This window comes from Lepidochelys kempii, chromosome 1, assembly GCF_965140285.1.
Source record: "Lepidochelys kempii isolate rLepKem1 chromosome 1, rLepKem1.hap1, whole genome shotgun sequence".
Lineage (NCBI taxonomy): Eukaryota > Metazoa > Chordata > Testudines > Cheloniidae > Lepidochelys > Lepidochelys kempii.
Window position 1 is genome coordinate 295,820,565 of NC_136380.1, and position 125,720 is coordinate 295,946,284.

The 125,720-nt window shown below is 41.6% G+C and overlaps 1 protein-coding gene across 10 annotated transcripts; it reads left to right on the forward strand.

The window, feature by feature from the left end:
- The first annotated feature begins 29,156 nt into the window (after positions 1-29,156).
- SCAF11 (SR-related CTD associated factor 11) lies at positions 29,157-97,163 on the forward strand. Of its 10 annotated transcripts, XM_073327979.2 has the most exons (17): positions 29,157-29,455; positions 44,470-44,524; positions 47,029-47,093; positions 50,838-50,918; positions 52,178-52,338; positions 61,020-61,097; positions 69,115-69,212; positions 70,833-70,897; positions 73,449-73,504; positions 78,260-78,357; positions 79,591-79,680; positions 83,484-83,590; positions 87,433-89,916; positions 91,946-92,289; positions 95,209-95,427; positions 95,909-96,028; positions 96,387-97,163. In XM_073327979.2, exons 4-17 carry the CDS (start codon positions 50,858-50,860, stop codon positions 96,519-96,521), a joined length of 4,116 nt encoding a protein of 1,371 aa, XP_073184080.1. In that variant the 5' UTR covers positions 29,157-29,455; positions 44,470-44,524; positions 47,029-47,093; positions 50,838-50,857; the 3' UTR covers positions 96,522-97,163. The 10 variants fall into 10 exon arrangements, with proteins under 10 accessions (XP_073184080.1, XP_073184082.1, XP_073184079.1 ...); XM_073327981.2 differs by lacking the exon at positions 52,178-52,338; XM_073327978.2 differs by lacking the exon at positions 47,029-47,093.
- The last annotated feature ends 28,557 nt before the right edge of the window (positions 97,164-125,720 follow it).

A 125,720-nucleotide genomic window follows, 5' to 3' on the forward strand; every position in this document is an offset into this window, starting at 1 on the left:
TTGTAATGATAATCAAGGTGGGCCATTTCCAGCAGTTGACAAGAACGGCTGGGGGGGGGGGGGGGGGGCAGGGCAGAGATAAACATGGGGAAATAGTTTTACTGTGTGTAATGATACATCCACTCCTAGTCTCTATTCAAGCCTAAGTTAATTGTATCCAGTTTGCAAATTAATTCCAATTCAGCAGTCTCTCATTGGAGTCCGTTTTTGAAGTTTTTTTGTTGAAGTATTGCCACTTTTAGGTCTGTAATTGATTTTATGATAGTCTTATATTTAGGCTTTCCTAACTCAATTGCAATAATTTTTCTGTACTGAAATATGCCACTAAATTAAAGTGTCTGCCAAGGCAGAAAATTAAGATTGTTCATCATGTTTTGTTCTAGTTGGAGCAATAGCAACCACCAACAGTTAAGGTGAAACAAGTGCTTGCATTTTAACCCCCTCATTTTAATCACTTATAGCCTGCTGAATCTTTTCCCTGTTTAACTACTGGAACAATTTACCAACAGTCGTGGTGGATTCTCCATCACTGACCATTTTAAAATCAAGATTGGAGGTCATGAAAAGAATTGCTGTTTTTCAATCAACGAGCAGTTGAAATTTTTGGAAAATTAAAAGTGTAGATTAAAAATGTAATTTTTTTCTAAAATTATTTTGCATATATCTACCCGTTTTAATTACTAGGAATCCAATGGAACGAGGGGAGGGGGGGAAGGTATCAAACCCCATAGCTCCTTGGAAAAGCATTTCAATAGCATTTTTTTCCAAAGTGGAGGCCAGGATGAATGGGCAAAACCAAAAATCAGTGCCTGTGACTAATAATGACTATATATGTTCACACCGCAGCTTTATATTTTATTTTCTATTTAATTTAAATGTCTCCCCCATAAATTATCTACCCATCTCTCCAGCCTACAGACGTGGACTTTATAGAGCAAAGCACCTATTATTTTCTTTTCCCTTTATTGAGTACTCTGATTCTGTACAACAAATGACGTCATAGCCATTCTATCGCCCTGCCTGTTTAATGTGCTTATGGGGCTGTTAGGAGGGCTAGTAGGGAGGCATGGGGTGCAATGTTTAGAGTATGCTGATTAAAACCAACTGGATGTCTCCATCTCATCCTACTTACTTCAGTGCCTGAACCAATGTCTAGTAAAGACTGGGGTATCGATGACAGCGAGCTGGCTGAAGTTCAACCCAGACAAGACGGATGATGGTGGGAGTGGGGGAAGCAATCAGAGAAGATGGTGGAGGTTCTCTCAGTCCCTTTGATTGAGGGAGTATGTCCACCATTTGTTATGTGGATTCACAACTCACAGGTGATTTTAGAGCCCCAGATGCTGTTTGACAATCATATTACAGTGACTCAGTCAGCTTTTTACCACTTGTATCTGGCTTGGAAGTCGCAGACTTTCCTTTGGGACGTGGACCTTGCCATTATTATCCATGCTTTTGCTATCTCAAGATTAGACTATTGCAATGTGCTCTATATGGAGCTATGCCTTACAACCATTCAGAGACTGAAACTGGTGCAGAATGCTGCAGCTCACTTATTGAGCAGGAAGAGGCAGATTAAGGTTTCCTAGGGCAATGAGCAAGTGGGGGGCCCCTCCCCACCCCTTCTGCCTGCAGCCCCAACCACGGCCCCATCCTAATCTGCCTCTACCCCCATAATCCCACCCCATTCCAGCCCCTGACTGCAGCCTTAAGATGAGAGAAGTTCTGTCCCCTCGTTGTGACCACCAGCCGTGAGGCTGCAATGAGAGTGAGAGCTCATCCAGTCCCGGAGCTGCAGCGTCGGTCCGGGTGCTGGGGCTTCCCCTGCTGCCCGGCGCTTCTGCTGGGGACCAGGGGTGGTGTGCAGAGACTTCTGCCATAAGGTTGCCAACTTTCTAATTGCACAAAACCAAACACCCTTGCCCCGACCCTTCTCCGAGACCTTCCCCCGCCACTCACTCCATCCCTCCCTCCCTCTGTCACTCACACTCCCCCACCCTCATTTATTTTCACCGGGCTGGGGCAGAGGGTTGGGGTGCAGGAGGGGATGAGGGCTCTGGCTGGGGGTGCAGGTTCTGGGGTGGGGCTGGGAATGCAGGAGTTTGGGGAATGCAGTTAGGAGTTTGGGGTGCAGGAGGAGCTTCTGACCTGGTGCAGGGTGTTGAGGGTGCGAGCTACAGCCAGACGGCACTTACCTCATGCAGCTCCCAGAAGCAGCTGGCATGTCCCTCCAAGCGGCTCCTAGGCGGAGGTGTGGCCAGGTGGCTTTGCGCACTGCCCCCATCTGCGGTTCCCTGCCAATGGGAGCTGTGGGGGCAGTGCTGGCGCTCGGGGCAGGGGCAGCGCATGGAGCCTGTGGCTGCCCCTGCACCTAGGAGCTGGGCATGCCATCCACTTCCAGGAGCCATGCAGAGCCAGGGCAGGCAGGGAGCCTGCCTTAGCTCCGCCAGACTGGACTTTTAATGGCCCAGTCAGTGGTGCTGATCGATGTTGCTGCTTGTCACGGTCCCTTTTTGACTGGACATTCCAGTCTAAAACCGGAAGCCTCGCAACCCTATTCCACCACCTTGTGTCAGATTTCTGCTGGGGACAGGGCACCCATTTTTTGGGGGCTCCCCAACTGGCCAGGTCCCCTGCACATGGGCCCCATTGGCCCATTAGATGATCCACCACTGTGAGCAGGGCATCTTCTGGGAGCATATAACTAGTACTCCTGGATCTGCACTGGCTGCCCACTGGTCTCCAGGTAGAGTTTAAGGTGTTGGTTATAATCTATAAAGCTCTAAATGACCTGGGACTGGCCTACCTAAGGGGCTGCCTCTCACCCTGTGCCATACTGCCAAAGCTGCAGTCAGCAGGGGAGACTGAGCGGGATCCCCTCACTACAAAACAAACAGAGAAGGTGGCTGGCTCCCCTGGGTCAGAAATAGCCTGAATTTGGTGATGGTGCATTAGCTGCCGAATTCTGGGCTGCTGCATAATACATTTGTTGGATGGGGTTTTTGGAGAGAGCTGAGAGTATAGTTCCCAAACCGATGAAAGGGTGGGAAAAGAGTTTCTGTAGGCTTATGGCTGGCTGAGTTCCCGCTGGAATGATTATTTTAATGTCGCTGGGATTTCACTGTATTGTATAATTAATTAATGTGATAGGGCGCCTAGAACATTGGATAGATGTCCTTTTTATTATTTTAAATCTAAATAAATCAAACAGTATTAATAATTTTCAGCAGTACTGGTAAAATTCAAACAATGAAAAATTATGAGCCTCTATTGGAAAGTATTCTTGATTATCCACTTGAATGGAATTTTTATTATTAGTTATCCATGAGAGAACAAAATAAAACAAAACCACCAAGAAAAGCCTCAAGTCCCACAAATATAGCCCTAGATACGGGAAACAATTATTTACATGGTTCATGGTCATGCACCGCAAGTAGTTCCAGTGGCTTCATTGGAACTCATGGTGTGTAAAGTTAATCATAGAATATCAGGGTTGGAAGGGACCTCAGGAGGTCATCTAGTCCAACCCCCTGCTCAAAGCAGGACCAATCCCTAAATGGCCCCCTCAAGGATTGAACTCACAACTCAGGGTTTAGCAGGCCAATGCTAAAACCACCTAGCTATCCCTCCCCAACATGCACAAGTCTTTTTAGGATTGGGCCCACATTCAGGATGAATACCATATTTCATTTCCAATCCTTTTACCCACATGCACTCTCCATAAAGCCAACACAAATACAGACAAGGAGACAATGTATTTTTATGAATTTAGGAGGCATGTTGAAATGACATTTTTGGGTCTGTGCCAACAATTATTTACGAACCAGACAAATACACAGACCATGTATTGTAATTTTTACAGTATATTAAATGGATTACACTTAAATTTAATGGAAGGGCTATTTAGTTCTTGTTAAAGAAGAGACTGATTATTAGCCACTAAAAAGACACTATTGATTATATAAATCACTGATGTTTGTGTGAGTGATGCCCTCGTGTAAATCTGCCATTACTACTATGAAAATTAGTTTGTTAGATTGCTAACAGCACTTCACTTTGCATTGGACCATTAGCTAACAACCTCACTGTTGACTCTAAAGCTATTATTTTGTGGTTGCTTAGGGATTATTGCCAAGGAACTATAATAATGCAACCAAGTTCTGCTGCAGTAAATTTGTTGACATCCAAAGTTCATCATCAATCTAAACTTGTACTTTTATATTCAAATACAATACAATATAAAAGAGACCATCTACAAAAAGGGGGGGATAGGGGAAATTGGCTTTGATGCAACTCACATGAACTCTTATGCAAACATGTTGATGTGTGACCATAATTTTGTATCTAACATTATGGCCAACTTTTGGCTACACTCTAATCTTTAGGAGTTTTGCTCATTGTAACAGGAATTTGGTCCTATATGTGCGGAAATTATTGTTATATATTTATCTAAAGTGGCCTACTTAACTTGAAATCTAATTCATTTAAATAAATGTAAGTTAAAAGTACTTTCAGGTGCTACACCTCCCGTTGAGTCCTCCAGATAGTGGCTGTACATCAGCAATCACATTTTCCTGTTATCTGGGTTTTCCCTTTTAAAAAACTCTTTAACACAAAAGACTGGAAAAATATATTCACAAAAACAGAAGAAACTGACTGTACAGCGGAAACAGTCAAACTGACTAGATAAAAATAGGCCTGTCAAAATACATAAACTAAAAAAAAATAGTAGAGAAATACTCTAGTAGAATCTCTCACAGTTGTTATCGCTTCTGCAGCTCCACCAGTGCTATCAACGCTGAAAGTGGATCCACTCCTGATGTCTTAACTACCAAGTTGTGTAACCTGGTTCAGAACAGGTCTACATGATAAGGTAGTTAAATTGGCTGTGACTCCTATTTGCACTCCAGCTCCTACTATTTATAACTGATGGAGTTAGCAGTAAAGTTTCACAGCTGGTGATGTAATTACAATAGCAAGAAAATTTGAGAAAAAAGTATAGTGTAGACAAGGGTTCTAGTAAGTGGAGAACTCATGAGATGAGACTTCAAAAGAAACAAGAGAGTGAATGTTGATCAATGGAGATGGGGAGGGATTTTTAGTTGAACTGCTTAAAACTTCATTGTTTGTTAATACCATTTAACTGCAATGACTAAATAACGTTCTGGAAAAAAGAAGAGGTCTTGTAAAGATCCAGCCTTCCCAGCACTTCAAATAAGGTGCGAGAGGCATCCCTAGAGCAAAACCAGGGAAGGCCAAAATTTTATATTCCCAATATTTTTAAGGAAATAAAATTCTGAAAAAAAAAAAAGAAAAAACAAAACATTCTGGCCTACTTTATAAGTCATAAAGAAGCAAAAAGGAGCACAAACCTAATTTAAAAAAAAAAATCCACTGCACATCAGCTTTCAGACCATGGGTTAGAATCATAGATCATCAGGGTTGGAAGGGACCTCAGGAGGTCATCTAGTCCCAACGCCCTGCTCAAAGCAGGACCGATCCCCAATTAAATCATCCCAGCCAGGGCTTTGTCAAGCCTGACCTTACAAACTTCTAAGGAAGGAGATTCCACCACCTCCCTCAGTAACGCATTCCAGTGTTTCACCACCCTCCTAGTGAAAAAGTTTTTCCTAATATCCAACCTAAACCTTCCCCACTGCAACTTGAGACCATTACTCCTCGTTCTGTCATCTGCTACCACTGAGAACAGTCTAGATCCATCCTCTTTGGAACCGCCTTTCAGGTAGTTGAAAGCAGCTATCAAATCCCCCCTCATTCTTCTCTTCCGCAGACTAAACATCCCCAGGTCCCTCAGCCTCTCCTCATAAGTCATGTGTTCCAATCCCCTAATCATTTTTGTTGCCCTCCGCTGGACTCTTTCCATTTTCCCACATCCTTCATGTAGTGTGGGGCCCAAAACTGGACACAGTACTCCAGGTGAGGCCTCACCAATGTCAAATAGAGGGGAACAATCTCATCCCTCAATCTGCTGGCAATGCCCCTACTTATACATCCCAAAATGCCATTGGCCTTCTTGGCAACAAGGGCACATTGTTGACTCATATCCAGCTTCTCGTCCACTGTCACCCCTAGGTCCTTTTCTGCAGAACTGCTGCCGAGCCATTCAGTCCCTAGTCTGTAGCAGTGCATGGGATTCTTCCATCCTAAGTGCAGGACTCCACTTGTCCTTGTTGAACTTCATCAGATTTCTTTTGGCCCAATCCTCCAATTTGTCTAGGGTCCTCTGTATCCTATCCCTACCCTCCAGCGTATCTACCTCTCCTCCCAGTTTAGTGTCATCTGCAAACTTGCTGAGGGTGCAATCCACACCATCCTCCAGATCATTAAGGAAGATATTGAACAAAACCAGCCCAAGGACCGACCCTTGGGGCACTCCGCTTGATACCAGCTGCGAACTAGACATGGAGCCATTGATCACTACCCGTTGATCCCAACAATCTAGCCAGCTTTCTATCCGCCTTATAGTCCATTCATCCAGCCCATACTTCTTTAACTTGCTGACAAGAATACTGTGGGAGACCATGTCAAAAGCTTTGCTAAAGTCAAGGAACACGTCCACTGCTTTTCTCTCATCCACAAAGCCAGTTATCTCGTCATAGAAGGCAATTAGATTAGTCAGGCATGACTTGCCCTTGGTGAATCCATGCTGACTGTTCCTGAGCACTTTCTTCTCCTCTAAGTGCTTCAGAATTGATTCCTTGAGGACCTGCTCCATGATTTTTCCAGGGACTGAGGTGAGGCTGACTGGCCTGTAGTTCCCAGGATCCTCCTCCTCCCCCCCCCCCCTTTTTTTTTTTTTTTTTTTTTTTTTTTAAAAAGATGGGCACTACATTACCCTTTTTCCAGTCGTCCGGGACCTCCCCCAATTGCCATGAGTTTTCAAAGATAATGGCCAATGGCTCTGCAATCACATCCGCCAACTCCTTTAGCACTCTCGGATGCAGTGCATTCGGCCCCATGGGCTTGGGCTCGTCCAGCTTTTCTAAATAGTCCCGAACCACTTTTCTTCACAGAGAGCTGGTCACCTCCTCCCCATGCTGTGATGCCCAGCGCAGCAGTCTGGGAGCTGTCCTTGTTAGTGAAGACAGGCGAAAAAAGCATTGAGTACATTAGCTTTTCCCACATCCTCTGTCACTAGGTTGCCTCCCTCATTCAGTAAGGGGCCCACACTTTCCTTGACTTTCTTCTTGTTGCTAACATACCTGAAGAAACCCTTCTTGTTACTCTTAAGATCTCTTGCTAGCTGCAACTCCAGGTGTGATTTGGCCTTCCTGATTTCACTCCTGCAAGCCTGAGCAATATTTTTATACTCTTCCTTGGTCATTTGTCCAGTCTTCCACTTCTTAAACACAAAAAAGAAGCTTACAAGATCAGCAAGGATTTCACTGTTAAGCCAAGCTGGTCGCCTGCCATATTTACTATTCTTTCTACACATCGGGATGGTTTGTCCCTGTAACCTCAATAAGGATCCCGATGAGTCGAAAGAATAGTAAATATGGCAGGCGACCAGCTTGGCTTAATGGTGAAATCCTAGCGGATCTTAAACATAAAAAAGAAGCTTACAAGAAGTGGAAGGTTGGATATATGACCAGGAAAGAGTATAAAAATATTGCTCGGGCATGTAGGAATGAAATCAGGAGGGCCAAATCGCACCTGGAGCTGCAGCTAGCGAGAGATGTCAAGAACAACAAGAAGGGTTTTTTCAGGTATATTGGCAACAAGAAGAAAGCCAAGGAAAGTGTGGGCCCCTTACTGAATGAGGGAGGCAACCTAGTGACAGAGGATGTGGAAAAAGCTAAATGTACTCAATGCTTTTTTTGCCTCTGTTTTCACTAACAAGGTCAGCTCCCAGACTGCTGTGCTGGGCATCACAAAATGGGGAAGAGATAGCCAGCCCTCTGTGGAGATAGAGGTGGTTAGGGACTATTTAGAAAAGCTGGACGTGCACAAGTCCATGGGGCCGGACGAGTTGCATCCGAGAGTGCTGAAGGAATTGGCGGCTGTGATTGCAGAGCCATTATCTTTGAAAACTCGTGGCGAACCGGGGAAGTCCCGGATGACTGGAAAAAGGCTAATGTAGTGCCAATCTTTAAAAAAGGGAAGAAGGAGGATCCTGGGAACTACAGGCCAGTCAGCCTCACCTCAGTCCCTGGAAAAATCATGGAGCAGGTCCTCAAAGAATCAATCCTGAAGCACTTGCATGAGAGGAAAGTGATCAGGAACAGCCAGCATGGGTTCACCAAGGGAAGGTCATGCCTGACTAATCTAATCCCCTTTTATGATGAGATTACTGGTTCTGTGGATGAAGGGAAAGCAGTAGATGTATTGTTTCTTGACTTTAGCAAAGCTTTTGACATGGTCTCCCACAGTATTCTTGTCAGCAAGTTAAGGAAGTATGGGCTGGATGAATGCACTATAAGGTGGGTAGAAAGCTGGCTAGATTGTCGGGCTCAACGGGTAGTGATCAATGGCTCCATGTCTAGTTGGCAGCCGGTATCAAGTGGAGTGCCCCAAGGGTCGGTCCTGGGGCCGGTTTTGTTCAATATCTTCATAAATGATCTGGAGGATGGTGTGGATTGCACTCTCAGCAAATTTGCGGATGATACTAAACTGGGAGGAGTGGTAGATACGCTGGAGGGGAGGGATAGGATACAGAGGACCCTAGACAAATTGGAGGATTGGGCCAAAAGAAATCTGATGAGGTTCAATAAGGATAAGTGCAGGATCCTGCACTTAGGATGGAAGAATCCAATGCACCGCTACAGACTAGGGACCGAATGGCTAGGCAGCAGTTCTGCGGAAAAGGATCTACGGGTGACAGTGGACGAGAAGCTGGATATGAGTCAGCAGTGTGCCCTTGTTGCCAAGAAGGCCAATGGTATTTTGGGATGTACAAGTAGGGGCATAGCGAGCAGATCGAGGGACGTGATCGTTCCCCTCTATTCGACATTGGTGAGGCCTCATCTGGAGTACTGTGTCCAGTTTTGGGCCCCACACTACAAGAAGGATGTGGATAAATTGGAGAGAGTCCAGCGAAGGGCAACAAAAATGATTAGGGGCCTGGAACACATGACTTATGAGGAGAGGCTGAGGGAGCTGGGATTGTTTAGTCTGCGGAAGAGAAGAATGAGGGGGGATTTGATAGCTGCTTTCAACTACCTGAAAGGGGGTTCCAAAGAGGATGGCTCTAGACTGTTCTCAATGGTAGCAGATGACAGAACGAGGAGTAATGGTCTCAAGTTGCAGTGGGGGAGGTTTAGATTGGATATTAGAAAAAACTTTTTCACTAAGAGGGTGGTGAAACACTGGAATGCGTTACCTAGGGAGGTGGTAGAATCTCCTTCCTTAGAGGTTTTTAAGGTCAGGCTTGACAAAGCCCTGGCTGGGATGATTTAACTGGGAATTGGTCCTGCTTCGAGCAGGGGGTTGGACTAGATGACCTTCAGGGGTCCCTTCCAACCCTGATATTCTATGATTCTTTAAAATACAGCCAGCTCTCCTGGACAACTTTCCCCCTCATGTTATTCTCCCAGGGGATCCTGCCCATCAGTTCCCTGAGGGAGTCAAAGTCTACTTTTCTAAAGTCCGGGGTCCATATTCTGCTGCTCTCCTTTCTTCCCTGTGTCAGGATCCTGGACTTGACCATCTTATGGTCACTGCCTCCCAGGTTCCCATCCACTTTTGCTTCCCCTACTAATTCTTCCCGGTTTGTGAGCAGCAGGTCAAGAAGAGCTCTGCCCCTAATTGGTTCCTTCAGCATTTGCACCAGGAAATTGTCCCCTACACTTTCCAAAAACTTCCTGGATTGTCTGTGCACCGCTGTATTTCTCTCCCAGCAGATATCAGGGTGATTGAAGTCTCCCATGAGAACCAGGGCCTGCAATCTAGTAACTTCCATTAGTTGCAGGAAGAAAGCCTCGTCCATCTCATCCCCCTCGTCCGGTGGTCTATAGCAGACTCCCACCAAGACATCACCCTTGTTGCTCATGCTTCTAAACTTAATCCAGAGACACTCAGGTTTTTCCTGCAGTTTCATACCGGAGCTCTGAGCAATCATACTGCTCTCTTACAGACAATGCAACTCCCCCAACTTTTCTGTCCTGCCTGTCCCTCCTGAACAGTTTATATCCACCCATGACAGTGCTCCAGTCATGTGAGTTATCCCACCAAGTCTCTGTTATTCCAATCACATCATAATTCCTTGACTGTGCCAGGACTTCCAGTTCTCCCTGCTTGTTTCCCAGGCTTCTTGCATTTATGTATAGGCACTTGAGATAACTTGCTGTTTGTCCTGCTTTCTTAGTATGAGGCAAGAGCCCTCCCCTTTTGCGTTCTCCTGCTTTCTCCCAGTATTCCACGTCCCCACTTACCTCAGGGCTTTGGTCTCCTTCCCCCGGTGAACCTAGTTTAAAGCCCTCCTCACTAGGTTAGCCAGCCGGCTTGCGAAGATGCTCTTCCCTCTCTTTGTTAGGTGGAGTCTGTCTCTGCCTAGCATTTCTTCTTGGAACACCATCCCATGGTCAAAGAATCCAAAGCCTTCTCTCCGACACCACCTGCATAGCCATTCATTGACTTCCACGATTCGACGATCTCTACCCAGGCCTTTTCCTTCCACGGGGAGGATGGACGAGAACACCACTTGCGCCTCAAACGCCTTTATCCTTCTTCCCAGAGCCATGTAGTCCGCAGTGATCCGCGCAAGGTCATTCTTGGGGTTCTCAAACTTCATTGCACTGCAACCCGTCCTGACAACAAAATTACTACACGACCCCAGGATGGGGGACCGAAGCTCGAGCCTGCCTGCGCCCCATCAGCCCGGGGGGGGCAAAGCCAGAGACCCACCACCCTGGGTGGGGGGCCCAAAGCCCAAGACCTTCCGCCCCAAGCAGGGGACCTGTAACCTGAACTCCGCTGCCCAGGGCTTCAGCCCTGCATGGTGAGCTCAGGCTTCAGCCCTGGGCCCCAGCAAGTCTAAACCAGCCCATGTGACCCAAATTAAAATGGAGTAGCAACCCACTTTGGGGTCCCTACCCAAAGTTTGAGAGCTGCTGTTTTAGACACTCAGATGAAAAAACCAATATTGATTCAAAAGATATTATTAAATTACATTACAGTATTACAATATTCTACACTAACAGTTCAAAATGTCATAAAACCGCTGTAAGCTGTCATGTTTTGGTCCATCACTTTAAATTAGAAATAATCTCTTGTTTATCAAACAAGTCTTTTTTTATTGTTTTAAAAGTATATTCATATAGGAGGCTGCTGTATTCTAATTTTTCTAGCAGTTCTATCCCACAAGGATCAAAATAGCGGTGAAAGTTAGGGGCTCAAGCTGATATAACTCCTGTCATCCCCCCTGCCCCCCCCCAAAAAAGTTTGTTTGTAGTCAACATCTTACCTACTATTATAATCCAGCTGGCCTCATAAAGGATTAATTGCACAGGACTCCATCGTTTCCACTATAACCTCTGGACATACCCAATTATCTCTACCGTATCTGTAATAGACACATGGGCTAGAGAATAACTGCTTTATCCAACTGAATTACTTTAAAATAGATCAGTAAGTGGAAATCTACCTATCTACCATGGACCAAGTAGTGCCCAGACTGAAACAGGTATATTTCTATGTCAAAAACAACACAACTTCTTCGTCGGGCTCAATGGGTAGTGATCAATGGCTCAATGTCTAGTTGGCAGCCGGTATCAAGTGGCGTGCCCCAAGGGTCGGTCCTGGGGCTGGTTTTGTTCAACATCTTCATTAATGATCTGGATGGTGGGATGGATTGCACCCTCAGAAGTTTTCAGATGACATTAAACTGGGGGGAGAGGTAGATATGCTGGATGGTAGGGATAGGGTCCAGAGTGACCTAGACAAATTGGAGGATTGGGCTAAAAGAAATCTGATGAGGTTCAACAAGGACAAGTGCAGAGTCCTGCACTTCGGATGGAAGAATCCCATGTTGGGGACCGAATGGCTAGGCAGCAGTTCTGCAGAAAAGAACCTAGGGATTACACTGGACAAGAAGCTGAATATGAGTCAACAGCGTGCCCTTGTTGCCAAGAAGGCTAAAGGCATACTGGGCTGCATTAGTAGGAACATTGCCAGCAGATCAAGGGAAGTGATTATTACCCTCTATTTGGCATTGTGAGGCCACATCTGGAGTCTTGCATCCAGTTTTGGGTCGTCCCCCCCACTACAGAAAAGATGCAGACAAATTGGAGAGAGTCCAGCGGAGGGCAACAGAAATGATTAGGGGTCTGGAGCACATGACTTATGAGGAGAGGCTGAGGGAACTGGGCTTATTTAGTCTGCAGAAAAGAAGCATGAGGGGGGATTTGATAGCAGTCTTCATCTACCTGAAGGGGGGTTCTTAAGAGGATGGAGCTAGGCTGTTCTCAGTGGTGGCAGATGACAGAACAAGGAGCAGTGGTCTCAAGTTGCAGTGGGGGAGGTCTAGGTTGGATATTAGGAAAAAACTTTTTCACTAGGAGGGTAGTGAAGCATTGGAATGGGTTACCTGGAGGGCAGGGGTGTGGAATCTCCATCCTTAGAGGTTTTTAAGACCTGGCTGGACAAAGCCCTGGCTGGGGTGATTTAATTAGGGTTGATCCTGCTTTGAGCAGCGAGTTGGACTAGATCTCCTGAGGTCTCTTCCAACCTTAATCTTCTATGACTTTTTTTAAATTAACTGTTGTAGGGACCAGCCATTTAAACACGGTCATGCCATTTTTAAAACAGTATTTTCACTGGGGTCATGGGTGAAAAATGTAAATTATTTTCACTTACATACACCAGGAGGAAGCAGTTTTTCCTACCATGTCCAGGTTCTGCTAATGCCACAGTTTGCTATTTTTCAAGCACTGCTTTTCGTTGGTGTCACGAAGAGGAATGTTAATGAACTAATATTTCATTTCAGTCCAGAGTTCACTAAATCAGCCAACAGGCTGAAGTTATGATTGGATTAAAAAAAACAAACACACGAACAACAAACAAACAAACAGAACATTTTCAATGGAGTGAAATTGAGGCATTAAAGGTTGGGCCTCACCGGGGAGCATATTTATAAGTGCAAATAAATATAAAATGGATAAATATAAGAAAATGGGGAAAAAGGAGTGCAGAGTATTCCAATTTAGGAAACTAGTGCTTTTGTATTCAGTATTTGCTTACTATGCACATTCTGGCCGTCAGTGTTAAAAGCTCCAAGCATTTCCCCTTTAGTACTTGTAATTTTAGTATACTCAAATTAATGTAATATCTCATAGCTTAGTGCTAGGATAAAAATAAAGTGCTAATGGGAACTCCTGTAGAAATAACTGGAGAATGGTGTCTCCATGAAGGAGTGAAACCCATCCCATTTCTTTCTGAGGAGACAACATGGTTATACTGTATAACACAAATTATGGCTCATTATCTCACATCCTGTTTCCCCTGTGCTCTAAAGACAGGAAACCTTTTCTTCTCCATGATATTCACCCTTGTTATTAATAACGCCTTTGATTTGTATAGTGCCTTTCATCCCGAAGGAGTCAGAACTATATTCATTCAGCACAACTGAAATGCAACCTCTAACTAGCCTGGTTAGGAAAAAAAAAGAAATGTTGTCCAAGGCTACTACATAAGCCCCCCATATCATATGAAAAGATTATATAAAGGATCTTTGCTACTCACAAAGAGCAGAGGGAGTCTCATTTTTGATGGTCTTATCTAAGAGCTGGCCACGCAGTTTGTCTACTTTGACTATACGAAGGATTGCCAGGAATTGATGTTGTAGTTTCAGGATATCTAGATGTTATGAACCTAAAATTTCTCTTCTCTGACAAGGGTTGTGAATGGTCTAATCACACAAACCCAAAAACACCCCGCCAGGCCCCGCCCCGGCTCACTCCAGCTCCCTTCCCTCCATCACTCACTCTCCCCCACCCTAACTCATTTTCACTGGGCTGGGGCAGGGGGTTAGGGTGCAGGAGGGGGTGCAGGCTCTGGGAGGGAGTTTGAGTGCAGGAGGGGGCTGAGGTCTGGAGTAGGGGCTTGGGAGGGGGTTTGGGGTGCAGGCTCCAGGAAGGCAGCGCTTATCTCGGGTGGCTCCCGGAAGCAGCAGCATGTCCGGCAACAGCTCAGTCTCCAGGGAAGCCAGGTGGCTCTGCATGCTGCCCCTCCCTGCAGGCACTGCCCCCGCAGCTCCCCCTTGCCAGCCAATGGGCACTGCAGAGTCGGTGCTCTGGGCAGGGGCCACGCGCGGAGACCCTCTGGTCACGCCTGCGCCTAGTAGCCACTGCCGAACATACTGGCCACTTCCGGGAGCGGCAAGGAGCCTGGGCAGGCAAGGAGCCTGCCTTAGCCCCACTGGACTTTTAGGAGCCTAAAATCTCATAGATTGGCTTCAATAGCCTCCAGGAATCGAGCCCGATTCCAGGAGACTCCTAGCCAAACCAGGAGGGTTGGCAACCCTCTCTCTAATCTGATTGCTCATTCAAACATTGTCCACCGAAGTGCAGTTGTATTTCCTCTGAAAAAGTAACACTGTAAAAGAGTATTGTGGGGTTTGCTTCAGCCTTATTGTTTTTTCCATTACCTCACATCAAATTTATTCAGCTCGCAAGGCAAAACATTTTTTTACAACTGCCATCTCCTGCAAACTCACCCAAGAAACTGACAGTCAAGCGGGATTCTTTCCCTCTCAGGCATTATCACCAGTAAAAAAAAAAAAAAAAAAGTCTTGTAGACCATAACCTTCTCTCAGTTATATCTGTGAAGTCCTATTAGAATTTAGGCACCCATCACTCTTTTATCTAAGATAGATGTTTGAGGTAATAGCCTACTACTGAAGCAAATTCCCACATTGCCTTTTTGAAATCAACAATCAAGGGGAGGCACTGTAGTTAAATTGTACATTTGTCCTCTTAAACAACAGTGGAAAGTAGATTCTGATGTATAAAAATGCAGCTGACGTTAACCCTAACTGAATGACCAAATAAGGGTGCCTCACTGACTGACAGCCTAAGTGAATTTTAAAGCTAACCTTTTGATTTGCTGTTTGGGAAATCTGTGCTTATGGATAGATTACGCCAAAACAAATGGTGTTATACCTATACTTTTCCTATTTGGGAAAGAAAGGGGACTTTGAAACAAGTTATTTGCAGCTGCAAACTGTAAAGTTGAGTGCTCAATTATTTTAATTGTGCAACCCAAAATTTTCACGTATAGGCTGGAATGAGGCCGCCTATTGTTTCTGATGTGACAGTTCTATTTCAGACCAATAGGCTGATGCTTCAAAGGTTAAAAAAGGTTATAATGCAAGGACCTTGATAACTGTGCCTTTCTATGGTGGACAGAATGAAAAGGTTCCTTCCTGACACCCAGAAACAATTAGGCACAGGCCTAGGGGCGCAAGTATTCTAGGGACACACAAAAATTCAAATGTTGCTGCTCCTGGGTCCCGGCTGAGGGTGTTCACCTGGCCGAAGGTGAAAAGATTTGTCCCCCTAATCCTGCATTTATCATCGGGTTGTTACAGTCCCAAATGAAAACATACAATGGGAGTAAAAGATTTATTAAAAACTAAGGATTACTAAAATGTCACTATACCATCTCAGATGACAGGAACAATGGATGCTCACAGACACAGCAGGACAGGAGGCAACAGGATTCTGAAGATGGGACTACAGACAGGTAGCTGCTCTTTCCCTGGCTGGCCTTCCTCATGAAGACAATTGTTCCGAACAGATATATTGGTCTTCTCCCTCTCTGATGTCATGTGTGTGTAGCACACGCACTGCGGATCTTAAGGACAGCCAATGGGCTGCTATCCTTGTGTGCAGGTAAGTATCCCTACCCCTAAGACCAGAGCTATTATGGCCTAGCCTACCTTGCGGGTTTAGTCTTTCTAAAAGACTTGTGTGAAGAAATATTTCCTTTTGTTTGTTTTAAACCTGCTGCCTACTAATTTCATTTGGTGACTCCTAGTTCTTGTGTTATGAGAAGGGAGTAAACAACACTTCCTTATTTACTTTTTCCATACCAGTCATTGTTTTATAGATCTCAATCATATCCCCCCCTTAATCATCTCTTTTCTATGCTTAAAAAAAACCCAAAAAAACCACACCTCAGTTTTATGACTCTCCTCATATGGCAGCTGTACTATACCCCTAATAATTTTTGTTGCCCTTTTCTGTACCTTTACAGAATCTCTCTTTTGTGAGAAGGGGTGACATCTGTACGCAGTATTCAAGATGTGGGTGTACCATGGATTTATATAGACAATATCATATAGCCTCTGTCTTATTATCTATCCTTTTCCTAATGATTCCCAACATTGTTAGCTTTTTTGACTGCTGCTGCACATTGTAAACAGCAGGAGGAGATCCTGTTTAGGAGTAAAGACACTGGATGTTTGGCGGGGGTGTGGCGGGGTGTGTGTGGCAGCATAACTGCATGCATAGGTACATCCAGGATCTTTTCACTGATGGAGCAAACTGACAGCATGACTTGTCTCAACAGAAAAAAAAATCACACCCAAGCATAGCTGTAAATCACTGGAAGGATTTGGGGTCAGATTTGCTTTTTATAAGACATGACAGGAACTAGTTAAGTCTCGGTGCCACAATGAGTGTTATGGTTTTAGTTATATGTAACTATTTGTTTCCAATATTTCCACTTGCATCTCTGTACTTTGTGAAATAATCTTACACATAATTTCAATATAAACATATCTGAGGGCCGTGAGTTAAGCAGAGCAGTGATCTGCGATGTAATTGGTAAGCTGGGGTGTGTTGTTCCTTTGGGAGTGTTCAGGGGATCAGCAGCTGGACACTCCAGAGGGATGCTTGGAGGACGCCTGTAGAGAGACAGCAGAGACCTAGAGGGGAGTGCTTGTGTTGCCTGTGACCAGCAGAGTCAGGAAGGGTGTAAGGCTGGATTTATCTGCAGCACTAAAGGGAGACACCGGAATGGAAACTGGCCTTTCATCCTCCCAGCTAGAGGAAAATTGTCACACAATGTGTGGAGGAAGAATCAAGAGAAGAACAGGAATGACAGTGTTCTAGAAGGAGAGAGAAATAGCAGATCACACTTAAGTATTTGTTGGCTCCCCAGATAGAAAAATATAATTATTTCCTTGTTTTAGTAATAATGTAACGAAGATCTGATTCCTGGACACAACTTAGCTTATAGCATGAATTGGTGCTGACAGTACTTTTAGATGCCATTCTATATATATTTAAATACAGCTTTTTGTTTTCCTTACTCCTTCACTCAACATTTTTCCCTTGGCTTGTTAATATCTGTACTACATACAGAAGCAATTTTAGAGACCAGAAAAAGCCCATCTTTTCACCAGGGCAGTGAAGAGGTTGGAAACAGAGGGAAGCAACTATTTATAAGGGATCTAATTTTGGTGGAGAAGGTCCTATCCATTCAGCTTTATTGACTTGGAGCTTTGCTGATGCTTTCCCGGCTCCCCCCACAGCTCTTCTTCTTCTATTGTACTGTTGTTTAAAAAAACATCAAGGTACCCAAAGTAGCAGCTGAGAATCTTCTAGTGCGTTTTTATAAGTCACAAGTTAAAAATAAAAATGAAGTGTTTCTGCTGGAAAAAAAGACTTCTTGTACATAATACCAAAAAAAAAAAAAAAGTTAAGGGAGATTGGAGAGGGCTTTTACAAAGCACTGAGACAAAGCAGAGGAAAAACGGTCAACTTACAACTAAACATTTTAAAAACATAGCCATTAGCACATATCAGTTCTTGTCAATATTTTGAAGAAACCAGTTCACCGAGGGAGTTCTAGTCTTGGAATATATTTTGCACAGGTTTTAACCAAAATTCTTGTATGCAGGTCTTAGCCTGCCCCTAAATAGCACAATGCTTGCGTCCCTCATCACTTGAGTATCTGTTGACTCAGACTTAGCAACTCTACTTCCTTTTATTCAAACACATATATTAGTAATTGAGTGATTCAGTATTTTAAATTATGCAAGCAAAGATATGCTGCACAAAAATAAAATACCATGATCTCTTAATCAACCAAAGGACTTATGAAAAGGAGAAGCTTACATAAAATGCTGTAACTCTAAAATAATTTGACTAGTGTGGTGCAAGATGTGATGGAATATAAAGTACACAATCTAGGACTATTTATGTGGTTACTCATGAGTGTTTGCAAACAACTTTTAGGTCTTCAAAACAGTCTAAAAAGCTATGCTGACACAAATTTCTGCAAAAATCAGATCTTTATATCTATAGCTATAAAGAAAATATATAGAACAAGTTTCAATTTTTGCCTAAAATGTAGACACAAGCCAAAGCTGAACCTGAAAGTGTTCATTGCCAATACATTTAAATTATTTTGAAGTTGAAGACATTCAGGACTATTAGAAATGTCAACAGCAAAAATAAATTGTTCATCGCTTAAATAAGTAGCAAAAATTGGAGAGAGAAAATAATTCATGAACAGTACCTTCGTTCACTGGCTGATGGATACACTGGTGGTCGACATCACTCAACTCCACAACCGTCATTCTAAGAAGCACTACCCAGTATTACGTGTCTTTCCATTTCCCTGCCTCACTTCCACATTCCAGTGTAGCCAACTTGTGCAATTTTATCTCAAGTCTGATGATATCTAGAGTTTTTATGGGAAACCATGCTTCTGGAGACAAATTATTAGGTGTGAATCTCAGCTTCCATTAAGTTTCTAGCCCTCATGGTTGCACAGAAAAGATTGAAAATGTGATCTGAATGCATCTTAAAGGCTCAAAAACTAGAAGGCAAATGAAAAGAATCCACATTTTATATAAAGAAAACTTGTGATGTTTTAAGCCAACCTCATGATTTTTGGCGGCCTGGCTGAAGATATCTGAGTAACTGTTGTAGGCAATTCTGACATTCCCTTGCCCCCAGACTATCTACTTCTGCGCTGGGCCATTAGAGTTTGTTGAAAAAAATTGACCCTGTTTTTCACTGAACAATTTCCAAACTAGAATTTTTTGTCTAACTCTCCCCGCCACATTCTCCCATTTGGTTTCCCTCCACATTTCCTTTGTCCCAGTCTTCTTACTTGCTCCTACCCCAAGCTTCTCTGTTCCACCTGACTGCAGTCCTATTCTCTACAGCACCACATATCCCATCTTGTCTCCTTACTGTTCCCATGCAGAGATCAGAGGGATCACCACCTTTGTTTGATAGAAATAAGGGAAAACCACATGAAAAATAAGGGACAATGCTTTATTATAAAGGACATTTTAGGGAAACACCATTTCCCTTAGTCCATCATGTATTTTTTCTCTTAAGTATATAATACAATTACTATAAGCTTCAATTTAATGTTTAAAATGATACTTATCAATTTTACTATATTTCAATAAATTTTAACATAAGGGATGAATGGTCACCTGGAGGGACAATCCATGAAATAAGGGACAGTCCCTTTAAATAAGAGCTTGGTGGTCAATCTGAGGGTGGTCTGACTTCAGTCCCTTTGGAAATAATGGGAAACAGTAGCCATCTTTACTAGTGGCAGTCTCACCTCCTCTACAAAGGATTTTATGGGAATAGTGGCCATCTTGGTTCAGGACATTCTGTGGCTTTAGTCAAGTCCCACTATTACCAACCCCAAATTTCAGAAACTAAAGTCACAAGATTAGCCCCAAATCTTGAGATTTTAGAGTAAGATGATTCTTCTTCTAAAACCACTGCTTTTAATTTAAAAACCCTTTCCTTTATAACTATCTAAACTGGTAACCAAGATTGTGGCCTGCCCTAAAGGAATTGCCAGGGAAAGCCGCAGCTAGCTTGCGCTTCCCTTGAAAGGGCACAGAAACAGCAATGCTTCAAAAACAGAAGCAATATTTATTTAGAAGTGAATGGTTGCAATATAAGAATACAGAAATATGGCAAGGGTAAGCGGCATGGCAACAAATAATGAAAGCAATACAATAATAAAAGAATGAAGTGGCATGGTAAACGAAAGATAGAGACTCAACACAAACTCAAAACTGTATAACATATCAATATAATAATAATCACTAGACAATAATTAAACAAGCAATACTTAGCACTAAACATCCAGTAAGCGCTAGCTAGGCAGTTACTAGACGGGTAAGGGAAAGATCTCGCTTAGACCACAGCCCCCCCAGCTTTATTTACAAATTAAACCCATATGTTCTAGGAACAAAAGGATTAAAAAAGAATATTCAACTTACAAAGGCTTCCTTAAAATCCCTCTGAGACTGTCTAAAAAGGTCCTTCTGCTCTGTCACAAACATAGGGAGTATTGTGTGTGAATGATAAACCATGGGCTGCTTTAAGTAGCTGCGTTGGTTGGACACCTGCTCTGGAGGTAAAACAACTCCTCTGGTAGGAGAGGTGATAGGCTGCTAGGGCAGCTGCTATAGTAGCCCTCTGCTGGCTGCATAGCAAAAGCAGCCATTGTCTAGGCAACTTAAAAATCTTTCGGTAGCTGCTGCTCTGCTTCTTAAAGGTAGAGATTTTCTGGAACCGCAGAGCAAGCCCCTCCCAAAGCCTAACAGGACTCTACCCAAAACCTAGCTAGTCTTGCTTGCTGCATCTTGATGCCGCTTGTGGGAAGCAGCTGTTCAGAATCCCCAGGCAATTCCCTCCCAAAGCCTAACACGACTCCACCCAAAACTGCCTAAGAACCCTCTTCTTCCTAAACAGGTTCCTTACAGCTCCTTCTCTCTTCAAGGTCCCAAACCCACTACAGGATTTAGCCTGTCAGCCGTTGCCCTAATATACTGGCTGGTCACCCAGGCTCAGCCAATCAGCTTCGAGCTTTCTGCTGGCTCTGCTCCTAGCTCTGCCCAGTCACATATCCCTACACTTGACTAATAGCTCCTCCTCCTCACCAGAAGTCCCTTTGTACTCCTATGGGCCACAATGTATTCCTATGGGGGGGTTTCAGCTGACCTGTGGATGACCCCAGCTACTTCCTGTTTGGAAGCCCTATGTATTTCTTTGGGCTACAATGTATCCCTATGTGATTTTGCTGAGTCATTCCCTATGGGAAGTGGTGTTTACCATTTCATCATAGGAAGTGAAATTATTACATCTTAGGTAATGTAATATATGTCTTAGAAATGGAATCTTCCACTACATCACCTTATAGCTGCTATTACTGGATTTTCTAATTTAAACTACTATTTTTTATTTCTCTTTAATTAAAGAATTATTCTTAAAACTAATTACTAGTCTAAGCATCCCAAAGGGTCCTGACACCACCACTGCTCCTTTTATGTCCAATTAAGCAAGTTATAATTTTTGCAGTTTTTAAACCTCCTTCACAAGGTTTTTCTGCAAACCTTCAATTTAAGGCAATTCAGACAAACTGAGGCAAAATCTTTTGTCACACTGCTGCCTCCTCACTCCCATGGTTCTGTCTGCTCCTTTCCCTGATCCTCCTCTACCCAAAAACTCACCTGGGATCCTGAGTGGCGTGGGAGAGAGCTTCGCCCGCCCACTTCCTGGATCCCAATAAGGCTGCAGTTCTGATTGGCTGCTCTTCCCCAGGAGATGGGGACTTATGAGGAGCGATTAAAGAGGCTAGGACTTTTCAACTTGGAAAAGAGGAGACTAAGGGAGGATATTATAGAGGTATATAAAATCATGAGTGGTGTGGAGAAAGTGAATAAGGAAAAATTATTTACTTGTCCCCATAATATAAGAACTAGGCACCACCAAATGAATTTAATAGGCAGCAGGTTTAAAACAAATAAAAGGAAGTTCTTCTGCACACAGTCTACCTGTGGAATGCCTTGCCTGAGGAGGTTGTGAAGGCTAGGACTATAACAAGGTTTAAAAGAGAACTAGATAAATTCAAGGAGGTTAAGTCCATTAATGGCTATTAGCCAGGATGGGTAAGGGAATGGTGTCCCTAGCCTCTGTTTGTCAGAGGGTGGAGCTGGATGGCAGGAGAGAGATCACTTGATCATTACCTGTTAGGTTCACTCCCTCTGGGGCACCTGGCATTGGTCACTGTGGGCAGACAGGATACTGGGCTGCATGGACCTTTGGTCTGACCCAATGTGGCCATTCTTATATTCTTATGAAGTGGGAAAGGCAGCCAATCAGAAGAGGGGTTCTCCCCTGGGCTGGAGTGAAAATCTGTGAGGGGTAGAGTTTCTCAGTTATTGGGAGCTTAGTTTCAGCAGAGGTCACAAAAGCACTACTTATCATAAATTCGTGGGCGTTGGAAACACTGCCACGAATTAATCCCAGCCTTGCATCATAAGCAGCTTTATAATGATCTAAAATGGCAAGACTCACAATAATATAGGAAGAGTAAATAACTACAATATGCCCTGCAGGTGGTAAAGCTTCACCTAGGAGGCTGGGCAGCCAAACATGCAGCAGCTTTCTCCTCACATTATCTCCCATCCTGACTACCGCAGCTTCCTTATTTCTGGCCTCCCTCTTTCCAAAAGTGCAGCCTATTTAGAATGTAGCACTGAAAATCATCTTCCTCATCTACTGCATGGACTTCTTTTAATTTCCCGCCAGCTCCCACACACACATACACACAATAGTTTCCTCCTATCATCTGTAATAAGGGCCGAGCCAAAGCCCACTGAGGACACAACAGTCCATTCATCTATATGACCTTTGGGTCAGTCTCTAAATTAAGATTATTGTCTTTACTTTTAAGACTATGCACAACTACACCCCTGCTTATGGCTTTACTCTTGTTTCTCACTATTTCTCCTTCACCCTGCTAGTGAAACTAATTTCACCTATCCCATCATCATCGAGCCTTCTTCCATGCTGTCTCCTATAACAGGAATATCTTCCTAACCCAGTGCAACATGCACCCATACTCACTTTATTTAAGTCCCTCTTGGGCCACTAACATAATCCACTTCCTGGCCCATTACCTAGTACCTTCTAGCCAGTGGAGATCACTCTGTGCCAGTTCAACATGTAGAAGGGCTCCGTAACCCCCAAACATACAGGAAAAGGAAGTAGTATATATATGCTGAGATCAGAAAACAGCCATAGCATACAGGAAAGCAGGAATAGCAGGCTGGAGGCATCAGGCTGGGAGTTGGCTGCAGAGGGAAGGCAGGGCAGCAGGAAGCTTGGGAACTGGGGGTGAGATCCAGGCAGTTATGCCCCTTTACTAGCAGTGGACCAGCAGTAATCACAGCAGGAGAATACAGGGCAGTGATCTTTGGGCAGAAGGGCAGTGTGGAGGAGTTACAAGACAGTTACTTGTATACTCCTGTACTGGACTGCTCTTAGGGGCTGGATTAGGAACTGCTGGTTTATCTTTTATTGTACCTTACAGTCATTGTACATAGGGCAGTTGTACCTTTTAGTTTTGGCAGCTAGCCAAGGAATCCTATGTTATTCAAAGCGTGTGAGTGTTTATGGGAATTCAGGGAAGGCTAAAGCCTGGAAAATATTTGGGCCACCTTACTGCCGAGCATGCAGTACACAAAACACACTACCAAATGTGTGGGTACCACAACACTCATAAGAACATAGGAACTGCCATACTGGGTTAGATCAAAGGTCCATCTAGCCCAGTATCCTGTCTTCTGACAATGGCCAGTGCCAACTGCCCCAGAGGGAATGAACAGAACAGGTAATCATCAAGTCGCCCATTCCCAGCTTCTGGCAAACAGAAGCTAGGAACACCATCATGCCCATCAGGGCCAACAGCCAATAATGGATCTATTCTCCATGAATTTAGTCTTGGCCTTCACAACATACTCTGGCAAAGAGTTCCACAGGTTGACTGTGCATTGTGTTAAGAAATATCTCCTTTTGTTTTAAACCTGCTGCCTATTAATTTCATTTGGTGTCCCCTACTGTCATAAATATAAAGGGAAGGGTAACCACCTTTCTGTATACAGAACTATAAAATCCCTCCTGGCCAGAGGCAAAACCCTTTCACCTGTAAAGGCTTAAGAAGCTAAGATAACCTCGCTGGCACCTGACCAAAATGACCAATGAGGAGACAAGATACTTTCAAAGCGGGGGGGGGGACAAAGGGTCTGTCTGTCTGTGTGATGCTTTTGCCAGGATCAGATCAGGAATGCTCTTCAGAACTCCTTAAGTTAGTAAGTAATCTAGCTAGAAATGCATTAGATTTTCTTTTGCTTAATGGCTGGTAAAATAGCTGTGCTGAATGGAATGTGTATTCCTGTTTTTGTGTCTTTTTGTAACTTAAGGTTTTGCCTAGAGGGATTCTCTATGTTTTGAATCTGATTACCCTGTAAGGTATTTACCATTCTGATTTTACAGAGGTGATTCTTTTACTTTTTCTTTAATTAAAATTCTTCTTTTAAGAACCTGATTGCTTTTTCATTGTTCTTAAGATCCAAGGGTTTGGGTCTGTGTTCACCTCTGCAAATTGGTGAGGATTTTTATCAAGCCTTCCCCAGGAAAGGGGGTGTAGGGGTTGGGGGGATATTTTGGGGGGGGAAGACATCTCCAAGTGGGCTCTTTCCCTGTTCTTTGTTTAACATGCGTGGTGGTGACAGCGTAGGGTTCAAGGACAAGGCAAAGTCTGTACCTTGAGGAAGTTTTTAACCTAAGCTGGTAAGAATAAGCTTAGGGGATCTTTCATGCAGGTCCCCACATCTATACCCTAGAGTTCAGAGTGGGGAAGGAACCTTGACACCTACTTCTTGTGTTATAGAGTAAATAATACTTCCTTATTTATTTACTTTCTCCATACCAGTCAATTTATAGACCTCTATCATATCTCTCCTTAGTAATCTCTTTTCCAAGCTGAAAAGTCCCAGTCCAACTCAAAGCAACACCCTACAGTGGGGTCAGTTACAACTGCTTGTATCCACGCACCACAAGTTAATACTCTATTAGTAATCATGGCTACATATCATGTGTCATTGCCCTTGCCAGCAGCCAAGGCTGGCACATAATTGTCTTAGTCTAACCAGGTTGTAACCATGGGCAGCGTGTGGCTCTGGCATTTGGGGAGGCTGGCATGAGCACTGGAAGCTCCCCTGGTGCCTGGCCCGTGGCCCCGCTCCACCCCCACTCTGCCCCATGCTCCACCTCTGCTCCATCCCAGGGCCCGCCCATGTTCCACATAGGGGAGAAAGAGAAGTAGAGTGGGCAGGAAGAGACACAACATGGGTGGGGCCACAAAGGAAGAGCAGGAGCGGGGCTTTGGGACGGAGTGCAGGAGAGGCCCTGGCCCAGGCGTCTGCACTCTCAAAGGCAGCGCGTCAAAGCTGTTTGGGGAGGCTTAGCCTCCCCTGGCCTATTATACCCATTGCCCATGGTTGTAACAGTCATTTTGGGTTGGGCAGAACCCTAACCAGTCTCTATTATTAGGATAGCCAGGCCTAACTCCCAGCTCTCTGTGCTACATCAGAGTGCATTGCCGTATGTGTGCTGTTTCTACCACTCGGCATGCATGTCATACAATATCAGGGTTGGAAGGGACCTCAGGAGGTCATCTAGTCCAACCCCCTGCTCAAAGCAGGACCAATCCCCAACTAAATCATCCCAGCCAGGGCTTTGTCAAGCCTGACCTTACAAACTTCTAAGGAAGGAGATTCCACCGCCTCCCTAGGTAACCCATTCCAGTGTTTCACCACCCTCCGAGTGAAAAAGTTTTTCCTAATATCCAACCTAAATCTCCCCCACTGCAACTTGAGACCATTACTCCTTGTTCTGTCATCTGCTACCACTGAGAACAGTCTAGAGCCATCCTCTTTGGAACCCCCTTTCAGGTAGTTGAAAGCAGCTATCAAATCCCCCCTCATTCTTCTCTTCTGCAGACCAAACATCCCGAGTTCCCTCAGCCTCTCCTCATAACTCATGTGTTCCAGTCCCCTCATCATTTTTGTTGCCCTCCACTGGACTCTTTCCAATTTTTCCACATCCTTCTTGTAGTGTGGGGCCCAAAACTGGACACAGTACTCCAGATGAGGCCTCACCAATGTCCAATAGAGGGGAACGATCACGTCCCTCGATCTGCTGGTAATGCCCCTACTTATACAGCCCAAAATGCCATTGGCCTTCTTGGCAACAAGGGCATACTGTTGACTCATATCCAGCTTCTCGTCCACTGTAACCACTAGATCCTTTTCTGCAGAACTGCTGCCGAGACATTCGGTCCCTAGTCTGTAGCGGTGCATGGGATTCTTCCGTCCTAAGTGCAGGACTCTGCACTTCTCCTTGTTGAACTTCATCAGATTTCTTTTGGCCCAATCCTCCAATTTGTCTGGGTCCCTCTGTATCCTATCCCTACCCTCCACCGTATGTACCTCTCCTCCCAGTTTAGTGTCATCTGCAAACTTGCTGAGGGTGCAATCCACACCATCCTCCAGATCATTTATGAAGATATGTCCTCTGAGCTCTTTCACTCCTACTGAGGCACTATGGAAAAAGCTACCCAAAATTAACTGATTCAAACACAGGAAACATGGACAAAAATGCATGAGATGGTTGTGTTGTGAAAAAAAGCTGCTAACAGTTCAGATAACAGCCGGGTTCTTGTAGCGCAGATATGGACTAAACCTTGCTTCTTCTACAAGGCCGACAAATACTAACCCAAACCAGTAATTGCTATCACCACTCCATTTTGAACAAATCAAAAAATTCCCCAAATTAGCACAATTCTCGGTGTCTTGTGTGTGCAATTATTGTAGGTATATTTTTAGTCCGTAAGCCCCTTGTGGCAGGAACTGTGTCTTTTTTACATCTTGTAAAGCACCTTGCACTTAACTATTGGCGCTCAACAAATAATATAATAATGTTAAAATGAGGTAATCTGTTGGGCACATATAACTAAGAATCTTGTGACTTTCTTAGAGTATTAGGGCCCAGTTCTGCTAGGCCCAAAATGCTGGATGTGACTTTGTCCCTACATCCGCAGCAAATTCTTACGCTATGCAAACTGTGAGGATCAGAATCACACAGGGACTGAATAAAATTTAATAAAGTAAAGGAGGGTAAGGTAATGAATGCAAATCAATATGGGTTTAGAAAAAATAGATCCTGTCAAACTAACTTTATCTTATTTTGATGAGATTATAAGTTTGGCTAATAAGGTAAAAGTGTGGATATAATAGACTTCTGTAAGCCATTTGACTTGGTACTACATGACATTTTGATTAAAAAACTAGAATGACATAAAATAAACATGACACACATTAAATGGATTAAAAACTGGCCAATAGGTCTCAAAATGTAATTGTAAAAAGGGAACCGCCATCAAGCCAGTGTGTTTCCAGTAGAGTCCTGCAGGGATTCATTCTTGGCCCTATGCTATTTAACATTTTTATCAATGACCTGGAAGAAAACATTCTTTGATATAGTTGGCAGATGACACAAAAACTGGAGGAGTGGTAAATAATGAAAAGGACAGGTCTCTGATTCAGAGCGATCTGGATCACTTGGTAAACTGGACACATGCAAATAATATTTTAATACAACTATATGTAAATGTATGCATATAGGAACAAAGAATGTGGGCCATACTTACAGGATGGGAGACTCTGTTCTGGAAAGCAGTGACTCTGAAGAAGATTTGGGGTTTTATAGCAGATAATCAGCTGAACAGGAGCTCTCAGTGTGATGCTGTGGCCAAAAGAGCTAATGTGATCTGGAGATGCATAAAAAGGGGAATCTCAAGTCGGAGTAGAGTGGTTATTTTAAATCTACTTGGCACTGGTGCAACCATTGCTGGAATACTGCATCCAGTTCTGGTGCCCACAATTTAAGAAGAACGTTGATAAATTAGAGAGGATTCAGAAAAGAGCCACAAGAATGATTAAAGGATTAGAAAATATGCCTTATAGTGATAGATTCAAAGAGGTCAATCTCTTTAGTTTCACAAATGGAAAGTTATGGATGATGTGTTTACAGTCTATAAGTAACTGCATGGGGAGGAAATATTTAGTAATGGACTCTTCACTCTACCAGACATAGGTACAACACAATCCAACAGCTGGAAGTTAAAACTAGACAAATTCAGACTGGAAATAAAGCATATGTTTTTAACAGCGAGCGTAATTAACCATTGGAACAACTTAGCAAGGCTTGTGGTGGACCTTCCATCACTCACAATTTTTAAATTAGGTGGTATTTTTCTAAAAGCTCTGCTCTAGGAATTATTTGGGGGAAGTTCTAAAGCCTGTGTTTTAATTACAGGAGGTCAGAGTAGATCAATGGTTCTAAAACTGTGGGTCGAGACCCCAAAGCGGGTTGGCATTAGACTTGCTGGGGCCCAGAACCGGGGCCAACGCCTGCTCCGACCACCCTGGGTGGTGGGGCTCAGGGTACAGGCCCCCCTTAGGCTTTGCCCCCCTCCACCCCTTACATGGGGCAGTGAAGCTCAGCTGGGCTCAGGTTTCTGTCCCTCTTCCTGGGGAGGGGGTCACAGAGTATTTTTTGTTGTCAGAAGGGGGTCGCAGCACAATGAAGTTTGAGAACCCCTGGAGCAGATCATCGCAAATCTCCCCTCTGACCTTGGAAACTAGGAACCTGGGTAAACCTTTCCCCTGCCCGACGTGGTCTGTCAAATCTCTCAAAAGCCCCGCTGCTCACGCAGGAGAGCCAGCCAAACACCACAACTACACACCGGCACGAACACCCGCTGTCTGGTCACCTGACCGCCGCCGGGCGAGGCCGCCCGCCCTGCACATGCCGCACAGCCGCTTTGTGCGCCCCACGGAAACAGCGGCGGGGCCCCCGGCGCCAGCGCCCCGGCAAAGGGGGAAATGCCCCGCTCCCAAAGGGGCGCCTGTTGCCATCAACCTCGCAGCGCCGGGGGCAGCAGGAAGCCGCTCACGCCCCGCACGAGGCGAGCACGAGCCTCCCGCCACTGCTACCAGCCGCGCCAGTGCGGCCCCTACGAGCCCCCGCAGCTCGGCACCGGGCGCAGCGGCCCGCGCCCCCCAGAGAAGGTTCCAGCCCAGCTCCTCGGCCTGCCCTTTCCTATCGCCGCAGCGACTGACCCCCACCCCCCGAGCTCGGAGCTGGAGGACCTTTCCCAGAGCGCCCTTGCAGGCGACGCGCGCGGGCCGGGTCGGAGGTGTCTCGTTGTCAGGTTGCGCCGCCCGCCGCCACGCTGTTCCTCTGTCGCAAAAGGCGGTTGGGCAGCGCCGCCGCGCGGCTTCCGTGGGTGCTGCGCAGTCGCCGCCGCGCACTGACATGTGGCCGGGGAGCCGCTGAGGATCGAGCGGAGTAGGCGGCAGTGGCGCAGCGCGCTCGGAGTCCGCCCCTCCCCTCCCCTCCCCTCGCGGAGCCTTTAGGCCGGGGACACGTTCCGGGCCTCAGCCGCGGAGAAGCGACCGCGGCGGCTCCCGGAAGTCCCGAGGCGGCGGCGCAAGGAGCCAGAGCCTCCATGTTGGGGAAGCTGGCAGCGCAGCAGTAACCGAGCCCTGTGGGGACACGGGGCCTCAACAGCCGGAGCCTCCGATCCTTGGCGCCAGGTACGCCCTGGGGCCGGCAGCCCGAGGAGGGGCTGGGGGAGTCTTAGGGTCCCTCCTGGGGGAGCGCTTGGGGAGGCGGTGTCGCGTGTCCTGGGACGCTGGTTCCCGGAGCGGGGGCGCGGGCGGGAGGACTCTCGGCAGCTCCCGTCTCACAAGTGAAAGTAGTTTGAGCCGGCTTCTCCCGGTGGGGCTGCGGGGCGACTCCCCTGTCCCGCGTCGGAGGCGGCCGCGGGGCTCCGCGGGGCCTTCACCTCAACTCGGAGCCCCCCGGAGAGTTGCGGTCTCTCTACTTCCCCCTCCCCGGGGCAGCGGGCGGAGTTTGGTGCCCGGCCCGCTGCGCCCCACCCCGCGCGAAGAGACTGACACGAGCCGGTCGGATCAAGAGTTTAAGACCAAACGTGACAGGCCGTTGCCCTGCAGGCGCTGGGCTCGGGCGCGCTCCGCTGCTTGGGCCCTTACCCGGCTGGCTGTGCATCTGCGCATTTCCCCGGGGCAAGAGGGAAAACAAAGGGGACCAGCGGCTGGAGTAACTGAGCTCCCCAGTCCCCGGGCCAGCCCCGGCCTCTGAGCCTCCGCCCGAGCACTGCTCCTCCTCGTCCCCGCTCAGCCAGCATCCGGGGAAAGCTTTTGTTACACAAACACAAACCACCAAAACAAATCCCGACTGTGTGTAATCGATAGGCACGGACCAAGCCTTGTTAAAATCGCATGTGTAGAGCAGTCCCGTGCACTGAGCTAAATGTTGCTCTCGTTTGGGTCGGTCAAAATCTTATCTAGACCGCTTTTGTAATAAAATGTTTGGATACGAGCTTTCTGTATTGGCAGCACCGTATCTGCACGTTGCATTCAGGCACCAAGAATTAGATTAACACCTGAAAGTTGTTGTAAAGTTAAAGGGAGGGATTTGGGATTTAGCCCAGGTATGATTGCCTTTATGCTGGAGTAAATCAGGAGTAATTTGTTGTTGGAGTTAGACTGGGATGAAACTGGTAGTGAGAAGAAAATTTGACCCTTTAATCAGTGAGACTTTCTACTTCTTGATTTTTGGAGGGAATGTAGTGGTGGTCAACCAGGTTCCAATTTTTTTTGTTTGTTTGTTTTGCTTGATATCCATTAAAAGGATGTTGTTGGACAGATGAGGCCCCAGGTTTAAATGTACATATATATTTCACATTTCCTAATATTAATAAAAGTAACAGTAGTACTTTATGCTTATTTAAAATTGAGTGATTTTCATAGATTTTAAAATTTGCAGTGTTTGTACTACAAATGCTATGAAACTAAATATCCAAGAAGAGCAAAATACAGAAAGTAAATAGGCAAAAGTAAGGTAACTCTTTTGTGTTAGTAATCTTATGTGGTATTAGTATAATTGGTAAGGAAGCTTTTTTTAAAATATAAGTAGACATTACCCAGAAAAGAGAACAGGAGTACTTGTGGCACCTTAGAGACTATCAAATTTATTTGAGCATAAGCTTTTATGGGTTACAGCCCACTTCATCGGATGCATAGAATGGAACATATAGTAAGATTTTATTTTTTTTTATATGTGGATATATGTATACACAGAACATAAAGTGGAGTAAGAGGCTAATTAATTAAGATGAGCTATTATCAGAAAGTTCATTTGTGAATTTATTTTCTGTACTACTTATTGGAATACAGTTTTTTGTGCTTTATATAGATTTTTATTAATATTTATATTACAATAGTGCCCAAAGGCTGGGTGCCGTTGTACAGATATAATAAATGACAGCTCCTGCCCCCAAAGAGTTTACTGTCTAAGAACTATCTGGGATGGAGGGTGCAGTGCAATTTGACATTTTTTAAAATAAAGCTTCATGCTAAATATAAGATTCTTAATTACAAAATAAAACTTAAATATAAAGTTCAAATTTAAAGATTCATCTGAATCTTTAAAGTGGAATGTAGCACAGTGCAAAATTTGATATCAGGTAGAGCAGTCCAATAGTTGCATTACAGTTAAGGTTGAAAAACACTTATATTATGCTATTTTCTAGGTTCTTAGAACTTTCTGAAAAGATTAGCCTTTGGGCTCTTATCATTTTGGGATTTTACCATTTTAAAAAAAAATTCAGAAACTTTTTTCTTTTTTCATTTTAGAAGTTCAGCCTTGTATGTGTATACTCAGTGAGGAATGAATTCTCGAGAGAAGAGTTTTCAGAGTGGTAGCCCTGTTAGTCTGTATCAGCAAAAACAATGAGGGGTGCCACAAGGACGACTCCTTGTTTTTGCGAGAGAAGAGAAGTAGTGTAACTCTCATACGTGGTATGGTTCTTTTCTTACTACTAATGTGAGCCCTGATCCTGTATATACATCCTCACAGATTCAGCTGCAGCGCTTGGGAGCTTTGTTTTGCTAGCTTATACATATACTTGGTTTTCTGCATGTTGAAATAACCAATTACATAGATTTATTTGCATATGCAATTATGTACATAATCAGTTATTGTTCAGGTAATGCATATGCAACATGAAATGAAACTATATTGTGTATAAGTGAGTTAAATGTGGTTCCTGTAAGGGACTAGAACTTCTTATATTTCCTAACTTTTTTGTGTAAACTCTTAAATATAACTTTGCATTATTGTATTTTTTTTACGTTCTAATTATCTGATTGGACTACAGAATTGTGTCCATGATATTCTACACAGTTTCACTTTAAAGATTGACTTTATATGATTTTTAGTCTACAGAACTTTATTTACCAGTTATTTCAGCAGTTTTATAGCTTTTTAGGACTTTTATACAGATGAGTTGATATTCAGTAAGTCTAAAAAGAGCCCAGAGGCTCTTTTTCACTCAGTTATTTTTTGCACAACCACAGCATCATTCATATGATTAACAACATGTTGGGCTTTTAACACAACTTTTTCTTAAGGGGATTTAGCTTTTAAGGGAAAGACACCTAATTTAGGGCTAGCATATACTACCGCACTACATCAGCGCAGCTGCACCAATGCAACTGTGCCATTCTAGCGTGTCTGGTGAAGACGTGCTATGCTCATGGGAGAAACGAGAGGGGAAGCTATGTAAGCGGGAGAGCATCTCCCACCAACATAGCATGGTGTAGATACTGCTTTACGTCACTTGTAACTTGCATCGATTTAAAAGGTAGTGTAGACAAATCCTTATCCAAGTGGTACTGTCTGATGCCTAGTCTACATCTAAAACTTAGATCATCTTAACTGCATAGCTCCTAGTTGCGAAAAATTTTGCACCCTGTCAGACGTAGTTAGGTTGACCTATTTTTCCCCCCCCCCCCAGTGCCTTTGTAGATGTAGCTAGGTTGGCTGAAGAGGTGGATTACCTACATCAACGGGAAAATCCTCCCATTGATGTTCTATTAGCAGTGCTATTGCTGCAGGGTTGTGGCTATGCTGCTATATTGCAGATATGCCCTAAAAGAGTTCAAGCTTACTATAAGGACAAAGAGTGGAGTAAATCCTTAACTCCCCTGCCCTGGCCTTCATATCAAAGCAATAACCTTGGCAACAGTAATTAAAATATCAGGATCTTGAGATGAAATGACAAATTAATATCACTAACTAAAATGTATTGGAATTTTATTTTGTAGGGATATGAAGTATTCTAACTCATCTTGTACTAATTATTGTGAAGTTATATTTGAAAGCCTAAAAATGGAAAAGTTATTTTGTGCCGTCTTTGGTTACTTTATGAAGTATTAAGAAGCCTTGAAAAATATTTTTCAAATTCTTTTTCCACTTATCTTTTACCTTAGCAATACCATGAAATGCAAATTTTGTCTTTTTTTTTTTTTTTTTTTTTAACTAATGGTCTCCTTGGACGAGACCCTGGAAGTGGATTGGGAGCTTCCACAGTCTTTTACTTAAAGAGGTCAGTGTGTTAAATCTTTAACAAAGATATCTTCTCAATTGCTTGTTTTTGTTAATACACATCACAAATTTTTTTTAAAGAGCCCGAATAAAAGTTCTTCCCTTTTCAGCAGATCAGGTTTCACTCATACGGTACTTGTAATGGTATCTTAAAAGTTATCCAGTTTTACGTAGTCTTCCAGGAAAAAAATAGGATGACAAGATCTGAATTTCCTGCATGTGTATGTGTTAAAGCAGAAAATCCCCCAAAATCCCTACTCCCAAGTGGTCTTAAAAGTAAGAAAGAAAACCCTTTAGACATTATAAAGAAGTAAACATAGTCATCCATTTTTCTTCTTATATGAGGTATCTTTAAGGCTGAGAGCCAGTTCATTCTAAACGTCTTCAGAAACTTTTCAGGCATTCTCAGGACTGTCATTTTATTTATTACTTGAATACTTTCAGGCACAATATGTTAGGATTGTATCCCATTAGTCTAAAACTGTAAACATTGAAACTTGTTAGATGAATGTTAACCTAATATTTACATGGTGTCTTCACAATCTGTGTTTATAGGGCAGTGGTTATCATGGTACCGTGTGTACCAGAAGCATGACTTCATATTTGTTGTGATTTTTAAATCAATAAATTTTGAGCATAGACCTCTATTCGTTTGTTTTAGAAAGGCTATAAGTAATTTCTGCTCATGATATGTCTGGTTACGGTCCACCATATTTAGTTGTTACACAGATGCCTGGATGTATGTGAAAAATTATACATTATGAAGAATTCACCTTCAATATTCTGTGGGAAATTTTGAGAAGTCTGAAATTTTTTTAAAGAAATCATTCCAAATGTATGAACATTTTTAAAGATAATTTATCCCAACAATTAATTTGATGTGTAATTTTAAATAAAATAAGCTCTATTTCACTCAGTCTTGGGGTTTGTTTTTTAAATCCTCCTTTAATAGGGGTTCCCTCTGAGGGCAGGGGGGAGTGCAGTACCTTTGCAGAAAGTGTTATATGCACTTGGGCCGTGTCCACTAGTTTTCTTATTAGTGTGGTTCTCAACCTATTTACCATTGTGGCCGCATATGGAGCTCTCTATCTGTTGTGTAGGGCTCTGTGCCTATCACGGATTCAGGGCAGCCCCGGTCAGTGGTCAGGCTGCGGCTGGAGCAGCCTCGGGTGGTGGCTGCGGGCCCTCTCTCTTTCCCTGGTTCACCCCAGCAACACACTGTCTCCCTCCCTTGCGCCCCCCCAAGATTTAGTCAAGGGTATTTTTAGTAAAAGTCATGGACAGGTCACTGGCCATGAATTTTTGTTTATTGCCCGTGACCTGTCCATGACTTTTACTAAAAATACTCATGACTAAATCGTAGCCTTAGTTAAGTGGGACACAGCCACACAATATATATACTACCTGTATGGTCCTGAGGATGTCACATAGGCCACATCTGTGTGTTGATTGGGCCGTAAGCAGGCCGCAGGTTGAGAACCAGTGGCATAAATGAACTCTGAAATAGTCATTAAGTGGATAACTCATTAAGATGGAAGAGTCAGTTTAAAACTCTGAGTACTGTACTAATGTTTCTGATTTGGGGTGTGTCTACGCTATGCGGACTGTACTGGCCTAGCTAGGCTCCTGTAGCTATGCTGGCATAACCCCATAATGTAGACTCAGACCATGTTGATGGAAGGGTTTTTTTCATTGGTGTAGGAATACCATGTACCCAAGCAACAGTAGCTAGGTCAGTGAGTGCATTCTTCCATCAACTTAGTTGCGTCCACACTGGGTGTTAGTTCAGGTGTTTTTTTCACACCCCTGGTCCATGTAGGCATGTTGACATAACCTTTAAGTGTACACAAGGCTTTTCTTTCAGACTTGGGAAGACAGCACTGAATTGGTTCACATTTAGAGACTTATTTCACAACCATAAAGACAAAACAAAAAAGTTCGTAATTAACAATGCATATAGTTTTTTACAGAACACTGTAGACACCATTAAACATAGAAGAGATCATGGGAGAGACCTTAAAAGAATTTCCACTGTCTGTATTTTCAGTGGCCTATAGTAAATTCAGTGATTGATTATTTTTCATTACCAGCAAATGGAGCTATGGAAACTGTTGTACTGTTTATCGAGGCTTATTGATGTTTCTTCTGATTATTTATGGCAGTTTTGCCTGATTTCTTTTGTTTGTGGAACTTGTTTTTGGAATTCCTTCACTAGCACTGTTCATTTAGTTGGGCTGTGCTTTGGAAAGTGTATAGGATAAATTACGTTCATGTTACTTGGGAAATTGGTTCATTTTCAGTATTAGGCATATTGGATGCACTGGTTAGTTGATGCATCCGTTATTTAAGTGCAGACTAATTTTCATGGTGGGAACTGATATATTTTACATGATAAAATACACATACTTACAGTCACTAAGTGAGCTTATAATAAAAACATTGCTTAAGGTTAGCAATCAGAAGTAATCTCCCTTAAAATCCCCCTAGATGGAGCTACTATAAGGTGGGTACATAACTGGTTGGAAAACTGTTCCCAGAGAGTAGTTATCAGTGGTTCACAGTAATTCTGGAAGGGCATAATGAGTGGGATCCCCAGGGATCAGTTCTGGGTCTGGTTCTGTTCTATATCTTCATCCATTATTTAAATAATGGCATAGAGCAGCAGTTCTTAACCAAAAAGAAAAGGAGTACTTGTGGCACCTTAGAGACTAACCAGTTTATTTGAGCATAAGCTTTCATGAGCTACAGCTACATGCATCCGATGAAGTGAGCTGTAGCTCATGAAAGCTTATGCTCAAATAAACTGGTTAGTCTCTAAAGTGCCACAAGTACTCCTTTTCTTTTTGCGAATACAGGCTAACACGGCTGTTACTCTGAAACCAGTTCTTAAGCAGTGGTCCAAGGCCCCCTGGGGCACCACAAGCAGGTTTCAGGGGGGTCCGCCAAGCAGGGCCAGCATTAGACTCACTGGGGTCCAGGGCAGAAGGTGGAAGCCCCGCCACCCCAAACCCCACCATCTGGAGCTGAAGCCTGAGCAGCTTAGCTTCGCTAGGCCCCCTGTGGCATGGGGCACCAGGCAATTTCCCTGCTTGCTACCCCCTAATGTTGGCCCTGGCTTTTATATGCAGAAAAATAGTTGTAGCCTGGGTGGGCTGTGGAATTTTAATAGCATGTTGGGGTGGGGGGTCAGAACGAAAAAGGTTGAAAAGCCCTGGCATAAAGAATACACTTACAAAGTTTATGGACGATACCAAGCTGGGAGGGGTTGCAAGTGCTTGGAGACTAGGATTATAATTCAAAATGATCTGGACAAACTGGAGAAATGGTCTGACGTAAATAGGATGAAATTCAATACGGACAAATGCGAAGTACTCCGCTTAGGAAGGAACAGTCAATTGCACACATACAAAATGGGGAATGACTTGGGGGGTCATAGTGGACTACAAGCTAAATATGAGTCAGCAGTGTAACACTGTTGTAAAAAAAGCGAACATCATTCTGGGATGTGTTAACAGGAGTGTTGTAAGCAAGACACAAGTAATTCTTCTGCTCTACTCCATGCTGATTAAGCCTCAATTGGAGTATTGTGTCCAGTTCTGGGTGCCACATTTCAGGAAAGACATGGACAAATTGGAGAAAGTCCAGAGAAGAGCAACAAAAATTATTAAAGGTCTAGAAAACATTACCTGTGAGGGAAGATTGAAAAAAAATTGGGTTTGGTTAGTCTGGAAAAGAGAAGACAGAGAGGACATAACAGTTTTCAAGTACATAAAAAGTTGTTACAAGGAAGATGGAGAAAAAATTGTTCTTCTTAACCTCTGAGGGTAGGACAAGAAGCAGTGGGCTTAAATTCAGCAAGGGAGGTTTAGGTTGGACATTAGGAAAAACTTTCTAACTGTCAGGGTAGTTAAGCACTGGAATAAATTGCCTAGGGAGGTTGTGGAATCTCCATCATTGGAGATATTTAAGAGCAGGTTAGACAAACACCTGTCAGGGATGGTCTGGATAATACTTAGTCCTGCCATGAGTGCAGGGGACTGGACTAGATGACCTCTCGAGGTCCCTTCCAGTTCTATGATTCTAAACCTCTCGGTGAATAACCCCTCAAAAAATACTTTGATAAACAGATAGCATTACTACTTTTTCCAGAAGGTCAGAAAACTTGCTTTTTACCTGGCCAGTTGTTGGAACCTTTTCATTTGTACAGTTTGGGGGTTTTGGTAGTTTTGGTCTTCCACATAGGACTTTTCCCCTAGTCTGGTTACACGCATGCATACTTTAAAAGAGTTGAAAGTGAAAATTTGGCCCACAGCTTGGAACATGGACCCACCAATTGTGCATATGTCTGTGTGGTATCCCAATTCATGCTTATTTAGCCCCCTCAGCAAGGAGGTGAAGGCAGTGTATTTTGTTTTTGTAACACTGCAACCCATGTCTCCTATTTTAAAAATCTCCTATGATCCTTCATACACATGTATGGAACTCAGGGCAGAAGAACATTTTCTTAGTACTATCCACTGGAATATCTAAGAAGTAGAATTGCCCTCAAGTGGCTGCATTCCTCCTTACACTAGGGTCTACAGGCAATTAAGTGTTACCTTATCAACTGTATTAATAAACACTGATAGATGGAATATTGACACGGACAACTAATATTCATTTGTTACCTGGAGAACATGAACGCTTATATTTCAGTCTCTGTGGAGTTATTTCTTCAATGCTACTACTATTTTTTTTTTTTTTTTTTTTTTACTATAAACACGCCTTTTAAATGTGATCCTCCCTCAAACATAATACCCAGAATTGAACCTACTGGTTCAGGAAATAAGAAGCATCAGTATTGAGTTGTCTCATCAATGTTATCCTAGAAAGGAAGACTTCAAATATATTGACATTGGTCTGATAGTCATTAATCTCCACTGTATATTTTATTTATGATGGACCAAGTAATCCCCGGAGCCACCTTCAGCCTGGAAGGACATGGATCCAAAGTACATGTTGTGGAATAAAGTTCTCCTAGTCTCTCCAGAGACTTAGATAGCAATGCAGACAAAAACTGAAGCCTTGAAGTCTTGGTATTTGTCTCTCTACACATTGCTCTGCCACCACAGAAGCAGAGAGGTTTACATGAAATGGAGCAGTTTTAATCTACAAAATACATTTATTTCCTGTGGGACGGTCTTGAGTCAGCTGCTGAAAAGAGACAGCCTGTGTTAATCAGTCTGGCCTGCACGCAGGACAAATCCACTATCTGCCATTTTCCCAGCCACTGCATAAAAATTTGAAAACTTTTCAAAGCAATTTATCAGCTTTGGCACAGAACTTCTGCCACTGGTCTGTTTCTTTTGCATGCTTCATTTGTCACTTGTAATCCACAACCAGTGGTGACCCATACGGATACATAGTGAAAGAAACGTCTAGGAAAAGATCCTGTAAAGTCCCTATAAAACCAACCATAAGACTGGTCTGTTGGAGGACTGATATTCTCTTTCAGGGCAGGGTGGATTAATTTAAATCACCAAGTGGAAAACCTCGTTTTTAAATCAGTGTTTCCATTTGTACTTCAGTTATTTTTCTACAGAAAGATGCGTTCTCATATAACCATTAAAATGTTGATTTACAGATAAACAGAGCTTTTACGCTAGATTTGGTACATCTTTTTGCTATGTAGAAGGGCACGCTATAAGTATTCATTTATTTAAGCAATTATATGGCTTAATATTTTCAGATTTTTATTGTACATTATTAGTACATTGGAAAATTGGTGAATGATATTGCTCATTTACTAGATAATTAACTTTTTGCTCATGATCTATGGCAAACTGCATTAGGATGGTAGCTGGAATTTAATTAAACACACAAACCAGCATATAACATTTATTTTTATTAAACAAAATAACCGTAAATGTTTTGGATACGTAATCTTCTCTTATCAAAACAGGTTTCACATTTACAACTTAATGATTTATTAAATAGAGGGTTTAACTGTAATCAGTTTAAATAAATTGATTATTGCAGGCCAGCCTGGGAAAATTTTCAAATATGCCTATGTGAAAGTGACTGGAACTTGAGTTCCTATGTGCCTAAGTTTCTTGAAAATGAGACAGTCTTCTAAGCCGTTTACACTTTTAAAACTAGAGTATCTTGTCTCTCCTCCTCACTCCCCCTTCATTTTTATTCATACACTGGAAGAGAGAGACAAGTTTTCCTGCTTTTTCAACTCCCAATAGATTTCTTAACTTTGATAGAATATTTTCTTCATTTGGACTAATTCATTCTGTGCCTGCAGAAGAGGCTACTATTATGAAATACTGATTTAAAGCTTCAAAATTTCTGGTTCCAGATGCTTAGCTAGTTACTTCCACCAGTTCAGTGGTGTGACTTTCAAAATATAGTAAGCAAACATGTCTTGCTTGAATGGTTCACCTCCAGCTCTGAAGTCTAGTGTGGTTGGCATGATTGGTGTATGAATATTAGATGCTCCTGTCATAGCAGCATCTTCTTCAGCAGTTAGGCAACTACCTTGGAACTTTGAGTTGAGAATATTTTCAAGAAAACGAGGTGGAGTACTGCCCGCAGTTTAACTTTGTTGTTGGATATTTCTTTCGTCAGTGTCTCTAGAAGTTCTTTCCAAATTTCAACAGCATGAGCAGTACAGCAGCAATCTTCCTGCAATTTGTTCAAGGCTATGGAAAGAGATTTCAGTATATTCAGCACGTCTTCTACATTTTTCTTTAGTCTGTTGTTGACTACTTTGGCTGTGATAGTTCCAGGTATTTTGTCACATTTTTCTTCACAAATAGTCATCAGAATAGCCCAGTTATTTAATAAATAGGTCAAAACAATCAACCATTGAATTCCTTCATACATCTTGAGGAAAAATTAGTTTGGATCCTCCTGCTCTCCTCAGTGAAGCTGAAACACAGTAGCTGTTACAGAAGCATTTTGCGTACCAGCAAAACATGCGCAACACCTTCCCTGGAACGGACAGCAAGGTGATCAGCCTGTAGCTCTTACATTCGCTGCTCTGTCCCTTGCCCTTATAAAGTGAGATCACAGTACCGTCCTTCCGGTGGTTGGCAAGGTTCCATTTATTTTCTTTTATTCCTGGAGTTGTACGTAAGCTTTTGGCTAAAATATGCCTCAAATGAGCACTACGCCCATATGTTAGGAGTTTCAGGTTCCCTTCATTATTTTATTCAAGATTTTTTTTTTTTCCCCCTCCTGTCTGCTACATTTGCAGTATTGTCTGTGAGGAAGTTCCACACTTGACAGTTGAATTTTTGTTCACAGTTTGTTATAACAATTTACTGCTACTTTTAAGTATTCTGCTGTATGGGCATCTGATGTATCAGCTGTTTATGTGAGCTAGACAACCCTAGCTTCTGTTGTCACATAAGCATGTATTACTGGATCACTGTATACATTGCTCCAACCATCAAGATTCAGCTTAATGAATTTCCCATCAATGTTTTTGCACACTTTTCAATTTCCTTCTCATACACTGTATCTAGCAATGTCTGCTCTGCCCAGTGAAGTATAGCCTGGTCCTAATGATTACACTGTATAAATTAAATGTTTGCTCTGAACAAGATAAAAGGGAGAATTGGTTGCATAAATGAACTGAGCAATCTTCTCATCTGTGGAGTCTTGCTGGAGTTTGCTGATTTTGAACTCTTCCATGGTTTTACTGGATGATAAAGGTTGTCTTTACCTTTATTTTAAAAACAAACTGCCTGCTTGTATGTTTAGTTGCTGCACTGCTGGTGGTACTGGCAGATGATTTTGAAGTTGTAAACATTGCAGATGATGGATGTTCATAACCCCGTATGTCTAAGATGGACCCAAAACATAATGGTGTTTAAAAAAAAAAAAAAAAAAGTCGTTCTTGTTCGCTGGGTATTACTGAATTTATTGCTTTAAAGAAAATGAGATTGTATATGAAAGATTCCTCCTCCTGCAAGTTTGTACCATTTTTTAAATGATGTAATTTATTTTAAATCCAGTTTTATAGGGAAAATAGCTTAATAAATCATAAGGATTGTTTACATCTATTTAAATCCTTATGGCTAACAACATAACAACCAAACAGCTTGAAAAAAAAGTTAAATGTTAAAATTCCATAAATGCCTAAAACTTTGCTTTTAAACAGGAAACTTTCTTCTAGGATGCTTGATTATATTGAGCAAAAAATATAAAAATTTCTGAAGTCTAGCAGTAAAAATGTAATTGATAAATATCAAGAACATAAGAACGGTCTCAGGGTTTAAGCCAGTCTCTAACTATGCGAGCTATATTATCCCATATCTGCCTACTGCAGGGTTCTTACATGTTCCTCTGAAGCATGTGGTTCTGGCCACTGTTGGAGACAGGATACTGGCTTGGATGGACTTTTGGGTATGATCCAGTCTGGCAATTCCTTTGTTCCTAAATTCTTCAGGTGTTGGCATCGTCCTTGTTTATGTTTTGTTTTGCACATGCTATAGTTAGTGGGGGGGAGGGGTGGTTTGTTTTTTGTTTTGTTTTTGTGTTGTTTGAGACAGGCCACAAACTACTTAAGAATGGGAATCCTACACGGATTATCTCTTTAGGAAAGGGGTCTTTTACCTCTTAATTTATCTGAAAATAATCTCTTGCAAGATTCTCACTAGTCTGCCCTACCTCTGCTGTTTGGAAGGAAATCTCATGGAATATTGCTTTTATCGCTGTAGCTTGCTGGTGGTTGTCCTAGTCTGAACATATCTTTACAGAAGTATGCTTATTTGTAGGTGAATAGTTACAAATTTGCCTATTCTAGAGACTCTAGCGAAACTATATAATTTTATCTTGAAAAGTGATTGAGCGGCTAAATGGGTTCCATGTTTGTGTCAATGATTTCCATATCGCATTTTGTCAGCCTACCAGTAAAAAGATAGCTTTCCCATTAGACAACTTTGAAACCTAAGCATGGAATCTGAAAATCTTTTAGCTTTTGCTGATATCAGTAATAATAACTCAGGCCAAATTCACCATCAGTTACATATGAGTAATTCAGTGTGTTCCACTTGGTAGCACAGGTGCAATAGCAGAACTCAGCCCTACATTTTGAATGTGGTGGGTTCTATTTGAATCAGGAATCAGAAAAACGTAGATTGCTTTTAGTGTGTTTGACTCTGTCCAGTTTAATAGGAGTAAAAAAGTGTGTGTGTAATTTTAGTTAAGCAACCAGATATGACTGTAAGCACACATTAGGAGCAGAACTGTCAAGGAAGATGGTTCTATTTTTATAGTCCTTCTTTGTAGCAGAGGCACAAAAGATTTATAAAAACAAAACTGAACTAGTGGAAAAATATGGTGTCAACACTCTCTAAAGATGTTTTACTTAAACCAGTGCAAAACCCCTTCATGCTTTGGTTTAAGAGTGGCTTATTTCAATTTCACTTAAACCTCTTCCTAATCAATTTACGCTAAACCAAATTTATCCTGTTTTAAACTGATACTGGATTGTTCACAAACCCTTTTGCACCTGTTTAAGTAAATCGGTTTAAAACCACACCTTAAGTTAAACTGATGCAATTCTGTATGTTGGAAAGTCCTTAGAGCAAGTTGAAGCATCTGGGGGAGAAGTTCTCATCAGTCATGATCTCCCACTTCATAGCAGTGAACTACATGGTTAAAGATTTCATTAGTTTATTGTTGGTCACACCTGGTTATACTCATCAAAAACAGGTACAGTCTTTTGGGTTTAGATGCATGAGTCTTGATTGCATGCAAGGCACCTCCAGTTTTGTTTTGTTTTGTTCTTTATTTTATCTGATTGATTTCTACACCACTGCAACTTTATGGTAAAGATTTTAATTTTAATAGTTTAAGGTATTCAAATGTGTAACTCTTTCAGCAAATCAAACTCTGATCCCTTCTGCCTGTTCAGTAATGTGTATTGTGCTGTGTAGTGTTTAATGCCTTAATAGATTTGTAATGTAACTAACTTAAGGATGTTCTAATTTGTCCTTACTCACTTATCTAAACCATAACACATTTACATAGTTTTACCATTTAGCTATTTCAAAAATAAATGTAAATGGTCACGCTAGTGAATATTTTCAGATGCATAAGATCAAGCTTAGAAATAACCACAATTTCATTTTATTCCTTAGGGAATATATGTGGCTTGATGTGGATCTGTTTAGATGTATGTATCTTTGGGGCTTTATTCCTCATGATAAAAGTGAAACATCTGGAACTGTACCTGGGTCCTTATTTTCAAATAGAATTTATTGACACGTGTCAAAGAACTTTGTCTTGCATTGACAGAGACTACAATTCTCTTTTTGAATCTAGCCTAAATCCCTAAATTTGAAATGTATAAACAGCTGTTTTAAAACTAAAGTAGGTCATATTTAATTGGTGGAAAACATTTTATGCTCAGTTATCTGAAAAATTGCTAACTTCATCAAACTATGGCCACAATTCATCGCTAGACTGAGATTAAACAAGAAATTACATGCCAAAAGGTAACTTCTATAAAAAGTTTTTATAAGTACCTGAAAAAGCATCTTTTCAATTATAATGTTGCTACTATTCTTAAACTAGGTATTTTGTATGTTTATCTTGTAAAGGAGATATAAATTAGAATGGATTTCTCTTGGTTTTGGAACACTTACATGGTGTGATCTTTGCTACTACTCTTTGCAAACACTCATTTCCTTTTTGAATATTCCATGTCAACACCTGGATGACTGTAGCTGCTTAAACATTGTGCAGTATCATGCACAAGGCAATCAACAGAATTTGATATTATTAAAACTCAAATAGAAAATTTCTCAGAACCTTACTGGACATTCACAATTTGCATGCAAAATCAGTTGTTGTTTTTTTTTAAGAAACTGAGGAAATTGGACAGATGAATATTGTTCTCCATTTTGAATGCAAATTTTCTCTAATTACTTAAACTGATGTGGTATACAAGTGCAATACAATGAGCTCTGATAAGTGCTACTGAAATATTCTTAAGGTTTAAATTCTCAAGGTTTACTTTCTTGGAAGATATTTTATTTTGGGGAAGAGAAGTACTTCATCTTCTAACAGTCCTTTCTCTCCCCCCACCCCCTTCCTCCAAAAATCTTAATTTGCTTTTAAAATTCTTTGTTTTCCACAGTTTATCAAAACTCAGCTGTTGAACACATTCCAGACTCCTTGGATGCTAACATAACGTAAGTGTCCTTAAAAATCTTTAACCGTGTTACTACTGTGTTCCTTGTAATACCCTTTTAAAACTAGGCAGGAAAAATAGCCTTTCAAAGTTCCTTTACGAAATAACTTTTTATTCATATTTTCAGTGAAATAAAAGCAAACAGCTCTTGTATTGGTTTTGTTGCTGAAAATGTTGGTCAGTTGGTGAGGGGGAATAAGATTAGAAATTTATCAACCTTGTTGGAATCAGCTGTAATCCTGTGGCTTCTCTCCATCAAAATGTTCTTTTTTTTAGAATAACACTCAGTGCTTTTTTTTTTTCCCCTGCTAGGAAATCTTCAAAACAAGTGCTGTTTTTAATAATAACAATAAAAGAAAAAAGTTAGTCTCCATTCCCAAAAGGTAAAATGGATTTAAGTTATGTCCATCTCTCCAGTTCCATGATGTCCATGCTTTCTTCTTTATATTAGGCAATGTATTGACATTGCCAAGGTTTCTGCTCAAAACACTTCAGAATACTTGTTCATAAGAAGAGATCAGACAGAGGAAGCACCGGTAAAAATGCATGCTTTCAATCACAGTAAACCATGAATTTATGGGTCGGCTGCCGAAATTGAGGACCTTGGAAATTAACACTACTGCAACTCATGTTTGGAGGTTTGAAAGTTGACTGGTGGGTTTGCCTGTCAACCTAAACTTGGCTGCTTCCCTGGGGTTTATGCTATTACCACTTTTAAGCAGGGTGGATTTGATTTAAATCAAATTAGTGACTTAAATCATGATTTAAATCACTAGTCAAGAAGACTCAATTTAATCATGGTTTTCTGCATTCTTGTTGGTTTTTATAACCTTAATACATATTCTTCACAACTCAGAGAAAGATGTAGGTTTCATTTTTAGAAGGTACACACTATACATTTTTAAAGTGATTTATTCTGAAAACTTTTCAGATTAGTTTTACAGCTATATCAGAAAATGAATGATTGTTTGGTTATTTCATTTACCAAAGGTAATTGAAGATTATTTATGAAGTCATTGGGAGGTGAGCTATCTCCAATTCAACAGGTTAATCATTAATATTTGGAGGATTTTCTTTCCAAGCTGTATTAGGAGGAGAACATCATCAGACATACATTTTAATTGTTTTATTTAACTAAAACAACAATGTTATGTATTCTGGATTTTATTTTTTCTTCAGTAGCAGACATAGAATATTTTAACAAAACAAGCAAATGAATTTTTTAATTTAGTTAAACATTCAAGTTTTTTAAAATCAGGTTTGTTTTTGTTTGTTTTTAACTAAAATAGTTAAATGAAATATTTTAAAAAATAAAAATTAAATCGACTATGTCAGCCAGGTCAACATGAGAAACTTAAAATATTGGCTTCAGCAGCTAACTCAATCGTCTTCACCTTCATTTTCCTGTTTGTTCATAATCTGGAAAAGAAAAATAAGCTTTCCTGCTTTTTCAGGTCCCAAACGATTTGTCAATTTGGAATGAATTAGTCCAAAGAAAGAAAATATTCTTTCTACACCAGCAGAAGAAGCTACTGCTGTTAAAAGTGAGATTATCACCTCAACAATCTCTGAATCCTAGTGCTTAAGTGACTTCCAACAGTTCACTGGTGTGACTTTCTTTAAAACATCATCAGCAAACATATATTTCTTGAATGGTTATTATTCCTAAACTGGGTCTCTTACGGCCTGCTGCCATTATAGGTTTTCCCTTCTAGTGAGAGAGAATGGTATGGTAGATCTCAAATCAATGAAGGCTACACTCAAAAAGACCTCAAGACTTCTGGAATATGGTGCTCAAACAGTTTCACTTTTGTTTCTACTGCTTGTCCCTCCCTTCTCACATTTATCTCAAGACTTCTTCTCCTTGTCTGGATCTATTCCGCCCCCAACAATCTTCTATTCATTGAACTTTCTGAAACTTTGCACTTCTAGAGAGAGATAAGGGATTGACTCTGTGTACACAAATTTGCAGAGGGACAATAGGCTTGAGGTCTGTTATTTCTCACCTTTCTATGTTTGTTTGTTTATTTATTTTAAAACATTTTTGCTGTTAACAAGCATATTATCTCTGGAGAGACAAGTGCACAGTTTGAGAACTGCAAAATTAAGCATCTTTGATGGTAACTTCTAGACTGAGCACTGAGTTCCATTAGGTAGATAGAAAGATTAACCTAAATAATCTATACAGAAGTCCTGGAATCCCATAAAATTGGGTCCCTAATCCATGAACTGTTGGAACTCATTTAAAAAATTTTTCTTAAACATTAAATGAATATATTGTCTCATACTATAGAATTAGAATTTGTAATCCCTATTCTATGATGAGATACACTGTAGCTCAAAGGTATCTTAATTAAAACTATATTTAGATCAGTTTATTCCTCAAAAAGCAATTTATCAAAAAAATCCAATTTAAATAAAAAGAATTGATTTTTTTTAAAAATGTTTTAAAAAATCATTGATTTTTACCCATCCTGCTTTTAAGTACCACTTTTGTCATTAAAGGTCTCAAGACACTTTTTGAGAGATGGGGCATTAACCCTGGTGATGTTGCTTGAATTGCCATTCTGGTAACTACCTTATGCATATGTCAAACTCCCCTTGCAGATTATTACAGTATTTTGCACTTCCTGTCCTACATGTATCCATCTGCTGTGCAGTGATCATAGAAATCATAAGACTGGAAGGGACCTCGAGAGGTCATCTAGTCCAGTCCCTTCTACTTGTGGCAGGATTAAGTATTATCTAGACCATCCCTGACAAGTGTTGGTCTAACCTGCTCTTAAAATCTCCAATGGTGGAGATTCCACAACCTGCCTTGGCAATTTATTCCAGTGCTTGACTACCCTGACAGCTAGGAAGTTTTTCCTAATGTCCAACCTAAACCTCCCTTGCTGCAATTTAAGCCCCTTGCTTCTTGTCCTATCCTCAGAGGTTAAGGAGAACGATTTTTCTTCCTCCTCCTCCTTGTAACAACCTGTCAGTACCCAGCCCGAGCCGGGAAAGCTAATGATCCAAACAGCAGACCAAATTCACTGGTGAATCCTAGTCATGTGCCACCTGAGGCACGTTGCACATATATGCTGAGAAGATATCCTCTCACAGTCTTCTCCAGATTAAACAAACATCTTTCCTGAAATGTGGCACCCAGAACTGGACACAATACTCTAGTTGAGGCCTAATCAGCGTAGAGTAGACCGGAAGAAATTACTTCTCGTGTCTTGCTTACAGCACTCCTGCAAATACATCCCAGAATGATGTTTGCTTTTTTTTGCAATAGCATCACACTGCTCACTCCATATTTAGCTTGTGATCCACTATGACCCCCAGATCTCTTTCTGCAGTACTCCTTCGTAGGCAGTCATTTACATACAAGGGGATGAAATTTAGCACCATATGACAGCGGTGTGAACAGCTAGCTAGGTACAGTTGCTGTGGGAACCATATAACCTTGAATTTCATGGTTATTGTGCATTTAAAGGAGAGCTTCAGAGATGTTGATTAGACTTGTACATTTCAAAAAGGGAAAAGGACAATGTTTTAAAATATAACGAGTGCTCTATTTTAACAAAGCTATTTGAAGTCCTGAAAAGTCAAAATTGCAGATGTCTGGTTTCACTTCCAGACTGAGCAACATCACATAATTTAACAAAGGGGATTGAATTAGGGGTTTAGAATAGAAAGGCTGTTTCAGAACTTTGGTTTGAAACATTATGCATTCTGTTGGAGTAAACAGTCCAGATTTATCTGGAGCTAAAGGAAATGGTACCTATCACAAATCTTGATTTTAAAAACACCATTTCTCCTTTGTAGTTAGAGACACCTGTTCTCACAATGGTCTTTCTGTCCTCACAGCAAATGGAAAGCAGCAAAGGTGTTATTCACTGCTGGTGCTAGATCCAGAAAGCCCCTCTCAACACTCACTCTGTGTGCTCTTCTGAGAGCCAGAGAACCAGAAGTTACTCCCATAATAGCTTCACTATCTTGAATTCTTTCTACTGAGGCTCCCCTCTAAGCACACTCTGGACATTCAGTGACTTAGGGCTTGTCTACATGGGGAAGTTGCTCTGGAATAAGATAGGGTGTGAATTTAAAGCACAGTAGCTATTCCAGAATAGGTCACTGTATGGAAACTTTTACACTGGAATAAGTGTGTCCACATAGAGAGCTATTCCAGACTAGCTGTTCTGGAATAGTTTATTCCACAGTAGCTATTCTAGTCAATTCCCTGTATAGGCACGCCCTTAGCGGCCTGAAGTAGCCAATTAAATGGCACTACACAAAGCCACCAGCAGCAGTGCTGCTCACCTTGCTGTTCTTACCACAAGATTGGTAAACAGCACGTGGGAGTAGCTGGGAAGCCGGGGGCGTCTCAACTAAGAGTTACTAGCTGTGCTGAAGGGGACTGCTGCAAATGGGAATCCAAGTGCACATAAACATCAAATCTTAGCAGTAAGCAGCAAGGATAGTGAAGAGTTCAGAGAAGGGAAGGTTACCATGTTACAGCCAGTGGCCTTAGAGCAGCTGCAGGAAAGTGAGCTATGGCTTGGAGGGGCTATGTCTATGCTGCAGTTAGACACCTGTGGCAGGGCTGTTGAATTGCAGCGTACACTTCTGAGCTTAGGCTGCAGCCTGAGCTCTAGGACCCTGCAAGGTTGGAGGGTCCTAGGCTGCATCCTGAGCTCTAAGTAACTGCAGTGTAAACTTCCAGAAACAGCCCTGAAATCTGAGCTTCATGACTACAAGTCAGCTGGCACATGCCAGCCGTGAGTTTTTAATTGAAATGTAGACATACCCTCAGTCTATGGACAGGGTAAGTCACCTCCTCTCCCACACTCATTCCCTCTTATAGTCTCTATCTACCTCAGCTGCAGGAGTGGTACCAGAATTAGTTGTATATACATCCTTTTCAGGCAAGCAGGCTTCATACCTAGATACATCAGTAAATCTGTCTCTTAACTGGCCCTGGCAACAAACACATGGGACGTGAATTGAATCCATTCCTGGGTATTGTAAACATGTTTTAAACTATAAAATGTCTCCAACTTCTGCCTTTCTCATGGAAACTTGGATGTTTACTGGGGTTTTACCTCCTCTTCCCCTAAGACTTAGGAGTCTAAGATGCCGCAAGAGGAAAGGGCAATTCAGTGACACAATTCTTAGTGAGTTGCAGCAGGTGTTACTTTTCCAAGGCATCACCTTGTGACCTAAACAAAGATACCCTTCACAAAGAGAGAGAGGAAAAGACACCTATTTTCCATCCTCAGCTAAGAAGACCTGGGATAGGTATAGTGGACAGGCTTTCCCCAAAGATACATACATCCAAACAGATCAACACCAGACCAATGGACAGGCTGTCCTTCAAACCTGTTTTTTTCTTACATGGTAGCACATCAGTGCAGTCTGAGGGAATGGGATATAGGTCCCAGGGACCTCTCTAATCCTTCCCTTTTTTCAGTTAACACCTTTCCCTCTGGGTGATTGTTAACTGTGTCCTCTATGCTGGTGACTCTTAAGTCTATACCTGCGCTTGTGACCTGTCTCGAATCTCCTATTTCAGCCTGCCTCATTCACATATCTTTCTGGATGTCAAGACAACACTTTCAACTCAGCATGGCTAAAACATTTTCCTGTTAAATCCTCTTAATTCTCACTGTAGTCATGCTACTATTTCTATTCTTCAGGCTTGGAGCATCATCTTCATCTCTTCTCACTCTTCCATGTACATCTAAGTGATTTCCAAATCCTGCTGTTCCCTCCCTCTCCTGCCCCACCCCCAGCTGCTGAGGTGGGAATGGCAGAGCATAGTTGCTACAGTTTTGCTAGAGATGGAGAATCCCAGTTACAGGTACTAAGGGGGCCAACTTATCAAGGAAACTTTCAAGGAAACACATATTTTTATTAATAAAAAGTAATACTTTTCCTTTTAGAATCTTACAAAAGTTTGCGGGATATTTTATTAAAAATTGATTTGTAGTTCACCTATAAAATATCAGATATAAAGTTGTATTAATATAGTTTTGATATTAAAGGATATTCTTTATTAGGTTTTACAGTGGCTAAACTATTTCTATAGCCATCTACTTGAGCTGGTCCAGTGAGACATTGGGATCAAAACAGGCTACAAAAATGTGCATATTAAATGATCCATATTCTGCTGCTTTCCCTGGCAAATACGTCTGCTCTCCAATTTATATAATAAAAGAATGGCGAGCGCTGGAAATTCTTTTGTAAAGTTGATAGTGGTTAATTTCTTTAATTGGAATGTAAACATATATTAAGCGAAACTAAATTGTTACTTCAATATTTTTCAGGTTGTATTTCCCAAGTAGAGATGAAGAACAAAAAAAAATGTATTCCAGATATTGAGGATCAAAAACATGAAGACATGGAAGGTAACGTGTGTGTGTGTGTGTATATATGTGTGTGTATGTAACTTGTGCATGGTGTCCTGTAATAAAGTGACAACGTCTGGAATTACGTGAAATAAAAATGTTAGGGAAAACATGAAAATGTTTTATTGTCAGTAGTCAGGTTCAAGCAATATGCTTAGATTTTGTATTTGATCTTTCTCTGAATTAGTAGATTGTAGAGTTTAATCTGTTAACCAAATTTTGCTAACCAGTGTAAGTTGTTTTTTTGTTTGTTTGTTTTTTCTTCTGCCTGGAAAGGTCCCTAAATCCTTTACAGCAACATGTTCAACCTGATCAGTTCTAGAAACAGAAACAGACCTCTTAGTCAGGTGCAGGCAGGGATTGGCCCAGCCCTGGGTTAGTAGTGTTTGCAACTTAATAGCAATGTAGTTTTTGTAAATTTTGAGTAATGTCTCTTCATTTGTGTTTGAATTATGGGTGAGTGGGAAAACATGAAAACACACTTTTGAGTGAAGGAATTAATATATTGTGTGAAAACTTTAAAGTTGACGTGTCATGAAACTAGTCCTTACTAACTGTTGAATTCAGTTTGGTCTGATTTGAAAATAAGTTTTGATTTAACAAAATTAAGAACGTTGCTGCATTTAGCATACACTGTAGATATTTTATTAGGTCAGGAGGAACTCATGTGAAAAAATAATTTTAATTTGAATGGAAGTACAAAAAAGCTAAAATTAAGGATAGATGTTTTTGTTGATTTACAAGGTATTAGAACTGAGACATGCTTAACTCATCCCATTATTCCCAGACACCACACGCATATGAGGGGGGGCTTAAACAAAAGGGAACTCATTTTACATTGTGCATTGATTCCAAATAAAATAGGGCTAGATTGTTCAATAATTTAGCCTATCATCCCTGTGTTTATATTTTTTAAAACAAATGTCGAGCTAACTTCCATTCCTTTGAATGGAGAATACTGGTAAGGGTTATGTGGTTTTTCCAGTCAAGTTAAAATTCCTTTATTAACATCACTGTTTTAGTCAACAGCTTGACTAAACAATTGAAACATTGATAATTGACTTGCCACTCTGCTCTTTACTACAACTAGATGAGTTATCTTGTACAAAAAATACAAGATATTAAACTTGAGGAATCAGGAAGATACTAATATGTACAGTTAAGAGTGTACACACTTATTTTTAACACACACTGTTGTATTCAAATCTAATGTAGTTCCAGAAATGAACAATAATTGAAAGTGTCAATGTTAATAACAGGTGAAGAGAATGAAGAAAGCTGTTCCTGTCCTACTGCTGTGTTATATGATGAAGCTGACAGGTGCCCGATCTGTCTAAACTGCCTTTTAGAACAGGAGGTTGGTTTTCCTGAAAACTGCAGGCACTTCTTCTGCATGACCTGTATTCTTAAATGGGCTGAAGTAAGTTTCAGAACAAAGATGTAATGTGTTCTGTGTGTCTGAAGTCTTTAATGGGAAAAATAACTGATTAACTGATCAAGTAAAGTTGTCACTAGTCACTTAGACCATTTATTTTAAATCTGTGAGTATGTGTTATAATTGGATTCAAATTTTCAAAATTTTTAAATAATCTGTTTATAAATAGTGCTAAGTAGCTTTCTCCACTGTTCAAATAGTCTGATACATTACATTTTCTTTCTCAAGACCTCCCACCTCTTGTGATGCCTACAAGAAATTAGCCCATTAATTATTGGCTATTTTGAGGGGTAGATGGGGATAATCTCCACTTTATATTTGTGATTGCTAATTATATAAAAAAATTTTATTTGAATCCAATTCCACTAATTATTTATACTTCCCTTATCTTATGTTGTAATACTTTCTGGGCAGGGACATTGTCTTCATAGGTGAGTGTACAGTACCTAGCACAATGGGGCTTCCATTTTCTAACTCTCGAGTTTGCTGCTGCTCTCCAGGAATTTATTAAGAAATGTTGCTTCCTCCAGATGCTTCATTGTGGTAATATTAAAATCATAACCACAATTTCTCTGTTCTGTAACCAGTAATTATTTTGTAGGTTCTGTTTGTTTGTCTAAAGTAAGTGGAAAACTTTTTTCTGTCCTTAACTTTCTTTTTAATGGTTTTTAATTCTGTTCTGTATCTAGTGTACACTTATTCAAGAACTGAACCCACTGCAGCAAAACTATTATTTTTCTAAGGTTGTCAAACCTAGCTTTAGCTGAAAGTAGGTAAAAGCAATGGATCGTTTGTTTTATGTATCGCTGTTTGGGTTCCTAGTGTAAAAATGACATTGTTTTCTTCAAAAAAAAATTGTCTTTTTGAGTTAGTATTAAGTTTATCTCATTCGGTACAATACAGACCTATGAGAGTTTTCTTCTCTACAATCCTCCTTGCTAGAGTAAATGAGATTTTTGGTTTAAATACATGCTTTACCAGATCCCTAATCATATGTTTAGAAAATAAGATCTCTGCCCTTCTGTTCCCCTCTGTAATAGCTTTTCTTATTGTCATTGATTTCCTCTACAGTGTATAGGTAGCATCTACAAGGCCTGATTAGGATTGAGACTGCCATTGTATTAGGCACTATACAAAAGCAGAATAAAAGGTGATTTCTGCCGCAAACAGCTTACTGTCTAATTATTTAAGATAGATAAAGATGTACCTTTTCAGTTTGCTTGTATTTAAGTTTTGTTAGTTGCCATGGGGACCTGTCTGCTTTTTCCACCATGGCTAAAGATAAATGTGTGTGGAGGGAAAACCTCAAATAAATAACTCTATGAAGGTTCCTTTCTCCTCTGGGGCTCTAGGATACCTTCAGCCCATGTAATTATATAAATATAATTTAAAATTTCTTTGTAAAGTCTGGTGGGGAGACACCAAAATGCCATTGTTGGGGAAATTTATAAGTGGTTTTATAGAAGTATATTTTAAATGTGTGACCACTAGAAGTATGTTTATGTCATGTAGTTTGGTCATTACTTTTCCTAATTAATTAGTATTAAATATTTACTGTTAGTTTTAAGGGGTTTTTTTTGTATTTGGGTGAAGGAGTAGTTTAATATTTGCTTACCTACCTTGATCCTTCTGTATGGTCATTCATTTATAAATAACTATCAATTACTTTGACTTATGAGTTATGAGAAATCACCCAATTCGGAATATAGAAGATACGACAATAATGTATCTTCTTTGAAATGTACAATAACTAGGTTTATACCACCATATACAAGTTCTTGAAGGTTTGTGGTTTATTTTAAAGGCAAAGCTACATCCATTGGGGTGGAAAAAAACTAAGCAGTTACCTGAAAATTCTAATCTGAAAGACTCTCCTCTTTCCCCCACCTTCCAAAATGGAGCCTATTTTCAATATATTCTGTAAAAACTGAGGATAAAAAGAGTTGCTCAATATGACTTGAACTACTGTCAGATTTTTATTTTCTACAGAGGAACCAACTTAAAAACACTAGTGTATACACAGTGACAAATGACATTTTACAGTTAATTACAGTTAATCTGCTATTATTTTAAAGAAACTGAAAATTTAAAAAGAAAGGTTTCCTGATTTCTTTGCAGTCTCTGCTTTGATTGTGTGGGGGTAGAGTAGTGTCCTAGGAGAGAAAAGACTAGTACACAGCAATAAGAGAATGTTGCTCACCTTGAAATTCTATTTTTGTGAAGCTGTTTTGTAGGATTCTTCCTCCTGGATCTTAGCTGTCTAGCAAGAGTCAGGTGGTACCCACCAAAATTCATCCCCATATCTGACAGTCTTATCTCACTATGGAACTTAACTAACAGGAAAACCGAGAAGTCTGCTGCTTGCCAGGGGCTAAGATTCGCGATGTGATGGAGAGACTGCCGAGACTCATCAAGCCCTCTGATCGCTACCCCTTCCTGCTTCTCCACGTGGGCACCAATGATACTGCCAAGAATGACCTTGAGTGGCTCACTGCGGACTACGTGGCTCTGGGAAGAAGGATAAAGGAGTTTGAGGCGCAAGAGGTGTTCTTGTCCATCCTCCCCGTGGAAGGAAAAGGCCGGGGCAGGGACCATCGAATCGTGGAAGTCAATGAATGGCTACGCAGGTGGTGTCGGAGAGAAGGCTTTGGATTCTTTGACCATGGGATGGTGTTCCATGAAGGAGGAGTGCTGGGCAGAGACGGGCTCCATCTTACGAAGAGAGGGAAGAGCATCTTTGCGAGCAGGCTGGCTAACCTAGTGAGGAGGGCTTTAAACTAGGTTCACCGGGGGAAGGAGACCAAAGCCCTGAGGTAAGTGGGAAAGCGGGATACCAGGTGAAAGCACAGGCAGGAACGTCTGGGAAGGGAGGGCTCCTGCCTCATACTGAGAATGAGGGGCGATCAGCAGGTTATCTCAAGTGCTTATATACGAATGCACAAAGCCTTGGAAACAAGCAGGGAGAACTGGAGGTCCTGGTGATGTCAAGGAATTATGACGTGATTGGAATAACAGAGACTTGGTGGGATAACTCACATGACTGGAGTACTGTCATGGATGGTTATAAACTGTTACTGTTCAGGAAGGACAGGCAGGGCAGAAAAGGTGGGGGAGTAGCACTGTATGTAAGGGAGCAGTCTGACTGCTCAGAGCTCCGGTATGAAACTGCAGAAAAACCTGAGTGTCTCTGGATTAAGTTTAGAAGTGTGAGCAACAAGAGTGATGTGGTGGTGGGAGTCTGCTATAGACCACCGGACCAGGGGGATGAGGCGGATGAGGCTTTCTTCCGGCAACTCGCAGAAGCTACTAGATCGCACGCCCTGGTTCTCATGAGTGACTTTAATCTTCCTGATATCTGCTGGGAGAGCAATACAGCGGTGCATAGACAATCCTGGAAGTTTTTGGAAAGCATAGGGGACAATTTCCTGGTGCAAGTGCTAGAGAAGCCAACTGGGGGGGAGCTTTTCTTAACCTGCTGCTCACAAACAGGGAAGAATTAGTGGGGGAAGCAAAAGTGGACGGGAATCTGGGAGGCAGTGACCATGAGTTGGTTGAGTTCAGGATCCTGACACAGGGAAGAAAGGTAAGCAGCGGGATACGGACCCTAGACTTCAGGAAAGCAGACTTCAACTCTCTCAGGGAACGGATGGGTAGGATCCCCTGGATGAAGGGGAAAGGAGTCCAGGAGAGCTGGCTGTATTTCAAGGAATCCCTGTTGCGGTTACAGGGACAAACCATCCCGATGAGTCGAAAGAATAGTAAATATGGCAGGCGACCAGCTTGGCTTAATGGTGAAATCCTAGCGGATCTTAAACATAAAAAAGAAGCTTACAAGAAGTGGAAGGTTGGACATATGACCAGGGAAGAGTATAAAAATATTGCTCGGGCATGTAGGAATGAAATCAGGAGGGCCAAATCGCACCTGGAGCTGCAGCTAGCAAGAGATGTCAAGAGTAACAAGAAGGGTTTCTTCAGGTATGTTGGCAACAAGAAGAAAGCCAAGGAAAGTGTGGGCCCCTTACTGAATGAGGGAGGCAACCTAGTGACAGAGGATGTGGAAAAAGCTAATGTGCTCAATGCTTTTTTTGCCTGTCTTCACTAACAAGGACAGCTCCCAGACTGCTGCGCTGGGCATCACAACATGGGGAGTAGATGGCCAGCCCTCTGTGGAGAAAGAGGTGGTTAGGGACTATTTAGAAAAGCTGGACGTGCACAAATCCATGGGGCCGGATGAGTTGCATCCGAGAGCGCTAAAGGAATTGGCGGCTGTGATTGCAGAGCCATTGGCCATTATCTTTGAAAGCTCGTGGCGAACGGGGGAAGTCTCAGATGACTGGAAAAAGGCTATAATGTAGTGCCAATCTTTAAAAAAGGGAAGAAGGAGGATCCTGGGAACTACAGGCCAGTCAGCCTCACCTCAGTCCCTGGAAAAATCATGGAGCAGGTCCTCAAGGAATCAATCCTGAAGCACTGACATGAGAGGAAAGTGATCAGGAACAGTCAGCATGGATTCACCAAGGGAAGGTCATGCCTGACTAATCTAATCGCCTTTTATGATGAGATTACTGGTTCTGTGGATGAAGGGAAAGCAGTGGATATATTGTTTCTTGACTTTAGCAAAGCTTTTGACACGGTCTCCCACAGTATTCTTGTCAGCAAGTTAAAGAAGTACCGGCTGGATGAATGCACTATAAAGTGGGTAGAAAGTTGGCTAGATTGTCGGGCTCAACGGGTAGTGATCAATGGCTCCATGTCTAGTTGGCAGCCGGTGTCAAGTGGAGTGCCCCAGGGGTCGGTCCTGGGGCCGGTTTTGTTCAATATCTTCATAAATGATCTGGAGGATGGTGTGGATTGCACTCTCAGCAAATTTGCGGATGATACTAAACTGGGAGGAGTGGTTGATACGCCGGAGGGCAGGGATAGGATACAGAGGGACCTAGACAAATTGGAGGATTGGGCCAAAAGAAATCTGATGAGGTTCAATAAGGATAAGTGCAGGGTCCTGCACTTAGGACGGAAGAACCCAATGCACAGCTACAGACTAGGGACCGAACGGCTAGGCAGCAGTTCTGCGGAAAAGGACCTAGGGGTGACAGTGGACAAGAAGTTGGATATGAGTCAGCAGTGTGCCCTTGTTGCCAAGAAGGCCAATGGCATTTTGGGATGTATAAGTAGGGGCATAGCGAGCAGATCAAGGGACGTGATCGTTCCCCTCTATTCGACATTGGTGAGGCCTTATCTGGAGTACTGTGTCCAGTTTTGGGCCCCACACTACAAGAAGGATGTAGATAAATTGGAGAGAGTCCAGCGAAGGGCAACAAAAATGATTAGGGGTCTGGAACACCTGACTTATGAGGAGAGGCTGAGGGAACTGGGATTGTTTAGTCTGCAGAAGAGAAGAATGAGAGGGGATTTGATAGCTGCTTTCAACTACCTGAGAGGTGGTTCCAGAGAGGATGGTTCTAGACTATCCTCAGTGGTAGAAGAGGACAGAACAAGGAGTAATGGTCTCAAGTTGCAGTGGGGGAGGTTTAGGTTGGATATTAGGAAAAACCTTTTTCACTAAGAGGGTGGTGAAACACTGGAATGCGTTACCTAGGGAGGTGGTAGAATCTCCTTCCTTAGAAGTTTTTAAGGTCAGGCTTGACAAAGCCCTGCTGGGATGATTTAATTGGGGATTGGTCCTGCTTTGAGCAGGGGGTTGGACTAGATGACCTCCTGAGGTCCCTTCCAACCCTGATATTCTATGATACCACCCTGGAACATTTTATTCATTTCCTCTTGACAGGAAAGGTTCCCCATAGAAGATACACCTCTTCAATTATTGTTCCTGTTCAGCACCTACTCTGCTTTAGTATCTATTCTGCATGCCCCTGTGCCTTCTAATCAGGTCTTGTCCTCCATTATTTAAGTTTTATTTTGGTGACATCAGGGCAGGACTCTTCAGCCATCACTAGATCAGGAGCATAAATAGAAAGCTAGTCTCTGAAGATCTTAAAGAATCCTCTGATGCGTTGCGTAAGTTCTTCCTTTTGGCACTGAGCACTTTGGCATTGTTGCTTCAGCACTTTGGCAAATAACACAATCTCCCACCAGGGTTTAATCCAAGGAAAGGCACAGAGAGGATAGTTTTATCATGTGGAGGGTGGGGTGTGATCCAAGGAAGCCTGTAAGGTAAAAGAATAAGACAAAAGGAGGAGTATAGCAGGGGTCTGTGAGAAGCCAGATCCAATTAAACGGGGGCAAAGGGAGACTAATGCCTAGGAGTGGTAGGAGCCATTTCCTCTCTGCAGCAAGAGAACAGCATTACAGTTAGTTAATTACATTTACATTTCAGTTAGTTATGAACTTCATTTCCTATCCTAAATTGTCATAATGATGCTATGCGCCATAAAAAAGCTGATGAGTTCCACTGCAGACGTGGCTGTCCTTTAGTAGTGGGCAAAGTGACTCATGTACAGTGTTTGTAAAGAGCTGTGGGATCCCTTTGGTATGAAAGGCACTATATGAACATAAACTGTGTTATCCATGGTAGCACGTTATAGAAAAATTGAGTTCTGTGAACTTTTTGTATATATGCTATGACCCAAGGAACCCTGAATGCCAGCTGGCAAGGGGGTTACAAGAACATTCGGATTCTGGTAGGTACATTCTGGTTCACCAGAGAAAATCCTATGTGGGCTTAAATGAAAGCCAGGGTCACACCAGTCATTGTCATTGTTATGAAATGTATGTACAGATGCTATGTAAGGAGTTATGTATGTCTGCTGAAAATATGTTCTGTATCACAGCAGAGGTGCAGAAGCAGGTTTCCTGTCAGACAAAAGATGTTTATTTACCTGTCTCTGTTAAAATGTAAATTGAGTTTTATCTGCTTCACAGTTGGTCTTACATTACCCATCAAAGCTAAATGCAGATGAAGGATTGTAAGAATTTCGGAAAGGAATGAACAGGTATAGAAATACAACAGGGGAAGAGAACCTTATCTTGATACCCTTTAAAGGTTCACTGGCTGATATTTTGGGAACAAAAAAGACATCCTGTCATCCTGCACCTAGGGAGTAAAAGTGCAGTACATTTACACTCATGAAAATGGGATCGCTGCCAGTTTGGTTTTAAGACTCTTCAAAAGGCTGTGAGTGAGGTTAACTTCATTAGACAGGTTAACTAATAGTTAAGTTTAGTCTCTAGAAAATGTTATATTTAAAAAAAAAAAAACCATAACTTTTTCTTTCCATTATCCTTGCTCACTATCTCTTGAATCATTGGTAATAAACTTATCGTTGTTTTCACTATAAATATATCTAAGTGTTGTGATATTAAGTAAGGTGAGTTGAAGTTGATAAACTTTTTTCAAAAAGATTCAGAAACTGTATTTTTTATTCAGCGTCCTTTATACCCCACATCTGTGAAGGAAAAAAAAATAGGTGCAGCTAACTTCATGTAACGTTATTTCTGGAGAGTACCTGCTGAACTAGATATTTTGGTACATTCTGTTTCACATATAGCAGTTTTGTCCTTAATTAAAAGTTTAATGGTTGGGTGAAATTATGAGTCTGTACATGACAGCTTTTATGATGGTTGATTAAATTTTACTAGGGTAATAAATGCAAATCAGTTAATATGAGCCAGTTGTAACATTGCATGTTTCGAGCAACTTACTTTCATTTTTGTGGTTTTTTGTATTTTGTTTAGGGAGTCTTAATAGGTTTACATACCATTGCCATGTAAATATCAGAAACAAAATAATAAATCAGTATTAGAGGAACAAGGTAGGTGAGGTAGTATCTTTTATTTATCCAACTTCTGTTGGTGAGAGAGACAAAGTTTCGAGCCACACAGAGCTCTTCTTCAGGTGTGGCTCGGAAGTTTGTGTCTCTCACCAACAAAAGTTAGTCCAATAAAAGATATTACCTTACTCACCTTGTCTCTCCAATATTCTGGGATCAACATGGCTACAACTACACTGCATACAATAATTAGCATGTCAATGAGCTTTTGTTTAGACACATCATACAAAAATATAGTCATCAAATCTTTCTTTAACGAAGTGGTACTATATTATAAAGTGAGCCTCCTTACATCTAAGACATGGTTCTAGTGATCTTATTAAATTGAGTAAAAAGAAAAGGAGTACTTGTGACACCTTAGAGACTAACAAATTTGTTAGTCTCTAAGGTGCCACAAGTACTCCTTTTCTTTTTGCCAATACAGACTAACATGGCTGCTATTCTGAAACCTGTCATTAAATTGAGGGAAATCTGCTCATTGAACAGAATAGGCATGTTTATCCAATATTATTTTATTTTTAAAAATATTGAACAAGAGTGCTGGGTTATTTTATAGGTGAACGTACTTTGTCTGAGTACTGAATAAAAGATAACCAAATATCAAAGTATCCATTTGCCCTCTGTCTGTTTTTCTGGGTACGTAATTAGTGTGTTAATTTTTCCATAACAACTTCCCATATTTATTGGATCCGTTCCTCTACGGTTGGACTATTTTTCTTTTTCCATTGAGAGGCTATCAATAGCTGAGCAGCTAGTAGAGGGTGAGAGATTTCTGCTAAGAAGTCCAGGAGAATTAAATGAATTAAAAGTCTAGACAATTAGGTTTTTTTTCCCTAATTTGGTGTAAATCCTAATAAATGAAAAATCTTCTTTCAGGTTATGGCTTCATGTCCGATTGATCGCAAACCTTTTCAAGCAGTATATCAGCTTGGTGCATTAAAATACCATATAAAGGTAAGTCCAGAGTTCTTTTCTTTTTCAAATACATTTCAGTTGTGGGCCATGCTGAAGCCTGTTGTTCATAAATTACTATTATTAGCTAAGACTCACTGGTTAAATACACTGCATTTTTACCCAATATTTGATTACATTTAAGTTGTTTTTGAACAAAAAAATTTTTTTCTTCACAAACTTTTACAGTATCCCCCAAAATAGGCATTTTCCTTGCATCTTATCTTCACTTAAAAAAGAAAATACTTAAGTGTCTTTATAAGCTAACCTTGTATAAATTTGCATGTAAATTATCCTTTCTCAGAAAAAGTGCTGCTTGTATGTACAGGTTTTGCTGTTCTATACAGTCACCAGTAAAAATTGAAATTTCAAGTATCAAGAAGCTTTGCCGCAGCCAGATGTTTAAGTTTGAGTGACTGTGAAAGGCTCAGCTGTATACAGTGGTTGAAGTGGAGCACACACAGAGAAGGGCAGTTTTTCAGAGAGCGGTAGTTTTTTCAGATAGCTAGAAAAAAATATAAAGTTTTCATGGGTCAATATCAACATCTTGAATTGCACCGGGAAGCAAGTAAATATGCCTAGTGCAATTCTTATGTAGTGTACTTCTTGTGGTTAACACAGCAAAGCAAGCTGGCTTCAGCATTCTTCAGAAGCAGTGAGGTAGTTTTTTTGCAGTTCAGTGGAATATCAGGTTGAGACACTAATTATCAGGTGACCAATTCCTGTCAGCTGTTTCTAGTGTCTCCTGGCAATGCAGTTTGTCTTTGATTCTGTTATCATTGACCTATAGCCAATAGCCTGCCTCCCATCAATAGAAAACTACTTTTCAATCCCATTTTATTCCTGAATTCTCTTCTGAAGAACCAAGGAAGTGGCTGATGCAAGATAAACTAAGTTTTTGAGGATGAGGGTTTTGTATTGGTTGTGGGAGAAGATAAACCTAGCTTCTAATGTCACAAAGAGACTGTTAAGGAGTGACTAGATCACAGTCTATATGGGAAACAGATATTCAGTCTAGCAGCCAATAGCTGGCAGTTGATGCTAGACATATTCAGACTGGAAATAAGGTGTGGGTTTTTTTAAAGAACAAGAGTAATTATATATTGGAACAGCTTACCAAGGGTTGTAGTGGATTCTCCATCACTGGTGATCTTTAAATCAAAAGGTGAAGTTTTTCTAAAAGAGATGCTATAGTTTAAACAAGTTCTGTGACCTGTGTTAGACAGGAGGTCAGACTAAATCACAATGGCTCCTTCTGGTCTTATCTGTGAATGTTCAAAATAATTGCATTATCAGCTGGCAAACGGGGCAGCAAAATAGGGCTTTTAAAACAGCAAAAATTCTGGATGTTCATCTAGCAGGACAGTTATGAGTAAGATTTGCATGAGGCCACAAACAAAATTTTGTGTGAAGCATAATGATCTATTGTTTAGTGTTCCTGATATATGACTAGTTTGAGTATTACAATAGGATAATTATTTATTGTATAACCATAGTGCCCAGGAACCCCAGTCATGGACTGGGACCCCATTGCACTGAGGTCTGTGCAAACCCAACAAAAAGAAGGTCTCTGTCCTAAAGATCTTACAAGCTAAGTACAAGACAAGAGACAACAGATGGATACTGACAGATGGGAGGGAATACAAGGAAACAATGAGAAAATATTCGTTAGCGTGGTAGGCTGTGATATCAGCACACCAGTGGCCTAACTATATAAGTAATATATGGATTACTTGATGATTTTTCATGTGTCAGAAGTATTTTAAAAGTTGAGTCTAGAACAAGGAATACACAAAAGTATAAAAATGAAGGATTTTCATTTTTCAAAAATGATCAAGTGTAATAAAATGCAGAAACTTGTTGTGGGGCCATGGTAGAAACTCCCTGATTAAGACTCTAACTTAATTGAAAGTTGGTCTTGTAATGGAAACAGTGCTCCTTCCCATTTTCACATACTTTCTCAAAGCTCCTCTTTATCGGAAATCTCTCATGTTGTCTGTAACCAACAGGAGAATCTTTGTTGGAATGACTGAGATAATCGAGCACGGTCCTTTTAAGAGATGGAACTATGGTGGGGGTGGGTGACTGTTCTAATTTGGAAAGTATTCAATTTTTGCACTGCAAAAACAGCTTAAACTAGAGACTTCATATTTGCTAATTTGTCTTTCTTCAAGTAGATGCAGATGTGTATTCCACTTTGTTGTGTACATGCCCAGCACACCAAAGCCGGAGATTTTGCCTAGCAGTACCCGTAGAGGCTGTGGTCCCTTCTCTGGTTATATTAGGAGGTGCTGTCCATGCGCCCCCTACCTCCTCCCCTCCCTCTCACGCCTCCCCCTCCCCCCCCGCGTTCCTTCTTACCGCCTGTGTCTGGAGTTGGAGCTGTGTGGTTGTAACCTCACAACCTTGCAATCAGTCTAGATTTTTATTGTATATAATTAGTGTTAGTAGTTTTAGTGTTGGTTAGTTCTAGTGTTTTTTCCCCTGGTGATACCCTCACTGGGGTTTAAACACTGTCCTTCGTATAGGAGAGCGATCCCTAATAACAATCCCCACATACAGTGCCTGCTTTGTCTTGATAAGGCCCACCTCAAAGAGCACTGTTTGATCTGCAGGAACCTTCACCTCAGGCAGCATCTGCTTGAACAGGTCATGTGGCCTGATCCAGTACCAATGCTGTCATCCAGCTGATAGTCACTCTCGGGCTCTGAGAGTGTGTCTGCTTCATGTTCGGGAGTAGCACCTCTCCAAAGAAGTGGAGGAGCTGTTCCCTGTCAATTGTGCCAAGGAAAAGGTCACATAAGATCAATCAAGACCGCTCCAGGTCTCAGGGTGACTCTTTTTTGCCTCCCCCAGGAAAAGCATGGACTGGCACGGAGCTGGTGCTGGCGGTCAGGATGGCACAGGTAGCTTTAAGCCTGCTACAGTATCAAGAGGGAAAGTCAGAAACCCTGTACCGTTGAGTCTGGTACCAACGAGGGGGATGTTGGTACTGACTGTGTCCATGTCGTCAGCATATCAGATGGCCGCAGACATCATGTGTCTTTTGGTCCCAACTTCACCACTGGTCCAGGATCAGGATTTTCCCAGAGCTGCACCACCTATAGCCCCTCCAGTGGAGCAAGCCGCTGTCAGCAGTTCATCCCAGTGCTCTTCTTCCAGTAGTGGGGGTAGAGTTAGTATCAGAATTGGTATGAGGAACCTCCTCAGCACTGCCACATGTGTTTCCCTGCCAGCTTTCACCACCCTCAGTGTCGGTACAGTCAGGTACTTCGGTGCCACTGTTTACAACTCTGCATTCGGCACTAGTAGGTTCAGTACCAACAGTATCACCTCCATCTGATGCACTGCTTCCTGCCTCATTCTGGACAATAGCTGAAACGGATCACTTCCTTGCTCCCTCTGGTTTAGCTCTGCCCCGCCTTGCCGGAATCCCAGAACTCTTCCACAGCCAAGTCAAGGTTATCCTGCTCTGCATCGTCCAGTGAACACTGAGGACCACTGATGGACTGTTACGGTCCGTAACATTGGCAAGCGCTCCCTGGCCAGGCGCCTACTGGCCACCAATGCCCTATCCATATCTGTGGCCTCCTTGGAATGAGTGGGATGCCCCTCGTTCCTGCAAGACCTGCTATTCATCTCGTTCAAAGACTAAATCATCTGCCAGCTCTGCAGTGATGGCTGTAGATCAGCTGTGGATGCAGAAATCAGCCATTTTCCTCCCCATGGAGCCTCCAGAGCCCTCTTGTCTGGGTGCATCATCCCTAAGACAAGATCCAGCCTTGGCTCAATTAAGAGCCTTGTCCTCGTCTCTGGATGACGCTATAGTACTGAGTTCATCCTTCCCTTCAATAACAGAGACCTCAAGAGATATCAAGACCTTTATGCCTTGTGGCCTCATCCGTGGGCATCCAGGCAGAGTTCCTGCATAAGAACACCCACAAATTGGTGGACGTTTTGCAGCCATCTGCCCTTGGGAGAGTTGCCCTCCCAATCAACGACATGCTCCTCAAACCAATGAAGTCCACCCCCAAGGACAGAGACTCTAAGTGATTGGACTTTTTGGGCAGGAAAGTCTACACATCCTCATCCCTATGGATGTCAATTGCTAACCAACAGTGTTGCTGTCCAAATATAACTTCCTTAGTTCGGCCCTTATATTCATGTTTGTGGACCAGCTTTTGTCAAGAAAGGCTGCTTGGTGGCCAGAACATCTCTGCAGTCCACCCTTGACGTTACAGACACTTTGGCCAGGGTGATGGCCTCTGCGGTCACTATGAGGAGGACTAAGTGGCCGCTAAATTCCAGCGTTGCACCTAATGATTGAGGACTTGCCTTTCAACAGGTGAACCCTGTTTGCAGACAAGACCAATGAAATCCTTGACTCCTTCAAGGACTCTAGGGCTATCCTGAGATCGTGGGTATGTACACCGTGCCAGTGCACAGGCACCACTACGGTGCTCAGTATCAGCAGTATCGCCCACTGTGTAACTTTGTGGAGCCCTTTCCCCTGAAGCAGCAGAACTGACCTAAGAAGAGGGATAGATCCCAAAAGAGAAAGCGGTTCAGCCAGCCTACGCACCATCCCTCGGTGGCATCTAAATGCCCTTTTGTCTACTTGGTCCCGAGTACTGTTCCAATAGTTACTCCTGCCTCCTCATCTTCCCATCCCTTTGGGGACAGACTGACCCTTTTTATAGCGGTTGGGGCTTGATTACTTCCAACATCTGGGTCCTGGACTCTGTTAGATTGGGTTATGCCATCCAATTTGTCTCCAAACCTCCTCCCCACCCTCCCTTCCTGTCCCTCTTCAGGGACCCCCTCATGAGATACTGTTCACCAAGCATTGGTGTTGGGAGTGGTGGAGGAAATTCCACTGGAATACTGAGGTCCTGGCTTCTACTCCCAGTACTACTTGATACCCAAATCCAAAGGAGGCTGAGACCTATCCTTGACCTTTTGCAGCCTCAGCAAACATATCAGATATATGAGGTTCCAAATGGTCACTCTTTCGACTGTCCTCCCTGTGTTCTCTCAGAATGATTGGTTCACTGCTTTGACCTCCAGGACCCCTACTTCATAAGAACAGCCATACTGGATCGACCAAAGGTCCATCTAGCCCAGTATCCTGTCTTCTGACAGTGGCCAATGGAGGCTGCCCCAGAGGGAATGAACAGAACAGGTATCAAGTGATCTATTGCCTGTCGCCCATTCTCAGCTTCTAGCAAACAACTTCTGTGTAGCAATTCTGCTCAGCCACAGGCAAATCCTTTTGTTTCATTGTAGAGCACCATTTTCAATACACAGTGCTGCTGTTCAGCCTCTCTTACACTCCCTGAGTCTTCACCAATTGCGTGGTGTGGTTACTATATATCAGGGAATCCATATCTTCCTGTACCTCAATGACTGGTTATGAGGGGCAGATCCAGAGAGGAAGTTCTCACTCACATCAGTACCACATTGCACTTGCTTAACCATCTGGACGTCATTCTAAATGCTGGAAAGTCAGCTTTGGCTCCCACTCAAAAAGTCAAGTTCATTGGGGTCCTTAGATTCCACAAGATCATTCCTACTGATTGACTGCTTTCAGACAATTTGATGGGTCTGCCTCAGTCTGCAATCTCTGTCTTCCATGACAGTCCAGGTGTGTCTGAGCCTATGGAGGCACATATCCGTTTGCATGCAGGTGGTTCAGTTAGCGAGGCTGAACCTCTGCCTCCTTCAGATGTGTGTCAACATGGTCTACCACCCCAACCTTCGTTTGCTGGAAAGACTAGTTCATCTCTCTCCGCTAGAACTAGACTCCTTACAGTGGTGGATGTGCCCATAGAATGTTTGCCTGGGAGTTCCTTTCACCCAGCCCTCACCCACCTAGTAAGTGATCACCAGCGTTTCCCAGCTAGGTTGGGGGGCACACCTGCCTTGCTGAAGGTACAGGCATTGTGGTTGAAGCGGGAGGCCTTGCTCCATATCAACATGCTGGAGCTTCAGGCCATCCACAATTCATACTGTGCCTTCCAGTACTGTATAAGACACTCAGTGGTTCACTTGCTCACCGACAATACCACTGTGAAGTACTGTGTGAACAAGCTGGGGAAGCACATTCCAGATTGCTCAGCCTAGAGCGGGGTCTCAAACTCAGTTTACCTTAGGGCCAGTGCCAGTCCTCAGATCCTCCCAGCGGGCCAATAATGTTACTGAAGATGGTGTTCAGAAAAGAAAACGTTTATATTGTATTTTTTATTTTCATTTTCTTAGAAATAATAACTGTCATACAACTTCATGCAATTCTTCGCCTGCCAGTGTGTTTAGTGTTTGCCAGGCGCCTGGCAATGCTTCAGTTCTGTGAGTTTGTTGATGTTTGACCTCAGTGGCTGAGCAGTTGAAACCTTCAGGATTGCAGCAAGGTGTGCATCAGATAGTTGTGTTCGGAATTTTGACTTGTTTATATTCATGGTGGGGAAAAAAGTGACGCCTCCATGGCTGACTCTGCCTGGCGACTAGTGATGGTATCACTGTCCCCGAGCCAATGGGAGCTGCATGGGGCGGTGTGGCTGCATCTTTCCTCCGCCGGCAGCAGTGGGGAGGTTCTCAGGCTGCAGATGGCCCTCAGGCCGGGACTTTGAGACCCCTGGCCTAGAGGCAATCAATCTGTGGCAATTTTGCACTGAGGAGGACATTACTCTGATAGCTGTCCACTTACCCTGGGTTCAGAATCATCTCACGACCACCTTAGCAGGTATTTTTCCCTGAGTCACGTGTGGTCCCTGAAGACTAGTGTTCTCCAGGTTGTCTTTGCAGTGTGGGGCATTACCATGGTCAATCTGTTTGCTACAAGGGAAAACGGGAAATGTCAGATGTTCTGCTCTTCGGGGGGGGGCTCCGTCCAGGCTCCCTCTCAGATGCTTTCCACTAAAGTTGGCAATCAACTCTCTTGTATGCCTTGCCCCCAATCCAAGTCATTCCCCAGGTCACCGTCAAGCTCAAGGCGGATCACGCGAAGGTTATCCTCATAGTCTCATTGCATGTATGAAGGCAGTATATGAGATAGCTTCGGCTGTGCCTCCTCAGCAGGTACAAGCTCATTCGACGAGAGCGTAAGCAATGTCAGTAGAATTCCTCAATGACAGTTCCATAGTGGACATTTGCAGGGCAGTAATGTGGTTGTCCATATGTACATTTACAGACATTATGCTATTGCCGCATCTTCCAGAGTGGACACAAACTTAGGAAGGGCAGTACTACGATCCCTACTTCAGTAGACTCATAGTCCCACCTTCTGGAAGGGATACTGCTTGCAAGTCACCAAGGTGGAATAAAGATCTGCATCTACTCAAAGAAGAAATAACGATTGATTACTGTAACTGGTTCTACGAGATGCGATGTAGACATGTATTCCACTACCCACCCTCCATTGCCTCTGCGTCGGAGTCCCCTTATATGGAGGTTTGGTGCAAAGGAACTGAGGCCACTCGGGGCAGCACTGCCTTATATAACCCCAGGGAGGTTCCACAGCCATGAATTGTGTGCACCATCCCTCTGCAGGTACCGCTAGGCAAAATCTATGGCTCTGGTGTGCTGGGTGTGCACACACCTAAGTGTATTACATGTCTGCATCACATCTCAAAGAACCATTGTAACTGTAACTAACTATTTCTGATTGGGAAAACATAATGCTGTTTTTTAACAAACTTGGATGGATAATAATGGAATTACTTGCTATGAAAATCTGAATCTTGACAGATTATGTAACCACTTTGATATTGCAGAATTTAAATGCATGATTGACAAGGCAGTAAGTCCTTATATATCAAATTAAGATTTATAAAAATACCTGACAAGACCTGTACATTTTGAGATCCAAATAGCTATCTCTTACGGAAGTTTTTCGTACTTTCCTAGTGGAGCTTGTAAGATTCAGGAATAAATAAGTCCTCATTCATTAGTTTTCAAATAATAATTTTTACACATTATACTGTGCGCTCTAGTTCCAAGACTGACTTCATTTTTTTTATTGCAGGTTCAGGAGAAGATTCAACTAAGGGAGAAGGGAGAAAAAGAAAACTGCTGCTGCAATAAGGAAAAATATTACCACATGAATACAAAAATCTTTATGAGGTTGGTTGTGCTCTGAATGTAATATGTGGTAATATCTGAATCCCAAATATAAATATGGCTATCAAATTTACAGATTGGAGACAGTTTTGAGCATCTTTTTCAATTTTAATAAGTTTTAGATATGGAGTGCAAAATGTCCCATTCTCCCGTAAGTGGTACATAAATTTGATAATGATGCCGTGTCTGCTTGATTGTAGTAAATATTGGATAATGGGTTAAGAGTCACCATTTGCTGTTAACCATTGATACCTGGGCTGGGAGGTTCTTCAGAAGGCAACTAACTGCATGCATCTATGCCTTTGCTGAGTAATTTTATCAAGGCACTAAAGAAATATGGGTAGATTGCAGTGAAATTAAATTTCTAATATTTTCATGATTCTCCTTTTAATACAACCTATGAAATGACGTGTAAAATAACTTATGAATGTATATAGGCTGATATTTTCAAACCAGGTTGGGGATTTAACACATCTATTAATTTTAATGAAGGGGATGTATGGCTAAATCACCTACACTGCTTTGAAAATATTAACTTTAGATGTATAATGGATATGGCCCCTTTTGGGGAAAAGCACTTGCCACCAAAGTAAAAGCACTTCCCCTCCATTACCTTGCTAATGGGATCTCTGGCAATACAGTCAGATGAACATAAGTCATCTCTTTATACATTGAAAGAAACCTGATCATGGTTAAAACTGGTGCATATGGCATTGCTTTAAAAAAAAAGTCATTAGCTTTTACTGATCCATATGGAGGAAGGGATGCTAGTGTCCTATTAAATCTTTGGTATATTGTAAAGTCTCTACACCATTGGTATAAGCACTAGTTTGGTGGTGTAGCGCTTTACTTAACTCTGTTTATGGTTCTTACTTCCATGTCTAAATGAGCTTATTCAACAGCAAAATAAATTGACTATAAATTAATCTATGAATAGAACAGTGAAGGAGTCACAATAATACTTTGCTGACTTTGTTGCTTCTGATTTCATCTAAGTTGTGATTTCAGAACTTACAGTAGCTCAGAAAGCAATTAGCAGCTGTTTCTCTGATATGCAAGCATGCAGATTTAAATATTAAAGTTTTATGTGCCAAAATATAGTAAGCAAATTCACCAAGAGCTGTATACTGAATTCTTAAAATAAACTAGCTTATTTGAAAACCAGCATCGATGTATTTTCCAGAATAAAGTTTTAAATTCCCTTTTTAAATTTCTAAAACTATTAAAAGATTAACTGCAAAGTTTTGCTGAAAATTAAAAACATGCGAGATCTTCACTTGGTGCTCTTTGAAAAAGCGTAACAAATAAAATAGTCTGTATACCCAGTACATTGTTTCTCAGTGGTTCTCAAATTGATCTAATAATTGATAATATAGTGAAAGTTTTTTGATTCTTTGCAATTATAAGACTAATTGCTTGAAACAGGGCCAGTTAATGCAAAATTTTGCATTGCAGATGATGTGAAGTTGCAAATCTTGGCTCTGGTCCTGCAGTCTGATCCTTAACAATCCAAGTGCTTTAAACCTACCAAGGTTTTAAAGCTCTTTAGGGCAGTGACTGTGTGTGTCTAGTGCAGTAGTACCCATAGGTGCTATTGCAAATAACTCTTCATTAATATTACAGAAGGGATGTACGTGCTGACAAAGGACCATTAATAGAAAAACTCTGTAAAGGTTTGAAGAACTATAGTAAGTTGATACTTTTCTTTCTCTTGTTGTTACTTGTAGAGCCACCCCCATATTCTAGGATTATTTTCTTACCTTCGTTTTCATAGTTCTTTTAAGATTCTGTCAATCTTGTATCATTTACATGTACAAATGGAACCCATCTTTCTATTATTCAGAATTTGGATGTAAAGGGAAAACTTCTGGTTTTGGTAGAACTATATATACGCTATACTGTGTAAGTTAATATGAAAGCTTTCTTTTTAATCATAATGAAACTGGCGTATATCACAAGTGAAATGGATTTGGTTTCAACCTACCAGGTGGTGTTCTGCACCATGGAGCCACTGCACAGTTTATCAGAAGTCAACACATTGGTAGTCTCTGCTAACAGGAAGCCCACAACTAGGTTATAGCAGTTCAGAACTGAGTTGCTTTAGCAGTATTTGGGGGGGACATTTTCAGAGAGCCTTTCTCTAGTTAATAGTACCAGCATCGCTTTTTTTAAGAGCTTTATAGTTCACAAAATTCAGCCAAATTTTGGAAACTGTAGCCTACTTGGAAAAAGGCCATTATCAGGTAGCTTAGAAAGTAAACAGTATTGAAGTGATTTTAAAAAATTATTAACCTAAGGTGCTACAACAGTTATTTTAAGAAGTTTCCTTTGCTTGACAGTAGCCATTTAATCTGATATAATGTAGAGACAAAATTGCAAGATGACATTTTCTTTGTTATATTTTATTAATAGCTATAAATAATAACACTTAAAGTTGGCTTGTGATATTGAAGTTGATCTGTTACAGTACAGCTACATTGCAACAAAAAAAAAACAAAAAACACCCCCCCAAACCTTAGCACTGAGTCTCAGAGCCCATGTTAATTGACTCAGGTTCATGGGCCTCGAGCTGTGGGGCTACAAACTGCAGGTCAGATGTTCAGGTTTAGGCTGGAGTTCGGGGTCCGAGTCCCTTTAGGGGGAAGGTCTCAGAGCCCAGGAACCAGCTCAAGCCCAGGCATCTAACCTGCAGTTTGTAGTCCCACAAGCCCAAGTCAGCTGACCCGGGCCAGCCGCAGCTGTGCCATGGGTCTTATTGCAGTGTAGACATACCCTTAGATTTTCTCTTGAAGTGATTGGAAAACATTCTTTTTATCTGGTGGTGAAATGCAGGCTTTATGGACCTTCACAGAGCTTCAAGCAGAAGGCTTAAATCATCTGCTGTGACCTTCTGTATATCACAGGCCATTAAATTTCACCCAGTTATCTTGTACTGAGCCCAGTAACTTGTTTAATTAAAAACATACCTCCCAGAAAGGCATCAAGTCTTGATTAGAAGACATCAAGAGTTGTAAAATCCACTGCTTCCCTTGGCAGTTTGTTCCACTGTTTAATCATGCTCACTGTTAAAAATGGGTGCCTTATTTCCTGTTAGAATTCGTCTAGCTTCTACTTCCAGCATTGGTGCTTGTTATGTCTTTCTCCACTAGATTAAAGAGCCTTTTAGTACCTGGTATTTTCTCTCCATGGAAGTATTTATACACTGATTAAGTCACCTCTCAGCTTTCTTTTTTATAAACTAAACACACTGAGCTCTGTAAGCCTCTCATTGTAAGGAATTTTCTCCAGCCCTTGAATCATTTTTGTGGCTCTTCAAAACCTCAGAACTCCCAGTACAATTAATGGAAATGGTATACATGGACAGTTTGTTAAATCAGCCGTGTATCTTGACAATATTGTCAGTTTTTTCAATAATCCATGAGTTCACAAACCCTTTCATAGTGTTGGCCGTAACTAAATAGAAGAAATATTGTGTCATTGATCCCTTTTTCTCTCTCTCCCAATTTTGTATCCCCTCTCCTCCCACTCATTATTGCATATAATCCTGGTGTCAGGTATAGCAATTGCTGTGTATTTATTGTATTTTATTCTTTCTATTACCGTCATATTAGGAAAGTGGTGTCGTATTTTTCACTGTCTGTGAAGGTAGTTTAGTGGTTGGAAATAAGGAGAGCTATTACTTTGACTAGCTCGATCTCTGTGGTTTACAAGCAGTTGGTCCATGGACAAGTTTAAGAATTGCTTTAATAATCTATTTCGTTTCTAAATAAAAACTGAATAACTCTGGTAATTTGGAATGCATAAATTTAGTTCTATAAGCATCTCTCCAATTGACTGCTGAGAAATTCTTTGTGGAAAAGTATATATCACAACATAAACCTAGTTTGATCGGTGTGCCTCTCTCTCTCTCTCAAAATGAGATTATATGTTTATATTCTGATTTATATAAATTAATGGACTACTCAGTATTTCATTTTCCAGTCTTGTATGCGCTAGTAGCAATTTCTTCTCAAAGCAGTTCCCAACAATTTACTGGTTATTCTCTATAAATTACTTCTTGGCTCTTGCCTGTAACAGTTAAAAAAAAAAAAAAAAAAAGTAGTAGTAGTATTTGGAGAGAGTCTCACTTGACAGTGCATATTATAATGCTGTTGCATTAATGCTCTTAAACATACAATTAAAAAAGAGCAAAATGTGTTAAAATTTAGACCAAAGCGTGTCATCTTGATTTTTGCACAGGTGGTATTTCAGATGATGAAAGAAATAAGGAAACTGCATCTGTGAAGATAAACAAGGTTTGTTCAAATAACTGGAGGAAATATCGTGGTTGAAACTAACTAGGAAGTGAAAGTGTCAAGTTTTTTACACTGTAAATTATTTTGAAAGTTAACTTGTCTGTTCTATCTAAAATACTGCATATCTGTAGTTATTTAAAAAAAATTAGCAAGTGATTTAAGTAATACTGGTTATGTGAACTTTGACAGTCTGCCTGCAATACAGTTTTATACTGGTCCATTTTGTTCACTTACACTAAAATGTCACAAGGGTACCCTGCAAATACCTAAAAGTAAGTTGCAGTATATTTCCAAGTCTTAGCTTGTGGCATCTGGAGAGCTCAAAGAAAGGTCTTCTCTAAAGAAAAATAGCTTGGAACTTTATCTTCTCACCAACTTGCAGCATCAGCCACAAGCTCTTAGGCAGAGAAATTAAAATATGAAGGCCACGGAGAGAGGAATGCCTGAATCAGCAGATGTACTTAACCAAGTAATTTGCTATGCGAATAAACATTCAGATTTAGAAAAACTCCATTTTTGTGGGATTATCTGAAGATAACGAATTAGTATCTTCCAGTTCTTTTGCTTTCTTTGTATAATTTAATGTTACACCAGAGCTTCAGAGCCAAGGTCACAAGAAGCCATGAAGTCTCCAGCCAGTTTCTTCCTTTTCATCGCTAGCTGTGGTTATAGAGACCTTCACTCTGTGCCCAGAGTTTTTCTTGGATTTTGCCTAAGAATTCTTTATCTGTTAGTTGTTTTTAGACAGTTACATTTTTAAATAGTTGTAGGTTTCTGTATCATGCATAGTTTAGGTTTCATGGCCCCAGTTTTCCTGATGTAAGATCCACATACCTGGTGTCTGGTGGGCCTTGAGGATATTTGTTTTCTGGATGATTGTTTCTTGTGTTGGGCCTTTACCTCTTGGAGCCCAAAAGTAGTTCCAGGCTTTCTCTTCCTGTGATAGCCCCCACAAGCCAGGTCTTTTGATCTGTTTGGGGTCTCATTCCCAAGCAGATATCAAAATTATCATTCATCCACTTAAAAGCATCTGAAGTCCAGGGAAAAGGCCTTTGATGTCGGATCAGCCCCTTAATCTGGCTCTGGGATGGATGAATACTCTGGGTGTCCAGTCCTAGTGCTGTTTATTATACCATCTTTGGAATAATCTTAATCATTGAAGCTGAAACCTGTTAATAGAAGGCAATATGCCACATACATAAGGTACCCAGTCTTTCTGCAGCAGAAATCAATAGAAAAAAGACTCCTATTAGTATCACTGGAAGAGATCCAGAGCTCAGAATTATCCACAACAAAATTATTTGTTGTTTACTTACAGCACCTATTTACTTTAAATATAGCTAGTTTTCACGGATATTTAACTATGGAAAGAGTGAAAAGATGGTAAGCAATTGAGACTAGGGGTTCTATCTATACCGTCACAAGACATTGTCCTAGTGCAAGTTTCCATAGCAAATACATCCTTTGGTTTGACAGTTCTTCAATCATCAGTACTGCATAGGTCCTCACACCTTCCTCCTCAGTGAGTACTGTCTCAGTTACCCATAGTGGAATACACATAGGGAGTTGAAGAAAGAGGTTCTTGCCTTGTATGGTAACTGGGTTCTTTGAGATGTGTGGTCCATGTTTGTATTCCACTACCTTCCCTCCTTCCCCTCTGCTTCAGATTCTTGACTCATGATTTGCAGTAGAGGAGAGGCAGCCAATCCACACCGCCCCTTCTACTCTCAGTTCAGAGCACAAGGAGATGAGGAGCGTAGTCACAGACCAACAGATACTGCTAGCAAAAAATTTTCAGTCTTATCGCGTGTGTAGCCCCAGTGAAATGCAGGTATGGACCACATGTCTCAAAGAACTGCAGTTACTACACAAGGAAATGACCTGCTTTTGAATTTTCCTTTTATTTAAAAAAAAAAAATTAAATACTTGAAATTGAAACAAAACATTAGTTTTGCGTCAAACACATACTCTGTTGTTCACACAGATCTAATAATGAACACCAAATAGACATGGAAAAAATATCTTCAGTGGTTACACATTAAACTTCAGGAATTTTTTTTTGTATTGTTCTCAAGTGAACAACAGCGTCACTTTGTAGTTTTCAGAATGTTTGAACCATGAAATCTTTACTCTTTGGTCCAGGGAAGAGGGGAATATGGATTATTAGGGCTGTCAATTAATTGCAGTTAACTCATGCGATTAACTCAAAAAAATTAATCGCACTTTTAATCATACTGTTAAACAATAATAGAATACCAATTGAAATTTATTATAAATATTTATGGATGTTTTTCTACATTTTTAAAAATATTGATTTCAGTTACAACACAGAATACAAAGTGTACAGTGCTCACTTTATATTATTTTTTATTGCAAATATTTGCACTGTAATGGAATGGTGGTCGAAGCATGAAGGACATATGAATGTTTAGCACATCTGGCACGTAAATATCTTGTGACACCGGTGCCATGAGAATGCCTGTTCTCACTTTCAGATGGCATTGTAAACAAGAAGTGGGCAGCATTATTTCCTGCAAATGTAAACAGACTTGTTTGTCTGAGTGATTGGCTGAACAAGAAGTAGGACTGAGTGGACTGGTAGGCTCTAAAGTTTTACATTGTTTTATTTTTGAGCGTAGTTAATCTTTTTATATAATTCTACTTTTGTAAGTTCAATTTTAATGATAAAGACCTTGCACTACAGTACTTGTATAAGGTGAATTGAAATACTGTTTCTTTTGTTTCTCTTTTACAGTGCAAATATTTGTAGTCCAAAAGTAAATATAAAGTGAGCTCTGTTCACTTGGTATTGTGTTGTAATTGAAATCAATATATTTGAAAATACAGAAAACATCAAAAGTATTTAAATAAATGATATCTATTAATATTTAACAGCGCGATTAATTTTTTTAAATCACTTGACAGCCATATTGATTATCCAATTTTTAATCTGGTGTGCATTTATAAACCGCAATACTGGGCTGTTGAGTCTCCTGCATTGTTGGGTTATTCATAGGCATAAGAACTCTGAAATCTGCCTCCTGTTGCTGTTATTACTGAGACTTTCTTGTAAGCAACTGTGATTAAACTTTTATGGTTCATTTTTACTAAAGTTGGGAGAAATATTTGCTAGTGTAATACACATTTTTATGTTCATGTACTGTAGCATGAACTTGCCTATAAACTCTGCAATCAATTGCTGATTTGTATCATGTTTCCCTGAATTAAAAAACAAAACACAACTTCACAATTGCAAAAGCAAACTACCACAGTAATGATAAATTTAATTTTTTTACCTACTGGTGATATTTATTATCTAGCATCAAAAATGCGATGGACAATAGGAAAACGAAGTATGTACCCAAGGACCTTAGTGGATTTAGTTATCCCACCATCCAGAAACTTCATAGAATTTAAGTTCAGGCTGCTTATGTACAGAACTCATCATCACAATCACTGAAGAGCAAGGACATCTCCAATTTGGGCAACCTTATTGAACATGCTGTAACACCACACATGATATTATGCAATCACTGACAGACTCTGCACCTCTGCAAGATGGTTCTTGACACTTCTAACTTATTCAGCAACACAGTGGATGCACAGCATTCCTCTAGATTGTACTCTAATACAGAACCTGATCCTCAACAACATTGTAACATTTTCTGTGGTGATATGAGCAATTAATATGCGTAAGTGGTGGTTGTTCATGGGGAAACGTGAGGTTGGGGTTAGTTTTGCATTCAGAAGCGATTCAGAAGAATTTAGTGTCTTTTTGTTGGAAATGCAGTGAGCTGAGGCACAATCACTGAGAGTGTACAGACTTGGGGCTCTCCCCAATTCTAGGCTTCTCCGAAAAGTCTCATCCTCAACTCACCCCCCGTGTCCTGTTCTCCCCAAACATAAAAACACTTCTTCTCAGGACATAGACACCTATTCTCCCCCCATCCCTTGCAAAATCTGTTCCCCTCTCTGCTTCCTTCCTTGTATGCTCCTGTCCATGGTGCTGTTGCCTGGTTTGCTGGGGATCCCAGACCGCTCTGAAAGCTGCTGCTTCTCCTGCCCCTTTATAAAGCCTCTTCTCCCCTGCCCCACTGCAGATGTGTAGAATTCTGTATGCCCCACAGACCCCATCTGTCCCTACCTACCTACAGTCCTCCTTGCTCCCCAACTGCCTCTTTAGGGTCTCTGTGCTAAGTAGAACTGGTGACTCCAGGCAGGCTGACAACATTGGAGGAAGGAAGTAGCTGAATTTGATTTGTGCATTGACTTTTTCTAGCAAAAATGATGAATGTGATGATACCTAACTTAAGCTTTCTTAAACCCACAAAGTTTAAAACTTGTCATCTTTCTGAACTCTTTTGACGATGTCTCTGTGAGTGGGTTTGGATGTTCGTTGGTACCGTAGCTCATTAGCTAGAGGAGTTAGGAAAAACCATGAGACTGGAAAAAATTCAAAAGGGTCTAATTTTTAAATGTTTCCTGTACCAAAGCTAGAGAAAATCTGACTATGAAAAATTAAATTGGCCAATGAAGAGCATATGTATAAAACTTGGAGACTGAATTCAAACATTTGGGTATAAAAGTTTTAGTCCTGCATTAACTGCACATCTCAATACAGTTTTAACTATAAAGCCTCTGTAATATACAAATCTTACCAGTGTAATTTAAAGTCTATGGACAGTTATGTATTAAGCGCTAAAGATGCGGAAGATTTAGTATTGGCTCTCTTTCATTTACAATTTTATTTTGTAGCCCAGAAGACAGACCTGCTCCAATGAGTGCTTCAGAAATCATTTTTGCAATAGATCTCCTTCCACTGGAGAATCCTTCTCCAGCTATAGAAATGATTGGTGAGTATTTGCTAACGCTTTACCCAAATTACCATGTAAGTTTTAGCATTGTAGATGCTGTAATTGCAGTTAAGGGATGCTTTCATTTATATTTTATTACCCCCAAATACATGTAATTTTCTTACGCTCATTGCTAAACAAAAGCCTGCATTTTTCCTTTAAAATCTGGTATTGGAAATGGAGACCTCAGTTCAGCAATCCATCCCTGTTCACCAAAGCATGTGAGTACATGCTTAAGTCTCACTGGTTTGAATAGAATTTAACTACATGCTTAACTTAATGCTTTGCTGAGTTAGATAAGACCAATATTAGTTGACTCTCAGAATAATGAGAGAACACTATTCAGAGCAAGGGCAGAGTTTAAAAAAAAATTAGGTTGCTCATGCAGCAGAGAAAATCTTCTGTTGTTGATCTATCTTGGCACAGAGAGGAGTACTTTTCCATCTCCCTGAACCATCGTTTGCTAAATGGCCCAGTACTTTTAAGTCAATAAATAAGGAGATCACAAATATTTTGGGGTTGTTCAGGTGGGTGGTCATGATAAGGGAAAGTTTGGGAACTCATGATGCGTACAAAATGTCTAAAGAAAGAGAAAAATAATGAAAACCTTGAACACTAGTTGGATAACAAAACAGGGAGAAATTATATGTCATTATTTAGTACTGTATAACTTAAGAAATGCAATTCCTCCTCACTTGTCCCATATAGCTTACCAATACTAAATGTCAGGGTAACCAAGTTTCTTCACTCCTTAACCTCATCACAGACCTTTTCTTCAGGCTGTATATTTGGGAGTCTTCTAGAGGATTGATGAATGCTGAAACTCTACTCTACTCTTCTCTTGAGGAGTTCATGAATTTAAAGTCCCATACTCAATTCCTTCATAACCTTATGAGATGTAATCCAGCACATCACTTCCCAAACCTAATCTGTGTGTCTGTTTATGACCCAGTCAAAAGATGTCAGATATTGCATTCTGCTGTCATCTTAGTAATTCCTGCTTTTCCTTAGTATCATAGCTTAACATGCTCTGGGACATTTTTACTCAGTTGTATGTTCAGGTGGGTGGGCATGAAAAAATCTTGAAACTTTAAACATGTAGAAATATTTTAAAACTAATTTAGGAATAATTGCCTTTTATTAAATTTGCTTGTGTCAATTACTGACATGCATAATATCCAAGACTGGTATAATGCAAACTGTTTAAAAAAAGTTCTGAAATTTATCTTGCAGTACAGAACTTACAGAAATTCATACGGTGATCAGACAGAAGAGACGAGAACTGGAATTGTTGTCATCCTCTGTGTTAGCTAGAGTTCAAAGGTAAATAAATGTTTCCTATCCAAAGTGTTCAATGGTTTTAAGTGGATAAAAGTTTAAATGGATACTCAGATTTGAAATCACATTATTCAATTGTTAGAGAAAACTAAAATCTGTTTTCAGATCATAATTTTCTTCATTTTCACAGCTTATTTGCTACTTTTTATGTAAATTGAGACTTTTTATTGTACATCCTGGTACTTGCTTTTCATGTGCATCAGTGCAATAACCTCGCTGTGCACTGATCTGTGAGCCTACATGTGCCATTTTTCATACGTGTGAGTTTAATTTTAGTTTGCATGATTCAGGGAATGTCAGTGTTTGTTGTTGTTTATTTTTAGAATATTCTTCTGATTTAAACGCAGACTACTAAATCTCAAGACTTAAACCTCAACTTTAAACCAGTTAGGCTTAACCTCTCCCATGATTGGTTGTGACTTTCTTCAACTTGGGGAGGAAAAAAAATCCACATTTTTCACCCCATGGTGGATAAAAAATGGGGGAGATGGATGGACCTTGACAGTGTTAGCAAATGAAACGCAAAGCACATTCAATTTCAGTTTCTTCTTCTTTTTCATTGTCTCTGCCTATGACAGAGGTAGGCAGACTACGGCCCGCGGGCCACATCTGGCCTGCGGCACTGTCCTGCCTGGCCCCTGAGCTCCTGGCTGGGGAGGCTCGCCCTCGTCCCCTCCCCCGCAGTGATGCCGCCGTGCCGCTAGCACTTTGGCCTGCCACTCCTGCTGGGCAGCGCCGGTGGTGTGGCTGGCTCCAGTGGGGCTGTGAGCTCCTGTTGCTCTGAGCAGCATGGTAAGGGGGTGGGGGGTTGGATAAGGGGCAGGGGGTCCTGGAGGGCAGTCAGGGGAGGGGGAGCAGGGGGTGGGGGGTGGTTGGATGGGTGTGGGAGTCCTGGGGGGGCCTGTCAAGGGGCAGGGGTGTGGATAGGGGTCAGTGGATGGGAAGCACGGGGGGTTGGATGGGGGTGGGGTCAGGGGAGGGGTGGGTTGGAGGTTCTGAGGCGTGCGGGGAGGGGGTGGGGGCCAGGCTGTTTGGGGAGGCACAGTCTTCCCTACCCGGCCCTCCATACAGTTTCGCAACCCTGATGTGGCCCTGGGGCCAAAAAGTTTGCCCATCCCTTGCCTATGACCTTTTAAATTTTGAGATCAGTTATACTGGCTGTGTAATGGAAATGTTCTATAGCTGCTTTGAATAGTTCCTCAGTTTTGTTCTTGTGTGATTCCATTTCTTAATTAGATCAAGCCAGATTTCACTGAGACTGTGCCAATAATGCCATCAGCTCATCTGTCAAATCCCTCCAAAATTTCCTTCAATTGCATTTGTAAGTTTAGTGTCTTTCTGTAGATTCTTTTGAGTATGCTTGGTTTTTTGCATTGAGCAATAGAGGACTTTGATCGAATTTTCACACGCCCTTGGTAGTTCAATGCAAAGGTAGAGATACAATTTTCCTGAGAGCTCAACTGAATATGATTGCAAATGGGAAGATGGAGCATCAGTCTTTCATTTTCTAACAGCCAAATAGGGTGATAGTTGTTGCAGAAGTCTTATTTTTGGACTTCAGATGTGTTTTACGAGTGTGGTAAGTGTTACTACTTTATCAAAAAGACAGTGCTGAACACACATTCATCAGAAATTTTCAAAATAATTGCATGAGGAGTTCTCTCATCTTTTTTTTTCTGTCTTTCAATTCTTTGTTTTCTGAGCAAATGGGAGAGATTTCTTAAACTTCCTTCTGTGTGCTTAGATGACATACATAATCAGCAGTTTGGACCACTTTTCTGCTGTTTAAATTGAAAACAGAATCAACATAATTAAGAATAAAATGAAATCCCTCAACAGATGAGTGTAACTGTTAATCAGACACAAGGACTAACTCAATACCTTGCATTAATATCAGTGTTGATTATTATAGTTTTTCTTTTTTTCCTGTATTTTTTTCTCTTGCAACTTCTAGTGCTATACTTAAGAGTTATTCTGTCTGGTGGAGTAAACTCAGGGAAAAATACTTCTATCATTTCTTTAAATTACTTATTTGCTATGTAGAGGGCTATTTTGTTTGCGTATCACAAGATTGCAACTTTTTTGTCAAGTTGAATTTAAGCCTGTCGTTTGTTGAAAAGTCTTATTGATTGATATTTGCTATTCTTTTTGTTTTTAACGAGAAAAGACAGCTCCTGATAAATCTTATGTTGTAAACCTGCTGGAAGTCTTGGAACAACATTTAACTTAACCATTATAATTTAGATGTTTACTTCATGTGCTGAGAATCATGATAGTATCAAAAATGTCATTTACAGAATCCTCAAACTCACCTTTGTTCTGCTTTTCAATTTCATTAGAAAGTTTAATTCAAAGTCATGCTTGATGTTGAAGAATCCAAAAAAACCCATATGAAATGAGCATGAATTCTTTGTTTTACTACTTATCTCGTTCTGACAGTGTTTGTTTTAGTGTGGAAAAACAGTTTTAATTACTTCAGTTCATTCAGTGAATTATTTCCTACTACTTACTTCAGCTCTAGGCATATTGAATGAGAAATTTATACATAGGTGTTTAGTAATCATTTCCCTAATCTTCACTTGCAGTGTTAATCAGCAGATTTCACATTTACTACAGGTAAAACTAGAAATGATCTAGTGAAATCAACCGTGTGAAGGGAAAAAAAAAAAGATGAACTAGCCAGCTTTTATGTTGAACCATGTTGTCAGATATCCTGTTTACTTTCTAGAAGTATCTGGTTTCTAGTCATCTTAGCTCTGTTAAAATTCATAAATCCACCTTGTCTTCAGCACCCGATGACAGTTGACTCTGTAGGCTAGCCACACCACTTTCCCCAGTCACCAGTAACTTTACCCACTTTTCTTCCCCTCTAGATTTCTAGGCAGTTCTGTAACTTTCTTATAGTTTCCTAATAACAAGATCCTTGATGATGTCACCACTTCCCTTTCTATTTTTAGAATAGTTTTCCTTTGCTGATATGAGGTGTTTAGGTTCTAATTTCAGAGTGATACAGAAATTTAAAAAGATAGATCAGTGGATGGTGTGTTTTGGGTTTTGATACCCCACCCTCCAGCAACTCTGCCCTGCCCAAGCAAAACCCATCTTGTTATGTCCATATGTTCTCCATATTAGTGAATATACCAGTATTTGTTAACTTCCCCTGACCGCAGCAAACCAACTGACTCTCCATATAACATGATATGGCACACTGGATTTCTTACATCTGTGGTGGAAACTTCTGGTTCTTCCCTACATCCATAAAAGAAACGTTTCTGGAGAAAATGATAACTCTTCACTCCCCATACTCTTTTTCCAGAACTTCTGTGTCTGAGGGAGAAGGAATCTCTCATCCCTTCACTGTGCTCCAGCTGGAGATGGATTCTCTTAGTAGTATTCCTTCTGCTTAGCCAATGGAGGGGAGATTATTATTGGACTGACTGTGAGGGCCTACAGCAGGACTCTGGATTTTTCTACTGAAACCTTGCTTCAGGTTGTTATGTCTGATTTCATCTAAAGGATTGTAGGGAGTTAGTTAGTTTGGCTTTTGTCAATGAATAAGGACTCCTGAAGAATACATCTTTCTGGGAAAGAAAGCCTACTCATCAGCTTTGACTCTCTGTATCACTACCTATGAGGCAGTCCTAAGTATAATGTTCCATTTGTCAGCATGGTGAAACATGATATTACATGCTTAGTACATTAAATGACATTGTTATATCTTATTTTTCTAAAGTTCTTCATAAACCATTGTACCTTTTTCATTGCTTCATTGTTTTTTAATATTACAGAAGTCCCTTCGTGTTTTGTGAAGCTGAAGCGGAAACCTTTCTTCTTGCTTCCAGTGTAATGCCAGGGACTGTTTTTCCAACATATACCACGCCTTTGGAAAATTTTGGTAAACTTTTTTTTTTGTAAGTTTTATTTATAGTTCATATAAACTGTTGTCCCACTATGATTCTCTAAATTAGATGAAGTGTTCAGTTATAAAGAAAAATTGTAATCAGATGCAGTACAATTAGTAAGCTTCAAACCCAGATATTTTCATAATCAATTTTCAAGGTTAAAATTTAGGAGGTAAACTGTTGTGCCAGTTTCCAAATAATTGGTCAGTTACATAAAACACTTGTTTTCTTCATTTAGTGAAGAGCAAAATGTTTTCTATATAAAATTTTCTTCTGTATATCAAAATTATATGAATCTTATATTTACTCTTGTAACCTTATCAAACTTGTCGAAAGGATGGATAGCAGCTTTGCTGATATGTTTATATATTATTTAACAACCTAGACTGTCAGTGCTCTATTAAATGTTGTGAAGGAAGCAATCTTGTACAGGAGCAAGAGGAGTGGTTTAGATTAGTATTTAATTGGTGGGGCACAGCCCATCACCAAAAGGTGAGGGGGAAAAACTGGCAGAATTGTTTTGATCTTTAAGTAGGAATTTGGGGCTGGGGCAGCAGTGAAGGAGCATACTCTCCCTCCTGCTGCGGTAACTGCCATCTAGTCCCTGCTCTAGTCCCTTCTGCCCTCAAACCCAGTTAGAACGGAGATCTTCCTCCTCCCCATAACCTGCACAGCTTTGAGATGTGGGAAGCAGAGCTTTCAGAGACAGCGGAACTATCATCAAAACCTCTTTGAAGCAGTATTGCCTCAGAGCGAAGTGCTGGGCAAGCAGAGAGAGACTTTGGGTCTTCAATGCTAGCGGCAAAAGCAGGGAAACAGCTACCAAGGGACAAGAGGAGGGGGTGAGAATAGCTCCAGCAGTAAAAGTACAAAATTGTAGCAAGCAAAAACTTTACCCCTCTCTTGGGTGGGGGGAGGGAAAAATTGACTCGTCAGGGCTCCACTGTTTAGTAGTGCAAGTTAATTGGCTCTCTTTCCCCTCACTCCTGTCCATGTTCCTATCCTGCATCCAGTAGTGATAGGAGAACATGTTAGCTGGATGCCGCCGCTAAAATTCTCAGTGACTAAATAGTTAATATTGACATTTAAATTATAACTATTTTCAACTGGGTGTCAACTTTGCAATTATTAAAGCTGTATAATGTCCCTCAAAGCTATTGTTTCACTCCATCTGCAGATTCAGGAGCACATTTCAGTAGTTCATATTTTAAAGGCTTTCTTCATCTTAAAGGGGGTAGAAACTTAAGGTTTGTCCACACCTGGGAGTTATACCAGGATAGCTACAGTTTTATAGTTATTCTGCTATAGCTGTGTTGGTCAATTTCGCCATACAGCCAAGCCCTTAATGTGCTTTAAATTAAACTCAGACAGAAATTGGAGCCAGTAGAGAGAAATTCGGGAGAAACGTAAAAGCTTTATTATTGATTCTACTTTTAAAATTGGGGGAGGGGAGTACATTTAAATATAACTTGAAAAATTGGTTAACTTTCATACACTTCCTCTCTTTGGGGCTGGTCCTATTTTGTGGTTGCAGATATTTGACTTAGGAACTTGATCCTCTTAATTGAAGGTGGGGTCAGCAATTAAGAAAAGGGCTCTTCTCAGGATGCTTAGGGACTGCCCTTCAGTGATTGAGATGTGGCATAGGAAAGCGCATGATTCCAGCTGCTCTTTTTTTAAACATGGAGCTAGGTTGATGGGAATCCACTGCAATGGAATGCGGGAGTGCTAGACTTCTCCCCTGAAGTGAGGGGCTTCTCTATTAGACTGCACCAAAAGTAGAAGTGTATACATTTTTTATTTGAAAAGTTAATGAAATAAAATATTGAACATTATTTTATTTAAACAGGTCCCAAATTGTTATTCATATTGGGCCTAATTAGGGTTGATAACGCTAGCAACTCTTCAAGTGTTGTTGACACTGCATATACCTAATGCAAGACAGGGAACTAAAATCTTTCACATTGCCCGCTAGAAGAAGCACAAAACACTGAGTTCGGGTCTTGCCAGGGAAATGAGAGGAAATGATTTTCACACCATTTTAAAATTAAAAAATCTGTGGTTTTTTTATCATGCCTATTCATTTGTTCTCTTTATTAGAATTCAATTTAGTATTTACAAGTATTTCACTGACTTGAAAAGGGAGCTTGGACGGACACCCACGAGATGTTCATTTATATATACCTATGCCTTGTCTGAACTAGAATTTAAAGATGTTCTTAGCTAACACATTTTAATAGTCTAATGTGAACAAGGCAGTGTAGGGTTTAATGCATGCTGAATTGGGAGAATTGAAATTTACAGAGCAACCTCATCAAGACAAGACCTTAAAGAAAACATTGTCGGACCTAATCCAGGTTTTCACCATTCAGGATGTAAGTTCTGCTTGAAGACTTTCTTAGGCCTGGGTCTATGCTATAAACTTTGGGTATTATAATAATTTACAGATGTGAGGTTTTTACAACATTTTTATATAGAGACTGCTTGCTTGGTGATATCATTTCAAATAGCTTTAGTCACTTGGCATTCTTTCTAAGAGTTTGGGATCTCCATTTAATATCCATTTGGTTTCCTCTTCATCTTAAACACATATTCCTTATAGTAGTCACCTGTCACAACTTGTCACCTGTTGTGGCAGATTCTGTCACTGGAAATATTTTAAATCAAATTTTTTTTCTAAAAGAGGTGCTTTAGTTCAAACTGAAAATAATTCAGGATATTCTTATTGTGGAGCTGTCAGGAATTTTTTTAAATAGTTTGTTGGTTAGAAATTGCCAATTTGTGGAAACCAAAACTTTTCCTGTGGAAAGGGTTTTCAGGTCCAGGATGGAATTTCAGGGGAGAGAGAAGATCCAATAGTCAGGTGGTTAGGACACCCACCTATATTGTTAACGGTTTCACTGCTGATCATTGTAGCAAAAAAAGCAAATGTGCCTACCACCCCGCATGCTTTCCTGGGTGTTAGAAGTCCCCACTGTCCCTTTTCCAGCTACCAAAACCTCCACTTTGTTATGACAACTTTTAGGCAATGCCAGTACAAAAATATGTGGCACGTTGAAAATTCAAAATTATGGGTAATGCAGAGTAAAGGGAATATAGTATCATACCAACAAAAAGGGTACTGTGCTTCTTATAATATTTTTCATATTACTTCGTTTTTAAATTTGCCAGAAGCTGCTGCAGAATTTGTTGTCCACTGTTAGTCACTGTAGTGCTGCAGAATTCAGGGAGCCTTGCAACAGAGTTTGGGTGCTCCATGGCAAAGTGAAATTAGAGTCCTATTTATAAACTGTGAATTTAAGATTTTATTAGGAGTTACGCTATTATTTACATTTGTTAATTAACCACTTTTCATGTGGTAATTCACAGTTGCATTGATGCCCATTTAAAAAATGCATCTTGCAGCAGCATTGAACGTTAGCACTCTGGAGCTGCAATAAGTCTTATGCTTGAACTGGCAAATTCTGCTGTAAATTAGCCACTATAGGTGGTGAACAGTACCTTTTTTTTAAATGGCATTCATTCTAACTCTTCAAATGGTAATAGTAAGACTCACTGTGGTGAAACATGGTTGCTTGTTTTGTTTTTGAATGCAATTGCTACCAGGGAGCCTTGCCAGTACATCTCCAAAATGTTATAGTTTTAGTCTATTTCTCCTTTTGAAGAAACAGTATAAATTGGACAAAATGCTAGATTTTAGCCCTGCAGGTATCTTAGCCCAAAATTTATATTGTGCTACACATCAATATCTGTTGTTCATTAAACTTAAAATACCACGTTTGCATTCACATTACATTTAATTAATATATTTACTAAATTTACTTTTTTATATTAGATCCTTCAGGAAAGAGATATGCTGTTGCATGTACACAGGAAGGAGAGGAGAAAAAACAAGCCTCTGGCACATCTGGTACTAGAGGAACAAGAAAGAAGACTGCGAATACTACTCCTAGAAGATCTGCACGGAACAGAAAACCTGAGACTATGACTCAATCTCGCAGCTCACCAAGATCAAGTAATTCTGGATGTGATGCCCCCAATGATGATAACTCAACTATAAATGTTCCTTCTGCAGAATCAGAAAAACCACTCTCAAAACGAAAGTCTAAAAGAGGAGTTAAACAGCAGGTACCTTTGGTTAAAAAGAAACTTAGAAGTTCTCTGCGTTCTGAAAAATCATCCAGTGATTCAGTGGAAGATGACGAAGCTGCGGAGTCTGATACACATCCAATATTAGATAAAGACCACCTGTCGGATATTGAAAGTAGTAACTCTTGCCTTATGCACAAAAATAATGCAGAAACAGAGTCTGCTAATGGCTTGGAAAGCTGCAGTGAACATGTAGAGAGTGAGGATCTTACAAGAGAATGTGACAAAGAACAGGATACCCTAGAAAATTCAGATTCAGGTTCTTATATCCAAGAACCTCCTGTGTTAACCTTAGAGACTCAGAAATGTGAAATAAAAGATGTTAATAAAAATGTTACAGATTTTGAAAGTAAAGATGTCTGTGAAAATATTCCTGAACAAATAGAACAACCAGTGGCTAGTCACAGAGATCAATTACTTGAGGATTCAGTAACATCTACAAAAGTAGATCAGACATTAGATAATCCCCAAGATGAATCGTCTGAGTATCCAGAATCTGTGGCAAAAGTAGATCCATCTTTAGATAGCCCCAGAAATGAATTGAGTGAGCATCCAGAATCCATAGAAATTGATGATTCTGAGGACAAAGAACAGTCAGCAAATTGTAACACTGAAGATATTGAGAACATAAAAACTGTTCAAGATACTGAAAGAGCTGTATTAATAAATAATGTTTCTCTAGACATTAACAAATTGGACCAGTCTTTAGAAGAGGAGCCCATACCTGTATGTGAAGAGGCCAAAACTACAGAGTTACTCAAGGTGAATGTTGAACAATCTAATAAACATTTTAGTGAGGATAACAGTGAAATGATACCAATGGAATGTGACTCATTTTGCAGTGACCAGACTGAATCTCAAATTGAACAGCCACCACTGGTTGATAGTATAAAACAAGAGGAGGCAAGCTCATTGCAGCAAGATTCCGAAAACTGTGTATCACACTCAGGTCTTTCTGACAAAAAAGATGAAGCTTCTTCTCACGAAACAGAATGCTCAACAGAATTTAAAAAAGATAAAAAACCTCGAACTAGAAGGTCTAGATTTCACTCTCCATCAACAACTTGGTCTCCTTCCAGGAGAGAGGGTGGGAAATCTCAGTCACCATCTCCCAAAAGGGAGACTGTCAAGGAGGGCAGTTGGTCTCAGTCACCCGAAAGGGAAACTGCCAGGGAGGGCAGGCGATCTCCTTCTCGGTCTCCAAAAAGAGAGACTGTCAGAGGGGGCAGGAAAACACCATCTCGGTCTCCTAAAAGGGAGACGGATAGGGAAGGCAGAAGATCTCCTTCTCGGTCAAGAGTTAAAGATTCCTCTCCAAGGCAAAAATCTAGGTCTCAAAGCAAAGACAGGGATAGTGATAGAGATGGACAAAGGAGAGATCATGACAGAGAGAGAAGAAATAGGAGATGGTCAAGATCCCGGTCACGATCTAGATCAAGATCCAGATCAAGAACAAGAAGTAAGGGTCCTTCATTCATTAGGAATGAGAGAGATGGTCACTCTCCTCGGTGGAAAGAGAGATGGACAAATGACAGCTGGAGAAGTCCCAGAGGAAATGATAGATACAAAAGAAGTGAACAGGAGAAACAGAATGAAAATCTGCAAAAAGAAAAAGACCATACAGACAAAAGTACTGATGAGCAATGTTCTTCTGAAAAGCATAAGAATGATTGTCCAGACTGGATAATGGAAAGGATAAATTCTGTTCCCGAAACTAGGAGCAGAGAGAGAGACAAATTTAAAGATCCACAATGGGAAGAAAATAGACATGATAATTCAGGACATTCTTGGAATAAAAACTTTGGTTCAGGTTGGATTTCAAATCGTGGCAGAGGCAGCCGTAACAGAGGTGGCCGTGGCAGAGGCGGTTTTATGTATGGAGACCAGAATGAAAACCAATGGCAAAATAGAAAACCCCTCTCAGGAAACTCAAATAGTTCCGGGAATGAGACTGCAAGGTTCCCAGAACATCAACCATACAGGCGTAAGAGTGAACAAGATTTTTCTTTTGATACGCCTGCTGATAGGTCTGGGTGGACATCTGCATCTAGTTGGGCTGTAAGAAAGACTTTACCTGCAGATGTACAAAACTATTATTCAAGAAGAGGGAGAAATTCCTCAAGTCCACAGTCTGGATGGATGAGGCAAGAAGATGAGACATCTGAGCAAGGTATTCATTTTTATCTGATTTTCATAGTATTTAAATGGAGAAAATGCCCCCCCCCTTTTTTTTAAGAATACTACAAATCCTGTGTGAATTTGACACTGTCACTTTACTGTTCTGTGCAGCAAAGGCTAACTAGTAGTCACACAACAAACAAAATTGGCAAAGCCTACTATGAAGAGAGGCCTTTTTTTCTTCACCCCTGTTTGTATGCTACAAACACTCTTGGGCTGGATGTTCAGTAAATTAAGAACTGGACTTTGAGTCTTCGGGACTAGGGTGCAACCAACCAAATATGTTCCTCAAGAAAAAGAAAAAACATCCATGTATATGTTTTGCTCATTTGAGTTTACACACACTGTGGTATTGTTGGTACAGAATGAACAGGAGAGAAATGTAATGAACTACTTACTGCCTTTTTTTTAAAGGGTGATTTCTTCAAGGAAGACTTAATAGTTACCAATGAAAACGTATACAAATTATAGATTTGATCATGTGTTAACTTGATTGCGCTAACTATAATGTAGCAGTCAGCATTTTTAGAGTGAAACTGGCTTTCATGTTATAAAGTATTTATAAATCCAAAAATGTCTCATGCTCTTACTAATTAGCAGATGGCTCTTGACTGACCTAAAGGGAGTCCTTGTTTACCCCAGCTTGATCCTTTAGTTTTTGACATCACAATTATCACTGTGCACAGACTGTTGCAATAAACATAGGATTATTATTTAATTACAAGAGCAAACAGACAAAGAAGTCCTCATTTGTACAGAAGATAATTTTTTCAGATATACACAACTACAGTAATATCAAAGGGCATTCAGAGAACTAGGAGTAAATAAAACATTTTATATAAGTATTACTCTTTTCCATATTTGTTACAGTGAACATCCCCACCCAATGGGACTGTAATATCATTTTCACTGTTTCTTGTTAAGTTCATAAAAATATTCTGGGCTGAATAAACTATGAAGTAGAAGGCTGAGGAGTTATTAGCTCAGGATGAGGTTAATTCTGAATTAGTGGAAAGCTCCCTCAAGTTACTGATACTCTGAAATTGTTATGAAATATGTGAATTAAAAAATGTAAGCTACAGAACACAAATGGGATGTTACATAAAACTTACAAAAAAAATTCCTACCTTTGCTCTCGTCCCTGTTTCTTCACCCATTTTTTTTCTTTCTCCATCTCTATTCCTAATCCCTATTTCCTACATGTCCATAAAATCCTCTTCAAAATAGTCCAGTGTATTTTTGTTGTTAACTGAATTTGGAGGTAGAGGATTAAATTCTTCCATTATAAACTCAGTAAGACGGAGCCATGTTGGCCTACAGAAAAGGAGGCATGTGTAGGGAGGGTGAGGCATAAGAGAAAAGGTCAAATCTTGATCTCCTTGAATTCAGTGACGCAGTTCCCACTGATTTCAATTACGTACAAAGAAGGAAAGTGAGCCAATGGATTTTTAAACAGTGCTGCAGTTTCACAGTCCCAGCTTCTTAGCTTTTGGGGGTTTACTACTTATATGTCAATTTCATTTTTTTTTTAATGTATTTATTGCCTTCTGTTGAAGGGGGGAAGTAAAGTTGAAGTTAACACTTATTTATTTCTGGCACAAAGTGTGACCATTGTGAGTAAGGGAGCATATCACTATCCTATACAGTTAATATTCCTGAAGTCTGGATAATAAGCACTCTTAGCCAATCAGAGTATAAATATCCTTATACTATAGAACAGTTATTAGAAATAACTATAGCATGGTTGTGCAAATCAGACGCCCAGAATTGCATACATGGGCAAATGTATGCTTATGTTTCAGTAGTGACAGTTTGGGTGATGTGTGTTGCATTCCTGCACTTTGACTGTAACAAATTTTAAGCTGTGGTATAAATGAGTAGTGGGGGAATTCAAAGCAAAGGCTCTCGGAGCAACCTAAACTTTGTGACTCCTTAAACCTCTAAATTGGTGTTTCTTGGGGCGTCTCTGTTCTCTATAGAAATATGTATTTTGTACTTTAAATATTCTGTTCTTTTAATAGATCCAAACCTCAAAGACCAAACAAACCAACCAGGTGATGGCTCTCAGCTACCAATAAATATGATGCAGCAACAAATGAATGTAATGCCACAAGTGAACGCACAACACCAGCCTATGAATATCTTCCCATATCCAGTGGGTGTTCATGCTCCTATTATGAACATCCAACACAATCCATTTAACATACATCCCCCGCTGCCCTTGCATCTCCATACAGGAGTACCTCTCATACAGGTAGCTGCTCCTACCAATGTGTCTCAGGGATTACCTCCACCTCCACCTCCTCCCCCACCATCTCAGCAAGTCAGCTACCTTGCTTCACAAACAGATGGAAAACAATTGCAGGTATGTTTTTTCAGAAATCAAGGTCTAAGCAATATAGCCATAAAACATAGTTAAGCAGTGTTGCATCTATCAAGAGTATCTTGTATTAACATACTATAAAACTTGTCAAATATATAGTAACAGTTCTTCCTTCCCCTGAAAAAAGGTGATAGTGAAGTATTTATGGCAAAATGGATTGGCTCTGAAACCACTTAAAAACGTTAGTCAGAGTACACAATTTTTACTCTTTATTTATAGTTCTGTAGCACCCAGAGATGTCAACCAAGAATGGAATGTTGCATAGTTTTCTCATAGTTTGTCCACTATCAAATTGTGTATACACACAAGAGATTTCAATTCTAGTAGTTTTTAGAAATTGGATACTAAATTATTTTGAATATTCTTCCCATTTCAGCAGAGTGATGGCTTTATCCTCTGGGAAAGCTTATATATTTTGTAGTATGAGGAAGCTTTTGTTGTCTCATTTAACAGTCCTCTAAATCAGTGGTTCCCAACCTTTCTGTTGGAGCCCTCTCTTGGGGTGGATCAGCCCTATAATGTCCCCTTGCACCATTTCCTTATGCCATTGCTTGTGTCTGTTTTTCTTTTCCACTCGCCTTTTTTTTCCATGTCTTCATCCTTGTTTCCTTCTAATCATTTTTACTTTTTTTATTTTGGCTTTTTTACCTATTTTGTCTAGTCTCTGTCCCTCCCCTTTGATGCTGTAGTCCCTACCCCATTTCTCCAGTCATCAGAAGTCTCAGTTCTGCTGGAGATAGTGGGGTATCTCTTTGTGCCTCACAAAGTTGGTAGTTCCTGTGGTGCTCCAGAGAAGTGACCTTTGGGCTGGTGGCCTGTTGCCTTAGCCTTCAGCTCTGTACATGTGAGCTTCTCCCACAGTCAGTCATGACATTAGGAGCCACACAGGAATGCTGAGGAACAATGGGTGGCTTTCAAGAGGTTACCTAACACATTACTAGAACACACAGCAGCACGTTTGCAGTGTGTGGAAGTGGATCTGGGGTTCTGCAGATTTTCTCGTCTGTGCTGATCCTCAGCCTTGGCCTGTGACCCCAAACTAATCTGGCATCCTTTCCTCTGCATCCTAGGTTGGGAAACTGTTCTAGAAGATGTTCCTTTTCCATTGCTGTCAGTCATTAATATTCACAACCTCAACATCACATAAACAAATGGGAACAACCATAGGAAATACTGACTTATATGAATGAACATGACACATTTCAAATGTTTTGCAGACACAATGGTAAAATACTAGTATAACAGACAATCAGCCTGCATTTTAATTTGGTTTAGGTCTGCTGTCTGAAACAATTTAAAACTAGATTTTTACATTGGGAAATTAAATATTCTAATCCCAGAAGCATGAGAGAGCTGAAGTGTTTCTGTGAACCCTTCACTAATGGAATTGTCCAGTGACTCAATAAATGACTGTAAAGCCAACATATTTAGTAAAATGTGTTGCTCCAAAGTATGCTGAGGAACTGAGACTCTACTGATGTCTGCGTGCTGCCCCTCTCTATCACTATGGAATGGTGTCTGTGCTGAGTCCTGAATCTGTTAGCACCTTGTAATGCCATTGACTATGAGAGACTGAGGCCTGGTCTACATTTAAATTAGATCAGCCTAGCTATGTGGCTCAGGGTTGTGAAAATGTTGCACCCCAATCAGCACAGTTAGGTTGATTTAACCCCCAGTGTAGGTGTAACAGTGTTGACTGAATTCTTCCATCAGCCTAGCTATTGCCTTTTGGAGAAATGGATTAAATATGTTGATGGAAAAACCTCTTCTGTCAATGTAGGAAGTGTCTATGCTGTAGCGTAGACATGCCCTGAGTTGCCTGAAGGGTCTTTTGGGAATACCTCTCTAATAGATTTGCTCCTTCTTTAAAGAGGGGTTTGAGGGTAGTGTCACACAGTTACTTGTCCTTGTGAGTCCTGCAACATTCTTATAAACACTGAATAGGAAGGAAAAACTGGAAACCGCTAAGGAAGGTTAAGGATTGTTTTAACTGAATTCTTGTCATTGTAATGTTGATATCCAGCTCTGTATCTCCTTTTCATTTGAACTCAAATTCTAGTTTCACTACTGCCCAATCTGGATAAATATAAACTGGCTGTGACTCAACCTGCCTAGTACATAAGTGATGCTTGTAGGGAGAAGTGTTTGGAGCAGCAGGCAAGAGGCAGCATTTGCACCAATAGGAGCTGTTGGCACCATTGTTATTCCCTGATTCCAAGGAAGCAGCAATGGTCCATTGTGCCTTTTGCTGATATCTCAGAATGGCTTTTCCCCGGGTGTAGACTTCAGTGGTCATTTGATCTCTTCTCGTCTTGACTGAGCACTAGCTATGGCTACCCTTGAAGTTTACAAGAAGCTCCATCTCTTGCGAAACACAGAAGCAAACCTTCTCAGACATATGGACAAACATTCTGTCACCTAAGCTCAAGCACTTGCTTAAGCTCTCATTTTTGTGTATGCATTTCAAAGTGCTGGGGTCTAGGAACTGATTTACCTAACAGACACATTCCTGTACATGGCTATGAGAGCCAAAAGTGTCTGGGAAGTACCTGCCTTCAGAACTTAAATTTGAACATGTCCATTTCCATTTGTAGCACCGTTCTTGGGAATTCTTTCCCAGTAGGTAGAAGTCCACCAGAGCCAGGGTCTAGCAACTTTAATGATATGATGTAAGGTGCATTTATTTTGTTCAGGATTTCATTAACTGTTTTTGTTCTTATGTGTGTTAATCTTTATATAAAAGTGGCTGACTGCTATAGCAACAGCTGATGTAGAAATTAGCTGCTAAACCCAAGTACCTGTGGTATTCGTGCATTTATTACACTTGCTGAGAGTTCTAGAAAGTAAGTTATTGAATATCTGAAGAATAATGTATTAACTGCTGGTAACTTTTTAAAACAGGGTATTCCTAGTGCTCCTCATGTAAGTAATAACATGAGTGCACCACTCTTGCCTGCTCCAACAGCAGTCCTGGGAAATGTGGGAACAGTTCAGGGACCAAGTTCTGGTAATGCAACATCATCAAGTCACATCAAAACCTCTAATGCTGCTGTAAAATTTGCAGAAGGCAAAGTAAGCGTTACGGTGGAAGCCAGCGCAGATAGCTCGAAGAAAGACCAGGCAAGTTCAGAGTTGAGAGCAATATATATAAATCTACAGTGTTAAAAATTAGAGAACAAATGTGTCGACCTCCTTTTTAATGTATGGGATACTTATTGCTGTCATCCTTAAACTTCCATGGAAACTCTATAACTACAAGCAAATTAACTTAATTTTTATCTAATAAAATATTAATACTTTTAGAGCTGCACTTCTGTAAGTACTTTAAAATATTTTAAAGTGTAATTAATTAGTAGGGCCACGTTCTGCTCCAGATAGGTATGTGTGGTTCTCATTGACACCTGTCGAAGCTGGTTGTGTGTTCAAATATTAGGGCAGAACTTTGGCCCTGGTTCCGACAGCATTAGTTTAAGAGAAACTTTCAGTCTGCAAAGCCTTTCTTACTTTGATTGTTAGAATTAACTTGAAATAATCTTTTTATGTTTAAAAAAAAAAATTGCACACATACTTACCTAAAAATCAGGTCTTTTTCTTTTGACAGAAATTATTAATTCAAGAAAAAGCAGCACAAGAGGTAAAACTGGCTATTAAACCTTTCTACCAGAATAAAGATATTACCAAGGAGGAGTATAAAGAGATTGTGCGGAAAGCAGTAGATAAAGTAAGTTGTATTGAGGAATGACTTTTTAATAGTCTAAAAATATACATACATTAATATTTTAATTGATTCCGCCCTCCTCCCACCTCCCAGCAATATTGGAAAAAGGGTGATGAGTTGAGGGTGCTCAGCACCCTGCAACATCAGGTACATTTGTTCATTCCATAGACAAAATTATAACAGTGGCGAGTAGGTAGATATTGCCTCATTAAATTAATAAAACAGCCTTCCTGATTTAAGTTTTGCCCATCTTGGTGAAAGTAAGCATTATTTATCTGTGAGTGACTCTTTACTGACAGCTGTGAAGCATTGACAATGGTGTGTGTGTTTGTGTGTGTGATACATATATTTCCTGTTGTAGGTTTGTCATAGCAAGAGTGGAGAAGTCAATTCTGCAAAAGTGGCGAATCTAGTGAAAGCATATGTAGACAAATACAAACATTCACGGAAGAAAAATCCGGAGGAAGCAGTCTCTGCTGAAAGAAAGAGAGAATAAAATGAAAAAGAACTGAAAACATGGTCAAGATTAATCTGCAAAGTGCAATTTCAACATGAACCATTAACTGAAGATTATACAATTGATTGGAATCTGGTTTTGATAAAATTATTTTTCAATGTAGTATATGTTTTGTTCTAAATAATTATAGATCTAACTGCAACTTCTTTATCCCTTTTCAAAAAAAATGCTTAAAAGAAAGTAAAAGGTGTAAAGGAGGGTGCATTTTTATTAGGAATGTACGATTGTGTGGATACTAGCAGATGTACAGCATTTTGACTTGAATAATGAAGTGCGTAAAATTAGAAACTTCTAAGTACATTGGTTTTGGAACAGGTATGTACAGTACATGTAATCAGTCAGGTTAAAGATATTAAAGTAAGATTTTTCTCTTTGATTTTCCCCTAATTATAATAAAGATAATGTATTCCCCTGACAAATATTTCTAGTGTTAACTGGACAGATTGATTGCAGGGGTCAGTGTGTGTATATAAAAAAAAAAAAACACATGGCTATGTCTGAACAGAAGAACTGTTTAGATACACACAAAAAAAAATTAAACATAAACAGTAAGATTCAGTGTCCAATATCATGGGCGCTGTAATACTATTGTAACACCAAATAAAGGTTATGCTGCTTGTTTTTGTTTTGTGACTTTTGTTTTAAGATGTTGGGACGAATCTGCTTAATTCTTATGGAAATTAACTGAAGGCTTCATTCAGTTCCAAGAGTTATGGTTTAAGCAACCACAGTACATATCTAATTCTTCCCTCATCTGGTAAAAGGACCTAGGAAATTATCACTCTGTAGGGTTGGATATTCAGGAATATAAGCACTGGGTTTCTATAGCTCTTCAACTATAGTGAACAAGATGGACTTCTGTATTAAGTCTTACTAGGGTCTCTAATGACCAGAGGTTGCCAGTTGTGCCAATTTTAGTTGTGAGGTATTTTATTAACATGAACTATAGTTTTCAAGGGAATACAGCATAGACCACCAAACTTGTCACTAAAACTGCACACAGGTATCCTAGGTGACATACAAAATGTAGTCACATATGGTAGCTTTCATATTTCCCAAAACACTTTGGACTATCTGCACCTAACTCTTTATTGCAGTCATTCTAAAGGTAAATGTGGGAGCCATTAAGTGTGTTACCGGAATGCTTGCAATGTTGAGTAGAACCTGCTTTAAACTGAGAGGGTATGTTTGTCAGGACCTTGAGATTTTTACCAGCTCTATGGAAAGAGCACCTATTCAGCTCCTTTTAACTTTCATCGGGACAGTGACTAGGGGTGCGGTAGACAGGACCTTGCTTTCCTTTTCCTTTTGAAGGGCAGCATTAACAAATGCAGTGTGAGTCCCTCAGTACTGCACTCTGGTGATACTGTTTGTGAGCCCAGGACCTTTGTGCTCCAACTAAAGGTCTCAACAGTGTGAAGGTGCCATGCTGACACTTAGTCCCTGCAATGTGGTGTAATATACTTCGTTTTACCTTCTGGCATGTTACCATCCACATAGCCGTCTTTGATAGGGGACTTTCAAATGCTTGTCCATTCCCTTCCATGAGATGAAAGATAAAATAAGGGATATAGACGTGTGTAACTAAATGCTGTCACAAAACAGTTGATCACTTGTTTTTAACTTTCTGCAGACTTACTGAAGCATTTGACTTGCTATATTTATTTTTGTGTGCCTAAATCAAAATCTTATGTAAATTGGAGACTGATGGTATAATACATTTTCTACAGTCAAGCCATGTTTTAGATCTTTCAAAAGTGATTCAGTTTTAGACAGTTGTAGCAATTTGTATGAACTCTCAATCTATTTTAAGCTAAAATTGGTTAGCACTTTTTGACAAATCTTGTAGCAAATTGCTATGTCTATCCTGGTTAATCACGCCATGCGTACTTACTTTTATTGCATTTTCCTCCTCTGGTGAATTTTTGGAGTTTAATGATTTTTATATCTTTTTACTCTATACAGTTGAGCCTCACTATAATGCTCCTTTTAGGAAATAGGTAATTGTCCTTTTGAAGGGAAGTAGGAGGTGAAGAGCTGGAGGGATGGTTGCTTTCAACATGTTGCGGGCGGGAAGGGAGGATTTGTTAATTTTTGTTTCCACAGCTCCTGTCTGGAAGACAAGATGCCACTTACTACCACATTCTAATTGGGGCAGTGATTATTATAGTGATGCTCCACTGTATTTCAAATCCTAATGAAGAGTATCTGGTAGATTAGAATGTGATCAGTAAACCTTATTTTTTACAACTGAAATATTTAAGAATTTATCAGAAAATATGCAGTCCATTAAAATGGATGTGTTTAAATTAAAAATGCATTGCCTTAATACATAGACTATCCTATATTTTTCCAGAAAAATCAGCAAAGTCTACTTTAATATGACTGCATGAGAAGGCATGTGCTTTAACTTTGTGAACATCTTTTTGTTAAACGACTAGTATTAAAGCTGTGTTCCTGTTGATATTTATTGAAACTCTGTGTTAACCCCTAGTTGTTGGGATTTCCCAACATGCACTAATGCAAAATACAAAGTGGCAGCAGGAGCTCTGGGCCCAGTTGATGCTGAGAAGGTTGAGAAGACAAATTCATCTTATCTAAATTGCCTCGAGAAAATGTTACACATTTTGTGAATTTAGGCAAATCACAAGGAGTTTCCCCGCACTCCTTCAAATAGTTTCACTGTGCGTGCTGCTTGAATGTCTCATCCTAAAGATGTATCTTCAGGAGCACAGTGGCTGGGTAAAGTCTATGCTGTGGTGTTTAAGGCTCGAGTGCTGTCTACTGAAATAATATTCTAAAAATAGTTTTATGTAGTGCATAATCTTTTCTAATAAATTCTTTTGACTAAACTTCAAGTAATGTGTCTTTGGTCTTAAACTATACTGGCTCAGAAGGTTTCATTTAAATGGCTAAATCTCCCACCACAGTCTGTCACAGGAGAGTTCTGAAATGAATTGCTGTTTTGTAGGCATATAAAACTAAATGGAAATTATGCTGCTGTATTTGCCTTCTCTAATCCCTAACTCTCTCTAGTTAGGATGGTGGTTTTCTGTACAGCTGTACTTAATTGTGCTTTATAATGATTAGGTAAACAAGCTGTTGTATTTAACTTTTGGGAGACATGCACAAGTGATGAAGTGTTTTTGCCCAGTGTCTAACTGTAACAAGAAGGTTTCACACCTTTCAGGTGATGTTCTGGGAAAGGGTGTGTTTAAGTACAGAGGAGTCTAAAGGTTCATCTTTGTGCCCAGAGGGGCCCGCAGCTGGATAGTAGGTTCCAGCTCTTAGAATGGTGTGTTAGACTGCAGGTCTGCACGCTGAGTTGTGTGCCTACGACCTCCAAGATTGAGGTAGTGGGTAGACTCCCTTAGGGAACCAGAGGCTTGATTTCCCCTCACAGCAGTCTGGTAGGTGGCCAGCAAGGGGCACCTGACCCATTAAAACTACAAACCTGCCTTGTCTGTATAGGAGGTGAAATCTTGACTCAGGAGTTTTTACATTTACTTTAGCAAGGCCAGGTTTCACTCTACTACTTTAGTAATTGTTGATACTTTTTCTAGTGTAAAAGTGGCCTTGGTAGGGGGCAGTTTAGCAGTGGTGAGGTACTTTCAAATGAGGGCACTGTAGGAGGGCATGCAGTTGCCTTGACTATGTGACCAAGGCTTTACTGTTGAAGGAACCTCAAGCCCTCTGTTTCCTATTCAGGCTTTATTCTGTGGCCTCTCCTGAAGGACTCCATGGACCACAGGTTAAGAGCCACTGATTCTATCTGAAAAACTACTAGAAGAGCTGTGTAAGCTACTGCTCCAGGATATGAAGTTACAGTCCATTAGACTTTGACAGGCGACTGTTGTAAATGCAGTGAGTCACACTGGAGCTGTAACGTTAGGAAAAGGGGTGGCCATTCACGATGATCTAGCTGGGAAGTAGAGGATCCAGGATGAATAACGCCCTGAGGTAACTAGGAGAAATATGCACTCCTGTAAAAGAAAAAAAAGAACCTTAGTCTTCTATTTAAACTAATGAATTTAACCTCAGTATTCTATGTTTTACAGGAAGCTGTTGTACAGATTAAATATACAGTTTACTAGCCCAAGAGCACACAAGAAAGCCTGTAGCAAAACTGGAAACAGCCTGACTTTCTGATTCCTAGTTTTGTGCCTTAATTATAACCATTATTCCTCCCCAATGCCAGTCAATCTCTAAATAATATCTAGCTTAGATTCTCCAACTGTAGTTCCAAGAAAATTAAGACAAAGGCCTTGTCTACACAAAGTTGGTTTAATGTGAGTCTGTTTTTTCGCAGGGTTTGCCCTGGGTAACATTGAGTAGAAACAGGTTTTAACGACAGCATTGAAACTAAAATAAATGCCTACTCAGAAGATTTCATTGGTTTTAAATCACGTCTTTAAAATCTAATTAAATCAGGCAAATGGCTCTTAATTCAGTAATAAGCTTTGTTTCAAATTGCATCTGAGAGCCTGGTCTAAACTATAAAATTAAGTTGGCATAACACTGTGGCTCAGGAGTGAAAAATCCACACCACCCGAAATCTGTAGTTAAGACAATCCAACCCCCAGTGTAGACAGTGCTAGGTCAACAAGAATTCTTCCATCACTCTAGCTATCACCTCTCGAGGAGGTAGGTTAGCTACATTGTTAGGGAAACCCCACCTGTTGCCGTTGGTAGTGTCTACAATGAAGTGCTACAGTGGAACAACTATGCTGCTGTAGCATTTAAAGCCCATAGTTAGACTGGTTTAACTTTCTTATGTAACACAATAAGCAGCAGGGTTATGCATCCTCTCTTGGGAATCCAACTGTTCAGTGCAGTGATAGACCCTTTCCACAGCCACCTTTAGTTCCTTTCTGCTGCTGAAATACCAGCTAAGGCCTTTAAAAAGGGAGGAAAGAGGCCTGGATGAGTGTGACTCTGCACAGGCAACGTACCTGGGCAAACTCCAATGACAGGTGAGTAAACACTTTTCCCTCATCCAGAGCCATCTTTATAGAGCCCATGTTTGAGATGGACCAACAAGAACAACCCCAGAGAGGAAAGCCAAGTGCTTGAAGCCTGGTCAACTGCTCTCCTGAAACGGGTATCCCAACTTGGCTCCCCAAGCAAGGGCAGAGTGGAGCAACATGTGACCTGAACTTCAAGTGGCATCTTTACAGATTTAAGCCTGCGCTAGAAGCTGCTTTACCCGTAGTGTAAGGGATTCTGGTCTGGCACAATTGCCTTTATTACAACTCAGCAACTCCTGAAGCGTTTTCTTGCCTCTTTGTTTCAGGGTTCATGTCACAACACTCTGGAGACTTATGCAAAGGATTTCTGCTCGCAGAGAAAAGCTTGCATGCGCTTTGTTGTCTAGTTTCTCTATAAGAAAAGCAATGTTGAAAAGAAAGGCAATGTTGTCTAGTTTCTCTATAAGAACACGAATATTTTTAAAGATTGACCTCTTCATATTTCCTGCCCCTAATAGTGTAAGGCAAAATTTTTCAGCCAGCCTCAGCTCTAGTTTTATACTTGCTCATTTTATGCATGCATATTTTAGTTATGTATACGTAAGTGCAGTAATAAGGTGCTTTGTTACTACATTTGTCTGTACAAAAGCCTTTTTGTATAAGCAAATATGCATGCAAATATGTGCACGAATAGGAGAAACAAAGTTTGTTTCACCCTAGCATTATGCGTCTGACACCTGGCAATAAGGGGTAGAGAACCCAAGTGAGCTGTAGCTCACGAAAGCTTATGCTCAAATAAATTGGTTAGTCCCTAAGGTGCCACAAATCTTCCTTTTCTCTTTTCACCTCATTGGAGTGAACGAATACACAGGCTGAAGAGGCTACTTATCTGTAACTGGAAGTACTTGGACACCTGTGGTCCCTATTTGTATTCCATGGGGGGGTGCGCATGTCTGCCCTGCACCTGAGTCCAGAAGTGTTTCTTAGCCGTGTCTGTTGACCCCAACGTGCCCAGTGTGGCCCTTTGCACTCTCAGCAGAGGGTGTAATAGGTCAGGCAGGGCCATGCCTCTCTAGTGTCCTGTTCTTACTGCTGCATCCAGGACTGCACAGAAAAGGGGATGGAGGGCAGGTATTGGAATACAAATAGGGACTAGGCATTTTGAAGAACCGCCAGTTACTGGTAAGTAACCCCCTCTTCATTGTCGAGTGATGGTCTGTATATGTATTCCATATGTGGGTGATTAGCTAGCAAGCAAGCGTTAGTGAGAGAATGCAATAGGAAGTGAGGTCTGTGGTACGGTTTAGCTTACAGCAGTGTCCATAGCTGCTACTTGTGCGAGGGTGTAGGGGGTCATGAACATGTGGACAGAACACCAGCTTGCTGCAGGACAGATGTCTTGCCACGAGACATCTGGGAGGCAGGCAGAGTGCACTGGCATTCCATCAGGCAGGGGTATTTTGAATTGTGTGTGGCATTCAGGGATGCACCCAGTGACCCATTTGGAGATTCACTGCAGGAAAAGGGCTCGGCCCTCAGATTGGTCGGCAATGGACAAATTAGTTTCTGTGATGCGCAAAAGGAGCGAGTCCTGTGGAGGTAGAATGCCAGTGGACGGCCATCAGTGAGGAAGTGCAGGACCCTGCCTGCGTGGGAGACGTGGTTTGGGGCAGAAAACAGCTAGGTGGATGCACTGAGTTAGGAGAAACTACTTTTAGGGGGTACTGGCAATGACACTTTGTCCTTGTGGAATACAATGTTTCGGGGGAAGGGGGGCGGAAGGGCGTGTCTGTCATGGCTGCCAGTTCACTGACCCATCTAGCTGAGGTAATAGATAATTCTTGGCTACCAAGAATGTCACCTTCATGGAGAGGGAACATGTTGCCAGTGGCTCAGAGCGTGAAAGAGAAGGAGATTAAGGTCCAAGAGGCATGTGGGTCTCAGTATTGGCAGGAAGGCATTGAGTAAACCCTTCATGAAATGGATGATGATAGTGTGTGCCATCCCCAGGGGGGAGAAAGGCACTGAACACTGCCAAGTAGATCCATGAAGAGCTGAGGGCAAGGCCTGACGTTTTGAGATTTGAGAAGGGAGTAGAGGCGATAGGTACAGATATTATACTCAGTGGGTGGTGATGGTGGTGAGCCCGTGGCATGAAGCATCTTCATTTATCATGGTAGCAGGCCCTGGTCGACGCCCTCCTGCTCTGGTTAAGGATATGTCACACTGGGTGGAGCAAGCCATCTACCCTTGAGCCCCATCCAAATACCAGGCTAGGGGTGAAAAGGGCCCAGATTGGGATGCTGGATCTTGCCCTGATCTTGTGTGAGATCTGGCAGTGTTCAGAGGAGGAGCAGTGTGCAGGTGCAGAGCCTGAGGAGATCCATGAACCAGAATTGACAGGGCCAGAATGGGGCTATGAGTACCACGGTGACTTGATCCCAGTGGATCTTGTGGGGAAAGGCAAAGCAGATGTTACTCATCCAGGGGAAGAGGAAAATGTTGCCCTGTGAGTTCTCCGCTATGGCTCCCCTGAAACAATAAAGTGGCAGGTTTTGGTTCTTGGGAGTGTGTTACCAGCACACACACACCTAGCATTGAATGGACATGAGCAACACATCTTGAACAACAGTTATGGAAGGTCAGTAACCGTTTTTTCCAAAGGCAGACAGACTCAGAGCAGAGGGAAGGTGACTTAGCGCTACCATGCTTGTTGATGTACACAACTGCTGCAGTTTTGTTGGAGAGCAATGGAACACGGTGGGACTGGATCAGAGGAAAAATTGCCTGGCACGTGAAACAGACTGCCCACAGTTCTAGCATGTTTATATGTAGCCTGGATTCCTGGGGTGTCCAGACACCCTGGCCATATGATGATCTAGATGGGCTCCTGAGGGAGGCCTTCATTGTAATGGTGGCCTGTGGGGTGGAAGGGAAGAAGGGGGTGTTGTCCACAACTGTGGACGGATCTGTCCTCCCTCTAAAGGAGGCTAGCACTGTCCAGCCAATGACCGTGGCCTCCACATGGTGTGTGTTGGGGCTGTAGATGGAAAAGAGTCAAAAGTGGAGGCAACACATGCGTAGACATTCTCTCCTTGGACATATAGCAACCTGGGCCTCTGTGGTACTACATGAGAGAATGGTGGACTGTGGTACATAGCCTGTGACACAAGTCCATGATAATGGTTGTCAATGTTGTGAATTGGTCCACCTGAAGAATAGCCCATGCCACAATGAAGTTGAGCTGTGCTCCAATAAAGTGGATAGTCTCTATAGGTATCAACATAAATTTTTTCCTTATTGACATAAATACCTACAGATGCCAGGAGAGTGCAAAGGGTGAGGATGGCAGAGTTGAGTCATCTAGAGAGGGGTATACTAAGTAGCTGTGATGGCTCATTTGTACTGCTACCATGGCAAAGATCTTAATGAAGACTCACGGAGTGTTTCTGCTAGGGGGATGCTGATGCAGGGAGAATGAGAGAAATTCTATGGAATATCCATGGTGGATGATCTTGCCCCAATTGCATGCAAATAGGCAAGACAGCCCCCAAAGATGACATGGGGCATTGAAGGTGGCATTGGGGGAAGTTCGCAGGTCCCGACTGGCGTGTCAAAACAGGTTTTGGCTGCTGGTGGTAGGGGGTTGAGAAGGTGGTTGTGGCAGAAGCAGAGAAGTGTGGGCACTGAGAGCAGTGCCATTTACGTGGGACTGCCTCCTGATGGTAGTATGCTGGGTAAGGCGCGTACGGGTGTGGATGGAACTGCTGCCTCTTGTCTGCATCACATGGTGGCGGGTTGTATATACTAAGGGCCCATAATGTGCAGTCCTTCAATGAGTGAAGGGATTAGTTGGTGTTGTCACGGAACAGCTTGTTCTCATCAAAGGGGAGGTCCTTGAGTGTATCTTGGATCTCTTTGGGGAAGCTGGATTGGAGCCACAAGTCCTAGTGCATGACAACCCTGCTCATGAGAGAGCAAGAGCACGTGTCAGCCATATCCACAGCTGCCTGGATGCCCATCTTGGCAACCGAGCACCCCTTGTCTACCAGTGCCTGAAATTGCTGCTGTTGGGGGCAGCTTGTCCCAGAACTCTGCTAGCCTACCATAGTTATTAAAATCATACTTGCCTAGCAGAGCCTGATAGTTCACAATCTGGAACTGTAATGCCACCGAGGAATATACTTTCCTCCCGAGCAGTGGAGGACGGCTTCATCCACATGCTATGCTGCCCGATCTGGAGGGGTTGACTTCTGCAGGTGCTGGCATGCCTGCTCTTCTGCTGTGTGGTTGACAAGAGAGTTTAAGTGTGGGGGCACAGGAGGCAGGGGTATGCCACACCACCCGCACTGGTTGGAGGATGGCTTCATTAACAGGTACAGCCACCCTGGAGGGTCCCTGAGATTGGAGAATGTCCAAAAGCTGATGGTGCTGGTCCTGAACCTCCTCCAAGGGAATCCCTAGATCTGCTGCTACCCTCTGAAGCAAGTCCTGATGTCGCCCATGATTGTCCAGTAGAGAAAGTGAGAGGGGAATAAGTGCCTCATCTGGCAGAGAGAAAGAGGCCCTAGGGGCTAGTGGTACCAGTTCACTATCCGGCTTTTTCTCGAAGGCGCTGCTGGAAAAGCAGGGGCTGCACGATCAGATGCATGGCATTGATAGTAAAGGTCCCAGGCTGCCCAGTTCAGACAAGGGGAAGGGATCCATGGATGCAGTGGGCCCCGTAAGTAATGGTACCAGACCCTCACTGCTGGATCATAGGCCGGTGGGGACACAAGTCCAAACTGTGATGTGACATCAGGGAGAACCACGGTTCTGGCTCCAAAACTTCCTCCGATTCCGAAGACAGTTCTGCCACTGAGGGAACTGTCAGTGTGGGAGGGCTGTGGGTCAGTGCTGGAGGGGGCCTAGCTGGCAACAGCAGAAGTTTGTCTTCTGAAGCGGGGACATCTCGGCTGAGCAAGGGTTCTGAGAGGAGAGGAGATGGCAGTACAGGAGTATCAGCTCCACTGCTGATGAGAGGCTCTGAGCAGTCAGCAGTCTTTGGTGTGCCCATGGAGATGCCAGAGGGCCCCAGCAGCATGAGCAGGGCTAGCTTGTCCAGGAGGCATGGGGGGGTGGGAGGCGGGAGCCGTGGCATGGGCGGTATGTATGCTAGTGAGTGCTCCAGACACATGGATACCATTTGCAGATCCTGTTTGCTCCAAGCTTTACCCTCCATCCAGGGTAATGTGATGGAAACCACTTCAAGAGCGGTGGGCGGCAGCACCCCCTGCATTCCTAGTTCCATCACTTACGTATGGAGGTGCAGCTCCTGAGCTTCCCAGGTTTGGGGCAGGAAGGACTTACAGAGGGAGCAGTGAGCCGCAGTATGTGCCTCGCCGAGGCAGTACAGGCACTCTGGTGCTCGTCGCTCACAGAGAATGAGCGCAGACAGGAGACGGTTTTTAAAACCTGGAATCCAGGACATAGGCAGGTGGTGTGTGCGCGGGGGGGGGGCGGAAGGAATAGGAAATGGTCCTTAATTGGGGAAAGAACTTCACTACCTAAACTATCTACAACAAACGGACAGTAGTCACGCTCTTAATGAAAACTAAGTGTGTGAAGAGGCAGGAACAGGAGAAGCGACGACCCACACGACCTCTTATACCCTCGGCTGCAAGCATGAGGGATGCATTACCCATGTGTGGGTCAATAGCCACGGCTAAGAAACGCTTCCGGCTCCGACGCATGGCGCGCATGTGTACCCCAGTATGGAATACAAATAGGGGCCATCACTCAAAGGAGATTTAGTTTTAACGAGGAAAATTAACAAAACTCCTTAGCTGTAATGCTACACAAAAGGGTCCTCAAAAGCCTGTTGCCCGTGTGCACACACAATGTTTTTATTCAATTTGATCTATTTTGGTATGATGGGTGAGAAGGAAATGTTCCATTTGTTTCTAAAGCAGGTCCAGCCAGGGCTGTGATAATACCACCACTTTGTCATTGTTCCTCCACCCTGACAGTGAAAGAACTAGCTTTAGGCTTGGCTTATGCGCACAAGTTACATTGGTGCGATGTTAAATAGGTCTAATTTTATGTGTGGACACTAACAGCAAATTAAACCTGGCTGATAACAGTCCATCTGGTTTTGCAAGTGCAAGCTAAAATGCTGTAAGTGTCTGAGTACAGAGCAACACTGATTTAACATCACACCTATAGGTAAACTGGTGCAACTTCTGTGTGCAGGGCAGCCCTTACTCCTGATCTATACTACAAAGTTTTGGAAGCATAGCTATGCTGGTTAGGAGCGTGGGGAAAAAAATCACCCCTGCTAGCTGACATAGCGGTGCCAGCAGACCCCGCAATTATAAATACAATTATGCCAACAAACAAGTGATTCTGTTGGCAAAGCTAGGCTTGATCTACAGTTAGAACTGATTCAACATAACTATGTCAGCCAGGGGTGTGAAAAAACCACACCCTTGAGTGTCCTAGCAATACCAACTCCACCCCCAGCTGCTAGCATGGTGACAGAGGAGGACTTCTGGCAAGGTAACTATCTTTGTTTAGGTGGGTGGTATCTACACCCACAGAAAAGTACTGTCAGTCATCATAGGCTGTGTCTACACTACAAGGAGATGCTGGCGTAGTTCCTGCAAAACAGACTGCCAGCCCTAGTGCCATTCGTGGAGGTGGTGTTACTATGCCAGCAGAAGAGCTCCTTCATAGATTCTAAGGTCAGAAGGGACCATCCCATCTAATCTGACTTCCTGTATAACACAGGCCTTAAAATAATTTGTTTTCTTGGCATATGCTGCATCTACACAGGAGGGGCTCTGCAAATACAGTGTAGAGCAAGACCTAAGTGAAAGCTTATGTTTGCTCCCCATTTGCCCCTTTATCTCTCTGCCATGACCGCTAATTAGCATTAGCTGCAGTGGCAATTTTGTGAAGTAGACACCTGAAGCTAAATCCTCAGATGAACTAGACCAAAGCTTTGACACTTCAGTGCTCTCCTGAGCCCAGAGGCCAAACCAGGCCCAGCGCTTAAAGTTAGAGCAACTAAGAGATGCCAATGGATTACAGACTTCAAGGGACTGTTGCACCAGTCAATCACAGGATCAGTTTACATTCCTGTTGCATAACATCCCCCAAACCTGGGGCAAAGAGGATATGGCTCCCCCACCAGAGCTTCAATAGGGCAATGCACTGAATTGGATTGAGACTGTTATCTTATTCGCTCACTGAGCAGCCATAGAACTGTAAACATCTTTCAGTCACTATCTGTCGGGGCTACATTTGAATGGTTGCCTAAAGGTGAAATGCTCTATACTTTATCATCACTATTCCAGGCTCCATAAATTGTGCATTTAAGATTGTGGCTTACTTGTTAAAACAAAACATTTCCAAAACTTTCCAGGTTGTTTGTTTTGTTGGTTTTTTGGGGCTGAAACTATTTGCCAGATTTTACCCAAATTCTCTCCAGCCCAGGATCAGGAGGGTGCAAATGTGATTTTAAACCAATTTAGCACACCCCTCAGCCTGGGCTGTGAAATCTATGCTATGGCGCAGAGATGCAGCCCTGAATCTTATCCTTAGCAGCCTTTACTTAGTAGAAAAGCATTGTTAAACACCGTGGTAGTACTTCTATGCTTCATTAAGCTTGTCTCATAGTTACTGCACATTGTTTCAGCAGCTGAAATTCTTTGCTACAGATCTAACATCTTTGATGACATCAGACAGAACTGGAATCAAACCAATGAAATGTATTTATTAGGTAGTTAGAGTGATAAAACCTGGTAGAATTTAGTTGCTGGCTTTTGAACAGTTGCTGGAGTTGTTTCTAATGAAACTTTTGACATGGCCACTATTGGAAATGTATTGAGTAGTTAGGTCTGTGGTTAGTTTAACTGCTTCAAAACCAATAATGGCCAGTAGGGACCCAAAAGTGAATCTTACCTGTTACATCACTCATCCCCTTTGGTGTTACAGTAAGGACAGTTGATACGAACTTTTCTATAGTTGCTCCCTTCGTGACTTTGTGGTTTTTTTCTTTTAGGAGATGTAATCAAGGAGCAAAGGAGCCTCCTGAAAGTACAGAAACACATTAGAAATTACAGGAGGAAAATACCCCACGAACAGGAGGACCTGTACTGTGGGCTGCATGCGGGAATTGCTTGGCCCCAAAACATACACCCATGATGATGCAAAGACTTACTCGTGTGTCTAATTTTACACATGCTGAGAGATCCCATTCTCTTCACTGGGACTACTCAGAATGTTAAGCATATGTGTAAATCTATGCAGGATCAGGGCCTCAGCGACTTACAAGTGGTAAGTATGAACAACCTCTATTAAATTCAGGCCCCACTCCATAAATTCTTAAAGGATGAGACCAATGTGAGCAAAGCCTACTTCTAAAAATGTTGCTGATTTATTTCAAAAGCTAAATCTTGGGCTTAATGACACATCACATCAACTGTAAAGCAAACAAATGTTGACTGCAGAGCTATGTAAATCTTTGTTGGTTTGTGTCAATGGGTGAGCATCTATAGTTATGCTATAGCTGATGGTAGGTGGTATGAGTTGTTAATATACATTGCAATGCTGACATAAATCAGAGAGCTTAACAACATGCATATGAATAAGATGCAGTAAATTGGACAGCTGATTTCAATAAATAAAACATATTTACTGGAGGAAAAATGTTTTAACATCAGAAATGGAATTTACTATGTGACTATCCTGGGGTTAAACATTTAAACTAGAACTAAAGATAAAAAACAAAAAACAGCTCAATTGCAGAGTAACCATAGGCTACAGTGGAACGTAAACTTGATTCAGATTTTGCAAATTTTACTGAGCCACAGCTCCCACAGCCTTAAATGACAACAATAACATTTCAACCCAATCTTCACTTTAATGGGTTATCAATGCAAGTATGCAAAGAATGGGATCATACAAGAGTAAATAGGACTATGAATAAACAACATACAGTCAGTCTCAGTGGATTGTAAGCAGTCAGTACAGGACCAAGAGCCAGCAAAGGGAAAGTTTACTGCTGTAGCTGAGAACATGGACTAAAGTTTTGGCAACAGAGTGTCATATAACAAAGCAGTCCTGAAGTGTTACAGAAATGAAGGAACTGACTTACTGTGGGAAATAGCAATCAAAACAGCTAGTGATTCTCAGGTGACAATGCACAAATAACATACTTTAGGGGCACAACAAAACAGAGAGGTGTCTAAATGCTAGAGCCTTATAACAAGAATTAAGCTTTATCTATAATTAGCATAATACATCTAGTGCATCCAGTTTATAGCTTAGATACAATGTATGTTCACAGTTAAATAGTTTTTAATATCAGCAGGGATCCTGTAACAAGTCTCAGTATGCAGTAATAGATCAACCAGCTCACCCCAGACCAGTGGTCCATCTAGTCCACTATTCTGCGTCCAACAATACTGAGTACCAGATGCTTCAGCGGAAAGTACAAGAAACCATGCAATGAAAAAACTGACCATAAAGAAAATTAGTTCCTAGTGGTTGGCATCCGCTCTCAATCATGAGGATTTATAGTCCTTACTTTCATGATAATATTTCTAACCTGAGACCCTGGATGTGCTCATTCTCCCTATAAAAGTCTAATCCTGTCCTGAATCCTACTAAGATGTTGGCCTTAATGAAATCTAAAAGTTATTAACATAATCAGCTGTCCTGGGTAGGAGGTATGATCTGTGATAACTAAGAATCTAGCTGTAATGCCTTTGGAGACCAAGATTTACAAGCAAGTAATTTTATTTCTTCAGAGGAACTAGTCATGATAGATCTCATTCTGGGTCATTACAATCTGGAAGGATGTCTCTATCATTGCACCTGCATTGTCTAAAGTGATGTTGAGCCAGGAAGCCCAGAATATGACAACCAGCATAAAATAATGGCGGAAAAGGCAACACCCCCTCCCAACAGAATATGATATAAAAGATGGACACACAGGAGCCAAACTACTTGAGTGGTAAATAGAAATTTAACATGATCCTAGGAAATTGAATGAAGGTGACCATGGAGAAATAAAGGTCAGACTATGATGCCCTGCTCAGGAAGGGATTCAAACTGAAGTTTTCATTGTTAGAAATGAATATAAACCAATTCTGTCAGCCCACACGGAAACTAGTGTTACCTCCTTGCTGCAGGCAGTTGGGGAATGCCCCACAGTGTACTCTGGCAATATAGGGAGAAATGTACTAAACATTCATGAAGATTTACCCTTTCAAAATGCTGTGCTGCCAACATCAGCAAATGCAACCTTAACTGTGTGAGTTATCTAAGTTTTACCCCTATTTACAGCTGGGAGAACAGACACAGGTTAATTTCCCCAAGACCGGAGAGCAAGTTGTGACAGAGCGAGGATTGGAATGCAGGAATCTTGACACAGCCATATGCTCACTCCCCAGCTTCCTCTCTAATGCCTTTTCATGATGGTGGCTCCTAAAGAAAGACTGGGGAGACAACAGGAAAGCACTTGTTACTAACTCCTCTGTCAAGGTTCCTCCCCCACTCTGAACTCTAGGGTACAGATGTGGGGACCTGCATGAAAAACCTCCGAAGCTTATCTTTACCAGCTTAGGTCAAAACTTCCCCAAGGTACAAAATATTACACCCGTTATCCTTGGACTGGCCGCTACCACCACCAAACTAATACTGGTTACTGGGGAAGAGCTGTTTGGACGCGTCCTTCCCCCCAAAATACTTCCCAAAACCTTGCACCCCACTTCCTGGACAAGGTTTGGTAAAAAGCCTCACCAATTTGCCTAGGTGACTACAGACCCAGACCCTTGGATCTTAAGAACAATGAACAATCCTCCCAACACTTGCACCCCCCCTTTCCTGGGAAATGTTGGATAAAAAGCCTCACCAATTTGCATAGGTGACCACAGACCAAACCCTTGGATCTGAGAACAATGAAAAAGCATTCAGTGTTTTACAAGAAGACTTTTAATAAAAAATAGAAGTAAATAGAAATAAAGAAATCCCCCCTGTAAAATCAGGATGGTAGATATCTTACAGGGTAATTAGATTCAAAACCATAGAGAACCCCTCTAGGCAAAACCTTAAGTTACAAAAAAGATACACAGACAGAAATAGTTATTCTATTCAGCACAATTCTTTTCTCAGCCATTTAAAGAAATCATAATCTAACACATACCTAGCTAGATTACTTACTAAAAGTTCTAAGGCTCCATTCCTGGTCTATCCCCGGCCAAGACGACTACAGACCCTTTGTTTCTCTCCCTCCTCCCAGCTTTTGAAAGTATCTTGTCTCCTCATTGGTCATTTTGGTCAGGTGCCAGCGAGGTTACCTTTAGCTTCTTAACCCTTTACAGGTGAGAGGAGCTTTCCCCTGGCCAGGAGGGATTTCAAAGGGGTTTACTCTTCCCTTTATATTTATGACATCCTCACACACACCTGGTGTGACTAAGCCCCTGCTTCCCAAACCGAACAATGGCTAAGCAATTAGGCCAGCTGCTGAAAATGGATTCACATTGAGCCATGCCAAGAAACCCACTTTATTTCTGAAAACCAGGAAGAAAAATATTTCAACTGTCCTTGTTCTAGAAAGTGACTTTATGATCCTCATACCAGTATAAACGCCTTCCCTAGCATTAGAAAATGAAATCCGACAGCTGCTCATAGACTCATAGATATTAAGGTCAGAAGAGACCATTATGATCATCTAGTCTGACCTCCTGCGCAATGCAGGCCACAGAATCTCAACCACCCACTACTGCCATAAACCTCTCACCTATGTCAAATCATGGTTTAAAGACTTCAAGGTGCAGAGAATCTGCCAGCAAGTGACCCATGCCCCATGCTACAGAGGAAGGCGAATCTGCCCTGGAGGAAAATTCCTTCCCGACCCCAAATATGGCGATCAGCTGAACCCTGAGCATGTGGGCAAGATTCACCAGCCAGATACCCAGGAAAGAATTCTCTGTAGTAACTCAGATCCCACCCCATCTAACATCCATCACAGGCCATTGGGCCTATTTACCATAGAATAAATTCATGCCAATAGAAAAACCATGTCTTACCTAGGTAGGGTGACCATACATCCTGTTTTGGCCAGAACAGTGCCTTTTATAAGCCCTGTCCTGGCCATCCCGACTTTTTTTTGGCAAAAGTGGACATTTGTCCTTGCTAACTGATTAGGTTTCCAAGAGCAAATGGGACAAATGCCCACTTTTGTCAAAAACTGGAGTGCAGAGGAATGTGTATGTGTGTGTGTGTGGGGGGGGGCAGCGATGCCAATCCTGAGCATGGGGGGAGGCAGGTGGGGCTCAGGTGAGCAGCAACACCAGCCCCAGCCTCACATGCAGGGGGAGGGGGAGGCAGGGCTTGGGTGAGTGATGACACCAGCCCCAGCCTTGCCAGGGTGGGTTGGTGGGCAGGGGGGAGAGGCAGGGCTCAGGCGAGCAGCAACTGTCAGCCCCAGCCCCAGCCCCAGCCCAGTGTGTGTGTGGAGGGAAAAGGGCTAGCATTTTCCATTGTGAAATATGGTCACCCTATACCAAGGTTAGAGAGACATGAACCTGGGAATAAAAGTGCAACTGAAACTCAATTTACTCCCTTAAACATTAGTATTATTTATTTGTATTGCCATAGGGCCTATAACCTCAGGCATGGACCCCCTCTTGTGCTAGGGGCTGTACAAACACAGAACAAAAAGAGAATCCCTGCCCCCAAAAAGCTAAACATCGCTGGCAAGGCAAACCAGAGGCTGCTAACACAGAGATTTCTTACACACTGTTGCAAGACACAAACTGAGAGAAGCAGCACCGTTCAGTGTTTAGAAGCTGTGACAAAGTGGAAATTTTTTTGTAATATTTGAGGTACACATAGGAATCAAAGTTCCCCTCTGTACTTTGCTTTGCCACTAGTGCGGGTAAAAGGGTCAAGTCTTCTCCTGGAACAATGCAGGAGATATGAGGTGTGTGTGTCACCTCACTGCCTGGTGGAATGAATGAGTCATTAAAGAACTGGTTGAAACTGACCCAGTTCAACAAAGGAAGCCCTCACTGACCCAGCCACACTCAACGGCTGGAGGCTTCAGCAGCAGGGTTGTGAACTCATCATGGACCCTGGAGAACAAAGGACTGAGAGGACCAGCAGGGGACAAAGGCTTGGCCTCTGGAAGAGGCTGACTGCTGTCATCTGAGACCAAAAAAAGGGAGAGACACAGGAACAGAGATAGGATACAACAGGTTGGCCGACATTTGCACAGGCTTGGTCAAGATGGACTATGTCTTAACCTTTCCCCCCTGTGCTAACCCAAAGATTTTCAGATTCTGTATGCCAGGTGACTAATAAATTGTTACCTTGCTTTGAAAAAGCTGACAAGCTTCACTGTATACGCTCACTGAGAGCATTATGCCCCCTTGTTTGTTGATGTAATAAATGGTGGGAGTATTGTCCAACATGATAAGAACATGATGGGAGCAAATAGAAGGTAGAAATGCTTGACATTCTCATTGTACTACCCAGAGTTCCAGAATATTGATGTGCACCCTGGATTCTGAGGTCCATGTCCCTTGCACCATGAGGTCTCCCATATGCACTCCCCATCCTGTGAGCAATGTGTCTGTGGTAATCGTCCTGCCTGGAGAGAATGGGAGAAAAGGGATACCTGTACATACCTACCACGGGTCCATCCACCACTAAAAGGAAGAGAGCATTATGGGGGGAACTTTCAACATAAAGTCCATGCATGTAGCATGGGTGAGTACGCTCTCTGGAGCCACATCCAGTGGTGATGGAACAATTTTTAGAGTGGGGATGCTCAGAGCCATTGAGCCAAACTGTAAACCCTGTATATGATGGAAACCACTTCAAGACACGGGTGCAGCAGCATCCCCAACACCCTTAGTTCCAGCACCAATGGACATATCTGTAATCAGCAAAGGTGGAGGCAAGTGAAAGCAGTGATGTACATGTAGTCTGCCATGTGGCCCAGGATGGATAAAGAAGTCCTGACCAGGACAGATGGACTGTTGACTACCTGGATGATGAGTTTCTGCAGAGTCTGGAACCTGTTTCTTGGTATGTAAGCTCAGGCTGTGATTGAATTGATGGGGGCCCCTATGAAGTCTAGGAACTATGTGGGAATCAGAGTTAATTTTTTGACATTGATGCTGACTCCCAAGGATGAAAGGAGTCTGAGCAACATGGAAGTTGAGATTCAAGCTTCATCTCTGGATTGTTCTGCTAGAAACTAGTTATTGAGATAGGGAAAAATAAGGACCCCCAGAGCACCTCCGGTGGGCTACTATAATATAGAAGATTTTGGTAAAGACCCAGGGAGTAATGGTGAGTCCAAATTGTAGAACCCTGTACTGAAAATGCTAAGGGCCTACCAGGAACCTCAGGAATCTTCTGTGGGCTGGATGGATGTCTGTGTGAAAACAGGCAACCTGCATATCGAGAGCCATAAACCACATGCCTTTTTCTAGTAACAATATAATGGCTGCTAGGGTGACCATCCAAAACTTGGGCTTGCAGATGAAGAGCTTGAGATGACAAATCCAGGATTCATTTCCACCTGCCCTTCTTCTTGGGTGCCAGGAAGTAAGTTGAATAGAACCTGTGACGTTACACCCCGTATTCTTCATAGAAATATTGTTATGATATGAATATGGCATGACTAAGATATGTTTTATGCAAGTCCTCCAATCTTCCGTAGTTAGGGAAGTCATATTTGGCCAACAAGGCCTGGTAGTTTGAAATACAAAATTGGAGGCTTGCTGAAGTGAAGACCTTGTGTCCCAGAAGGTCTAAGCATTTGTCTTCCTTATCTGTCGGGGTGGAGTGTGAGTGTTGCTGCCTGGACTGTTCCGTTGCTGCTTATACTACCAGGGAATTGGGTGGAGGGTGTAAGAAAATAAACTCCGACCCCTTAGCTGGTATGTAGTATCTCTCCCCTTGGGGGTAGGCATGCAAGTATGTGGTATGTCAAACTGGTAGAGCTGGTTGGAGTATGGCATCGTTGATTGTTAGAGCAACCCTGCTCAGTATTGAGGAATGAAGCATGTTCAGGATCTTATGCTGCTTGTCTTGTACCTCCTGCAGTGGAACATGAAGCTCACTGCCACCTTTTGTAGGAGTTCTTGGAATTGCCGAGTCATCTGGAGGCAAAGGGGAGGCTGATGTTACTGCAGCATGTGGAGAGGATGATGGGAAATGCTTTTGCTCTGGCAATACCGACGGAACCAGACTGAGTGGTTTGTCCTCGATAACCAGTTCAGAGTGCCTGCTCGAGGGTGCCCTTAGCAGGGACAGGGTGAAGACTCCCTTGCTGAGCGGGTGAATTCCAAGAGTGGTACTGGGGCCAGGATCCCCAATAGGACCAGCAAGACTGATCCGGCAGATATTGTGGCTGGCCCCATGGAGAGAGCAACTAGCGACTTCCCTGCTGCTGGAGAGGAGGATAATGCCATGCCGATGGTGGTCCTTTTGAATACTCGTACCAGTGGTAGGAAATGGGCAGCTCTTGTGCTGCACTGGAATCCTCTGATGAGGAAAGCTCAGATCCTGGGTCCAATGGTGGTACTGTTGGAACCGGCAGAAGCATGTAAACCACAGGAGGAGGAGTTGAAGCGCAGCCTGACTGTGGCAAGTCCTTGATAGGAGATCGGACCTCCCTAGGTGTGGATGGCAGAGGAAGGCGTGGATATCTCAGTTCCCTTAGGGTTAACTGCTCATGTGGCTCTGGTGCTTTCTCCAATTGTCCTGGCATTAATGGCACCCATTCCATAGCCAGAGCCAGAACTGGAGCAGAGGACTGTCCGCAGATCCTTTGTCATAAGGGAGGCTGACATTAAGGGCATGTGGGGCTCAGGGCTCGGTACCGGCAGATCCAGCAGTCTACGTGACTTCTTGTCATCCTTGTGCACCTTGGAACACACTGCATCTCTGTGGCCAAAATCTTGTGGAAGGTGCATCATTCTTCTTCAGTTTGGAGGAAGACTAACTGTCATGCTTATGCACATGCTTCCTTGCCTACCGAGTAGGCTGTGGCACAGGGTTCGTAGCGGTGGTACTGCCAGAGCCAGACTCAATTTCTGTAGCAGGAGGCACACTCTTGACTTTCTCAGGCCAATGTGCTGTGGTGGTTCCCCAGTCTGTTTCTGACTGAGGCCTGATGGTGACTTCCATGAGGCACTTCTTGAAGTGAAGAGCCCAGCCTTCTCGGGTACGGCTTGGGAAGGACTGGCAGATACTGTAGCTGGATGAAATGTGGGCTTCTCTTCAGGGCCAGATTAAGACCTTTAGAGGCCCTAAGCACTGAAAAGATTATGGTGCCCACCCGCCCCCATATGTAATTCAAAATAAAAACAATACTATACCGTAAAATAAAATTTTATTTTCCGAAATGACACAAAACTGACGTGTATGCTGAAATTAAAATTCTTTCTAGATTTTCTGATTGCAAAATTCTGGATAAGTTCACCTCTCCTCTTCATATGAGCTTCAAGTGTATCAATTATAGTGTAGTAAGTAGATATGGGAAATTTGTCTCTAGGATTCAATGCTGTTTCTGTTGCACTGTTATCATTTGCTTGGTTTTTCCTGATTTGCTTCAGGACTGGGCTTCTTTGTAGTTAGTATCAAGCAACGTATCTTTTGATATGTCTTCAAATCTTTCGAAATCATTCCTCAATGTGTGTAAGTGGTCTGCTAATGATTGACAGAGGTCAGTACATGTTTTCAGATCCAATTCTTTTTCTTGGAGAGCTTGACTTGTGTGGTAAAAGTGTTGTAAAATTTCATTCCACCTTGTCAACATGAATACAAACTCTAGTTCTTGCATCTTGTTTGCAACGTTTTCTGCCTCTTGTATAGTTTCTCCCTTTTACGATTGTTCTTCAGCTACACTTTCTAATGCATCCACAATCTTCGAGTAGAACTCCAGAATTGCACTTGTTGCCACTGCACGTGCCTCCCAGCGAGTATTAGAAAGAGATTTCAACACAAGAGATTTCAACAGAAACAGATTTTGATCATTGCCCAAATATGTTTTAAGAACTGCCCATCAGTGTGTTGAGGCAGAGAAAAATGTATAAAGTAACTGGACTTGAGAAAAAACTTACTGCCACTGGACAACAATCAACAGCACCACGGCCAACAAGATTGAGAGTGTGTGCAGCTCATGGTATGAATATGGCATATTTGTTCTGTTCTAAGAGCTTCTTCTGCATTCCTTGATAACGCCCTGACATCTTGGTAGCGTTGTCATAAGATTGACCTCTGCACTTTGAAAAATTTATTTTGCAAACTTGGCACAGATAATGCAGTACTTGATTTGCCATTTCTTCACCAGTGTGGCTCTTCAAATTGAGGAATGTTATAAATCGTTCAACAGGTTTTCCATCTGTGGGAGACACATATCTTCGTACAATACTCAACTGATCAGTATGTGAAAGATCAGATGTAGAGTTGACAGATAAACGGAAGTACCCAACAATACTTATTTCATCCACAATAGCTGAATGAACTTTGTCACTCATTATACCAATGAGTTCATCACATATGGTCTTGGATAAGTATGATGGGTTACCTTTGCCAGCATTCCCATATTTTGAGATATGGCCTGCTAAAAAAAAATCTCTTTTTTTTTTTTTGATGCCCCCTGCTTTGCTGGTGCCCTAAGCACATGCTTAGTCTGCCTATTGGGTAATCCAGCCCTGCTTCTCCCAAGCAGTAAAGGCAGCATTGGTGCTTGTCGCTGACTGAGAACAAACACAGGCAAGAGGTGCAGATCTTGAATCCTGACATCTCTGGAATAATCCAATACCCGCGTATGTGTGTTCGGGTGCAGTGGGAGGTGGGGAGGAAACCAGTAAACAGATTCCCCTGAAGTCCCAGTCTTTCTAAAACTACTACTTATTTATGTAAGAAATAATAAAACAGGAGAAGAAAAACTATATATACAATTTTAAAACTTTTTTTTAAAGTGCATTAAAGAGGAGAGAATACTAGCAGCTCTGACTGAGAGCATGCAGTGATGAGAAGGGACTGGAGATGCTGTTGGTGCACCCAGCCCTTTATAGCCTCAGACAAAACTGTGAGGCGAAGAAAGAGAGCATGCATGGACCAATGGACGTTCCTACTTTCAAATTCTCTGGCTCCGGACACATGGCACACGTGTAAACCCTCAGTGGAATACAATAGACCATCACTTCAATGTTGCCATGGGAGCACTTCCATTCACCAAGCCCCATCTAGCTATCTTAGCTCCTTATCCTGCCATTGCTATTGTATCTGAGCACCTCAGAATTTCTAATGTATTCATCCTCACAACACCCCTGTGAGAAAGGGATGTGCTATTATCTGCATTTTACAGTTGGGGAATTGTGACATAGAGACTAAGTGATATGACCACGGTCACAGGAAATTTATGGCAGAGCTGGGAACAGTATTCCCAGGCCTATGTCCCAACCACTGACCATCCTTTCTCTCCTCCCTTTGTCTGAAGTGTGCTCCAATGCACTGAGGAGATATTGATGCCCTTTGCAGAAGTGCTATATGCAAGAGAGTCCCAAACTCTCCCTGTACTAGGACGATAGTGGCTACCAGTGTCTCCTTATGCTTAGACCCTCATATACTGGGCAGTGGGGAGAATGGAAAAATGCTCTGAAGTTTGAGGTGCTTTCTTGTGTCACAATTCACCTCTATATTAATTCCTAGCACTACCTGCAACTTGCTTCTTGGCATACACATGTGGTATATATGGCTTCTTAAAATCAGCTGTCCTGTCCTAAACAGCCAAGACTGATGAATCAAGGCCCCTAATTCCAGCCATATCACTGCACTAATGGCACAGGCACAAGACTATTGGACTGAGGAACACAAAACAGCTGACAAACACCACATACCTCCTTTCAAGAACCAGCACCCTCAGATATTGCTGCCTGAACTTCCCTTTTCTCACTACCATTAGTCAAGATAAGACAGGCATGTCAGCACCAATGATATACCAGCGTCCAGATATGATATCTGGATGGTGGCATAGAGCTCTCAGTTTAGGGAAATATGCCAACTCCCATAGGGAGCCGACCTGAGGCCTGGTCTACACTACAGAGTTTGGTCGACGTAATGCGGTTTATGTTGACCTAACTTTGTAAGCGTCTTCATTATAATGTTGCTCCCGCCGATGTAAGTCGCCCACTACACCGACCTAATACCTCCACCCTCTGTGAAAGGCATAACACTTAGGTCAAGGTAGTTAGGTGGATGGAGTCTCCATGTATAAGCTGCATTGCTTACATCGCCTGTTGCTGTCTTTGACAGTCCAAGCTCCACCGCTGTGGGGCTAATAGCTCAAGCCTACCCATCCCGGGCTGGTCAGCCCAAGCCCCACCGTCCTGGGCTGGTCAGGTGGGGCTGACAGCTGGAGCCCCGCCACTCTAGGACCCTGCAAGGTTGTCAGCCCAAGCCCCGTGAGCCCAGGTCAGGTGGACTGTGCCAGCCATGGGGATCTACTTGCAGTGTACACATACCCTCCAAGGCTGGAGGATGGGCAACGCTTGGAGCTTTCCTCTGGCCTCCCCACAGCACTGCCAGCTCCCTACTGGTCCCCTAAAAGTTTTGAGCCCACAAATGCCTTGTTAGTTAGGGCACTGGCCAAGGCATATGAGAACAGGGTGTCCAGGACCCCAGACTCCAACAGTTACCCTCTGAGCAAAGGAGGGAGAAAGCTGATGAAGAAAACAGTTTATAGTACACAATTAAAACATGATTACAAGTTACTTCTGAGCTAATGTCAGAGCTGCACAGCCAGCTCCTTTCTCTATACGCAGCAATAACAGCAGGCCACACCAGGACAGAGGCATTCTTTCCCCCTGCATTCTACATGACTGCCACTATCTCTAGAGTGCTGAAATCTTTACTTTCATTATAAAGCTTCTGCATCTCTTTACAGCCACCACCAAAAGCCAAGAATGAGGAACTGTGTAACTTGTGTCTTTAGAGACGGGAAAATGAGTTACCTGTAATTTTGTTTCTTTGAAGATGTCACTTTATGGAATTCTCAGTGTCTGGTCCCCTTATGCCAGTATACAGGGTGGCTTGGAGCCCTACATACATAAAGTGATAAACTTGCAAGATAATATCTTTAAAGAAATAAACTGTAACATGACAATGAAAAAGACAGCAGATTACCAGACTCAACATGTATTTTTGATGTCATAGTCCATTTTTAAAGATTTTGGGAGCAAAGCTATGACAATAATGATAATCATTTATGTTTCTTGCATTCTTGAAATGTTTGATAGTAACGATAATCCATCAAGATCAGCTTTGAGTTCTCACCACATACCCACTTAAAAAGAATTGATTAGTTCAAAATATCCCACTTAAAACCCCTTCTTCTTATTAACCTTACATCGTTCGTTATTTCTATAAACCAAATTTTAAAACTTGAGTGATTAAAGGTGGGCAAGTTGCTATGCTGGGCCATAGGGAACAACCTTAAGCTTTCAGTTCCCTGGACTGGTGATCACTAGCCATGTTGAGCTGATTATTGGCCTTGCTGTAGGCAGCACAGGAAGACAGATGGCCACTGCACATGCATTTGTGACTACCCACCAAATGAAATTATACCAGCATTGAGACTGGAAAAGGCTGTTCAGAACCATCCAGACAGATAAAACTGTTTGCCACCATGACAGTGTAGGTGGAAAAGGGCCCAGGAGTGAAAAGAACTGTGTTCCCCCAGTGTGACTGGATAATACTTAAGGCCAGAGACCACCTGTACCTGCTGATAGTGGAAGGTGGGGGGGATGAAATGAGGGCAGCTGCTTCAGCTGATGTTACTGAGCATGCTCAGTACAAGCCAAGTAGCAACTCTTGCGGGGAGGTGCGGGGCACATGACCCTCCGTGCCCCCTCTCCCCAATGTGGCGCCTCTGCTCAAGGCCCTCCCTGTGCACAGGACCAAACATAGATGGAATGAACCAAGACACTTTGATGGTATGTGGGTACCATTTTGACCCCACATTGCTATAGCCTCTGAACACCATTTATTGATTTATCCTCATGACACCCCTGTGAGACAGTGCAATTCTATCGTCACTATTTTACAGTGAGGCACACTGACATTAAGCAACTTCTCCAAAGTCACACAGGAAGTCTTTGGCAGCACCAGGAAGTAAGCCAAGTTCTGAGCCCTTGTCCAGTTCCTTAATTCCAAGGCCATTCTTCTTCCTCTCATGCTAAAAGGCAGAATCATGCACTGACAAAAACAAGTTCATAATAATTAAAAAAGCAATTAAAAAAAACCAGAGGAAAACAAAGTCATGTTGGCAACATAAAATAGTTTGGGTCCAAATACTGATTTTGTCCGAAATTGAGAGCAAGTTGTTCACTGCTGTGCCTTCACAGTTCTGGCATTATACATTTCAGAAGGAAGCAATGGACAATGCATCAGAAAGAAGATCTTAGTACAAATGAAAGAAGCAAATGCTGACTCTAAGCTTATCAGTTGTGACTTTCTTCCTCCTCGCAGGAGAAGATGCTGCATTACTGTTGAGCTGGCCTTAGTAGAACATAGATCAGTAAAAGCAGGCGGGTCTTTACCACACAGCTGATCACGTACAAGCCCTAGAAAAAAAATAAAAGGGTAATTTAAAAGGAAAAATACTTACATAACTGAAAGAAAAGGAGGACTTGTGGCACCTTAGAGACTAACCAATTTATTAGAGCATAAGCTTTCGTGAGCTACAGCTCACTTCTTCAGATGCATATCGTGGAAACTGCAGCAGGCTTTATATATACACAGAGAATATGAAACAATATCTATTTGTGTGGGGGGGTGGAGGGTGAGAAAACCTGGATTTGTGCTGGAAATCACTTTAGATAAGCTATTACCAGCAGGACAGTGGGGTGGGAATAGATATTGTTTCATATTCTCTGTGTATATATAAAGCCTGCTGCAGTTTCCACGATATGCATCTGAAGAAGTGAGCTGTAGCTCACGAAAGCTTATGCTCTAATAAATTGGTTAGTCTCTAAGGTGCCACAAGTCCTCCTTTTCTTTTTGCGAATACAGACTAACACGGCTGTTACTCTGATAACTGAAAGAGATTCTATTAACCTACTTAATATAATTAGAAACACTTATGGCAAACAATGAGAGAAATCTGAACTAACTCTGGTAAATATCAAGGACTTCTTTTATTTTTAAAAATTAGAATGTTTTTGTTCAGAAAGTAGGCAGCTGACAATTAAACAATATTACAGAAGTACTTATGCTTCAATTATAATAAAAGCATTTTTATTAAAATAAAATTAAAATTATATCAGTTTTTATTCTACTCTTATCAAAGTGTTTTTTATTAGCTGTCAAAGACCTAAGACAAGTCAGAGCTGCTCTAAAAGTAAGCTGAAGTGGAACCAAAGCCATGAATGAAAACATTGCAGGAAAGAGAAATTCTTAAAGACTAAGGGCCTGATCCAAAGCTCACTGAAGTCAATAGGAGTCTTTCCACTGACTTTGATGAACATTAGATCAAATCTGAAGTAACTTCCAACAAAGAAAATACATATGATTTTTCAAAAGATAAACATTTGATTCATGTTATTTTCTGTTTGAAAGTATAACATGAAATACAGAAACAAACAGATTATCCACCAAGTTGCACTTTGTGAAAGTAGGCTTACTCCTGCGATCTTGGAGCTGATGTGGCTAAATGACAACTCCATGCCACCAGATCTGCCCCAAAATCCTATTTTTATATTCCCCAAACCTCTGGCAACCTCCATAACAAGTACTAAAATAAATAATAGTTAAGGATTTGATCACACTATACAGCAGCATGTATATTTACACTACTAAGGGAACTATAATTTTTTTTATTTTTCGGTATATACATTTGATGCTAATTATTCTCTTGAATAAGTGGTCACCACATATTTCATGACAACACAAACATAATACAAAAACCTTAGCATCACAGTTCAGAATAATACACAACCGTACAACATATATTTCACTTAATACTCACTACGTGTATTGCCAAACATAATGGCCAAAGGTCAAATCACCTTGAAAATGGGAGACTGTCAAGTAATCAATTGCAATGTAAATCATTCCAGTCATTGGGGAAGACATTTAATAGAAGCTAAGGAATGACAGATAGAAAAGCTCCATTTAGTTTATTGTGTCTATAGCAGTCATAATGCAGCAGTGTTTTCTGTAGTATACACAAAAGCTTTGTCCAGTCTATTTTTAAAATGGGTCAAGCACCTCCCTTTAAAGGGCATTCCAATAGTCTGTTTTTAACATTACTTACTTTCATCGCATTGTTCCTTGCTATATCTCCTTGGACCACCCAAACAATTAGTCTCTCTGAGTTGTTTGTGGACTATACCACATGTTCCATAATCATTTGGTAAAGCTATATATATTTAAGTTTGATTTGTGAAGAAAAAGTATATCCCACCAGCTCCTTAATTATTTTTGTTAAACAATTCACAAATCCACCAATTAATAAAAAACTGTCACTACCCTTTCTGTAACTGTTCTTCCAGATGTGTTGCACAAGTCCATTCCAATGTAGGTGTGTGCGTACCCTGAGCACAGCTACCAGCAATTTTCTCCTCAGTGGTACCTGTTGCATCAGCTTTGGCGCCCTCTGGTGCTGCATGCTCTTAGCATCAGTATAAAGGGCCTGGCCAACCCTGTGCCCCTCAGTTCCTTCTTTCCAGTCAACTCCGAATTGGGGTAAGAGAGCAAGTCTTGGAATGTGCAAAACATTTTGAAGAGCAACAGTTACGGAAAGGTTAGGAACAAGTTGCCAATGGGTCAAATGGGGTAGGTTTGATAAAACCAGGTTGAGGTCCCGGGGCGGGGGGACTGGTTGCCTCACATGGGGGTACAACCTCTCATGGCCCTTAAGGAAATGATTAAAGATGTCATTCGAAAAAACGGATTGGCCATTCACCCAAGATGAAAGGCTGAGTTTGCTGCCAGGTGGACTCTAATAGATGCCACAGTTAGACCTTGCTGTTTTAAGTGCAGTAAGTATTACAGAACGAATGACAGTGATGATCGCATAGGTGAGACACCCTTCTGGGAAGACCAGATAGAGAACCGTTTCCACTTTGTGAGGTAATTAGTCCTGGTGGATGGCTTCCTGCTTCCTAGTAGAACTTTGCGGACCTGCTCCGAGCAG

Coding starts and splice junctions, on each gene's coding strand:
- SCAF11 (XM_073327979.2), top strand. CDS start 50,858: ATGAAGAACAAAAAAAAATGTATTCCAGATATTGAGGATCAAAAACAT. Junction 69,213..70,832: donor AATACAAAAATCTTTATGAG/GTTGGTTGTGCT, acceptor TTAATATTACAG/AAGGGATGTACGTGCTGACA. Junction 70,898..73,448: donor TAAAGGTTTGAAGAACTATA/GTAAGTTGATAC, acceptor ATTTTTGCACAG/GTGGTATTTCAGATGATGAA.